Source organism: Heptranchias perlo, chromosome 16 (genome assembly GCF_035084215.1).
Source record: "Heptranchias perlo isolate sHepPer1 chromosome 16, sHepPer1.hap1, whole genome shotgun sequence".
Classification (NCBI taxonomy): Eukaryota; Metazoa; Chordata; class Chondrichthyes; order Hexanchiformes; family Hexanchidae; genus Heptranchias; species Heptranchias perlo.
In genome coordinates, this window is record NC_090340.1 from 48,127,856 (window position 1) to 48,272,034 (window position 144,179).

Sequence of the window (144,179 nt, forward strand, 5' to 3'; positions counted from 1 at the left end):
TTTCTTTGTGGGTACAGCATCGCTTCCCTCCCAACCCTATTAACTTGAACAGTACTGAAAATAAATAAATATTCCTAAACTTATTTTCGAAGTACTTCCAATTTACCCATGGCCCAATACTTCTCTCCTACATATTATTACCATGATCTCCATTGTTTTAGAAACTGTTTACACTCCCTCCAGATCATTACCCTTATGTTTCTATAATTAAATGCTGAACTATAGTCTTTAATCTTTATCTTTTAGATGTAGAAGAAAAGCACTTGATATAATATGTTTTCTACAACAACCTCAGAATTTATCTATGGTGGAGTCTGCATTATGGAGACAACCCAGTCATACTTCTGCACAGTTTTGTCTTGGCACACTGATGGACTTTTGAAGAGCAGCATTTAGAATAATATAAAGTTCCATTTAGAAAATGCTGCGTAAGCTTAACTGAAATTAATTAGATAAGGGAAAAAATCTGCTCCACTTCCCTCAATTCAAATGAATGTAGATCCATGTAACAAATCTTTAAACTTTATAGGATTGTCCGTCTCATTATACAATTGTAAATGGTTTCACTATAGCATTTGCTGTCTCCAAAACGTGATAACTGTCAAACCAGGTTTATGTTATAAAACTGCTACAACTTCCAAAAGTATTTCCCTGAGGCCTTCCCTTGCAGATATACAGCTGACGTTGGCCTTCTTCTCTGACGACATAGAAAGATTATGCCTGACTGTCCGACTGAGCAATTTCTGTTGAGGGCAGAGAGCTGGACGATCTTACAATAGATATACAAGTAACTGATAAGATTCTTTTGTCCTCATGTTAGCTTCCCCTGGCCTATCCTATTGCCTGGTCACATGATTTATATTAAAGCTTCTGGGAGGCGCATGAAGCTGGACCGTGGTAAATTGCTTGCTGGATTTTCTTTGCTGTTCTGTGAGGAAGTTCTTCACCTCTACTTGGCACCTCCCTGAGACAATATGAACGAGATTGAAAACACACCAAGTGGGAAATGCCAGATATGAACCCCCAATTTTCCTATTCTCCCTGACAGAGCAGCATCAAGTAGGACATAATTTTTAAAATATCCTTAACATTCTAAAAATATTTCTAACTTATATAACTGGTATATGCATGTAGTATTTGGGCTGACAATGTAGTAATCTACTTTGGTACTGCAAGTCCTAATAAATTGTATTACACTTGAGAAATCGGGTTTTAAAAAAAAGATTAAGCTACACAAAACCATCCCAGAATTGCTTTAGGGAAAAAAAAAGTCAGTTTTCCAAACCAATATTTCTCTTGCTCAGTATTTGATCATTGTATCTCACTCTGCTCACTTCACTTGTTATGTTGAAGTAGTTGCCTCAATCATACTTAAAGAATCAAATACTTTTACTCTCTTCTTACCAGGCCTACCAAACTGAATGTGTTTTGCTTTCTTTCGAAGTTAACAGAACACATGCATGAGAAAACCCATTCCCATCCTTCCGTAAAACTCTCCCTGAAATACAGCATCATATATATCAGGAGGGGAGGGTGGGGGGGAGATTTTCACCTTCTGCTCAAAACAGGTGTGAAGTTGGCAGAGCAGCTGTGCTGCCTTTCTAAAGCCAGCATTAGGAGGCCTGCAACTTTTTCAGGTTTGGGCCTCATCAAAGGTTCAGCATAATTCAGGTGAGCTGCCAAGCTCTCAATGAGCCCTAATGGTCAGCTTGCCAAACCTAGGGGCAAAAATCCAGTGATTCCAGGACGTGTCAAGCCAGAAGTGCTCAGTAAAAGAGGGGTGAGGGTGGCACCCAACCCTGGCAGTGTGTTGCAGTACTTTTGTGAGGCCAGGAGGAGCATCCCTGACAAAATCTCTAGGCCTTTTCTGGAACAACCTCCAGTGGTCCCTTTTAAGTGTGTGGTACATGCTCCGCCCATTTGTACCTGCCAATTGCAAACAGGGGGCTTTACAAGCAGCCTCTCGCCTGTTTCAGGTGGGCGTGCTGTGCACTCATTTACAGGCCTTGAAAATTTCATCAGGCGGGCCTTGAGTGTCCAAGGGATGGCTGAGGTGCTTCCCCCCAATTTTCCATTGCCGGCCACCTGTTTTTCGCAGGTAAAAAGGGTAGGTAGCAGTTGGAAATCACCTCCATCACATTCAATGATGAAATATCATGTTCTGTCCTCCCTTCAACTGTCAGCGGATCCACAATGTAGCACCTGTGTCAAACCAGATCAGCCAGAAATGCATTGTGCCTGTATGTCAATTACCATCACTGAACATGAACTCAAACTCAATACTGGTTAATCACCAGGAGACCAACAGCATTAGTAAGCAGGGAAATGGCTGCTTGTGGAGAAGCAGAGCAGTGGGGGGCATTCAAGGGGTTCAGAGTAAACATGTTCCCACAAAGATAGAGGGTGGGACTGCCAAATCTAGAGCCCCCTGGATGACAAGGAGCATACAGGGTAGGATAAGGCAAAAAAAGTGAAGCTTATGTCAGATACCAAGAGCCCAATACGGCAGAAAGCCGAGAGGAGTATAGAAAGTGCAGGTGTGAAATTAAAAAGGAAATTAGGAAAGCAAAGAGAGGGCATGAAAAAATATTGACAAGTAAAATTAAGGAAAACCCCAAAATGTTTCATAATTACATAAAGAGCAAGAGGATAACGAAGGAAAGAATAGGGCCTATTAGAGACCATGTGTGTGGGTATGGTTCTTAAGGAATACTTTGCTTCCGTCTTCACAAAAGAGGGGGACGATGCAGAGATTGTAGTTAAGGAGGAGGAGTGTGAAGTATTGGATGGGATAAACATAGTGAGAGAGGAAGTATAAAGGGGTTTAGCATCTTTGAAAGTAAATAAATCCCCAAGATGAAACGTATCCCAGGCTGCTAAGAGAAGCAAGGGAGGAAATAGCAGAGGCTCTGACCATCATTTTCCAATCCTCCCTGGCAACAGGCGTGGTGCTGGAGGATTGGAGGACTGCTAACATTGTATCGTGGTTTAAAAAGGGAGAAAGAGATAGACCAAGTAATTACAGGCCAGTCAGTCTAACCTCGGTAGTGGGCAAATTATTGGAATCGATTCTGAGGGACAGCAAAAATCATCATTTAGAAAGGCACGGGTTAATTATGGACAGTCAGCGTGAATTTGTCAAGGGAAGGTCGTGTCTGACTAACTTGATTGAATTTTTTGAGGAGGTAACAAGGAGGGTCGATGAGGGTAACATGTTTGATGTAGTGCACGTGGATTTTAGCAAGGCTTTTTTAAAAATTCGTTCATGGGATGTGGGCGTCGCTGGCGAGGCCGTCATTTATTGCCCATCCTTAATTGTCCTTGAGAAGGTGGTGGTGAGCCGCCTTCTTGAACCGCTGCAGTCCGTGTAGTGACGGTTCTCCCACAGTGCTGTTAGGGAGTTCCAGGATTTTGACCCAGCGACGATGAAGGAACGGCGATATATTTCCAAGTCGGGATGGTGTGTGACTTGGAGGGGAACGCGCAGGTGGTGTTGTTCCCATGTGCTTGCTGCTCGTACTTCTAGGTGGTAGAGGTCACGGGTTTGGGAGTTGCTGCAGTGCATCCTGTGGATGGTACACACTGCAGCCACAGTGCGCCACTGGTGAAGGGAGTGAATGTTTAGGGTGGTGGATGGGGTGCCAATCAAGCGGGCTGCTTTATCTTGGATGGTGTCGAGCTTCTTGAGTGTTGTTGGAGCTGTACTCATCCAAGCAAGTGGAGAGTATTCCATCACACTCCTGACTTGTGCCTTGTAGCTGGTGGAAAGGCTCTGGGGAGTCAGGAGGTGAGTCAATCGCCGCAGAATACCCAGCCTCTGACCTGCTCTCGTAGCCATAGTATTTATATGGCTGATCCAGTTCAGTTTCTGGTCAATGGTGACCCCCAGGATGTTGATGGTGGGGGATTCAGCAATGGTAATGCCGTTGAATGTCAAGGGGAGGTGGTTAGACTCTCTCTTGTTGGAGATGGTCATTGCCTGGCACTTATCTGGCGCGAATGTTACTTGCCACTTATAAGCCCAAGCCTGGATGTTGTCCAGGTCTTGCTGCATGCAGGCTCGGACTGCTTCATTATTTGAGGGGTTGTGAATGGAACTGAACACTGTGCAATCATCAGCGAACATCCCCATTTCTGACCTTATGATGGAGGGAAGGTCATTGATGAAGCAGCTGAAGATGGTTGGGCCTAGGACACTGCCTTGAGGAACTCCTGCAGCAATGTGCTGGGGCTGAGATGATTGGCCTCCAACAACCACTACCATCTTCCTTTGTGCTAGGTATGACTCCAGCCACTGGAGAGTTTTCCCCCTGATTCCCATTGACTTCAATTTTACTAGGGCTCCTTGGTGCCACACTCGGTCAAATGCTGCCTTGATGTCGAGGGCAGTCACTCTCACCTCACCTCTGGAATTCAGCTCTTTTGTCCATGTTTGGACCAAGGCTGTAATGAGGTCTGGAGCCAAGTGGTCCTGGCAGAACCCAAACTGAGCATCGGTGAGCAGGTTATTGGTGAGTAAGTGCCGCTTGATAGCACTGTCGACGACACCTTCCATCACTTTGCTGATGATTGAGAGTAGACTGATGGGGCGGTAATTGGCCGGATTGGATTTGTCCTGCTTTTTGTGGACAGGACATACCTGGGCAATTTTCCACATTGTCGGTTAATGCTAGTGTTGTAGCTGTACTGGAACAGCTTGGCTAGAGGCGCAGCTAGTTCTGGAGCACAAGTCTTCAGCACGACAGCTGGGATGTTGTCGGGGCCCATAGCCTTTGCTATATCCAGTGCACTCAGCCATTTCTTGATATCACGTGGAGTGAATCGAATTGGCTGAAGACTGGCTTCTGTGATGGTGGGGATATCGGGAGGAGGCCGAGATGGATCATCCATTCGGCACTTCTGGCTGAAGATGGTTGCAAATGCTTCAGCCTTGTCTTTTGCACTCATGTGCTGGACTCCGCCATCATTGAGGATGGGGATGTTTGCAGAGCCTCCTCCTCCCGTTAGTTGTTTAATTGTCCACCACCATTCACGACTGGATGTGGCAGGACTGCAGAGCTTTGATCTGATCCGTTGGTTGTGGAATTGCTTAGCTCTGTCTATAGCATGTTGCTTCCGCTGTTTAGCACGCAGGTAGTCCTGAGTTGTAGCTTTCCCAGGTTGGCACCTCATTTTTATGTATGCCTGGTGCTGCTCCTGGCATGCTCTTCTACACTCCTCATTGAACCAGGGTTGATCTCCTGGCTTGTTGGTAATGGTAGAGTGAGGAATATGCCGGGCCATTGGTTACAGATTGTGCTGGAATACAATTCTGCTGCTGCTGATGGCCCACAATGCCTCATGGATGCCCAGTTTTGAGCTGCTAGATCTGTTCTGAATCTATCCCATTTAGCACGGTGGTAATGCCACACAACAAGTTGGATGGTGTCCTCAGTGCGAAGACGGGACTTCATCTCCACGAGGACTGTGCGGTGGTCACTCCTACCAATACTGTCATGGACAGATGCATTTGCGACAGGTAGATTGGTGAGGACGAGGTCAAGTAAGTTTTTCCCTCGTGTTGGTTCGCTCACCACCTGCCGCAGGCTCAGTCTGGCAGCTATGTCCTTCAGGACTCGGTCAGCTCGGTCAGTAGTGGTGCTACCGAGCCACTCTTGGTGATGGACAGTGAAGTCCCCCACCCAGAGTATGTTTTGTGCCCTTGCTCCCCTCAGTGCTTCCTCCAAGTGGTGCTCAACATGGAGGAGGACTGATTCATCAGCTGAGGGAGGACGGTAGGTGGTAATCAGCAGGCGGTTTCCTTGTCCATGTTTGGCCTGATGCCATGAGATTTCATGGGGTCCAGAGTCAATGTTGAGGACTCCCAGGGCCACTCCCTCCTGACTGTATATCACTGTACTGCCACCTCTGGTGGGTCTGTCCTGCCGGTGGGACAGGACATACCCAGGGATGGTGATGGAAGAGTCTGGGACGTTGGCTGAAAGGTACGATTCTGTGAGTATGGCTATGTCAGGCTGTTGCTTGACTAGTCTGTGGGACAGCTCTCCCAATTTTGGCATAAGTCCCCAGATGTTGGTAAGGAGGACCTTGCAGGGTCGACTGGGCTTGGTTTGCCGTTGTCGTGTCCGGTGCCTAGTGGTCCGATGCCGGGTGGTCCGTCCAGTTTTATTCTTATTATGACTTTTCGTAGCGAGATTTTACAACTGAGTGGCTTGCTAGGCCATTTCAGAGGGCAATTAAGAATCAACCACATTGCTGTGAGTCTGGAGTCACATATAGGCCAGACCAGGTAAGGATGGCAGTTTTCCTTCCCCAAAGGACATTAGTGAACCAGTGTGACAAGGTCCCACATGGCAGACTGGTCAAAAAAGTAAAAGCCCATGGGATCCATGGGTAAGTGGCTAGTTGGATCCAAAAGTGGCTAGTGGCAGGAAGCAAAGGGTGTTTTTGCAACTGGAAGGCTGTTTCCAGTGGGGTCCCACAAGCCTCAGTACTAGGTCCCTTGCTTTTTGTGGTATATATTGATGATTTAGACTTGAATGCAGAGAGCTTGATCAAGAAGTTTGCAGATGATGCAAAAATTGGCCATGTGGTTGATAGTGAGGAGGAAAGCTGTAGACTGAAGGAAGATATCAAAAGACTGGTCAGATGGGCAGAAAAGTGGCAAATGGAATTCAATCCAGAGAAGTGTGAGGTAATGCATTTGGGCTGAATGGCCTCCTTCTGTGCTGTAACTTTCTATGATTCCATGAAGCACAATCACTGTTGACATTTACCAAGTTGTCACACTTCAGGATTTTTTTGACCAGTTTTCCACAGAAAGGGTTTGGAAAAAGAGTTACTTCTATTGCTGTGTTTAAAAAGCATGGTGAATTACAGCAAGTAAAAAAAAAGGGGGAGGTTTGATATGGTATGTAGTTCAGATGCTAATGAGCTAGCCTTGATGCTAATTCTTCAAACTGTAAATAATAAACAACTTGGCGGTTTGTCTCTATAATTAATAGACACCTCAAAACCAGCATGCTGGAAGGCTTTTGACCTCTTTTCTTATTGCAAGCCATCAGGAAATAAAGTAGGATGTCTGACACTGGAAAAAACAATCTTGGTTTTTCAACAGAAGTTGCAGCTGAGACAAAAAGGCACCAGGAAAGGCAGGCTTAAAAAGTCAGGACGCAGAGGATTTGGTCTGTTTAAGTCAAACAAAACAACCCACGGAGGTGGAGTAGCGTAGAGCATTCATTATTTTCAGGGTCTTCCCATCAGGAAATTGAACACCGGTCTCTCACGTGACAGGCGGGCACACTAACCACTATGTGAGCGAGGAATGCGCTAAAGAGTAGGAGGGGCTAAAAAAAAACATTCAAACATTGCATCAAGAAAACAAACAAGGGGTAGTATTCCCTGACCATTAATGGCCACAGGACAAGTTATGCATTCAGATGTTCCAAGCAGAGGAAAATGTTATGAGGGCAAACATTCAGCCAAGTACTAAAGTCTCTAGCTGTAGCTAAATTAAAATTCTCTCTCTCTCTGCCATTTTGAGTTTCTTTCTGCCTGCCTGTGTAAAAGACACAATGTATATCGAGTGTACTGGGACGTGCTGTTCTCCGTGACTGGCCTGTTTGAATAACAACGACACCTTTTGATTGGTGTGATGCTGTCCCAACATCGTATAAGATATGCGATTTGAGAACCTTTTCATTCATTCATCTGACGAAGGAGATAATCTCCGAAAGCTTGTGATTTTAAAATAAATTTGTTGGACTATAACCTCATGTAGCTAAATTAGTTATGGATTTAGGGGCTATTTGTTGTCCTTGAAGTTTTTGGTTATCACAAACTCTTTATTTATTCTGTTTGAAACAAAAAATGCGCAGTACACTAAGTAGTAAGTGAAGAGAGAAAAAGCCACAAATGCTGGAGATCTGAAATAAAAACAGAAAATGCACATCAATAAATAGGAAAGGCAAATTAACGTTTCAGTTTGAATTGCATTGGAAACTGGGGGGAGTGGGGGGAAGCAAATGGGAAAAGTATCAGGAATGCTGACTCTAGTCACAGAGAGAAGTTAATGGGTTAAATGGCCAAACAGGTTAGATGAAAAGCTGGAAAGAGAGAACTGCAGGGTGATATGTGAAGATTATCTCAGTAAGGCCAATGGATCTACCGTACAGCTCCAGCACTCCTGCTTCCAAAAATATAAAAATAGAATCATAGATTGATATAGCACAGAGAGGTCATTCGGTCCATCGTGCTTGCTCTTTGAAAGAGCTATCCAAATGGTCCCACTCCCCTGCTCTTTTCCCAAAGCCCTGCAAATTCGCCCCTTCAAGTATTTATCCAATTCCCTTTTGAAAGTCACTATTGAATCTGCTTCCACCACCCTTTCAGGCAGTGCATTCCAGACCATTACAACTCACTGCAAAAAAAATTCTCCTCATCTCACCTCTGGCTCGTTTGCCAATTACCTTAAATCTGCATCCTCTGGTTACCGACCCTTCCGCCACTGAAAACAGTTTCTCCTTATTTACTCTGTTAAAACCCTTCACGATTTTGAACACCTTTATCAAATCTCCCCTTAACGTTCTCTGCCCCAAAGAGAACAGCCCCAGTTTACTCTAGTCTCTCCACATAACTGAAATTTTTGATCCCTGCTCCATATGTATATTTTTAAAAAAGGCACCAAACAGTTGGGATCCGGGGCGATGAAGCTCGTTGTTGGCATTGGTCTCAAATCACTCCCAGCAGCGAGCTCTGTATCTCCCACCAGATGGCGCCGTGACACAGTCACAGCCTGCGCCCCGCAGTCCCACGCGTTATGTGTCCGGGCGCCTGCAGTCCCTTCGCACGGTATCTTCCGGGTGATTCCGTACTCCCTGACCAAAAGTTCCGGACAGCAGCGACATGGCGTTGACAGATTCAGGGGCTAACGCGCTGCAAAATGCCATGAAGTTGGCGAGAGTCGCGATCCAGCTGGACACGGAGAACAAGCAGAAGGTAAAATAAACAAGCGCCGCCAACCACAATCAGAGAGGAGAGGAGAGGCCCGGACACCGCGGCATCTGCCAGGCGGAGCCGGCGGCGAAACAGACCCACCCGTCCCCGGGCTCGGTTCGCATTCGGATCGGGCCGCGGGTAACGAGACGTCAGGCGGAGTGGGCTTTTAGTATCAGGGCAGGGCCCCCGACTGTCCAAAAACCCACGGGCCGGCCTGATTCCGAGCCGGGTTACCGGCCCCAGGCCCCAGGCCCCCTGACTCACCCGAGGACCCTGATTCATGTCCGACCCTCCCGGCGTGAGAGGGGCGGGGAGTCACCGCTCCACCTGATTTCCACACACTTTCCAGCCGAGGTCCCTGGCAGAAATGTCAACCTGAGATCAGTGAGTCAACCTCTCCAAAACTCGCTGGAGGGACCCCGGCGGTGTCCAGGGCGCGAATTCCTCCCCCCCCCCCGCCCCCTCTTTGATTTCAAGCGTTTTTGGAGTCAAAAGAATGGCTTTTCTTGCAAGAAGGCAGGAGTCAAATCTTTATAAAGTGTCACCATCACTCTGTTCACATCTTCAATATCAAAGAGAAAGAATATACCGCACCTTCCACGATCTCAGGGCGCCCCAAAGCGCTTTATAGGTAAAGAAGTACTTTTAAAGTTACACTGTTGGGCAACACCAACCCTGACACATAATGGAACACAATTATTAACTTTCCTCTTCCGTTAGAATTCAAGTAGGCAATTAAAGCCTTTCAGATCTAATTGTGCCAAAATTGACACAATTTTCTGTAAATAATGTGATGATATTTAGCCAAAATTTAGATTTAAAAATAAATTAACATTGAAAACATTTGCCTTACACCATCTTCTCTGGAGATCTTCCCTCCGTGTCCCCCAATCTCATGGTCCCCCAACCCCACATTGTCCGTTTCTCCCTCCTTCCCAAGATCCACAAACAGGACTGCCCTGGGAGACCCATCGTTTCAGTCTGTTCTTGCCCCACAGAACTTATTTCCTCCTATCTTGACTCTATTTTTTCTCCTCTTGTCCAGTCTCTTTCAACCTACATTCGCGACTCTTCTGACGCCCAGTCCCTGGCCTGCGGGCCCTCCGCTTCTTCCTTGAACGGAGGCCAACCAGTCCCCATCCACCACCACTCTCCTCCGCCTGGCTGAATTTGTTCTTACGTTGAACAACTTCTCATTTGACTCCACTTACTTCCTCCAAATAAAAGGTGTCGTTATGGGAACACGTATAGGTCCCAGCTATGTCTGCCTTTTTGTGGACTACGTGGAACGTTCCTTGTTCCAGTCCTACTCAGGTCCCCCCCCACCTTTTTCCAGTATATTGATGACTCTATCGTTGCCATTTCCTGCTCTCGCCCTGAACTGGAAAATTTAATCAACTTTGCTTCCAGTTTCCACCCTTCCCTCTCCTTCATGTGGTCCATCTCCGACTCTTCCCTTCCCTTCTTCAACTTCTCTATCTCCATTTCTGGGGATAGGCTGTCAACCAATATCTATTATAAGCCCACCGACTCCCACGGCTACCTTGATTACACTTCCTCCCACCCCGCTTCCTATAAGGACTCTATTCCCTTCTCCCAGTTTCTCCACCTCCGTCACATCTGTTCTGACGATACCACCTTCCGCACCAGTGCTCCCGATATATCTTCCTTTTTCCTTTAAGTCGAGGAGTGAATTCCCCTCCACTGTAGTTGATAGGGCCCTCGACTGTGTCAGTCCTATCTCCCCTCCCAGAACCATGATCGGGTCCCCCTTGTCCTCACCTTCCACCCCACCAGCCTCCACATTCAACGCATCATCCTCCGCCATTTCCGCCACCTCCAGCGCGATCCCACCTCCAGACACATCTTCCCCTTCCCTTTCAGCACTCTGAAGGGACTGCTCCCTCCACGACACCCTAGTCCATTCTTCCATCACCCCAACACCCGCTCTCTTCCCAACGGCACCTTCCTTTGCGAGCGTAGGAGATGCAACACCTGTCCCTTCACCTCCTCCCTTCCCACCATCCAGGGTCCCAAACACTCCTTCCAGGTAAAACAGCGATTTATTTGTACTTCTTTCAATTTAGTATACTGTATTCGCTGCACACAACACGGTTTCCTCTGCATTGGGGAGACCAAATGCAGACTGGGTGATCGCTTTGCTGAACACCTCCACTCTGTCTGCAAGCGTGACCCTGACCTGCCGGTCGCTTGCCATTTTAATTCCCCTTCCCATTCCCAGTCTGACCTCCCTGTCCTCGGCCTCTTACACTTTACCAATGAAGCTCAATGTAAGCTCGAGGAACAGCACCTCATCTTTCATTTAGGCACTTTACAACCTTCCAGACTCAACATTGATTTCAATAACTTCAGATCATAATCACTGTTCCCATTTTTTCGGTCAGCTAGTGCTGGTGCTGGTAATGGTTCTGCTGCTGCCATTTACAGCTACTCCTGATCAATCTTTTGTTTCTTAACCTGTGCCATTATCACCCTCCTTGCCTTGCACTATCATCCCTTTTGTCATTTAATCACTCGTGTCCTCTACCCTATCACAGACCTTCCCTTTTCTTCTTTCCTCCCCTCCCTCCCCCATTTTCCCTGGCTCTGTACTTGCTCAAAAACTTTAACTCTTTTAACATCTTCCATTTCTGATGAAAGGTCTTCGACGTGAAACGTTAACTCTTTCTTTCTCCTTAGATGCTGCCTGACTTGCTGAGCTTCTCCAGCATTTTCTATTTTTACTTCAGATTTCCAGCATCTGCAGCATTTTGCTTTTGATTTTGAAGGATGAGCCTCCATTGGCTGAATGGGCTTCTCTTGTTCCAAGTTTTTTTGTGTTTTCCTGAACTTAAGATCATAGAACGGCTACAGCACAGAAAGAGGCCATTTGGCCCATCGAGCCCAAGCTACCTATTTGGAAGAGCAATCCAGTTAGTCCCATTCCTTAAGAGTGGATTAACTTGAGAGTGATCCTTATTATCTGTCTGGATAATGTGTGAAACTGTGTTTAGAATTTTGTAATGTTTACAACTAGCGCAATGTTATTAAAATAATTTACTTTGAGCTTTGATGAAGTTCTGAGACAATAGGAAGTAGGAAAATATGCCCAGTTTCTGCAGTGAAATAAATTATTATTAACAATGGTCCGTGCCTCATACAGGTTGTGAAAATGATAGCTTTGTCACTCATATTTTGCAATCTGTACTATCTGGATATAGATCATATTAGCTCGCTCTTTATTGAATATGAAAACATATTTCATAATACTGGGTTAGTTGTTTTCTAGTCAGGCTGTGTCTTCAAAATAGAAGGGTCACTGAGATTACACGAGTTCAAAAAAGGAATATTTGTACTGGGAAAGCATCTTATCATCAGAAATGTGTTTTGAAGTGGGGGAAAGGGGAAAATTCCTGTCATATCCTGACCACGATCATAACAGTGGATTTGTTGCAACAGCGCATGTGAGTCCTACCACAGATTGACCACTTTTCCGATTACTATTTGCAATAATTGCGTCATTTAACCTTTCCTGCCTGTTTGTCCATGCCATATCTGTACTTGTCTCCGTACACAAATGTTTTTCAAAGGGTGAGTCACAGGAGAGTCTTAAAAACATTCTATCTATCTAATATTTTAAAAAGCTACTTCTAGCATGTATTTCCTGCCCATTACATGCCTGTTACACTTGAAATGTCGCATTTAAATTATTGTATCACACTTAAAAAAATCATAAAGGAACTCTTTGGGAACACAACAGAAGCACCACAATGTGCTGTACCTAGACTTCCAAAAGGCATTTGATAAAATTCCATGAAAGGCTATTAGTTAAACTCAAAATGTAGGAATTCAGAGTAAATCCTGGGAACGAATAAGAAATTGTCTGAACTGTTAAAAAAAAAATGAGTACTTGTTAGACAAGTTATTTTGGGATAGGAGAGGAAGTACTGAGTGAGGTGCCCAGGGCTTGGTGCTGGGACCAACACTGTTTCTAATTTACTTAAGTGACTTGGATTCAGATACTCAGTGCAAAGGGATCAAATTTGCTGAAGAAAGCAAACTAGCAGGAATCGGAAGAGGCAACTCACAAATTACAGAATGAGTTGGATAAAATATGTAAGTGGGCAGAGCGGTGGCAGATGAAATTTAATGCTGACAAATGTAAAAAACTGCACATCGGAAGAAAAATAAGCAACACGTATGAATGATTGAGATAGCTAAGGATGAAGCTGAAACAGACATTGGGGTCTTCGTGGACTCGATGCTCAACATGTCCAACCAATGCAGAGCAGCAATGAACAAGGCCTGCACAATGTTGAAGTACATCGAGTCTAAGTCAGAAAGAGATAGACACAGAGCATGTAAGAGGCAAAGGATGATTACAATATTTGTGTGTTTGTTTATACCTGAAATTCCAAAATGAGAACATTTTTTCAGCTTTTTATACACCAAGACATTAAATAAAATTTCTGAGCCAAGTGTTGTTTTCAACAGAGATCAACTTTGTTTTCCTCTTCCTCCTATGATTTCTGTTCATGTCAGGATTGTTTGCTCATTACACCAGGCATGTCTTTATTTACTGTTCGAGAAAAAGAGAACATAAATACATTTATTTATACAGCTGTAGTGCATAAGGAAAACACTATTTATATATTTGATTTTGTTTTTTTCCCAAGAAACAATGAAAAATGCTTTACTGACTCCAGGGAGATCTCTTAAAAACTTAATTCTAAATTCTTTTACTGCACATGTCCTCACCTCCTTCCACATACCAGCATCCCTCCTAACCCTTAGAACACCATAACCTCACTCACTGCAGGAGATCTGCTTGTACATAAATAAAAGTTGAGATATTCATCACACTAAATCCATCCCACATTTCATAACAAAAAAAGGTCTTGTAATTGACCTCAGGATGTGCCCTTTTACCACAATTAGATCTTGTGGCCTTAAAAGGACATACCAGTTCGGGACAGCTCCATCTTGTAAGTAGAAACATTTTTATTCACACTATGAAGTATATAAATCCAGCAGCAGAATAATACATTATTTGTTACATAGAAGTACATAGAGTCTACAGCACAGAAACAGGCCATTCAGCTCAACTGGTCTATGCCAGCGTTTATACTCCACACGAGCCTCCTCCCACCCCTCTTAATCTAACCCTATCAGCATATCCTATTCTTTTCTCCCTCTAGCTTCCCTTTAAATGCATCTATGCTATTTGCCTCAACTACTCCTTGTGGTAGTGAGTTCCACATTCTTACCACTGTTTGGGTAAATACGTTTCTCCTGAATTCCTTATTGGATTTATTAGTGACTATCTTATATTTGTGGCCCCTAGTTTTGGTCTCCCCTACAAGTGGAAACATCTTCTCTACATCTACCTTATCAAACCCCTTCGTAATTTTAAAGACTTCTATTAGGTCACCCCTCAGCCTTCTCTTATATAATGCTCCTGTGAACAACTTACTGTGAGCAACACTTATGGGAGATCTGCTGTGTAACCTGACCAAAAAAAAAATGACACTTGTTGAACCAGAGCATTTGAGACAGTCTGCTGAATTATTCTGTACCCCTCAATCATGCTCTTGGTGGTCCATTCTGATGGTGGTATAATAAGGATAACTGAGCCAGTAATTTTAATTGGTGCCCATTGATTTGCCTCATGGCAATCACATAGTATAGGATGCAAGTTAACTTGGCAAATTTAATCTTTTTCTATTATCACTAGTTGTACTGCAATTATACTAAAGCCATAAAATTATGGATTCTTGATTCCTTTTCTCTTGTTATTAACAGGAAGCTTATTGCGAGTACCTGAAGAGCATAAATTTTATTTCACAAGCTTTAATAGAAGATGCCCAAACAAAAGGTAAAGGTGTTTGTTATATTTGCAGGTTGTGTATTTTCTGTACGTTTTTGGTTAAAAGGTTTAACTCCCAGTTAAGATCAGCATCAAGTTCTTGTTCTACGTAACGACAAAACCCCTCAAAAAAAAAGCGCAAATGGCAAGGAATTTAAAGTAAATCATGTGTTTGTTGCAGATGAGAAGGAGCTGGTAACACCTGAAGTGCAGAAGATGCTAAAGTTGGCCGATCAGTGCTTAGAAAGAGTTAAAACCACAGCTGCTAAACTCGGTGGGTACTTATATTTGATATTTAATGCTGGATTATTTATCTTCAAGGAACAGGACAACCTCATTTGGAATTATGTACATTTTCTAGGATGCTAAAATGTTTAATGAAAATAGATTTTATTTGCATTTTTTGGCGAGGAGTGGTGTAATTTTACAATGGTTAAAACTCTTACAGGTTGAATGTAAAAATGCCCTTTAATGAGCTGCGAACTGTTGATTTGCAAGGCCACTGGTTTTCGTTCTTTACAGAAGTATGGGTGAAATACCAGAATGGTGGAACAGGCTCAAGGGCCTGAATGGCCTACTCCTGTTCCTATGTTCGTAATACAATCCCAAAATGTCAGTAAAATTTTCAAATTCCATGTAACAAAAACAGAATTTGACTTATTCAGTCCCTACTCATTTAGTCTCTACTTATTCAGTGTCCCTACTCATCGATAAATCTGCAGTAACTTGGTTGAAGAGATGGGTTTAAGGAATGGAGTGGCTTTGGGACAGATTGCAGAGCTTGGGGCCGAGGCAGCTGAAGGCACAACTGCCAATGATCGGGTGAAGGAAGGGGGATATCCACCAGAGGAAGAGAGAGTTTGTGGAGGAGGGATTGTAGGGCAGAAGGAGATAGGAAAGGGCGAGGACATGAAGGGATTTAAACACAAGGATGAGAATTTTAAATTTGAGTAATTGGACCGGATGCCAATGTCGATCAGCTACAATGGGGTGATGGGTGAGCGGCTCTTGGTGAGGGATAGGATATGGGCAACAGAATGATTTGAAGGTTACAGAGGGTGGAGGATGGGAGCCAGCCAGGAGAGCATTGGAATACTCGATTCCGGAAGTGACAAAGGCATGGGTGAGAGTTTCAGTGGCAAATGAGCTGAGGCAGGGATGAAGACGGGTGATGTTACAGAGATGGAAGTAAGCAATCCTTGTGATGGAGAGGCTTTAATGTACCTCTAACTGTCATACTGCACTTTTGTGAACTTATTATAGAAATGCACAAACAACAAGAAAATTATCGTGCCAAGAAAAAGTTTCAGGTTTAACAAAAGCCAAAATTTACTAATCTGATTTACCTTACCTCACAAAGCTTCTAGTTACAGGAACACCACTGAAAATAGTAAAATTTATATACTTTGTCATGTAAACAAAAATGTAATCAATTATAAATAACAATCAATAGGAGGGAGTGATTTTAAGGCTACATTCCAAACTCCAGTTTTGGATTGGTTTCTAGCCTCGCATTTGGGTAATTTCTGCAATTTGAATAGAGAGACAAACTTGAAAAGGGAAAAGATATTCTAGGTTTTCTCCTAACACTTTTAAGTTGCGTTCACACCAAAAAAGTTTCCATAAGCAGAGCAAGTTTCCTATGAACCAAAACCCACCATCTTTCTATATGCCAGAAGTGGGATAGCATGCCACAGGGTTACTAAATACCCCTTAACTACTGGATATCACACCAAACCCTCATCCACGCCTTCGTCACCTCCAGACTCAACTATTCCAATGCTCTCTTGGCCGGCCTCCCACCATCTACCCTCCATAAATTTGAGCTTATCTAAAACTCTGGTGCCCATATCCTAACTCGCACCAAGTCCCATTCACCCATCATCCCTGTGCTCACTGACCTACATTGGCTCCCGGTCCAGCAATGCCTTGATTTTAAAATTTTCATCCTTGTGTTCAAATCCCTCCATGGCCTTGCCCCTCCCTATCTCTGTGACCTCCACTAGCCCTACAACCCTCCAAGACCACTGCACTCCTCCAAATCTGGCCTCTTGCGCATCCCCAATTTTCATCACTCCACCATTGGCGGCTGTGCTTTCAGCTGCCTGGGCCCCAAGTTCTGGAATTCCCTCCCTAAACTTTCTCTCTCTCATCCTTTAAGTCACTCCTTAAAACCTACCTTTTTGACCAAGCTTTTGGTCACCTGTCCTAATATCTCTTTATGTGGTACGGTGTCAAATTTTGCCTGATAATGCTTCTGTGAAGTGCCTTGGGACGTTTTTACTATTTTAAAGGCACGACATAAGTATAAGTTGTTGTTTTGAGAACATGAGGGATTCCCACCACATTCTCCTTTCTGTCCAAAAGGCAGTAAATACCACAGCACCAGACCAAAGTGTAAGGCTAAAACTACTGGACAAATTCATTTACAAGTAAGGTTATGAACAGAAATAATAATATACAGCAAGCAACCAAAAAGTACAATATTAGACCTACACACCATATAAACTATCCATGGGCTTCTGTGCGCCAACTTGCTGCAATGGGGAGCCGAGAACATTTTAGTGTCCTCTCCCGAGCATGTGTGAGCGGGGAAAGGAACTATCTGTCCCCTCAACCAATTAGATTGAAGCATCCTTGACAAGCCACGCAGAGTGAGAACCAGCAAGCTACAACAGTAAATTCAATGTAAAATCAGTTAGAGAAAGCAAAATAAAGAGAGGGTGAGAAATAATTGAATTAAAAGACTGATAAAAGAAACGGAAAGAAAAAGTTTTTTAAAAAAATATATTTTTTTAGATGTCCAACAACAATTAAAGTTGGAAGGAATGAGACTGTACATTTTTAAAAGTTAATTTTCAGTGCTAGAGAGGTTAAGACTTACCACGCCATTAAAAATTAGCATAGACCTAAAAAAACTGAGCATAATCTATGTAGATTAGTTAGTTTCCAGTTGGGCAGGCAAGCAACTTCGCGCTGGTCCATTCATTCCAACGGGGATCCAGCCGGTGAGCTGTCCTTCCCGTGCAGCTTTCGGAGGAGTAGGGTATCTGATAGAGCAACTTCTGGATTTCCGTGTTTGACTGCGCACGTGCGCTCGCTGGAAGTTGCTGTACCGGATGCACAGAAATAATGATGAGCGCTGTTAGCCTCAGCGTTACTTGATGAGCAAATTCCGGGCCATTGTTTTTCAAAGGACGAATAGTTTGTTTAGCAGCAAGAACCAAGCTTCTGCATCCAGGCTTATCTGTGCATTAAATAACCTGCTTGTGTTCTAAGAACGTAAGAACATAAGAAATAGGAGCAGGAATAGGCCGTACAGCCCCTCAATCCTGCTCCGCCATTCAATAAGATCATGACTGATCTTCTACCTCAACTCCACTTTCCTGCTCTATCCCCATATCCCTTGATTCCCTTAGTGTCCAAATATCCATTGATCTCAGTCATGAATATACTCAACGACTGAGCATCCACAGCCCTCTGGGGTGGGGTAGAGAATTCCAAAGATTCACAAACCTCTGAATGAAGAAATTTTTCCTCATCTCAGTCCTAAATGGCCGATCCCTTGTCTATTCTCTTGAGATAGTTGAACTTTGGTCTCCATTTTGAATTTTAGGCAAGACAAGTCATCTTCCATATTGACTTCAATTGTTTCAAGATTGTATAGTATAAAATGCAGAAATGTTTCCTTGCTTAGTGCAGGATGGAAATTCAGCTTCTTTTACAGCAGGCACAAGTTAAATGTTTCAATATGATTGGTGTTTTTAATTTCATATTTGGCACATTGTGTAAACATAACCTTTCCTTTGATCACGCAAAACCAGTTAAAAACACACAAATTGCCAATTATGTTGATATTGCAGAAGGTTGTTTACACTATACCATTGCATCAATTTCTATATGGTTATTGTATGTGATAGAGGGTAAATCTATGCCATGTGTGAAGTTAAAGAAAAATGAATTTACTAATTTCTTATTAGAAACCAGTGACAGTTTGATTAAATAGTTTTTCTTTAATTTTACACACAGATTAAAATATACCCTACAGGGTGCTGTTAAAACGTAGTCATTGCTGTTTGCTGTATGTCTCATAGGAAAAGTGGAAAGTAAGCCTGCAGCAAGCCAAATCACCAAGACTTCATACACTCCAAGTCATCGTAGAGTCGTCTCTGATGGAGGAGGCACTAATACATCCTTTTTACCTCCCGAAGTCTTCCAAAAAATGCAGATTCCAGAAACACTAATAACTAAAAGGTTAGAACCAATGAATGTAAGGAGCGATACTGCACTCTCAGCAGGGATGCCACGCCCAAAGGGAAACAGATCAGAGATGGGGTCACAACAATGTAATCCTGATTCTGCAACCCATGCTCCCTTTGAGTGTGGCTCCTGCTGGCAGAGCAGGATCGCTAAATCACCCCTATGGCTTGTATTCATATTTTGATCAAAAATACAGCATGTTATTTGAATACAACATAATGATGCTATCAAAATCATTTTCAAGTGTTTTGCCATAAAATTCCATGCTTAATGTAATGTATGCCAATGAAATAGTCCTTCATCTTGTGTGAATGATTCTTAACTCTTCCCTCTGTGCTTTCAAATCTTGAAAGTTGTTTGAAATTTCTGGGTAAGTGGAGATATATTGACTGCACACGATTCCATGATCTCTTTGACCAAGACAATTTTTTGACTTCTAGTTGCAGGCCAATGCCCTAGAATGCATGTTGAATTCAATATAATTAATCTCTGGTCATTCTGGACCTTCCATGTATAATTAGGCTGTTGAAACCAGCAGACTGAAAGTTCTCTATCCTTAGTGCTGAATATATGCTTGACAGCTGGAAAATATTCCATTCAAAAGGTACCTGTGCCAACTAGCTACAATTTGTTTATAGTACCAGCACAGCAACAATGTCACAGACAACAATCTTACTTTATCTGCAGCCTTTTCTGACTCCAGGTGGGAATAAAAGTTTTCCCTGAGCAACTGTCTAAATGCAGCCCATGCTCCAGTCATCAGGAAAGTCCCCAATGTCATCAAACCCTGCTCACAAATCTGGTGTTCCCTTGGTGCAGTCCACCTAAGATCAGTTGAAAATCACCCAATTATAAGGGGCAAGTTTCAGTGTTAACCAGGAATTCAGCCTTTAGATTCATTGCTGGATTCCTCAACCAACTCAGCTCTGTGGGACTATTGTTTGCCTGCTTCAAATTTGAACACCGTAAGTGTTTGGGGATACTAGTTTCTGGGGTCTGTTAAAGCTGTAGTATAGCTCAAGAAATGTACTGGATTTCGTGCTGTTTTTCAATTCCACTCCAAATTCTAATTTTGGATTTTAAACATTTTTATAGAATAGAATGAGGCGACCTACCATTTATAATGGTGTGTGCACTACAGCTGTGCTTCAAAACTTTGCAAAATTTTTTGGTTTTAAACAAATCAGCGAGTTTAATTTTTATGGCCCAAACATTCTTTGGAAACTTTTAAAGCAACTTTAAAGCTATATGTCTGATAGTAGACATGGTGGCAGTCTCTGAAAGGCTGCCGAGTTTCTGATTGACGTTGATATAGTTTTGAACAGGTGAGCAACTGTCCACGTATGCAGCAGAGTTGTTTAGTAATCGAGCTGTGTCCAAATATTTTCATTTTATTCACATTCACATCCACATTTAAAAAGTTGAGATAATAGTCGTCAAATTACTGACATTTCCACCTTATTTTAAAAGACTTGATTTAACTTAAACCCCCAAAATGCAAAAAAAAGACATTTGTACCTTATATTTTAAATTCACTAAATTACCCACATTATGTTTTTAATTACTAGAAAATATATAACTTCATAATAAAAACAGAAGGAGATTAGCTGAGTTTTCTCCCCCTCTCCTGCTAAGAATTAAAAGGCTGCAAAGCTGTTTCATTAATTTACTCATTTGTGACAAATAAAAAAGGTTTTATAACTGTACCCATTTAGAGAACTTACTCCATTGGAAGAAGCATCGAGACAGAACCAGAAGTTAAAAGCTGCTTATGAGGCACGGATGGCAAGACTGAACCCTAACCAGGGCATGCAGAAAACATCACTGGTGAGTGGAATTCTGTACTCTGTTCCAATGGCAAGGCAGAAAAATAGATGCATAAGAAACACAAAAAATTGAAATGCACATCACAATCTGTGTGCATACAGTAAAATCCTATTGTACATAACAGGTTAGGCATATCAAAACTTGCGTACTTGCAGTGAAATCTTGTTGTGCATAATAGGTTAGGAGAAACAAAAATGCAGCTTAGAATCAGACATGCATGCAGATGGTGGATGGAGCAATGCAATGGATGTGGTGCACATGGACATTCAGAAAGCCTTTGAAAAGATACCACACGCGAGACAATTAGAGAAGATTAAGGGGTATGAAATTAGAGGCAAAGCAGCAAACTGTAATACGGAATGCGCCACAAACAATTGAGGCTTTTAATTAAGGCAAAAAAGTCTGAAGGTTTTTCTTTCCATTGGTTGCAACGCTTATTTCTTCAATACACAATTTTGTTTTATGCAACTCTTAATTATATGGAGCAGCAAAGACAATTTCAGTCTGCATAATATTTAGCAATACAGTAGAGGAAATAAGGTTTGAGATTCACTGTTTGCTCAGCTGTACCTGGAGTGAAGTATTTTCATTTTGGAATGGATGCTGAACTTGACACCTAGTTCACTAAAGCAGTCATCTGCAATGAGTCAAGATCACTCCTTACACAGAATTACAGAGATTTTATCCATCCCAGTTAATTATCAAGCAAAGAAGAAGATTTTAAATGGCAGATCCCAGTCCCCGAGAGGCTTTGCTAGTTTTACCCAAGGGATCACCCTCTCCTGAATGATAGAGATCTTTTTTAAACTGCATGAGAACACAAAGGCACACCCACTGTATTTGGCAAGCTGCCCAGGAAGTTAAGAAATTATTTACATCATGAATATGTCAAACAAAGCAAAAGGAATTCCATTGCTAGCCATTCTTTTTATTTATTCTATACACAGGGCATGACCAAGCTCTGGAGCTATTCAATACGGAGTCAGTATGTGCTCCTTGGCCACCTTGGCCCCAAATGGAATTGTGTCGATATAGATCTGCTCACTACCAGGACTGTTTATCTCTGGGCCGAAGTGTGTCTAGGACTAAACTCAAATGTGTAAGAAGTGACTGAGCTGTAGGTTGCAGATCATTTCTGTTGCATTGTAGCAAATGGCATATTAAAATGGCTGGTGTTGTCATTGTAATTAGCGTATGATGACCACATAAATGCATTGCAATATCCACAGCAATTCTCACAAAGGAAGTACGAAGTGTCAGATATTTGTTACAAAAATGCAATGAAAATGTGTTTCCATTTGCAAAACAACAAATATAACAGAGACTGAGAAATATCAAAGCTTTAATTCCTGTTCGCTGAAAAACAGAACAAAAAAATACATGTGGAAATTCATCACATAGATATCTTCAAAGCTTTTGACAGGGTACAACATTGTGCAGCTCTAAACAAATTACCATTATATAGTCTTCCGTTAAAATTACATTCTTGATTGTTAAGGGTCCTCTCATTGCTTTACATTTGCTATTGTTGATAGTTTGTCCTTTACCATGCGCTCTTGCTCTCGCTCTTGAGCTCCATTTGTCATCCAACCCTGGAAGTGGGTAGCGATGTCTTACAGGGTTATGTTTTAGGACCGCTTCTATTCACTGTATATCAATTATTTGGATTTAGGGCTAAAGAGAGCAGTGTCTAAATTTGCAGGCAATACAAAAATAGGAGGCATAAGAAATAGGAAGCTGCAAAGGAATATTGCTAAGATAAAATGATAGATGGAATTCAATGTCAGTAAATGTGAGGTGGTACATTTGGTTAAAAAAATAAAATTAATAAATGTACTTTGAAAAGACAAACATATTGGACAAGAAAAGATTTAGTCTGTCCCATACAATCATGATGCCTTATGCATCACGATACAGATGCTCCATACCCACCCAGAGCCATTTAATCTCCTGGCAGAGGTAAAAAAACAGATAAATACCCAGGCTAATTACGGAAAGAAAATATGGAAAATTACTCTCCGATTCCTTTAGCAGATTGAAACTGGTCCAGGAGATCACATTGACCCTGACTTATATTACAGGTATCACCTGCTTCTTGTACAACATGATCTCTGCCAAAGCCAGAAACAGGTCCAGCTCTCGCTTGAAGGTATACAGCTAATCGGTGTTCACCACATGAACCGATAACCTGTTTCACAAGTATACTATTTATCTGAATGCACAAAGCAATTGGAACAAGATAGATGAATTAATGGCACAAATAGAGATAAATGGGTTTGATCTAGTAGTAGAGCTTACTGAGACGTGTTTGCAAGGTGACCAAGGTTGGGAGCCAAATATTCCAGGGTACTTGACTTTTCGAAAAGACAGACAAAATGGAAAAAGAGAGGAGGTAACCCTGATAATAAAGGATGACATAAGGACAGTAGTCAGAAAGGATCTTGGCTCGGAAGATCAAGAAGTAGAATCGCCATAGGTGTAGGTAAGAAATTAGAAGGGCAAAAAACACTGGTGGGAGGAGTTTATAGGCCCCCTAATAGTAGTTATACTGTTGGACAGAGTATTAATCAAGAAATAAGAGGAGCCTATAACAAAGGTAATGCAATAATTGTGGGGGACTTCAATCATCTTATAGACTGGGCAAATCAAATTGGCAAAAGTAGTTTGGAGGACGAGTTCATAGAATGCATTTGAGACAGTTTCCTAGAACAATTTCATAGAAATATTTCATAATTCTAAACGAATATACAATCCATTGAGAAATAAAAACTCCACAGGGAAAATGATCCATCCGTGGCTAACTAAAGAAGTGAAGGATAGTATTAGATTAAAAGAAGAGGCTTATAACGTTGCCAAGAAGAGTAGTAAGCCTGAGGAATGGGAGAGTTTTAGAAACCAGCAAAGGATGACCAAAAAATTGATAGAGGGAGAAAATAGAATATGAGGGTAAACTAGCAAGATATATATAAACAGATTGTAAGAGCTTCTACAAGTATGTAAAAAGGAAGAGAGTAGCAAAAGTAAACGTAGGTCCCTTAGAGGCTGAGATAGGAAAAATTATAATGGGGAATAAGGAAATGGCAGAGATGTTAAACAAATATTTTGTATCTGTCTTCACAGTAGAAGACACAAAAAACATACCAGAAATAGTGGAGAACCAAGGGTCTAATGAGAGTGAGGAACTTAAAGCAATTAATATTAGTAAAGAAAAAGTACTGGAGAAATTAATGGGACTAAAAGCCGACAAATCCCCAAGACCTGATTGCCCACATCCTAGGGTTTAAAAGAGGTGGCCGCAGCGATAGGTTGTGATATTCCAAAATTCCCTAGATTCTAGAACGGTCCCAGTGGATTAGAAGGTAGCAAATGTAACACCGCTATTCAAGAAAGGAAGGAGAGAGAAAACAGTTAGCCTGACATCAGTCGTCGGGAAAATGCTGGAATCCATTATTAAGGACGGGGTAACAGGGCACTTTGAAAATCATAATATGATTAGGCAGAGTCAACAGGGTTTTATGAAAGGGAAATCGCGTTTGACAAATTTATTAGAGTTTTTTGAGGATGTAACTAGCAGGGTAGATAAAGGGGAATCAGTGGATGTAGTATATTTGGATTTTCAAAAGGCATTCAATAAAGTGCCACATGAAAGGTTGTTACACAAGATAAGGGCTCATGGAGTTGGGGTAATAAATTAGCATGGATAGAGGATTGGTTAACGTACAGCAAACAGAGAGTAGGAATAAACGGGTCATTTTCAAGTTGGCGGGCTGTAACTAGTGGGGTGCCGCAAGGATCAGTGATGAGGCCTCAGCTATTTACAAACTATATTAATGGCTTAGATTAAGGGACCGAGTGTAATGTATCCAGGTTTGCTGACAATGCAAAGCTAGGTGGGAAAGTAAGCTGTGAGGAGAACACAAAGAGTCCGCAAAGGGATACAGACAGGCTAAATGAGTGGGCAAGAAGGTGGCAGATGGAATATAATGTGGGGAAATGTGAGGTTATTCACTTTGGTAGGAAGAAGAGAAAAACAGAATATTTTTTAAAGGGTGAGAAACTATTAAATGTTGATGTTCAGAGGGATTTGGGTGTCCTTGTACACAAAACACACAAAATTAACATGCAGGTACAGCAAGCAATTAGGAAGGTATGTTGGCCTTTATTGCAAGGGGGTTGGAGTACACGAGTAAGGAAATCTTGCTGCAATTGTACGGGGCTTTGGTGAGATCACACCTGGAGTACTGTGTACGGTTTTGGTCTCCTTGCCTAAGGAAGAAAAAACTTGCCTTAGAGGTGGTGCAACGAAGATTCACTAGATTGATTCCTGGGATGAGAGGGTTGTCCTGTGAGGAGAGATTGAGTAGAATGAGCCTATACTCTCTGGAGTTTAGAAGAATGAGAGGTGATCTCATTGAAACATATAAGATTCTGAGCGGGCTTGACAGGGTAGATGCTGAGAGGCTGTTTCCCCTGGCTGGAGAGTCTAGAACAAAGGGGCATAGTCGCAGGATAAGGGGCCGGCCATTTAGGACTGAGATGAGGAGAAATTTCTTCACTCAGGGGGTTGTGAATCTTTGGATTTCTCTACCCCAGAGGGCTGTGGATGCTGAGTCGTTGAATATATTCAAGACGAGATTGATAGATTTTTGGACTTTAAGGTAATCAAGGGATATGGGGATCGGGCGGGAAAGTGGAGTTGAGGTTGAAGATCAGCCATGATCTTATTGCATGACGGAGCAGGTTCGAGGAGCCTTATGGCCTACTCCTGTTCCTATTTCTTATGTTCTTATGTCCATTGTCGACAACTTTCTGCATCTGGCCTTCGTCCAATTCTTCATCCACCGCAGCAGATACCAAATGCTCACTGAAAGTCTAGGTAGACAATGTCTACTGGGCTGCTCTCATCCACTAACTTAACAACTTCTTCAAAAAATTTGATCAAATTAGTAAGAATGGGAGAAAGCTGGGTGATGTGGAAGAACATAGGAATTTGGGGGTTTAGGTTCACAAGACATTAAAAGGAGCACCTCAAATAGATAAGGCCATAAAGAAAACTAATGTAATACTGGATTTATGGCAAAAGGTATGGAATATAAAAGTTGAGATGTAATGGTGAATCAATATAAATCCTTAATGAGTCTATAATTGGAGTATTGTATGCAGTTTTGGGTTCCACGATACAGGAAGGATGTTGAGGCAACAGAGGGTACATCGCAGATTGACTAGGATGCTGCCTGGTATGGTGAAATATAAATACAAAAAAATTTGGGCCATTTTTGTTAGAACAGAGGAGATTAAGGGGTAATTTGATAGAGGTACTTAAAATTATGAAGGGATTGGGCAGAGTATATAGAACCAGATTCTTTCTAGTGACTGTGGGGTCTAGAACAAGGGGACATAGATGTAAAAGTAAATGTAAGTGATTTAGAACAAAAAGCAAGAGAGCTTTTTTATACAGAGGGTTATCAAGCTGTGGATTCGTTACCAGAGTTAGTGATTGAAGTAGAGACCAAGGGGTTATTTTTAACCCTCAAGAACACGGGGGTTGGGGGCGGGTGAGAGGCTAAAATAACAGCTTTTTGGAGCGGGACCGCATTCTGGCTCCAATGTGCCCACTTCTGGGTTTAACCCAGGCAGTTTTGTCTGCGTGTGCATAGCAGACACCAGGAAGTCCCGTCCCCACTTAAAGCTGGCGGACCAATACTTAAATGGGCAGTGTACCGCATTGAAATACTTAAGGTACTTAATTCTTTGTGTATTGGAAAACTTAAATAAGTTTAATCTTACCTGTTCGAGTTTCCCATTGCTTCCTATTCACATCAGATGAAAGCAGGCAGGAAGGGATGGATCCATGAGGTGAGTGCCTTTATTGCTCTGCTTGTGGGCCCAGAGGAGCAGGAGTGCTTCATCCAGGCCCAACAAGCTCACCTGGTCAATAGGAGCCCCAATCGTCGATTTCCCCCCCCAGATGGTGGCCCCCCGCCTACCTCCAACTCTTCACCCGACCTCCGATCTCGCCTTCCAATCCCTAACCTTTACGAGCAACTTCCGATCTCCTCCCGGCATCAGACCCCCCCCCCCCCCCCCCCCCCCCAACAACCACATTTCCTCCTGACATCAGACCACCCCCCCCCCCCCCCCCACACACCAAATCTCCAACTCCTGGCGTCAGACCCCCTGATCTACCGCAGACCTTCCTGCCCAACAGCTAGCCAGCCTATCAATCAGGCTGGCTGCTGGCGTGAAGCTCGGAAGTAAAATTTGTTAACCTCATTAAGGTTGCGATCGCAGATTGCGACCTGCCAACTTACCTTCTGGTTTTGCATCTGAAAATCTCTTCCCCTCTCTCCACCCCCCCCCCCCCCCCCCACCCCCCCACCGCTCTCTTACCAGCTCAAGGTCAAAATCATGCCCCAAGTCAAGGTAAGTCAATTCAAGAATAAGTTAGATAGGTGGTTGAAGGGATGGGGAATAAAAGAGATACGGGAACATGGGATTAGGACTACTGCTCATGTGGAAAATAAACACCAACTTGGACAGATTGGCCTGTTTCCATGTTTGAATTTCTATATAATTCTATAAAATATTAGTCCTTTTGCAGTGCAATGGTTGAATCACCAGGTCGTAATATCTTTCGATGGCACGTTGAAAATTTGCTTCTTACAATTCTTCAAAGACACGGTCTCTTTTTGTTTGTCCACGTCCTGACAATTGCTGTGCTTTACTTTTGATAGATTCTCTTTCAATCCTTGTTCATCTATTGACATTTTTGGCCTTACTATCCTCCCTGATCTTAAATGGAATTCCCATATCTCTTCCATTGCTATCGCTGTCTCCAAGCAACATAGTTTCTGCTTCGTTCCAAACCAATTTTTTCTTCTCAGCAACTGTTGAAACGCTATAAAACTCACATCAGTATAAATTTGAACACTACTCCCATATCTAGCACTTCTTTTGCTTTCCTGGACAGGATAGAAAAAAATATTTAAATTCTAATAGTCAATTCTTCATATATAATATCAATTTCTCTCTCTCTCTTTTGCTCTCTCTCTTTCTCATTGGCTCTCTCTTTCTCTTTTTCTTTTGCTCTCTCTCTCTTTGTTTGTTTGTTTGTTTGGCATTGCCTAACCACTGATAGAGCTTGTTTTTACTCGCTCTTGTTAACTTTGGATGGGGGGGCAGGAGAGGGGGGTGTTCTGCACTATAGCCATTGGCCTTTTCAATTAAATTTTACAAAATGCTGCAACATGTATTTTAAAATGTTTACATTTATTTTAACTTACAAAATGGGGAGAGATTAAGGAAATCTTGCAGAGATTTCTTCAAGGTACAACACAGCATGATCACTTGGGTTGCATTTGTAAATATGGACATTGGTTGAAGTGGATTTCCAGGGATTGTTATTTTCAGAAATTAACAGTATTTGTCTCCATTAATACTTCAGTTCTTTCTGCATAATCTTTCATCAAATATTCACTGCCCCTTTTAGTACATTGACATAGTTCTAGGTTTAGTTTAAGGCTTAACTTGATGATTTTAGAGAAGTCCTAATTAGGATATTCCTATATTGCCTATGTAAAATTAAATGTATTGATTTAAGTGCAGTTTTTCCCACTGGCATATTGATACCAATATGTCAAACAAGTCACATGATCCAACAGGTAAAGAAAAGATAGTTGCTGCTAGGACAGTTTGCAGCCTGCCTGTAGCCAGCTGTTTCTCACTCACAGTTGTTGTCCTGATTTGGTTGCTTTTCAAAGCACTTTCTGATTAAATGAAAAAGCAAATTAAAGGTTAAAAATTGAACTTTACTTCTCATGCTGAAGCATGTAATTTATTTTCTATTCGTTTATTCTGCCCAAATACTTCAACTGGTTCCTGTGTAGTGATGAGGAGAGAACAGGAGAGGTAAAGGGTGCCAAGTCTGCATTGCCTTTTTCTCCTTGCATCTCTGAATTGGTCAGGATCTGGGCCAGTTTAGAGTTTGAGAGTTCATGTTGTTTAGTTTACAAAATGGAATACAGACTTATCCAAATTTGCATTCATTGCTAATGTCCTTTTTGTAAATAAAATGAGGTATTAGGAGACTTTGCAGTCAGCAAATAGCACATTTGTATTTTTATCTGGAGTTAATTATTTCCACACAATTTGGGTACTTGTGTAAGAATAAATGAACAGAAAATTCAAATGGTAGTAGCATGAGTCAGTCCAACAGTAGTGCACTTATGTGATCTGTCATTTATGCTGCAAATGTTGCTGTAACCTGGGCTCAATATTCAAATCCACGTGGATGTATTTTATGGATATACTGCATTGGAATGATGATAGAAGGGGCAATGCCATTAAATGCTCATTTTAAAAAAATAAAAAATACATATTAATGCTCACCTTCCACTCATGGAACCAGGGAAGTTAATGAACATAAGGAAACCACTCAGTCTATTGTGATTTTGCTGACTCTTCGCTAGAGCAGTCCAAAACTAATCGCACTAAGTCTTTGTCTCAACCGCTCCATGTGGCAAAGCATCCTACGCTCCAACAATCCTCTTCAAGTGAGTTCACAACCCCCACCCCGTGCTTAACTCAAGTTAACATTTGATCCACCCTGTTGAAATATTTCTTTCTAATTAAAAGGCCTATAATCAGCACCCCATTTGACCCTTTTGCAGTTTTTCTACTTTTATTGCCTTCTTAATTTAAGAATAGTATTTATATTATTGGGCCCTAAATTAAGAGACTAAAATTTTAATTTTTTTTTACAATGTTATTTGGACTTGTCTTTAAGTTTGTATTTTTGTAACTGTTGCACTTGTTCTTGAAGATGAATTCAAATGCCAAAAGAATTAGATTGCCTTTTATATAAAAAAAAGTGACTTGAAACATTTATTCTCATAGAATCTCAGAATGGTTACAGCATAGAAGGAGGCTATTCGGCCCGTCGACTCTGTGCCAGCTCTCTGCAAGAACAATCCAGCTAGACCCACCCCTCTGCCCTTTCCCCGTAGTCCTGCAAATTTTTTTCTTTCAAGTACTTATCCAATTCCCTTTTGAAAGCCATGATTGAATCTGCCTCCACCGCCCTTTTAGGTAGTGCATTCCAGATCATAACACTCACTGCGTGAAAAGGTTTTTCCAAATGTCGCCTTTGGTTCTTTTGCCAATCACCTTAAATCTGTGTCCTCTGGTTCTCGACCCTCCGCCAATCAGAACAGTTTCTCTCTATCTAGTCTATCAAGACCCCTCATGATTTTGAACACCTCCATCAAATCTCCTCTCAACATTCTCTGCTATAACGAGTACAACCCCAACTTCTTCAGTCTATCCACGTAACTGAAGTCCCTCATCCCTGGAGCCATTCTAGTAAATCTTTTCTGCACCCTCTCCAAGGCCTTCATATCCTTCCTAAAGTGCGGTGCCCAGAATTAGACACAATACTCTAGTTGTGGCTGAACCAGTGTTTTATAAAGGTTCATCATAACCCCCTTGCTTTTGTACTCTATGCCTCTATTTATAAAGCCTTGGATCCTGTATGCTTTTTTAACCACTTTGTCAACCTGCCCTGTCACCTTCAAGGACCTGTGCACATATACCCGCAGGTCTCTCTGTTCCTGCACCCCCTTTAGAATTATACCCTTTAGTTTATATTGCCTCTCCTCCCTACCAAAATGTATCACTTCATACTTTTCTGCGTTAAATTTCATCTGCCACATATCCGCCCATTCCACCAGCCTGTCTATGTCCTCTTGAAGTCCATCACTATCCTCCTCACTGTTCACTACACTTCCAAGTTTTGTGTCATCAGCAAATTTTGAAATTGTGCCCTGTGCACCCAAGTCCAAGTCATTAATATATATCAAGAAAAGCAGTGGTCCTAGTACCGACCCCTGGGGAACACCACTGTATACCTTCCTCCAGTACGATAAACAACCATTCACCACTACTCTCCGTTTCCTGTCACTTAGCCAATTTTGTATCCATGCTGCCTCTGCCCCTTTTATTTCATGGGCTTCAACTTTGCTGACTAGCCTATTCTGTGGCACTTTATCAAACGCCTTTTGGAAGTCCATATACACCACATCAACCGCATTGCTCTCATCAACCCTCTCTGTTACCTCATCAAAAAACTCAATCAGGTTAGTTAAACACGATTTGCCTGTAACAAATCCGTGCTGGCTTTCCTTAATTAATCCGCACTTGTCCAAGTGACTGTTTATTTTCTCCCAGATTATTGTTTCTAAAAGCTTCCCCACCACCGAGGTTAAACTGACTGGTCTGTAGTTGCTGGGTTTATCCTTTCATCCTTTTTCACCAGTTGCCCGTGTACGAGTGTTGGTATGCACTCTAAAGATCAGTGGATTAACCACTTATAGCCACAAGACGAGTTAAAAATGATTTCAGAATTTTTATAACCTCATGAATCATAGATCTCAGAAAGTCTGTTGTAGTCTGTAGTTTTTCTACCATTTTGCTGATACTGTCATTTTCAAAATTAAAAATCAGATTTGTTTTGTATGTTTTATTAGCCACCTGTTTGGCTATTGAGTGAATTTACAGATGTTTCCGGTTAGTATGGTAATGATTATTTAACTCAGTGCTGTCAGATCATTAAGAAGTTTTAAGTGACCTATTAGCGTCTAATTAGAGAAAGGTATTGATGTCATTCACTCTCAACCAATTTAAAATGTCCAAGTGGCTTTTTAAAAAAGGATTAGAGAACCACACTATGCTGTTTGTTGACTGAGCAGGATCTCATTACAATGCAGCAGTTCCCAGTTGGCGTTTAGTACCTTCATCATCAAACGTGCTTCAACCTGACAAAGAAGAATTTTAGCTTCACTTAATACGTGGTGCAAAAGTAAAATGGCTGTTTCTGCTCGATCTTTTCAATTTTGTGATCATTGGGATAGGTTGAAAACATTTTTTCAGGTACAGTAAGGCTGGCAGTACAATAGATGATTGCAGTCTATTTGTTGCTGAGTTTACCTTTTTTTGCTAACCATCGATAACTGGAAATTGTGCTTTTTAGCTTGCATTATACTCATCTGTAGCATTTGTTTTTGGAAGTTTGAAGTCTTGTAGAAGTCTTGTTTGAAGAAATTGTAACCAGTAACATCTGAACAAAACAAGAGGAACATTTTAAACTTTGATTTGATTACTACAATGGTGTTGGTGCTAATTAATTTGTGCCTTTTGGTCAGATAGTTTAAGATGTTCTGTGAAACGAGGAAGGGAAAATTGAAGGGCGAGTCATCCGACACTTGAGAGTCTTCTAGCGATCGGTTTAAAATCAGCAACGAGAGGGATATGGGAGGACTTTGCCTGTCCTGGCTATTTTCTGGAGGAGAGGGAGGAGAAGGGAAAGACGAAAGAGTGTGAGAAAACAACTTCAAAATTGTGATGTGGATTGAAACTGTACAATTGGGTGGGAATACCTTACAACTTTTTTAAAGCTATATAACATTAAAAAGTAATTATTGGAAAAGTACTTGTCCATTTTACTCCTTTATTTGGCCAAATTCATATTCCCTAAACCCCTATAAGACCCTGCGTTATAAACTCCACATAAGCACCAGCATTCTTTACATTCCACAAGACTAATCCCTAGTTGCCGGTGGGGCACAGTTTCTTTTTAGGGTGCTTTGTCGTTGCCTGTTGACCCTTCTTTCAACATATAAAGATGCCTGCCCTGTCTTGGTGCACAGTTCTTTTCCTCATTGTTTGCAGTTAAACATCCTGTACAACCATTCCTGTTCAAATAAAAAGATAGGAACTGGAGTTTTTAAAATTCATTCTCTGGATATGGGCATCGCTAGCAATTATTTACGATCGCTAGTTGCCCTTGAAAAGGTGGTGGTGAGCCTTCTTCTTGAACTGCTGCAGTCCATGTGGTGAAGGTACTCCCACAGGACTGTTGGGTAGGGAGTTACAACAGTCACTACACTTCATTGACTGTAAAGGTCTCTAGGACGTCCTGAGGTCGTGAAAGGCGCTATATAAATATAAGTTCTTTCTTTGTTTCTACAGATTCTCTTGACTTTGCTGGAGTACTTGTGCCCATGTTTGAAAAATCTTTCTCTCTTGCTAACTGAAAGAATCTTAGCTATGCTTGTACTGTAAGCCTGTAGAAGATAACATTCAGTACTGAAGATTGTCTTGTAATTTTTGCATTAACCACTGCCGAGTTTCAGTCTCTTCAATACGTAGTACTGAATTGCGAGCTTTATTCTTTTCCCCTTACCCCTTCAATAAATAACTAGACACTTGCATTTGCCATTTGTGTCAATCTGATGCACAGCAGTCTTCAAAACTAATACCTGTAGGTGAGAGTTAAAAATAATGAATGATCTCTACAAAGTCCAATAAAAGGTGTACTGGATTAATTTGCATATTTGTAGATGTTCACACTTTCTGTCATGCTAACTTTAAAGATGGATTTTCATTGTTCTGAACCCCCAAGCTGAAATTCAGTAAGAAATATGAGAAAAATTAAATGGTGATATATTGATTTTTATGAATTTGAGCCGTAGCTTGGATGACAAGTTGCAGGACTTTGAAAAAATTTCCTTTCTGTAATTTGTTTTGAAATTGGAACATGAAATAAGAATGTAGAGAAACTGAAATCTGCAAAAAAAAAGTAAGATATAGTGCAGCTGTCTCATGTCACCATCATAGATACAGTTACAATTTCATTTTTGACTTTGTTGAAATAGCAATTTCATAAGCAAAGCATAAACATTTTAAAATTGAATTTTCTTGTCAAAACTTGTTTTTATTTTCAGACATTGTCTCTTCTTTATTTTCAGACATTGTCTCTTCAGCGGCAGATGATGGAGAACCTGATTATTGCACAGGCAAGACAGACAGCAGTATCCTTTTATTGTAGTGACTTTCTTTAGGTCAAACAATTACCAAAGGAATTTTGGGTTGGTCTAGTTTTAGGTTCAATACACATTTTGATCTTACCTCTGGCAAATTGGTATCTAGAAATTGTGACTGTACATCAGTGGGTGAAGTTTTAGAATTTCCTGTTTACTGTAAAAGTAATAGCACTTATAGTCCCATTCATAGGGTAATGCCAACTAAATGCCAGTTTAATTCTGTGTCCTGCTAAAACCCTTGAGGCAGGAAAAGTAACAAAAATGACCCATGCGTTTGAACTAGTCAGATATATTGAACTAAAAATATTGCCAAATTCAACATTTTGTACATTAGATGTAACTTGCATGATATTGAAGAAAATAATTGAGGCAAGCATTGCTTCTAAGATGCTAGCAGCAATTTCATCTTGCATTAAGAAATCTGTAGAATTCAGAAACCTTAGTCCAATAAAATTTCATCTTCATGTTTTGTTTTCAATTTTCATTTGTTGTTCAGCTAATTGGAACTGCCCTTGCTTGGTTCCACTCTTGCCTATCTAATCGTAGCCGGAGCATCTCCAACAATGGCTTCTCTTCCCACCCTGCACCATTACCTCTGGAATCCCTCAAGGATCTATTCTTGGCCCCCTCCTATTCCTCATCTACACGCTGCCCATTCAAAGACACGGTGTCATGTTCCACATGTACACAGCGATACCCAGCTCTACCACTCCACCACCTCTCTTGATCCCTTCACTGACTCTGTGTTGTCAGCTTGCTTGTCTGACATCTAGTCCTAGATGAGCCAAAATTCCTTCAGTTAAACATTGGAAAGACTGAAGCCATCGTCTTTGGCCCCACCACACACTCCGTATCCTCACCACTGATTTAATCTGCTTCCCTCACCACTGATTTAATCTGCTTCCCTCACCACTGATTTAATCTCCTTCCCTCACCACTGATTTAATCTCCTTCCCTCACCACTGATTTAATCCCCTTCCCTCACCACTGATTTAATCCCCTTCCCTCACCACTGATTTAATCCCCTTCCCTGACCACTGATTTAATCCCCTTCCCTGACCACTGATTTAATCCCCTTCCCTCACCACTGATTTAATCCCCTTCCCTGACACTGTCTCTGGTTGAAGCTAACTGTTCACAACCTCAGTGTTCTATCAGACCCTGAGATAAGCTTCCGACCCCATTTCCTCTCCATCACAAAGACCGCCTACTTCCACCTCCGTAACATCACTCAACTCTGTCCCGCCTCACTCCATCTGCTGCTGAAGCCCTCATCCATGCCGTTGTCATCTCCAGACTCGACTATTCCAATGCTCTCCTGGCCAGCCTTTCATCCTACACCCTTCATAAACTTCAGCTCATCCAAAACTCTGATGCCTGTATCCTAACCCACACCAAGACCCGCTTATCCATCACTCCTCTGCTCGCTGACCTAAATTTGCTCCCAGTCTCCAACGCCTCCAATTTAAAATTCTCATCCTCATGTTCAAATCATTGCCTCACTGTACCCTCCAGCCCTAATATTCACATCAAGGTGCTGATTGTTCTCTTCATGTAATTATTTTTAATGTAAAAGTCATACAGAAGTGTGATTAAAATGTGGAACATGACACCACCGCAAACGCCAAACCCTAACCACCCCCAACTCCATCCCTCTCCCTGGCCACTGTCTAAGGCTGAGCCAGACCGTTCGCAACCTTGGCGTCCTGTTTGGCCCTGAGATAAGCTTCCGACTACGTATCCGCTCCATCACCAAGTCCGCCTACTTCCACTTCCTTAAAATCGCCTGCCTCCGCCCCTACCTCAGCTAATCTGCTGAAACCCTCATTCATGCCTTTGTTACCTCTAGACTCAACTATTCCAATGCTCTCCAACCTGGCCTCCAATCTTCCACCCTCCATAAACTTGAGCTCATCCGAAACTCTGCTGTCTGTATCCTAACTCACACCAAGTCCCATTCTCCCATCACCCCTGTGTTCACTAACCTATGTTGGCTCCTGGTCCGGGAATGCCTCGATTGTAATATTCTGATCCTTGTTTTCAAATCCCTCCATGGCCTCGCCCCTCTTTATCTCTGTAACCTCCTCCAGCCCTACAACCCTCCAAGATCTCTGTGCTCTTCCAATTCTTGCCTCTTGCCCAACCCTGATTTTATTTGCTCCACCATTGGCAGGCATGCCTTCAGCTGCCTAGGCCCTAAGTTCTGGAATTCCCTCCCTAAATTTCTCCGCCTCGCTACCTCTCTCCCCTCCTTTAAGACACTCCTTAAAACCTACCTCTTTGACCAAGCTTTTGGTCACCTGTCCTAATATCTCCTTATGTGGCTCGGTGTCAAATTTTGTTTAATAATGCTCCTGTGAAATGCCTTGGGATGTTTTACTACGTTAAAGGCACTATGTAAATGCAAGTTGTTGTTGTTCTAGTGATTTGTAAAGAGTCCTTTCATTGGGTCCGGCAATGTACAAACAGTGGTTTTATCTTGGCTCTGGAAGGTTGACCCTGTCTTTGAGAGGGTCAAGCCAGTGTTTTAGGGTCTATGTCAAGAAACCTGATCATATGTGTAAACTTTTCCATTCTTTTCTCAACACTCCTGCCTTTCAAAGAACCTAGAAGTAATGTTTACAATCTTGAATGGTTAACTTCTGGGAGCTTAAGGTTATTTGTTTTTGCATTTAACAAAAAAAAAGATAATCGTGCACTCTTAAAGTGATATTTATTCCTGTTCTTTTTGTGTAACTTTAAATATTCTGGAAATCCAGTAGTTGTCAAAATACAGAAAGTGAGCAATAATCCGTAACAGTGTATTGTATAGCTGCAAAGAAAGATGGAAGAACGGAGGCTGAGACTTCAAGAAGAAGCCAACAGGTGAGAAGCAAAGCCTTAAAACTGCATTATCAACATGATTTTCCGCCTCCAACCCCCATAATTGCTCAACTAGTGTGTGCACTCCTTGTTCTGTTATTTTTAAGAACCTTTTTAGTCTAGAAAATTGGTTTAAATTTGATATAAAATCTACATATGATATTACATAGGCAAGAGATTATAAGAAACGGAGACTAGAGGGCCGATTTTAACTCTGGGCAGGAGCAGATGGCAATCCCGCATGGGAGTCTTTGTCGGAGGCCCAGAAGTTTTTAATTGCTGGGCCTCATTTGAATGTCACCAGTCAGCTACTCAGCTGTTCTGGTGGAAAGTGGCAGCTGGCTGGTGGAAGGGAAATGAAGATTGGGGGGCCTTCCAGCACTGAGAGAACGCTGCCAGCACCTTGTAAGTCTGGGGGTCTTGTGGCTGAGGAAGGGGCGGAGAGCCTAGCGCAGCAGAGCCTTATGGGATCTGGGGGAGGAGGAGTGCTGGCTTCCCATGGCAGGACGGTTGTGACACGCGCCCCGGTCAGGAGTGGGTTGAAATTCCACCGAATCTCATATAAGTCATGGGACCCCGATTTGCATTTATTAATGAGGCTCCCACCAGACTCAAACAGCATTAAAATCACAGATCGGTGGGAATGGAGCTGCTTTGCTTTACCTGCTCCTCCCGCTCATCTCCCACTGATCGGCGAGAGTTAAAATCGCCCAACACATGGAGGGAAGAAAGGAACTACTGGACATTACTTAAAAGTGCTATTGTTTGAGACAAAATTTCAATGCATCAATTGCACACTGCTGCTGCTCCTTCTGCAGCCTTCCCCCCCAACCCCAGGTCTCCTTGCTGGCTCGGTTCCACAAAGAAGCCATTGGTTCCCCCCCCCCCCCCCCCCCGATCGGCGAACGGCCTGTCATGACTCAATTAGCACTGGTAGGTTACTGATTTTATTTAAATGAGGCCCAATCACCAAAATTGATCCTGCTGGTGACATCGGGTGGGTGGTGCGATTGCTCCACCCACCACCTGCCCAATATATGCTTGAAATGAAAATGGCCCCCATAGGTTGTGTGCATGTGTGTTTTGAATTTTTTTTTAAAATCCTATGTACCATCATCCTTCCTGTCTCTCAATCTGTTGGGTTAATGATCTCTGTCAAAAAAGTACTTCTTAGGCTTTGCATGCTTATGTACATGTTGCACAAAGGTCCGTTTTAGTTTAAGTATGATATGTTTCACTCAGAGGTTTAGGAATCCTTATAGCCTACTTGTCAGTGTTACAAAGAACTAAAAATAGTTGTCTGCAGATTCTTTTAAATCTTTTAACAGCCTTCTCTTTTTGGATTTCTCCCACACCTACACACATTCAATTTGGTTGGTGAGGAATATAACTTTTTTTTCAAAGAATGATGACACTTGTGTAATGATGAATAATGATATCTGTATGTAATGCAGTAAATAGAGAGATATTGCACCTAATGACTTTGTTTCCTTTTTAAGGAGGTTTTCAAACAGTGCAACACTGACCCCAGAGGAGGAGGAACAGAGAAATGTATATGCAAGCATTTTAGAGTTTGAGCAGGATCATGTAAGTACCAAAAGAAAATATCTGTTTCTGTTCAGATGTACTGAAACAAAATAAGGATTGATGTTTCATGTATCTATGATAAGTGTTCCTTTAACCAAACAAAAAGAATAATTTTATTTTCAAGAATCACAAGTAGTCCTAGCTGTCCATAATCCCTTTTTAAGATAACATTTTACAATTTACCATCTTTAGAAATCACTGATTAAACATTAAAATAAAATAAATCATATGCACAAAATTCTATATAGGATGTGCAGACACAATGGACTTTTTAAAGAAGAAAGCTTAGTATTTGATTTTAATCAAGGCTTGGACAGTTTAGCAGACAACAGCTTGTGATTATTTTGTTGTAAAGCTGAAGGTTTTTCCCTCAGAATTGTATGTTGACAGCAATAGTTGTGAGTACCGTTTAATAAACTATCCCACAACCAAAGACAGTTGTACTGATGCTTTTTTTAATCTTGATTTGTAGGAGTGGCCCAAACAATGGAAAATGAAATTAAAATCACAACCTAATGACCTCGTGCTGGTGGCTGGCCTTGTATCCCAAATACTGAGGTACAGATTTGATATTTTTGTTTAACAGAATACCCTTGAAGACATTGGAACTGTTGCAACCCTCATAGTAATTTTTCTGTACAATTCACCATTAAAGATAAAGATTATTTATAACTGTTATTATAAATAGCTTATAACTGCAAGATTATTGCCAATATCTGGAAGAATAGATCATTGGAGGACCATAATTCAGTATTGAGCTTCATGCTTGATATTCACTATTGCAGCCTTCCAAATTCTAAATATGAATTCTCACCTTCAGACAACCAGCCTCCACGAAGCAAGACAGAATAAAACTCAGTTGGTTGGTCAGTTCTATTTTTCTTTTGGACTGGTCTGTTCTTAGGCAGGCCACTAGATGGAGCACCACATAAGATCAGTATAATTCTGCAAAAGTGCCACTCTTATTTTCTAATTCATCATTTTTAAGTTTTCTTTTCTTGCAAGGAAGATTTGCAACAATTTTTTTAAACTGATTTTCACGGATACGTTACAGTAATCAAATTTCGAGCCGACATGCTGCAGAAATGTTATACCTAGCAAACTACCCATCAGATGAATTAAAGATGTCTAGGGTTTTTTTTCCCATACACTTTCCTCCTCTCCCACCCACATAAGCATAGGACTGCACCCAAACTGTGGACAGATATATGGACTCTTTAAGATCTCAGGGCACACCAACAACTAGGAACTATGTAAAAGCAGAATAGTTTAATTTCCTTAATCCTCTGTTGGTGGAAATGTACCCAGCATGAACTCAGGAAAGAGGGAGAAATCTAGAATATGGCACCATCTGAAAAGAGCAAAATACTGATCCATTTGTACAATCATGCTTTCCAAAATATATTTCCTTCTGTGTGGTTGCAAATATTGGCACACTTTCAAGGACCTCCTGTCCTAATTTCAGAAAGACCATATCAACTATCCAAAGGAAAACATGTCAGTTTTTATTTGCAAACAGCAACACAAATAATGTGCCAATAAGTCACCAAATATAGAAAAATTCCGAAATCTATTTAGTTCAAGTACCCTCCTGGAACTTCTCATGATAACCCTTAAGGTGTTGGGACTCTGTTTTGAAAACATGCAGTGGACAAGTCCAAACTACAATTGCAAGGTTTTTTAGCAAAATTATAAACCTTTTAGCTGTACTTTAAGTACATCCTATTGAGTAGAATGTCTAACTTCTTTCCCACAATCTTTTAGACACCTCAGGATGTACATAATAAAGTATGCTGCAGTCCAAAACAATTTTTTTTTCCAGTTTTCTTCTCTCCTGTCTTTGGCTATTGCTGGGATGCTGCAGTCCTCTGATACCTCACCTAAATGGTCATTCTTAACATGTGAGCCAAGATGGTGAGTGTCTGCAAGCTGTTCAACCATATATATCAGAGGCAAGCCTGATCCTATCTTCAACTTCCCCCCCCCCCCCACCACCACACACACCCCCCCACCCCCCCCCCCCCCCCCCACACACACACACACACACACACACACACACACACACACACACACTCCAGTAAGAGTTACTTGATGGTGATCAGGAGCAGAATCCTCAATGAACCATCTACCCGCTAGTTTTGTGGCGTTGAGAGACTAATTAGCTAATGTAACACAAACTGGGCTTTAAATCCGAGGTCTTCTGATCTGTATGTCTTAGTACCACACTAGGCATCAGGGGAGATCAGATAACACTAACTTTAGTTTTAAAAAGTATTTGTAAGCAACATTTCAAAAATAGATTACTTAGAGTGTGATACTTAATCTGCTGAACAAAGGCTGCAAAAGAAAATTTCTAAATACTTTCCTTGAAAATAATTTATGGAGGGATTTATGTTTCACTCTACAAGCTATTTTACTGTTTTCCACAGACTTTTGAAAAGTGGCCTAACTGTGGCCTGCCTTGGTGTAATCTTTTGCAGTTGATCCTCAGTTTGGGTGCTTGTGAGTGCTAGTCATTGGCTTTATAATTTTACCGAGGATTTCCAAGGACTGACTATCCAGGGACTGACTCTAATTTGTTGACACTGTACACAGTGTCACACAACTTTTTAAAGTGTGAAACCAATTCCAATTTCAGCACAAGAACTCATTTGCTGGAAGGCTATCCTTACTACAAGAATGTTAATATTTAATTCTTCTCGGCACAGAGGGACCATTTATCATTTGTTTGAAAACTGTATCATTCATGCCATTTACAAGAGTGTTTTTGGGTGTTGACAAAACACTGATTTAAAAAAAAAATTCAGCATGATTCACTTTGACTATTTATTCACTTGTGATTGTTTATATTGGAACATTCCCTGATTCAGTTTTGTTCACACAAATGCCCTTTTATATTGATAATGAAATATCACTATGATAATGTCAAAGAATTCACTGTTTGATATATTTGTTTAAAATTTGCTTCTGGACCCTCTCTTGGGATAGTTGAACAAATGTTTTTTTTTAATTCGTTCACGGGATGTGGGCGTCGCTGGCAAGGCCGGCATTTATTGCCCATCCCTAATTGCCCTCGAGAAGGTGGTGGTGAGCCGCCTTCTTGAACCGCTGCAGTCCGTGTGGTGACGGTTCTCCCACAGTGCTGTTAGGAAGGGAGTTCCAGGATTTTGACCCAGCGACAATGAAGGAACGGCGATATATTTCCAAGTCGGGATGGTGTGTGACTTGGAGGGGAACGTGCAGGTGGTGTTGTTCCCATGCGCCTGCTGCCCTTGTCCTTCTAGGTGGTAGAGGTCGCGGGTTTGGGAGGTGCTGTCGAAGAAGCCTTGGCGAGTTGTTGCAGTGCATCCTGTGGATGGTGCACACTGCAGCCACAGTGCGCCGGCGGTGAAGGGAGTGAATGTTTAGGGTGGTGGATGGGGTGCCAATCAAGCGGGCTGCTTTATCTTGGATGGTGTCGAGCTTCTTGAGTGTTGTTGGAGCTGCACTCATCCAGGCAAGTGGAGAGTATTCCATCACACTCCTGACTTGTGCCTTGTAGATGGTGGAAAGGCTTTGGGGAGTCAGGAGGTGAGTCACTCGCCGCAGAATACCCAGCCTCTGACCTGCTCTCGTAGCCACAGTATTTATGTGGCTGGCCCAGTTAAGTTTCTGGTCAATGGTGACCCCCAGGATGTTTACACCTCATAGAAATCTAATCAACTTTTAAAAAATTTAAGAAACTCTACACCCCACCCCACAACTATTATGCATCAATGTTTCTTGAAGATATATATCATTGAATCAATAATCATTGAGGGAATAAATGGCTTTTAAAAGTTATGTAAATGGCATGCCTGAAAATTCATTTCTATTTCCAGTACTGATATAATTCATGTGAAGTGAACTGTGATTTAATTTGAAGATAGTTTTTATAATTGTTTTTCATGTTTATCTTAAATACTTTTATCAAGGATTGTTAATTGGAAGATTCTTGTTCTTAATGTAGTTACTTCTGAATAAAAGTCTGCAGGGTTCAGGATTTTGTAAAGTGAGAATTATGCAGTAAAACTCTGAGCTTAGCTCAGGTATATGTTTATCCAGGTTGTTTTTTTCCCCCTCTTCCCAACAGCAGTTGTGAATTAATTTTGTTTTTCGTCAATCTGTTTCATTCTGTAGCTGTTCAGAATATCCAATCTTCCAACTACTGAAGAAACTACAGTGTAGGATCTACAGCAAGCTCTATCCTATTGTGAATAAGCATTTTTCTGACCTGTCTAGCGTCACAGATCTGGGTGTAGGCACAGGACTGTACACAACCCCTTCCCATTGTTCAATGAAGACAGATGTAACATCATCACTCAACAAGGGAAGCAGGTTAAAGTCTTCCAAAAGTGCATGTTGTTTGGGGTCCATTCAAGATCACAATAAAATGAATAATGGTGGATTAAGACATAGTTCCTCTGTTAGCTCAGTGGCATTCACTGAACAGCATAATACTAGCTCAGATACTAGTGAGCAGAGAGGACTGGCACAAAATGTTGCAGATCAACAAATCAACACTACGACGATTGTTACGCCAGATTCGATGGCTGACAAAGACAGCCCCTTTGAAGATTTAGAACACTACGTAATGAAGTTTGAGCAACAACCGGGAAGCATTACAAGTAACTTGATGCAGATGACAAACACTGAACTTCTTCACCAAATGGAAGATATTCCATTGCAAAATCACCTGAAGACTATTGTAACAGATGTACATAATTCAATAGGTAATGTACTCATTCCCTCCACACCTTTGACTGGTTGTAACTGTTCTGTGGTTCCAGTGCATGCTGTGGCGAGGAGATTTGGTGGTCAGAATGGGGAAAGTCGCTGTGAATTCTGCTACTGGGTAATACTGGCATGTATTTTTGCATTGTTACTAGTGTAATGCACCAGGTTTACATCAGCAGAGTTTCAAAATCTACAATTCAGTTGGTATATACTACACTATGGCACCGATTTTAATTGCCCCCGCCTGATGCCCCCTGCCCCCGGCTGGGGGGCAGTTAATATAAGACCAGTCACTTACCCCACTCTGATCCTGCTGCCTCCCGCCGTGTCCCGATCTTAACCTGCTCTTTTGAGCAGGCGAGCATAACACCCGCAGGAAGACCTACTTTAAATATGCAGATTGGGTCTGATGATGTCACCAGGACCTGATCTGCAATTTTAGTTGATGGCCTGAGTGAGGGAGCAGTGACAGCTTCCCATATATGGAGTTAGGTCACAGATCAGCTATGATCTCGTTGAATGGCGGAACAGGCTCGAGGGGCTGAATGGCCTATTCCTGTTCCTATGTTCCTGTCGAGAGCTGGAAGCCAGAAGAGGCCCGGAAGGTAAGTTTTAAAATTCTATTTTAGGTTTTCTTGTGGGCCGGATTGCTCCTCCAGATCTCACATGGAAGCCTTGGGCATCCCTTGTTCCTGGCTCCACTGTTCCCCCCCCCACCCCGATCGTCCCCAGGGCCTTCTTTTCCCCCCTCCCGACCATCCCCAGGGCCTTCTCTCCCCCCTCCCAATCGTCCCCAGGGCCTTCTCTCACACCTCCGGAACGTCCCCAGGGCCTTCTCCCCCAACCCCTCACTGACTGCCGGGGACCATTAACACGGCTCCCCGGCTGTGGCCTCCTGCCACCAGATGCCCACTCCCACCCGCCGGCCAGGTAGTCAATCTGGCCGGGTGTCAGGAAGGACTCTGCAAATATTTATTCAAATGAGGCCCTACCATTAAGATCGGCAGGGCCTCCATGTCCCCGACATTGCTGGGTTTGTCGCCCGATACCAGGCTCCCATGCACCTTACCCACCCCCTGTAAAAATCGAGGCCTATATTGCAACTTATCCAGCTTTCAATCTGCAGAATAACCAGGACATGTATAGTGATGTGACAGATGAACTCTTTTTTTTGGATTATTTACTGCTGTTCATTCACAGCCCTACTTATTTAGTGTGTCTCTCAATGAATCAAACTTATTAAATAGTTAATCTTTTATGTTTCAGTCACAGAGACCTGGAAAATAAATTTGCATCCGTTTTTTAAAAAAGCAATAGTTTTGATTTATACCATGTGTAGTGCAGTCTCCGGGTAAACATCTTTTGTATTTCATGGGGATATATCACAGCCATCACTGGAGCTATCCACTGTCTGCATACATATATAGCCTGTATTTATAATAAATCCTTCCATCCAATTCTTTACATTTAACAATTTCTGTTGACATTGATTCATAGTTTTAATTGTTTATGTATTTATGTATAATACCAGTTTATCTTCAGTGACATATATAAATAGTTTTAGGTTGTTATTTCTTCGTGCTGCTGGTGATGGTACTCAATACACCATAATTGGAATTGGAGTGATTCGATCTCCGAGGATACTCCCTCTGCCTCCAAACATCTCCCTCTGTGATCTTCTTTCTCGCTCTTGTGCATGCATGCTCTTTCTTTTTCTTTCTCTTTATTGCAGTCTTTTTATTTCTTCCTTTATTTTCTTTTGTTCTCTCTCTTTCTCTATTTTTGTTCTTTCTCTCTCAGGTGCTAGTCTTGGCTTAGTGGTAGCACTCTCGCCTCTAAGTCAGAAAGTTGTCAGTTCAGGCCCCATGTTGGAGGTGCCATCTTTACAATAAAATATTGTAAAGGTGGCACCATCTGCCTGCTCAGACAGATGTAAAAGATCCCATGGTACTATTCAAAGACGAGATGGAGACTTCTCTTATTGTCCTGGCCAACATTTGTCTCCCAACCAACAAAAAACAGATTACCTGGTAATTTATCCCATTTCCATTTGTGGGACTTTGCTGTGCACAATTTGACTGTTGTATTTATCTACTTTACAACAGTGACTACACTTCAAAAGTGCTTTATTGGCTGTGAAGTGCTTTGGGGCATCCCAAGGTTGTGAAAGGCACTATGTAAATACAGTTTATTTCTTTTGTTCTCTAGTTATCATTCTTTCCTTTCTTTCTTTCTCTTTGCTTTTCTCTCTCTTTGCTTTTCTCTCATATTAATTCCTCTTTTCCACTTTGTAGCTGGGTTATGATTTGTTGTACACTTGCACGAAATCTGGTGTAGTTGCCGTCTTGTTTTGCTTTCGTTATGCACAATTGCAAACTTCAAAAATTAATAAGTCAGATATCACCTGGAGCTGCAACATGCTTCTGACTTTATTTTTTCCCCAGGGAATAACTAAGGCAGGTGCAATATCCAACATAGTTGCCCTGTGTGTTTTTATGGGGATCTGATTGTTTCATGTTTTACAGGCTCACTATTGCAGGCTTACAGTATTAATGATATTAGACACAAATTTTCGTAATCTAGATGGATGTAAATTTGCTGCAAATTAGATAATAGAGTTGAGATTTTAAGTTAGTGGGTCTGATTTTTCTAATGTTACGGGGACATTTGAGACTGAACAACATCATTTTTAATTGAGGTCCTAGGAGGAAGTGGAGCAAGAAGAGAAAATTAAAATGTTTTAGATAAGCTCAATGTAAATGTCTTGCAACCTATTTTTGTTATGCTGAATAATTGCTAGTTATTCTGCTGGGAGTTGCATAAAAATCTGTATCCCTTATTTTCAAGATCAACTTCTTCTTAAAATCAAGAGAAAGGGGTTTAAAGAGGAGAGTTTTTGATATGAATAGTGTTAATAAAAGCCAGGATTGACATTGTTGTTGGTCTGTCAGGTACAAGGAGGACACTGAGGAAATACTGGAATTACATAAATTAAATGTGAAACAAAACTAACCACTAGATGTCAGTGTGGTTTCAGCTATATGGATTTAAATTAAATTTTGACAAAAAAATGTATTTCACAAAAAAAATCTGGATAAAGAAGGCCCTTCGGACTGACCTAGCTCATTCATCCAGAAAGATTTTACAATTATCCCTCGCCCACTGCAGGATCTAATTGTTTCTTAAATGATTCCAGGGTTTTCACCTCCAACACTGTACTTATTACTAGCGTGTTCATCACTCTTTGGTATGAAGAACTTCCTGATATGAGTCTAAAATTTACCTTTTACTGGTTGAACCTGTATTCTGTTGTCCTACTCTCACGGTTTAGTTTCAAGCAATTTTCAGTACTGTTTACTATCTTAGTACCTCTATTAGATCACCTCTCAATTGCCCTCTTTCCATGCTGCAAAGTCCGTGTTTCTCCAGCCTTTCCTCATAGCTCAGTCCTCTGACCTAGGGATCAGCCTCATTGCTGTTCTCTGAACTATCTTCAGGGATTAAATATCTGATTTGGCCACCAGGACTAGACATGGTGATCTGACCATAGCACTGTACAATTTGTGCACAACTTCGTACAACTTGTGGTCTAGTGTTTTGACTATACAGTTCAGTATTCTATTTGCTTTGTGGTTGGACATGTTGTGCACTGAGTCTGTTAGAATCCCTAGTTTTCTTTCAACATGATCCTTAGCTACTTTGACAACATTCATTTATGCTGCCCATTTTATTCTTCCTTTTGCTGTACATTACATTTGCCCATGTTACTTTTTTGTGCCATTGTTCCAACCCATATTTAGTCATTTATGAGCTGTCACATGAGTTTCTGAATCCAAGTTGCTCAGGAAAAGTGAAAGAACTTGTATTTATATAGTGCCTTTCACAACCTTGGAACACCCCAAAGTGTTTCGTAGCCAATTTGTGCACAGCAATGTCGCACAACAGAAATGAGATAAAAGACCAGATAATCTGTTTTAGTGCTGTTGATTGAAGGATAAATATTGGCCAGGACACTAGGAGAACTTCCCTGCTCTTCTTTCAATAATGCCATTCAGGTGGATGCTTTTCCATCCACCTGAATGTGAAGACAGGACTTTGGTTTAGCATCTCATTAAAGACAACAGCTCCGACAGTGTAGCACTCCCTCAGTACTGTACTGGAGTGCCAGCCTTATGCCAACCATTATGTGCTCAAGGACTGGGGTTTGAACCCATGACCTTTTGACTCGGAGGCGAGAGAGCTACTACTGAGCCAAGATGTGGAACAATATGGTGCCAATTATGTTAATAAAAGTGTTAAAGAACAGTGTTAGAGGTACTAAACAGTATAGAAAATGACTTTAAGCTAAACTGTGAGAGTAGGACAAGGGAATACAGGTTCAACCAGTAAAAGGTAAATTTTAGACTCATATCAGGAAACTCTTCACACCAAACATGTCTGGATGAAGAAGGCCCTTCAGACCTGTACTGTTTACTGTCTTAGTACCTCTAACATTGTTCATTAACCCTTTTATTAACACGGTTGGCACCATATTGTTTCACATCTTGGCTCAGTAGTAGCACTCTCCCACGTGGATCTGTGGGACCACCACATTTAGTACTCCCCTCTGCCCCATCCTGATATAACTCCTCAAATTAGAAACTGCTGCTTTCTACCCTACATCCAATTTTTTTTAATCCCAATACTGCTGCTTTTAGCTTAACTAGTAGCCTTTTGTCTGAAACTTTTATTAAATGCTTTTTTGAAGTGGTCCCAGTTTCGTGGGACGTTTTTCTATGTTAAAAGCACTAAATAAATGCAAGTTGTTGTTACGTAGCAGGATTCAGATAAATGAACCTTATAAATATGGACAATTTGTTTACGCCTTGATTTAAATTCCAAGCTGGGTCTTCATAGATGTAGGGGAACCATTGCAATTACTATTATGCAGTATTGACGGTATGAAAGTCACCAGTGTAAATTTACTGAGATTCTCTAAATTTGAACACTGTAAGTTACATATAAACTAGATATTGTCTTTTCAGCTTGGCTGGATATCATTTTGCTTTAACATTCTTGTCTGCTCTTTTTTTTACAGACAGATTACTGTCCTTGTGTATTCTGGCTTTTGAACCTCTCAACACTGCGACTGGAAAAGACCAGTGTTTGGCCAGTATTGAGGAGACTTTGTTCCAACCTATCTGGATGTTCCTTTTGGCTCTGTTTAGGTATTGTGTTACATATAGGTCTTAAAATGAATGGAAATCTGAATTTTTAATTTGGAAAAAATAAGTTTTTGAAAGCAGAACAAAGCATTTTTTTGGTGTAGTTGAGCTGAATGTGGTTACCAAAATTGTTTTCTTGTATGTTATCTTGGTAAAATGCAAATGCATTTTGGAATTCAAAATACTGTGTACTATAATATTTGCTATACAAGTTATATCTTCATACATGATTTTATTACTTTTTTTCAACAAAAACTGACATATATTGGTATGATGTCTTTTTACCAAAATGGTAATAGAAAATACAGGTTTTTATAGTATGTATCCATTACTTCAAACTCAAGTGTTGAGGCTATATGTTCTCCCTTTGCTCCATCACTGGTGGCCATGCTTTCAGCTGCATCAGCCCCATGCTCTGGAATTCCCTTCCTAAACCTCTCCACCTCAATGTCCTCCTTTAGCATCTTTTTTAAAACCCACCGACTTCACCAAGTTTTTGGCCACCCTTCCTAATCTTCTTTGCCCTTGTGTCTGTTTCACCTTGCACCTCTGTAAAGCACCATGGGAAGTTTTTCTACATTAAAGGTACTATGTCATTACAAGATGATGATGATGATGAAGAGGAAGAAGGAATAAATATGGTTACAGGATTCTCTGTTGGGGATAAGCTAGGATAATGTGCATCAAGGGAATTTCCTACAGCATATGTGCTCTATAACATTGAGACTTCAGGGCTTGTCTTGTCAACTACATAAACACTTGTGATTTCCTCTGCTCCCAATTGTACTGCATGTTTTGTGTTGCAGCAAATGTTTAGTGGAGAGGAGGGGAAAAAATATGATCAGATTCTTCACAAAATTAACTCCACATTTTCAGTGCTATGGAATAGACTTATACAAGCAATCCTATGCTGCGCACCATCCCAACATGTCCACTCATCCAAAACAGCTGTTCACATTGCCATGTATATGTAGGAGTCATTAGCAAATTCATCATACCAACATTTCTTTTCATCTGTGGTGTTAGACATATCCACTTTTTTTTAATATTTATTCTCTGAATGTGGGCGTCGCTGGCAAGGCCCACATTTGGTGCCCATCCCCTAGTTGCTCTTGAGAAGGTGGTGGTTGGCGTTCTTCTTGAACCACTGCAATCCATGTGGTGAAGGGTCCAGGATTTTGACCCAGCAATGATGAAGATCCAAGTCAGGATGGTGTATGACTTGGAGGAGAACTTAAAGGTGATGGTGTTCCCATGCACTTGCTGCCCTTGTCCTTCTAGGTTGGTGGAGATCACAAATTTGGGAGGTGCTGCCAAAGAGGCCTTGGCGAGTCGCTGCAGTGCATGCTGTAGATAGTACACGTTGCAACCACGGTATGGCGGTGGTTTAGGGATGGATGTTTAGGCTAGTTGATGAAGTGCCAATCAAGCGGATTACTTTGTCTTGGATGTGTCACGTTTGACAGGAATTTTGCTGACTTAGCTATTTTGCTTTTACGGGGCAAATCAATGTCCCTCTTTAAGACAAATCATCTTCCGATAAGAAATTTGGCTTTGGAGACAGACATTGATTGTAACATTTTAGATGAGCAGTGGAGCTATTTCTTTAACAGTTCATGCATCCTGCCTTTGCCTGCTGTGTGTCTAAAATAATGCATGTCTCACACAACTATTTACCTTCACACTTGAAACGGCTGTCAACCTGCCACATTTTAGAAAGGCTGTGAAGGATTTGGTAGTCTCTTCCACATCTTCTGGACTTGTTCAATTCCAGTCTAGTTGAGTTACTATTATGGCAAATGTCTGTTAGCCTGAGCTCGACTTTGGATTTCTAATGGAGTTTCTTTCGGATCCCAAACTGGATTGATTAATTGACCATCATCTATGTGCAGTATATAGCTGCATTCTGGTCATTTAGAATCAGGCAGGGCTACCATTATGATCTGCTTGGATCCAGGTGTTCTGAAAATTGCCTTAAACAAATACATTCATTGTGTCAGAATGAGGGTAGGTTCTAAATGCATTGGCATCCTTCCTAGAATAATGTAAGTGACTAAGAAGTTTCACCACGCACAGTATGGTGAAATATGTTGTAACATTCATTCTGTTTTCTTTTAGAAAAGTGAATGTACAGAGGGAAGTAGCACTCGACAAGAGCATGAAGTTATACAGGACAGCTGGCCCAGCAGATGTTGGTGTTACAGCTAAGCTCTTTCCCAAGGAATCTGCTTCCTCAAGTGATTCCTACCCTTATGAAGTGGCAGTGCAAGAGCTAAGGTTAATAACCAAAGAATATTGTCCACAAAAAAAACTTGAATGTATTGGTAAGCATTTTTTAGAAATATATATTTACTGAAATTCATGAAATCCAGTTCTCTCACTGGATGGCTACCCTCCCTACGGTTGAATTAGATTTTTTTTTTATTCGTTCATGGGATGTGGGCGTCGCTGGCGAGGCCGGCATTTATTGCCCATCCCTAATTGCCCTTGAGAAGGTGGTGGTGAGCCGCCTTCTTGAACCGCTGCAGTCCGTGTGGTGACGGTTCTCCCACAGTGCTGTTAGGAAGGGAGGTCCAGGATTTTGAGCCAGCGACAATGAAGGAACGGCGATATATTTCCAAGACGGGATGGTGTGTGACTTGGAGGGGAACGTGCAGGTGGTGTTGTTCCCATGTACCTGCTGCTCTTGTCCATCTTGCTCTATGCTTTATATTACCAAAAATTTAACTTTTGTCCTTTGAAGTTACAAATTAACCATTTGTAAAATCTTAACAAAAATCAAAATACTGCAGATGCTGGAAATCTGAAATAAAAACAGAAAATGCTGGAAACACTCAGCAGGTCAGGCAGCATCTGTGGACAGAACAAGTTAACATTTCAGCCTTACACCCCTTATAAGAACTAGAAGACCTTACAGATGAACAGAATAAATGGAAGGGGGAGAGGAAAACACAAACACATACACACACGGGAAAAGAAATAGAATGACGTGCTTAAGTGGAAAGCAGGAGAAGGTTAAATGGCACAAGCAATATAAGTAATAGAAGGCATAATGAGAGAAATCAAAGACATTAAAAAAAGATATTTTGCAATACATGATGTATAAGTAGAGGACACCATCCAACGTGTTGTGTGGCACTATCGCCGTGCTAAATGGGATAGATTCAGAACAGATCTAGCAGCTCAAAACTGGGCATCCATGAGGCGCTGTGGGCCACCAGCAGCAGCAGAATTGTATTCCAGCACAATATGTAACCTCATGGCCCAGCATATTCCTCACTCTACCATTACCAACAAGCCAAGGGATCAACCCTGGTTCAATGAGGAGTGCAGAAGAGCATGCCAGGAGCAGCACCAGGCATACCTAAAAATGAGGTGCCAACCTGGTGACGCTACAACTCAGGACCACATGCATGCTAAACAGTGGAAGGAACATGCTATAGACAGAGCTAAGCGATTCCACAACCAACGGATCAGATCAAAGCTCTGCAGTCATGCCGCATCCAGTCGTGAATGGTGGTGGGCAATTAAACAACTAACAGGAGGAGGAGGCTCTGCAAACATCCCCATCTTCAATGATGGCAGAGTCCAACACGTGAGTGCAAAAGACAAGGCTGAAGCGTTTGCAACCATCTTCAGCCAGAAGTGCCAAGTGGATGATCCATCTCGACCTCCTCCCGATATCCACACCATCACAGAAGCCAGTCTTGAGCCAATTTGATTCATTCCACGTAATATCAAGAAACGGCTGAGTGCACTGGATACAGCAAAGGCTGTGGGCCCCGATAACATCCCAGCTGTAGTGCTGAAGACTTGTGCTCCAGAACTAGCTGCGCCTCTAGCCAAGCTGTTCCAGTACAGCTACAACACTGGCATCTACCCGACAACGTGGAAAATTGCCCAGGTATGCCCTGTCCATAAAAAGCAGGACAAATCCGGCCAATTACTGCCCCATCAGTCTACTCTCAATCATCAGCAAAGTGATGGAAGGTGTCGTTGACAGTGCTATCAAGCGGCACTTATTCCCCAGTAACCTGCTCACTGATGCTCAGTTTGGGTTCTGCCAGAACCACTCGGCTCCAGACCTCATTACAGCCTTGGTCCAAACATGGACAAAAAGCTGAATTCCAGCGGTGAGGTGAGAGTGACTGCCCTTGACATCAGGGCAGCATTTGACCGAGTGTGGCACCAAGGAGCCCTAGTAAAATTGAAGTCAATGGGAATCGGGGAAATCTCTCCAGTGACTGGAGTCATACCTAGCACAAAGGAAGATGGTAGTGGTTGTTGGAGGCCAATCATCACAGCCCCAGGGCATTGCTGCAGGAGTTCCTCAGGGCAGTGTCCTCGGCCCAACCATCTTCAGCTGCTTCATCAATGACCTTCCCTCCATCATAAGGTCAGAAATGGGGATGTCCGCTAATGGTTGCACAGTGTTCAGTTCCATTCGCAACCCCTCAAATAATGAAGCAGTCCGAGCCCGCATGCAGCGAGACCTGGACATCCAGGCTTGGGCTGATAAGTGACAAGTAACATTCATGCCAGACAAGTGCCAGGCAATGACCATCTCCAACAAGAGAGAGTCTAACCACCTCCCCTTGACATTCAACGGCATTTCCATCGCCGAATCCACCACCAGCAACATCCTGGGGGTCACCATTGACCAGAAACTTAACTGGACCAGCCATATAAATACTGTGGCTACAAGAGCAGGTCAGAGGCTGGGTATTCTGCAGCGAGTGACTCACCTCCGGACTCCCCAAAGCCTTTCCACCATCTACAAGGCACAAGTCAGGAGTGTGATGGAATACTCTCCCCTTGCCTGGATGAGTGCAGCTCCAACAACACTCAAGAAGCTCGACAACATCCAGGACAAAGCAGCCCACTTGATTGGCACCCCATCAACCACCCTAAACATTCACTCCCTTCACCACCGACGCACAGTGGCTGCAGTGTGTACCATCCACAGGATGCACTGCAGCAACTCACCAAGGCTTCTTCGACAGCACCTCCCATACCCGCAACCTCTACCACCTAGAAGGACAAGGGCAGCAGGTACATGGGAACAACACCATCTGCACGTTCCCCTCCAAGTCACGCACCATCCCGACTTGGAAATATATCGCCGTTCCTTCATCATCGCTGGGTCAAAATCCTGGAACTCCCTTCCTAACAGCACTGTGGGAGAACCTTCACCACACAGCGGTTCAAGAAGGCAGCTCACCACCACCTTCTCAAGGGCAATTAGAGATGGGCAATAAATGCAGCCTCGCTAGTGACGCCCACACCCCATGAACGAATTTTTAAAAAAGGGATGAGGAATAGACATGTGAAAGGGCATCATAAAAAACAAGCTCCAGGACCCTGGTAGAAGAAAAAGAAAATCAACACCCAAGATGCAGCAAACTTGAAAGAATGGTGTTCCTATTTGGGTGGGGGGGGGGGGGGGGGGTGTGGTGAGGGGGAGAAGAGGACGGTCCCCACCCGAAGCACAAACCTGCACCCACCTCCCTGTCTGATGAAGGGCGCAAACTTTAACTTGTTTGTTCTCTCCACATATGCTGCCTGACCTGCTGAGTGTTTACAGCATTTTCTGTTTTTGTTGTAAAATTGTACCCTGTCCTAAATCTGATATGACGTGCATAAGCTCCTGACCTGCTTGTTCTTTTGGCATTGAATGTAATATCTTAAGTTGTTTTTTTGTGCAATAGACATGATTTCTCCACTGGTGTGAACCTGAGATGGTGAGAACTTAATTTTCCAGAGGCAGTAGTAGAGACGGGTACAATTTTCTCTTTTAAAAAGCATTTGGACAGTTACATGGGTAAGATGGGTATAGAGGGATATGGGCCAAGTGCAGGCAACTGGGACTAGCGTCGTGGTATAAACTGGGCGACATGGACATGTTGGGCCGAAGGGCCTGTTTCCATGTTGTAAACTTCTATGATTCTATCTCCTCCTAGCATTTTGAGACATTTCTGAGAGACATGATATATGAATGTAGAGTGTTATTTCTTCTCCAATCTTGCTGTGTGATGCTACCACTGGCACTCAGAAGGTGCAGGGCCAATCCACAAAGTGGCAGTTGGTGGTCGTAACAACCCAATGACTGCTTTCTTTTTTTCTCCTCTCCCTCAACAACCATTTTTGGAACACCGTGCCTCGCTGCTGTTACACGGTTGTTCCATGAAGACTAAACTTTTTGCCATATAGTGCTGTAAATAAACATTTTTTTTTAAAAGCACCAGACGATTAACAGGCAGGAAAAAAAACCTTACCACAAGGCATAACATTGATTTACGAATTTCAAGTTGTTTTGTGCATCTCTGAGGGGTAAATTAAAGGCATAAATGGTAGCAGATTTTTCTTTTCTTGTGACATTAGCACCTCTCCCATCTAGTGCAAAATTTATGGATGATTTAAATTTAACAATTTATAATACTATCATATCTTATTGCTACAGTACGAACATTGCGTCTTATATGTGAGTGTGCTGAACATTACTGCAATTCTAGGGAGGCTGGTACCCTGCATGTTGCTTCTGCAATGTAAGTATGATGCGTTTGCAGTTTAGTAAACTTTTATGAAACGATACATTGCTTCGTAATCTACCAACGATATTTTTTAGGTAACCTTCCAAGTTATTGCACAACTACCTGTTTGTTAGTTAGACCTGTGTTGTGCAGTTTAGTTTGATGAGGGTTTACTCAGCCAACTCAGGTTTTAATCATACTCTCATTTTTGTGCTTTTTGTCCCTCAGTCCACAAACCTATAAACTTCCCTAGACTCCCCTGTACAATACTTATTATTTCTACATTTTTTCTCTCATTAATCCCATGATTGTAACTGGCCTAACTGCCACTGTACTGATCAGAACTCATCACACAAACCTCTTTGGTGCTTACCACTCACTATCACCAAATTCTCTGGAAGCATCCAAATTTCCTTTGCAAACTTTTCAACACTCCCTGTCATTTAACTTTTACTACCCATTTGGCACTACAACCTCTCTTACATTCACTACGACCAACCTCTCACCTAATGTTTCATGGCTCCCCACCATTTCAGTATAACTCCCCAGCCTACCCCCTTCAACTGAAAAAAAAACAGTTTTTTTACATACTGTACTATTATCTATAAATATTTGACTTGCTATAAAAATTTTGACTTGCATTTTCTGTTAACTTTTTCCATTATAAATGTAGACATAGGAATTTATAATGGACATATAAAAATAAGGACAGAATATATAATTTTAAAATGGGGACATAATTATATCTGTATCCCTATCTCTGTAACCTCCTCCAGCCCTCGAACCCTCCAAGGTCTCTGCACTCCTCCAATTCTTGCCTCTTGCGCATCCCCGATTTTAATCACTCCACCACTGGCGGCTTTGCCTTCAGCTGCCAAGGCCCTAAGCTCTGAATTCCCTCCCTAAACCTCTCTGCCTCTCTACTTCTCTGTCCTCCTTTATGATGCTCTTTAAAACATACTTCCTCCTGTCCTAATATCTCCTTATGTGACTTGTGCTTCATCTGAAGATTGAAGTTGGTCTTGATTCCGCTCCTGCAATGCCATGGGAGATTGGCTAGTGTGTGTATATATATATATATACATATATATAAATAGACAAGATGTTTTTCATATCTATAAATAGATTTATATATATATATGAAAAACATCTTGTCTGTGCGCACTTCTTTGAATTATAAATGCCTTTGTCCATTTTCATAATTGAAACTATCAATGTAAACTTATCACACTGTAATTACACCCTCTCACCAATGGTGCTGTTGCAATGAAATAGAGTAAGCAGCTTAATATCAGAAAGAGCTAACCTTATTTCTGCCATTAGTTCAACTGTCAAGATATATGAAGTCATGATCTCAAACTGAGAATTGTACTCAGTGGTATTGGACCCCAAGTCTCAGCAATTCAATATGGAGGGAAGTTTTGTCCCATTGCCATTGCTACATTTTCCTCCTTATTGAGGTTATTACATAGAATTTTACAGCACAGAAACAGGCCATTTGGCCTAACAGGTCACGAGCCTCCTCCTGCCTTAGTTCTTCTCACCCTATCAACATATCCTTCTATTCCTTTCTCCCTAATGTGGAAAGTACATTTGGGATCTCCTTCAAATCTGATAATTGTTTTATTTCAGCTCTTAAAGAAGTAGATATACTCCCAAAAACTGTTAGCAAATCCATTAGCACCCACCTAGGTGAAAGCTTTGCTTTTAGTGTCTAAGCTTGCTTCCTTATTACTGTATGGAGAGTAGTACAAAGGTGAATTGGGTTTGTACAGGGGCTGAATAGCAATCTGTCAGTTATGCATAGAATGGTCTTTTAGTGATATTGCATTGGGGGTTAGAGTAGCCAAAAGGGAACAGTAGTGGCCCCAACTTCAGACCAGCTAGAAAGCCTTTCTGTCACAGTGGAACCCCAGGAAACAATGCTACAGGCTAGGAATTGTGCAATACTATGCAGCCACCCTGGGACACACAAGGATACTTCCCATCACTGAAATCATCAGAGCATCCTAGCAGGGAGGGAGCCACTATTCAAGAGTCTTCATACCAGGAAGAAAACTTCAAAATTTTCACTAAAACATCAAATAAATTACTGATATGTATATTATTTTCTCCTATACAAGACTCATCCAGAACAAGAAGCAAACCCCAGAGATTTTTTCTTAAATTATGTTTTAGCTCCTGGTTTCTTTCACTTGTATTCATGTCCCAAATTCTCTTCTCTCAGATCTGTATAAATTATATTTTTGCTAATGTTAGACATGTAATAAAATTGAAATTAAAACTGTCAAATGAAGTTGGCTTTGTTTATGGTATAGTTATGGGTTGAGGTATTATTTGTGAGGCTGACGGCAGTGGATAATGTTGTATGTTTACTCCATAAATCAGTAAGAGGTAGAGAATATTGAGTGAGAGAATTTGTAGAGAACCATACACTATTGTTTGGATTTTTATTTAAAAAGTAGTTATTGCTGAGTCCCAACAATGACTTACAAATGTTCCCAATAACTGCAGATCTTATATATGACGAGCTTTTACAAAAAGTAAAGGAACAATACTTCACTTTGATGCACAATGCAGCGTGCTTGCTAAACTGTAATTATTTACTATTGCAATCAAACATACTAAGCTAAAATGACAGCAACATTTTCCCTCTGAAAATTTTCCTTTGTCAAGATCATGTTAAGGTTTTGCTACCTCTGGTGCGCCAGCCTGCTCATTATTATTTTCATAACTGCTATGCTGTGTCTTGAAGTAGGGTAGAACAATATAGTCTCTTGCAACATATAGCACACATGCAAGATTCCCACATTAGAATTTTTGCCTGAACTTTTAGTAATAATACACCTGTAAGACTAGGTTTTGTTTTAAATACAATTGAATTCCTTTCCTGGGCCCCACGCTGGTATTTTAATAACCAGTTAAAGGATATCTGTATTTGATTGCTCACAAAGTTAGCATTTTTTCTACAGGCAGAATGCTGACCATTAATTACTGGTTAGGGGCAAATTTTCCTTTCAGATCACGTGGAGCTCTAAATGTAAACTAACATTTTATTCCAAACCAGATTGATAAACCTTAATAAATAAAATGCTGGAATAATAGTGAGCAATGTATTTAGAATTAATTTGATGCTTATTATTTTTCATCCGCTGGCCACCCTCCTGTAACTTCTTGCCCTGTGTGAACTATGATGAAGAGTGTTGGCAGATTCTTTGGCTGTAGAAAGCATAACTGCAGAACTCTATCCAGGCCCTGCCCAATATCAGTCCGTGGCGCATTTCCAATAGGGGTTGCTGGATAGCAATCCGGATCGGTGACTGTGGCATTTTTTTTTTCCTTCTCGAGCACAGGCATTGAGGCCAACTGGTAAAATGGTGACATGGTATACGGTGGTAGAAGTGGAACCAAATTCAGGTTTTACTGTAGTTAAATTCTGCTATGTCTGCGTGGAAAAGCTTGCTGATGCTTTAATATTAAATCCCAGAAAAGATCTTGCACGTTTTAACTTTTTGGATGGAGACCTTAAAGACCCAAAACATTAATGTGCCTCTTCCCCAGTCAGATGCTGATACATTTTTATTTTAATTTTTCTATTTTTAAAAAATATTTCTGAATACTTTATTTGTTTCAATTAACCCCGCCCCATTTATTTTCTTTTCACATATTTGGATTATTGTACCCCATTCTCCAACCAGTATAGCTTATAATCTCCCCCATACACAGCCTTTTACTTACATAACCAAGGTGGTTGGAAGAAGCATAAGTGTGAGTTTGTGAGGGGTAGGGATGTATTTATATATACATGTGATGTGAAATAGCCTCTCCATATGTAGGAGAACATTAGATATGTCCTTTTTTAAAAAAATTTTTTTATAGAATTTAAATTACTTCATATCGCTGAATTTTTGTTGTTGGTTTTCAGCCAGAGGTCAAACTTTAGTTATGGTTACCAGCTCCAAACAGATTGCATGACTCAGATGGTAGAGTAAACAGCTGAATAAACTATTGATAAGTTACTTTTTCAAGGAAAAAGGTAGAGATAAATTAGAATAGGTTATAATGGGGGAAGTAAAATTAAAATAAGAGAAACAGAGGAGAGAGAATGGGGAAGGGAAGGCTGAGTGAGATGTAAAATGTATGTTAATTTGTGTTTTGTCGAATAATGCTACTTACAATACTAAAACTAGTCCCAGCATTTGTACATTACTATTTGTTGCAGCTTCTATGAGCTGACAATGTTTTTGAAAAACAAATGGTCAACCAAAGAAGCCTAGAATTTCCCTCGAAATAAAGTTTAATAGATCATAAATATACTTAAAAGTTAAGCTAATGGGGGGAATGCAATTTTATGGTATCCATGCTTTTTTAAAAAAAAATTACAATAGTTGAAAGATAGCAGTTAATGAATTTTTTTAAAAATTTGATCACATAGTGTGCTTAATTTTTTTCAGTTCTTGCTAATGCCTTCAGAAAACATTCAAGTATTTGTGTGCAGCTAAGTTACCTTTACACTAAGCAAAGTAAAAAGAATGTGGTAATTGTGACCAGAGTAATCTGCATTAAATTTCTAGTTTTCAAAGGTCCAGTATTAAGTTTAACTAAAAGACCTCAGCTTGAAGTATTTGATCTTGAATTCGATACTCAGTTATTGCATCAGCTGAAACCTTTATTGTTTAGACAAATATTTGGGTTACACAATACAAACCACAACGAACCCAAGAAATATTGGCATGTAATCTTGCTCTACAGGAGGAAAGTTAATGCCAGTCTTAGAGTAGTGTTTGTTTCGTGGATTTCCCAAGATTGTTCTGTACAATTGCGATATTGCAGTGTAATAGCAATATCCATCAGAGACAACTAGAACTAATTGCGCTTGAGAAGGTTAAGCAAGATTTAATAGCGGTTTTCAAAATTATGAACGGGTTAAAAGTGAAGGATTGTTTCCACAGGTTGGCAAATCGATAACAAGGGGGCAAGAGAATTATCTTTAAAAGAGCAAAAGGGAATTTAGAATTTATTTTGCACAGAGGTTTATTAGAACATGGAATGCTTTACATCAAGTGGCTTATAAAATCATTTCAAATTGAATTGGATAAGTATTTGAAAAGGAAGAATATAGAATGATATGCAGAAAGAGCAGGGAAATTGTAGTAGAATAGATAATTCCAGTGGAAGAGCTAGCACAGGCATGATGTCTGAATGGTCTTCATGTGTGCTGTAATTTCTGGGATTTCCACGTTCCCTGCAAGTGACATTTAGGAGTGGATAACTTCATCCCTGGTAGGCTGGAGATCCACTGTCAGATAAATTGTTAGCATTTTGGTTTAAGTAACTTATAACCAATAGTGGAAACGCTAAGGGGTAGATTCTGCTCATCAGCACCTGGCCAGTAATCTGATGGAGCAGATCATCCCCCCCCCCCCCCCAATTGTGGAATCCACTTGATATCATTCCATTGATTTATTCTATTGATTTCAATGGGTGGATTCGACAACAAGCAGGCGATCCACTGCATCAGATTAGCAACCAGATGATGAAGACAAAAATCTACCCCGAAGGCTTCAGTTATACAAAGTTGGCCAGTATTTATAGAGTGTGAAATGCAGTGCCGAGACCCGCATTATAGCATGGGGCTACATCTGGCTGCCTCTTTCATTCTGCACATAGTGCGTACCTGCACTCCATCCCCCAGTGGTTACTTCTTAATAAGGTCCAAACCCATTTCACTTGGAGAGGAGAGAGCTTACTGTCATCAGAAATGGAGACTTCTTTGGGCCAATTACAATATAATTTAAATATAAATGGGATACTAACTCTATGGAGAATTATTATTATAAGTACTTAATCATTGAGGTTCATACTTAGCTTCCAATATTATAAACTAATGCTAAGTAGAGACTTAGAGAAATTAATATAATTTGTCCTGATTAGTGACTGACAGAGAAATGTCCCTAATTCTGTGACATGGATGTACTGAACAACGTCTCCCTGTCCATTCTTTCTTGACAATCTCAATATTTGCAGGGTTGCATGGAAGAACCTCTTCAATAATTTTATTTGCATGTTGAGGTCAGTGTAAAGATCATGGTAGAATTCTGAGTACGTATCAGTACATGTTCTGAAGAGTTCCCTTCTCCTTTAATACCATATTCACTAAAGTAAATTTTGAGAAATGGCTGTCACATTGAGTTATTAGACAGCTTTTCCACCTCGTTGACCAGGGTTCAAATCCAGTGCAGACTGATGAGATCAAATTTAAACTTCAAATTCATTTTTGCGTGCTCTTTTCCCTCCTCTCCTCCCAGCATTGATTCATGCTGAAATACAGTTTCATAAGTGCAAGTATCCTCTTGTACCTCGCCCAAGGGCTATTCTTCATGCATCTAGGTAGTCGGTGCTAGCAGGCAATCTGATCATGAAAAGCATTATATTTGTCCCTGATCTTGTCGTCACCCAATGCCCGTGCACATTTTTCAACTGGGATTACTGTTTAGTAATCATAAGCAATAATCCTGGCTGATTTTTTTCCCCATTAGCTCTGAGGCTAGTTGTAGCATATTGTCATGCACATTCTTCGCTTGGCATGGAGTTCAATCTACACATAGCGAGCAGGAAAACTTGCTGAAACTGGGAATTTTGAGCTAATTAGAGCACTTGGAACAGTTCTCCTGTTCTTGCACAAATCTTATGCATTCCTACACTATGTAGCCATAGATGTTTTAAGCAATTATTAAGTAAGATATCTAAATTAATTTCTCATTGTATAAAACTTGAATTGGTCTCGCTTCAGGCTACAAACAAACCTCTGCTTGCATAATAAAATGAGAATAGGAGTGTGCGTGAGCAACTAGCTAACCACAACTTAAAATAGAAACGTAAAACCTTCACCCTCTGTCACGCATAGCTATTGTTGTAATTGTTTTTCAATGTTTGCTTATCAAGCATCTGTGCTTGTAGGTCTAAATACTTTGGCTGCTGCAATAATTGTAGTTAGTGGCAATTAGATTACTTGGCACAGTTCTTCTGCAGCAAGGGAATCCTATCTAACCTCAAACAGTCCTCTATCAAGCTTCCATAAATTCTCAAGAGTAAATCTGTGAAAATGTAAAGGCAGGATGGGCCTGGTTCATTCAACGTCATTCTATTTCTCTTAGCATCAGTCACTGTATGTTGAGATGGCAAGTGTCATTTTGAAGAAATTTGTAAAAATCCAAGTTATCTACATGTTGCCCTCCATGGTCTCTTATTTACCTGGGAGACACTATTTAGGCAAAGAGAGCATATGAGCGGGTATAAACATATAAATAGTAAAAGGGTAGTCAAAGGAAGGGTGAGGCCGATTAGGGACCAAAAAGAAGATCTTATGGAGGCAGAGGGCTTGGCTGAGGTACTTTGCTTCTGTCTTCACTAAAGAAGGGGATGCTGCCAATGTCAAAGTAAAGGAGGAGGTAGTAGAGAAATTGGATAGGATAAAAATACATAAAGAGAAGCTAATAAAAAGGTTGGCAGCGCTCAAAGCAGAAAAGTCACCAGGTCCAGATGGGATGCATCCTAGGTTACTGAGGGAAGTAAGGGTGGAAATTGCAGAGGCTCTGACCACAATCTTCCAATCCTCCTTAGATATGGGGATCGTGCCACAGCACTGGAGGATTGCAAATTGTATACCCCTGTTCAAAAAAGGGGAGAGACATAAACCTGGCAACTGCAAACCAGTCAGCCTGGGGAAACTTTTAGAGACAATAATCTGGGACAAAGTTAATTGGCACTTGGAAAAATATAGGTTAATAAATGAAAGCCAGCACGGATTAGTTAAAGGCAAATCATGTTTGACTAACTTGATTGGGTTCTTTAATGAAGTAACAGAGAGGGTTGATGAGGGTAGTGTGGTTGATGTGTATATGGACTTTCGAAAGGCGTTTGATAAAGTACCGCAAAATTGAAGTCCATGAAATTAAAGGGACAGTGGGTACATGGATACAAAATTGGCTTAAGGGCCAGAAAGCAGAGAGTAATGGCGAATGGTTGTTTTTCAGATTGGAGGGAAGTATGCAGTGATGTCCCCCTGGGGTCAGTGTTGGGACCACTGCTCTTTTTGATATATATTAATAACCTGGACTTAGGTATACAGAGCATAATTTCAAAGTTTGCAGATGATACAAAACTCGGAAATGTAGTGAACAGTGAGGAGGATAATAACAGACTTCAGGAGGACATAGACAGATTGGTGAAATGGGCAGACTCATGGCAGATGAAATTTAACGCAGTGAAGTGTAAAGTGATATGTTTTGGTAGGAAGAATGAAGAGAGGTAATATAAACTAAATAGTACAATTTTAAAGGGAGTGCAGGAACAGAGAGACCTGGGGGTGTATGTACACAAGTCTTTGAATATGGCAGGACAAGTTGAGAAGGCTGTTAAAAAGGCTTACGGGATACTTGGCTTTATAAATAGAGGCACAGAGTACAAAAGCAAGGAAGTTATGCTAAACCTTTATAAAACACTGGTTAAGCCCCACCTGAGGTATTGTGGCCAATTCTGGGCGCCACACTTTAGAAGGATGTCAAGGCCTTGGAGAGGATGCAGAGGAGATTTACTAGAATGGTACCAGGGATGAGGTACTTCAGTTATGTGGAGAGACTAGAGAAACTGGGGTGGTTCCCTTTAGTGCTGAGAAGGTTAAGGGGATATTTGATAGAGGTGTTCAAAATCATGAAGGGTTTTGATAGAGTAAGTAAGGAGAAACTGTTTCCAGTGGCAGAAGGGTCAGTAACCAGAGGACACAGATTGGCAAAAGAACCAGAGGCGACATGAGGAAAAAAAAATTACACAGTGAGTTGTTATGATCTGGAATGCACTGTCTGAAAGGGTGGTGGAAGCAGATTCAATAATAACTTTCAAAAGGGAATTGGATAAATAATTGAAGGGAAAAAATTAGCATGGCTATGAGGAAAGGGCAGGGGTGTGAAACTAATTGGATAGCTCTTTCAAAGAGCAGATACGATGGGTCGAAAGGCCCCCACCTGTGCTGTATCATACTATGATTCTAAATGGTCCAACTCATCTCACATCCTGAAGAAATGGTAATGCTGAATAGCTTCCTGCAGCCAGGAAAGAAACTGAATAGAGTGGAGTTTTAGCAGCAGTTCTGCATGAACCAACAGAAGAGTAACTGCTACATATGGAATATCAACAATTTTCATTTCTTTCTCTCTCTTCCTCTCCCCATGCCTTAGTCTGCCAACAAATTGAAATTACTAACTCCTAGTATATAAAATGACCGTCTCTGTATTTGTATGGTATGTGGTGTATGCGAAAATATCTTTGACCACTGCTGGATTGCTTGTAAATAACACTTTAAAATTATGGGTCAGAATTTGCTGTTAGATAATGATGAGGCTAATGGCGTTCACTGTTATTTATGCGCAAATTCTACAGCAACTTCAGGTGAGGGCAGATGAGCGGTTAAACGCAGAAAACCAAAAGATGTTGTCCTAGATTTGAGATGCCGTCAGCTTCGTGGAAACAACATCTCGCTTACTGCCTCACCAATGAAATACATTGAAGAGTGTGAAGTTGCTGTGTTTTCTAAACTCGCCACAGAAAGCTAAGTCTTGTCTATTTCAGTCCAAGTACCCTTTTAACGATGTGATAAGTGTTAATTACTGCCAGTCAACCTCTCTGGCACTGAAAATTAACATTACAAGCGTAGAGTCTCATTCCTTCAGGTTTTAATTGTCGGATATTTTAAAAATGTTAAATTTTACATTTTTTTTCACTTTTCCTTTCTGTCTCTTTTTTTTCTCTTGCAATCCAATTTTTTTTCCCTCTCTCTTTATTTCTCGTTCTGTACCTGATTTGACATTAACTTCACCTGCTCTAATTTACACGTCCTGAAAATTCTTCTGATTGATCTGTTTCATGTTGATTATTTAATCTGACTGACTTGTGACCTCTTGCAGTGGTGCAGATGATCTACTACCCATTTTGTCTTACGTGGTGCTGAAGAGCAACTTAACACAGCTAATATCAGAATGTGCAGCTCTGGAAGAATTTATTCATGAAGGGTAAGATCCCTGCAATAATGTTAAAAAGGCAATATGATTTTTTTTTAGAAAAATGGAGCTGTTGTTTCCAATTAATCCAAAGTCTACAGATGTGGAGACAGTTTTGCAATTTTCCCTTCCCTAATTCAGCAGCGTTGAGGCTAATTATAGCACCCCTACAATAAGCCCGGCTGAGACCAGCTAACACATCACTGTTTGAGGATCAAACCTGGGACCTCGCTGGTCTATATGGCTCAGCTATTTGCTGATTCAACCAAATTAGCAGTGGCTAACTTTTATTTTTTGACCCAATTTAAACAGAAAACCTATGTGGAGTTTAGCTGCCTGGTTTCAATTCCAATGTTCCTCACTTGTGCACACACCAGATGGCGATGCTGTTCATACTAGAAGATAGTACTGTTACTGTTTTAAAATGTGTCCATTTACTGAGTAACTTGGATATTTTGAACCTATTAATGCCTTTTGGAATATGATGTTTTCCCTTGCCCGATGTGTGTATGTTCTGGGTTAAAAAGGTTACATATAAAATCAAACTTCATTTCTGCCTAATTCAAGGTGGTACTATGGAAATTCTGGAATGATACAAGATAGCTGATTTTTAAGTGCAAATTTAGAAACGTTTCAACATCAGGTAAATATCAAGTATGAGGTTCATGCTCAAAAGAAACGAAATAATTGCAAGCCTATTTACATTCAAGATATGTGCTTGTTGTTCAAACTGAGACACATTCTAAAAACAGGCACATTTTAAAAGAAAATTAAAAGCATCAATCCAATTGAATGAAATTTAACGGATGCCAACCTTACTGGCCCTGATTTGTGAACTTATGCAACACTGGTTTGATAACCTTAAATAAAATGGCTATCAGAGCCACACCATTTCTAGCAAAATGTATCCATTCTATGATGAGGTCATTTTGAGGATCAGATATGAACTGCAATTGTAATAGTTGATATTTGTTTAGATTTTCAGATCACATAGTTAACCAACTCAATTGAAAACTGGTTGGCAGCATGAAGCAGAATCTGGTAATGAATGGAAAAAGTTGTGTCTGGCAGTGATGAGCAGATTTCTGCTCAATCTAGTGAGTGACTTGGAGGGGAGTGCTTCTTTTAATATTAGAATGTTTTCTTATGAGTTCTTTGACAAAGTAATCAATATTGAGCTAAAGATGGCAGGTGGATTTTAATGCTGATAAATAGAAGATTGTATATTAGAAAAGGAAATCGTAAATGTGTAAACCGTGAAAGGATGCTATTAGCGAACAAGAAGGAAGACAGGAGATCTGGGTGGAATTAATGATTGTTCATGGAAAGTTTCCATCCAGTGTGTAGTCATCAACAAAGCTACCAATTGCTAAGATACATCTTGAAAATATTTAACTATAAGCTGAAAGCAGTTATCCTAACCTTGTGTAAATTACGATTGAGGGCATAGTTGGAACAGTGTGTGAAACTGTACCGAAATAATAGTCACTGCATTCCAAAAATAATTCATTGTGTGAAGCAGTTTTGAGTCTTTTTGATGTGATAAAGTATAACAGTGCAATTATTACAATAATTCAGAAAAACATTGATGTGTTGGAGATGACACCGAGAAGAGCAACAAGGATGATTCTGTCGCTCTAATTTATAATTAGAGACTCAGAACTAAATGGGGATAAAATTAGATTTTGGCGGTTCTGCAAAATGGGCGAAGCAGATGATTGCTCTTATGGAAAAGCTTGACATTAATTGTATACTTGCAGTAAGTGGTCAGTAATCATATCCAAATTATTCTCCTTTTCCATCTTTGCTGATGGACACTCTTTCTTCCTATGTATTTCGTACTGTTATCTTGCACATTAAAATTCCTTAGCCCTCTCTTAGCACAGATGCTTTACTGGATGCTTTGAATGCACTCTGAACTATTGTAATTTAGTAGGTTTATGTTTATATAGTTTTAAATAACTAGGGTAACTTCATTAAGTTTAAAAAATAAATGACCAGCAGTGTTCCAAGCAGAAAGTGTGTGTATATATATGATGTATATACATGTGTACGTATATATAGTTCTGACTTTCCAAAACATTGATCCAGGAAGCCATAGGATAATGGCAATGTGGCAGTACATCACGTTGTCAGCCTGTAATTTTGTCAATTATGTGTGTATTAATTTAGTATGGTGTTAAACCCTGAAAATTTGGAAGAAGCGGTTACTGCTGCCATGATGTTGGAATTGTAGGCAGTGTGTGTTTATCTTTTCATTAGCACTCCATGGGATCTTTCGTGTGAATTCATCTTGAATGAGTAGGAGAAACTTGAAATGGAAGTTCTAATTATTTTCATGAAGCATATCCAATTCGTTGTTTTAGTCTGTGCCCCCTTGCTAACAATTCTTGAACCAGCAGAAATCATCTTCCATTATTTGTCCTCTCAAAACCATTAAGAATTTTGAAAACATTTATTAGATTCCTAATTTAATCTTATTTATTTCACTGAAAAAAGTAGTGACATCCTATGTGACTGCGACCTTGGTAAACTATCCGCCCTCATCCTTCTCGACCTGCCTGCAGCCTTTGACATGGTTGACCACACCATCCTCCACCATCGCCTCTCCTCAGTCATCCAGCTGGGTGGGAGTGCACTTGCCCGGTTCCATTCTTATCTATCCAGTTGTAGCCAGAGAATCACCTGCAATGGCTTCTTGTCCCGCTCCCGCACCGTTACCTCTGGAGTCCGCCGAGGATCTATCCTTGGCCCCCTCCTATTTCACATGCTGCCCCTTGGCAACATCATCCAAAAACACGACATTAGATTCCACATCTACGCTGACGACATCCAGCTCTACTTCACCACCACCTCTCTCAACCCCTCCACTGTGTCTGATTTGTCACACTGCTTGTCCGATAGCCAGTACTGGATGAGCAAAAATGTCCTCCAGCTAAATATTGGGAAGACTGAAGCCATTGTCTGTGGTCTCCGCTGCAAACTCTATTCCCTAGCCATCGACTCCATCCCTCTCCCTGGCTATTGCCTGAGGCTGAACCAGACCGTTCACATCCTTGCTGTCCTATTGAACCCTGAGATGAGCTTCCGGCCACATAGCCGTTCCATCACCAAGACAGCATACTTCCACCTCCATAACATCACCTGCCTCCGCACTTGCCTCAGCTCACCTGCTGCTGAAACCCTCATCCATGCCTTTGTTACTGCTAGACTTGATTATTCCATTGCTCTCCTGGCTGGCCTCCCATCTTCCACCCTCCATAAACTGAGCTCATCCAAAACTCTGCTGCCCGTATACTAACTCACACCAAGTTCCGTTCTCTCATCACCCCTGTGCTCGCTGGCCTCATTGGCTCCCGGTCCAGGAACGCCTCGATTTTAAAATTCTCATCCTTGTTTTCAAATCCCTCCATGGCCTCGCACCTCCCTATCTCTGTAGCCTCCTACAGCCCTTCAAGATCTCTGCACTCCTCCAAATCTTGCGCATCCCCGATTGGTGAGCATGCCTTCAGCTGCCTAAGCCCGAATCTCTGGAATTCCCTCCCTAAACTCTCTGCCTCTCGATCTCTCTCTCCTCCTGTTAAGAAGCTCCTTAAAACCTACCTCTTTAACCAAGCTTTTGATCATAGGAACATAGGAACAGGAGTAGACCATTCAGCCCCTTGTGCCTGCTCCGCCATTCGATAAGATCATGGCTGATCTGTGATCCAGCTCCATATACCTGCCTTTGGCCCATATCCCCTAATACCTTTGGTTGCCAAAAAGCTATCTATCTCACATTTAAATTTAGCAATTGAGCTAGTATCAATTGCCGTTTGCGGAAGAGAGTTCCAAACCTCTACCACCCTTTGTGTGTAGAAATGTTTTCTAATCTCGCTCCTGAAAGGTCTGGCTCTAATTTTTAGACTGTGCCCCCTACTCCTAGAATCCCCAACCAGCGGAAATAGCTTCTCTCTATCCACCCTATCCATTCCCCTTAATATCTTATAAACTTCGATCAGATCACCCCTTAACCTTCCAAACTCTGGAGAATACAACCCCAATTTGTGTAATCTCTCCTCGTAATTTAACCCTTGAAGTCCGGGTATCATTCTAGTAAACCTACGCTGCACTCCCTCCAAGGCCAATATGTCCTTCCGAAGGTGCGGTGCCCAGAACTGCTCACAGTACTCCAGGTGCGGTCTAACCAGGGTTTTGTATAGCTGCAGCATAACTTCTGCCCCCTTGTACTCTAGTCCTCTAGATGTAAATGCCAGCATTCCATTAGCCTTCTTGATTATTTTCTGCACCTGTTCATGACACTTCAATGATCAATGTACCTGAACCCCTAAGTCCCTTTGGACATCCACAGTTTTTAACTTTTTACCATTTAGAAAGTACCCTGTTCTATCCTTTTTTGATCCCAAGTGGATGACCTCACATTTGTCTACATTGAATTCCATTTGCCACAATTATGCCCATTCACCTAATCTATCTATATCGCTTTGTAATTTTATGTTTTCATCTACACTGCTTACAATGCCACCAATCTTTGTGTCATCGGCAAACTTAGATATGAGACTTTCTATGCCTTCATCTAAGCCGTTAATAAATATTGTGAATAATTGAGGCTCCACTAGTCACATCCTGCCAATGTGAATACTTACCCATTATCCCTACTCTGTCGCCTTTCGCTCAGCCAATTTCCTAACCAAGTCCGTACTTTTCCCTCGATTCCATGGGCTTCTAACTTAGCTAACAGTCTCTTAAGTGGGACCTTATCAAATGCCTTCTGGAATTCCATATAAATAACATCCATTGACATTCCCCTGTCCACTACTTTAGTCACCTCTTCAAAAAATTCAATCAGGTTTGTCAGGCACGACCTACCTTTCACAAATCCGTGCTGGCTCTCCCTGATTAACTGAAAATTCTCGAGGTGTTCAGTCACCCTATCCTTAATTATAGACTCCAGCAATTTCCCCACAACAGATGTTAGGCTAACTGGTCTATAATCCCCCAGTTTCCCTCTCTCTCCTTTCTTAAAAAGCAATCTAGAGGGACAGTTCCTGAATCTAGAGAACTTTGAAAGATTATAGTTAGGGCATCTGCAATCTGCTCACCTACTTCCTTTAAAACCCTGGAATGGAAACCATCTGGTCCTGGGGATTTGTCACTCTTTAGTGCTATTATTTACCTGTCCTAATATCTCCTTATGTGGCTCGGTGTCAAATTTTGTTTGATAATGCCCATGTGAATGGCCTTGGGACGTTTTACTACGTTTAAGGCGCTTTTTCATTGCAAGTTGTTGTTGTAACTAGGACTTCTCCTTCCTGGTGTAATTCTAGTATATCTTTGCTGTACTCTTTCTATGGCTCCTACAGTGGGTGCCCAGAGCTGCATGCAATATTTCAACTGTGGCTTAATTAATGTCTTGTACAAGTTCAACATCATATTTTTGTTTTTATTTTCAGTACCTAATTTTAAAACCCCAAATTCCATTTGCCGTCTTATGACCTTGTCTGCATGCACTCCCACCTTTAAACATCTATGTATCCAAACCCATACATCATTCTGTTCCTTCACTCTGGTAAGAGTCTTGGCTGCTTATGTCATAGTTCCTCTCACTGTTCTTTTTCCTAAAATGTGCTACTTCACAATTGTCTGCATTGAACTGTATCTGGCACCCATCTGCTCATTCTGCTCGCCTAAGTATATCTTCTTGCACACTCCTGCATTACTCACAGTTTGCCATAAGTTCTAATTTAATATCATCAACTTTTGATGTGCTGGCCAAAAATTATTCCTCAACCAGCATCACTAAAACAGATTATCAGGTCATTTATTTCATTGCTGTTTATGCACAAAATTGGCTATTGGGTTTCCCTACAACAGTGACTACACTTCAGAACGACTTTGTTAGCTGTGAAACGCTTTGGGACGTCCTGAGATCATGAAAGGCGCTATATAAACGCAAGTTTTTTTTTAACCAGTTTATTTTCCTATTAGTCTTTTTTTGTAACTGTATGTAAGGAGATTTTTAAAGGAGGAAAGGTTTAGGAAAGGAATTCCATAAAATACAGGAAATATAATGGACCCAGATGGCTGAAAGCTCTGCCTCCAATGGAGGGTGATACACAAAAGGTCAAAGTCAGGAGAATGGAGTGTTCAGAGGAGAGAATATAGGCTGGAGGAGGATGCAAAGATGTGATGTGGCAAGGCTATGGAGGGATTTAAAGATCAGGGTGAAAATTTTAAATTTAGTGTGTTAGAGAATAAGGATTCAATGTAGGTCAGCACGAATAGGAATGATTGGGACTTACTACAGGACAGCATATGTGTGACAGAGTTTTACAGATATTAGAGTTTAAGGAGGGTGGAGGATGGGAGGCAGTCTCCCAAGGAGACTGTTGGAGATGTTGTGCTATTTTTATATTGCACTTCTGGTGCCAGTGTTGTGCTCAGATGTCACTCTAGCATCAAAAGTGCAGTATAATCTACAAGTGCCAGACTGTACCGAGAAGCGAAAGTATCTCCAAAAGTTGGCCCATAAAACACCAAAAAAAGTTACCTTGTGGTCATTTTTTTCTCTGGGGAAGGAGATTAGTAACTGTTACCTTGTTACCATTTGTGGCCATTCCTGTTCTTATAATAACAATATGAAAAACACAGAAAATGTATCTAAATTTTCAATATTTGAGTGCATTAACTTCTGTTTCTTCCCCAATCAAATAGATTTTAGACACCTGACGTATGCTTAGTATTGGTACAACACTACATAAATAAAATCCAAGTCTTCAGGCTGCTTAACCACTGAACCACAAATAGTTTCCTCGGTCACAGTTGTCTCTTTATACATGGTCCTTCACTTCCTTCTGAACTTGTGCATGTGCCAAAGAAATATGAAGAAAATGAACAAAACAAAATTACAATTTAAAAAAAATCAAATGACAAGACAGAAAGTAAAATATGTCCTTGTGTCTTGAACTAATTAATTCACAAGATCACGCAATGTTAACAGAAGTTTTCAGTTTTTGCAAACCACATTTGTCATGATGTCAGTTGCAAGCGTTCGAATACTAGCACATCTGTAGTTCATTCACCTCTAAAATAGAAGAAATGTTGATGCTTCTGGACACGCCACTTGTTCCAAGAGGCCACATTGATCCATTTGTTTGTGGGTGTTTTAGTGTGGACTTACTTTTTCTTTGTTTTTCCGGTCTTTTTCCCCATTTCATCCCCCATTTGAGAGATTTATCAAGAGTACATATGTATACAGCCAAAGTTTAAACACATTGAACAATGCACATTGGAGACATCCATAACTTCCCCTTCCTCTGCAACCATTCTGTACTGTGTGTGCATGAATCACCTTTTTTCTTTCTGATGACAGCTGGCTGATACCAATTCCTCGTTCGTTGTTATGCCTGTGTTACAAGCATTCTGCTTAGCAGGAGCCGCATGCAGTTATGCTCTGTCAATGTGCAGGGCTGCTGTGTAGACAAATCTTTTTGCTGGGAATGTATTTATAGAAAATTGAAAACCATTATAAACACACAAAAGAGCAATGATGCAAGCAAGCACAAAAATGCAAAAATCATAGGATGGAATTAGTATCTGGGAAGAAAATATTGGAGAAATCCAATATGTTTAGTCCAAGATTTTTTTTTTAACAGGCCTTAACCTGCCTTTTTGTTTAAATGTGACCTTCAGAAAATGATGTAATGGCTTTTAAAAAGAAAAAAATTAGCTTTGATTTTAGAAAGATTGTTCACTACATGGTGTAATAGGATATGCAGTTGTGCCTGTAATTTTCAAACCAGTGATTTTTGTACCTTGCTGGATGAGAGAGAGAGATAAGAAGGCAAAGCAGTCAGAGAAAATTTCCGGGTACTAAAGACATCAAAGATATTGCCTGCCTATCTTTTGGTCAGGAATCTTAAGTGTATGTTTTTTTGTGAGATGGCTTCGTTTGTGTAGTGATTTATTTCCTGTGCTAATAGGAAATAAATCACTGAGGGAGATAGTGAATGGGTGACCAACAGACAGAGGAAGAGTAGGAAGGCAGTGCAGGGGTCCCCTGCGGTCATCTCCCTCCAAAACAGGTATACCGTTTTGGATACTGTTGGCGGAGATGGCTCACCAGGGGAAGGTGGCAGTGGCCAGGTTCATGGCACCGTGGCTGGCTCTGCTGCACAGGAGGGCAGGAAAAAGAGTGGCAGAGCTATAGTGATAGGGGACTCGATTGTAAGGGGAATAGACAGGCGTTTCTGCGGACGCAACCGAGACTCCAGGATGGTATGTTGCCTCCCTGGTGCAAGGGTCAAGGATGTCTCGGAGCGGCTGCAGGACATTCTGGAGGGGGAGGGTGAACAGCCAGTTGTCGTGGTGCATATAGGCACCAACGATATAGGTAAAAAACAGGATGAGGTCCTACAAGCTGAATTTAGGGAGTTAGGAGTTAAACTAAAGAGTAGGACCTCAAAGGTAGTAATCTCAGGATTGCTACCAGTGCCACGGGTTAGTCAGAGTAGGAATGACAGGATAGCTAAGATGAATACGTGGCTTGAGAGATGGTGCAAGCTGGAGGGATTCAAATTCCTGGGCCATTGGAACCGGTTCTGGGGGAGGTGGGACCAGTACAAATTGGACGGTCTGCATCTGGGCAGGACTGGAACCAATGTCCTAGGGGGAGTGTTTGCCAGTGCTGTTGGGGAGGGTTTAAACTAATGTGGCAGGGGGATGGGAACCGATGCAGGAAGTCAGTGGGAAATAAAGTGGTGACAGAAACAAAAGGCAGTAAGGGAGAGTGTACAGAACATGACCGGACAGATGGTCTGAGAAAGCAGGGCAAAGACCAAGGGAAGTCTAGATTAAACTGCATTTATTTCAATGCAAGAAGTCTGATGGGCAAGGCAGATGAACTCAGGGCATGGATGGGTACATGGGACTGGGATGTTATAGCTATTACTGAAACATGGCTAAGGGAGGGGCAGGACTGGCAGCTCAATGTTCCAGGGTACAGATGCGATAGGAAAGATAGAGCAGGAGGTAAGAGAGGAGGGGGAGTTGCGTTCTTGATTAGGGAGAACATCACGGCAGTAGTGAGAGGGGATATATCCGAGGGTTCGCCCACTGAGTCCATATGGGTAGAACTGAAAAATAAGAAGGGAGAGATCACTTTGATAGGATTGTACTACAGACCCCCAAATAGTCAACGGGAAATTGAGGAGCAAATATGTAAGGAGATTACAGACAGCTGCAAGAAAAATAGGGTGGTAATAGTAGGGGACTTTAACTTTCCCAACATTGACTGGGACAGCCATAGCATTAGGGGCTTGGATGGAGAGAAATTTGTTGAGTGTATTCAGGAGGAATTTCTCATTCAGTATGTGGATGGCCCGACTAGAGAGGGGGCAAAACTTGACCTCCTCTTGGGAAATAAGGAAGGGCAGGTGACAGAAGTGTTAGTGAGGGATCACTTTGGGACCAGTGATCATAATTCCATTAGTTTTAAGATAGCTATGGAGAAGGATAGGTCTGGCCCAAAAGTTAAAATTCTAAATTGGGGAAAGGCCAATTTTGATGGTATTAGACAGGAACTTTCAGAAGTTGATTGGGAGAGTCTGTTGGCAGGCAAAGGGACGTCTGGTAAGTGGGAGGCTTTCAAAAGTGTGTTAACCAGGGTTCAGGGTAAGCACATTCCTTATAAAGTGAAGGGCAAGGCTGGTAGAAGTAGGGAACCTTGGATGACTCGGGAGATTGAGGCCCTAGTCAAAAAGAAGAAGGAGGCATATGACATGCATAGGCAGCTGGGATCAAGTGGATCCCTTGAAGAGTATAGAGATTGCCGGAGTAGAGTTAAGAGAGAAATCAGGAGGGCAAAAAGGGGATATGAGATTGCTTTGGCAGATCAGGCAAAGGTGAATCCAAAGAGCTTCTACAAATACATAAAGGGTAACTAGGGAGAGAGTAGGGCCTCTTAAGGATCAACAAGGTCATCTATGTGCGGAACCACAAGAGATGGGTGAGATCCTGAATGAATATTTCACATCGGTATTTACGGTTGAGAAAGGCATGGATGTTAGGGAACTTGGGGAAATAAATAGTGATGTCTTGAGGAGTGTACATATTACAGAGAGGGAGGTGCTGGAAGTCTTAACGCGCATCAAGGTAGATAAATCTCCGGGACCTGATGAAATGTATCCCAGGACGTTATGGGAGGTTAGGGAGGAAATTGCGGGTCCCCTAGCAGAGATATTTGAATCATCCACCGCTACAGGTGAGGTGCCTGAAGATTGGAGGGTAGCAAATGTTGTGCCTTTGTTTAAGAAGGGCGGCAGGGAAAAGCCTGGGAACTACAGACCAGTGAGCCTGACATCTGTAGTGGGTAAGTTGTTAGAGGGTATTCTGAGGGACAGAATCTACAGGCATTTGGAGAGGCAGGGACTAATTAGGAACAGTCAGCATGGTTTTGTGAGAGGAAAATCATGTCTCACGAATTTGATTGAGTTTTTTGAAGGGGTAACCAAGAAGATAGATGAGGGCTGTGCAGTAGACGTGGTCTACATGGACTTCAGCAAAGCATTTGACAAGGTACCGCATGGTAGGTTGTTACATAAGGTTAAATCTCATGGGATCCAAGGTGAGGTAGCCAATTGGATACAAAATTGGCTTGACGACAGAAGACAGAGGGTGGTTGTCGAGGGTTGTTTTTCAAACTGGATGCCTGTGTCCAGCGGTGTGCCTCAGGGATCGGTGCTGGGTCCGCTGTTATTTGTTATTTATATTAATGATTTGGATGAGAATTTAGGAGGCATGGTTAGTAAGTTTGCAGATGACACCAAGATTGGTGGCATTGTGGACAGTGAAGAAGGTTATCTAGGATTGCAACGGGATCTTGATAAATTGGGCCAGTGGGCCGATGAATGGCAGATGGAGTTTAATTTAGATAAATGTGAGGTGATGCATTTTGGTAGATCGAATCGGGCCAGGACCTACTCCGTTAATGGTAGGGCGTTGGGGAGAGTTATAGAACAAAGAGATCTAGGAGTACAGATTCATAGCTCCTTGAAAGTGGAGTCACAGGTGGATAGGGTGGTGAAGAAGGCATTCAGCATGCTTGGTTTCATTGGTCAGAACATTGAATGCAGGAGTTGGGATGTCTTGTTGAAGTTGTACAGGGCATTGGTGAGGCCACACTTGGAGTACTGTGTACAGTTCTGGTCACCCTATTATAGAAAGGATATTATTAAACTAGAAAGAGTGCAGAAAAGATTTACTAGGATGCTACCGGGACTTGATGGTTTGACTTACAGGGAGAGGTTAGACAGACTGGGACTTTATTCCCTGGAGAGTAGGAGGTTAAGGGGTGATCTTATAGAAGTCTATAAAATAATGAGGGGCATAGATAAGGTAGATAGTCAAAATCTTTTCCCAAAGGTAGGGGAGTCTATAACGAGGGGGCACAGATTTAAGGTGAGAGGGGAGAGATACAAAAGGATCCAGAGGGGCAATTTTTTCACTCAAAGGGTGGTGAGTGTCTGGAACGAGCTGCCAGAGGCAGTAGTAGAGGCGGGTACAATTTTGTCTTTTAAAAAGCATTTGGACAGTTACATGGGGAAGATGGGTATCGAGGGATATGGGCCAAGTGCAGGCAATTGGGACTAGCTTAGTGGTATAAACTGGGCGACATGGACATGTTGGGCCGAAGGGCCTGTTTCCATGTTGTAACTTCTATGATTCTATGATTCTATGAATATCCTATTGAACACTTTTACAAGATTGATTCACTTTTTTGTCAGATAAGTAACTCAAGTGTTTCAGTTCACTTGATTAACATTTTTAATTACTTTTTGTATAGTTTTTTTTTCCCCTTACTGTTTCTGGCAGATTCCATCCTGGTAAAGTAAATGGGGCATTAATAAGCAAAGTGTGAGGCAACTTTCTTGAGACGTTTACACAGATAAGGAGGATGAGGTCGTGGAGGGATTTAAACACCAAATGAGAAATTGAATTTGAAGCCATTGTAGCTCAGTGAAGACAGGAGTGATGGGAGAATGGGATTAGGTATGAAATAGGATATGGGTAGCGGTCTCAGATGAGCTGAAGTTTATGAAGGGTGGAGGATGGGAGACCAGCCGGGAGAGCAATGTAGAAGTGACAAAGGCATGAATGTGGGTTTCAACAGCAAATGGGCTGAGACCGGGGCGGAGGTAGGTGATGTGGTGGAAGTAGGCGGAGAGGAGGAGCTACGGTTGCAAATAATCTGGATCAGCCTTGGACAATGATCAGGGAGAAGTGGTACGGCTATGGAGTTTGTGCCAGGGACCGCTGTTTAGCTGGAGGAAATTCAGCAAGGACAGAGCGGTCGAGGATGTGTTTATCGATGAGGTTGGTTAATGACTGTGGTTTTGAAAGGGAGGTGAACAGTGCCTGAGGACAGAGAATCATTTACAATATCAGTGGCCAGTAAGGGAAATTTGGTGATCAGTAGTTTAGTGGGAATGAAGTCAAAGGAGTGAAGGTGTCATTGGTCAAATGAACTTAGAGAGGGCATGGGGAAGATGGGAGAAATTAGAAAAAGCTGGGAGTTCAGGGCTAGGGCGAGGATAGCTTGTGGGAAGGTTTGGCTTGATGGGCAAAGGGCAGGTCTGTGATCAAGGCCACAAGAGATAGCGAGGTTGAAGGACTATGGATATGGGTGAGAGAGTTTATATGAAGGGGGAAGTTCAGGGAGAACAGGACAGTGGTCAGTTCAGAGGGGAGATGGCAAGGAGTGCTGAGGTGGGGATTGAGATCAAAGAGGATGATGAGTTGCCCAGTGTAGGGACTGAGGGAGGATATCCAAGGAGAAACTCAGGATGGAGCTGGGGGGCCAGTAGACAACAAGGATTTTAAAAGAGAGGCGAGGGGGGTGGAACATAGTCACGTGCTCGAAAAACAATAAGGTTTTGGAAAAGTAGGGGAGAGACCAAGGTGTGGCTATCCCTCTACCGCGGTATTTTTGGTGGAAAGTACAGTTAATTGGGGAGGCTTCAGTAAGGCTGAAGTGTCGCCAATCAAAGCCAGGATGTCAGTACAGTGATCTACAATAAGATTGTGAATGGCAAGGGCATGTTCACGAGTGAATGGGCGTTCTGGAGGGAAATGCAGAGCTGAGTAGTGATTGTTGATCTCCTGGCAGAGTCCAAGGGGGCAGTGGCGGGTAGAGTGAGCGGGACATGAAGGAGGTTGTTGAGGTTAATCCCCGCTGGTAAATTGGGCAGGTAGGTCAACGAGAGAGGAGAATGGCATAATGTTTTATACATTAAGATGTGCAGAAATGTATATAAAATCCCTACCATACAATGTACAGTATGGTAGCATATGCTCTGATGGGTGCTTCATTCATTCCCCCTTGGTGGTAGAAGCTGAAGATGAAGATTTAATACTTTCACTGTTTGAAATGATCAACTATGTCTTTGAGGAGAATATGGATGAAATTATGAACAGTTATGCACTATTTTTTTTAAAATCTATTGTATTGCTCTTCACACCCAAATAATTTAGAGGGCTGAGTGGGGGATGCTAAAGTACTGCACTGGTTTAGTCCCAGAAACCTGGTTACTCACCGTATGCTTCACAAGATGAGGGCCAAAATCATGACAATGAAAACATACTTTAAATAATTGACTGAATCAATTTTAGCAAATTAATAACATGATACAAAAAAAATTACATTTTTCAAAATGATTGCCTATTAATGATCTCAGAAATGTTCATACACTTGACTAAATCTGATCTTGTATAAATATACTTGGGATGAGAAGATTGCTTCCAAAGTTGTGGATTAACTATTTTATGATTCTGATGATAATTAACATTGATGAACTTCATCTCCTTAAACTATGCTACATAGCATATTATGAGTAAACATTATTGTGCCACAGAATAGAAAAGATAGTGCTGGCCTGATTGCCTTTCCTTAACCTTTTTCAAAAAAAATCTACATCTAAATACTGGTTTGTGTTGAGCATCTAAAAAGCATTGTATTTTTGTAGTTCTGTGAAGTAAAAGATTAGTTTGTATGTCACTGGTCATTACTTTCTTATAAAGACTTTTGTACATCTCGTTATGTTACTTTCAAATGAGCTGCTGCTCAGTAGTAACGTCCCAAAATTCCATAGTCACCACAGTAAAATAGGACATAGTTTGCCCTGAGGAGCTGTCTGCCACTAAGTCCATATCCTACAGCGACTGGGTTCTTGCAAAACAGCCAGTATTTTAATCACTGTCAGTTTTGGGATGAAAAGCATATCTTCAGAAGAATGACCAAGAGGGATTTTTTTCACAGCATTCTCCAGTTCCTACTGAGCTTTCTGGTTAATTACAACTGAAGTAAAACCTTAATATACCGTACACTTCCCAAAGTATATTTAAATTAAAGGGTTTAACTGTTGAAAAGCAATGGCAAACATTTAAAGAGATATTTAAAGTTCTCAACAAATATACATTCCATTGAGAAATAAAAACTCAATGGGAAAAGTGATCCACCCGTGGCTAACTAAAGAAGTTAAGGAGAGTATTAGATTGAAAGAAGAGGCTTATAATGTTACCAAGAAGAGTAATAAGCCTGGGGATTGGGAGCGTTTTAGAAACCAACAAAGGACGACCAAAAAATTGATAAAAAGGGAGAAAATAGAATATGAAAGTAAACTAGCAAGAAATATGAAAATGGATTGTAAGAGCTTGTTACACGTATGTAAAAAGGAAGAAAGTAGCAAAAATAAATGTTGGTCCTTTGGATGAAATTATAATGGGGAATCAGCAGCACTGGAGAGGGAGAAGAACGGAACTAACTGGGCACCAAAAACCGGGGCAGACAAGGGGCCAACACAGCACCGAGAACCGGACAGGGGCAGGCACGGGGCCAACACAGCACCGAGAACCAGGACAGGGAGCAGGCATTCAGATAACAAGTCACTCCCTTTAATGGCTTCTTAAAATTGCTCAACATTCTTGATTGCTGTAAGCCTATGGGCTCAATTTTAGGAGGCAATTGTGGTGCGTTGGGGGCAGGGAGACTCCAAAAATCACGGAAATCCCATTCGGGTTCAGAAGCTGGCTCCAACCCGCCAACTTCCGAGTTTCCCAGGGACCCACTTAAAGCCAGCCGGATGACAGTTTAAGAGTCAAATGTACCTCATTGAGGTACTTAAGGCACTTTACCTGTGACAGATTAAGTGATTGTAATGATTTTTAACTTACCTGGGCGGCTTGCCCACCGCTTCTGATTCACGCCTGGTGAAACCAGGCATGAAGCGCTGGATCAGGGGAAAAGAAGCAAGATAAATTAAATTAAAAAACCATTGAATGAAGTTAAAACACAAAATGAACCTACCTTTGCACCCTGCTCCGATGTCCCCCTCTTCACCCCCCCGATGTCCCCCTCTTCACCCCCCCGATGTCCCCCTCTTCACCCCCCCGATGTCCCCCTCTTCACCCCCCCGATGTCCCCCTCTTCACCCCCCCGATGTCCCCCTCTTCACCCCCCCGATGTCCCCCTCTTCACCCCCCCGATGTCCCCCTCTTCACCCCCCCGATGTCCCCCTCTTCACCCCCCCGATGTCCCCCTCTTCACCCCCCCCGATGTCCCCCTCTTCACCCCCCCCGATGTCCCCCTCTTCACCCCCCCCGATGTCCCCCTCTTCACCCCCCCGATGTCCCCCTCTTCACCCCCCCGATGTCCCCCTCTTCACCCCCCCGATGTCCCCCTCTTCACCCCCCCGATGTCCCCCTCTTCACCCCCCCGATGTCCCCCTCTTCACCCCCCCGATGTCCCCCTCTTCACCCCCCCGATGTCCCCCTCTTCACCCCCCCGATGTCCCCCTCTTCACCCCCCCGATGTCCCCCTCTTCACCCCCCCGATGTCCCCCTCTTCACCCCCCCGATGTCCCCCTCTTCACCCCCCCGATGTCCCCCTCTTCACCCCCCCGATGTCCCCCTCTTCACCCCCCCGATGTCCCCCTCTTCAAACCCCCGATGTCCCCCTCTTCACCCCCCCGATGTCCCCCTCTTCACCCCCCCGATGTCCCCCTCTTCACCCCCCCGATGTCCCCCTCTTCACCCCCCCGATGTCCCCCTCTTCACCCCCCCGATGTCCCCCTCTTCACCCCCCCCGATGTCCCCCTCTTCACCCCCCCGATGTCCCCCTCTTCACCCCCCCGATGTCCCCCTCTTCACCCCCCCGATGTCCCCCTCTTCACCCCCCCGATGTCCCCCTCTTCACCCCCCCGATGTCCCCCTCTTCACCCCCCCGATGTCCCCCTCTTCACCCCCCCGATGTCCCCCTCTTCACCCCCCCGATGTCCCCCTCTTCACCCCCCCGATGTCCCCCTCTTCACCCCCCCGATGTCCCCCTCTTCACCCCCCCGATGTCCCCCTCTTCACCCCCCCGATGTCCCCCTCTTCACCCCCCGATGTCCCCCTCTTCACCCCCCCGATGTCCCCCTCTTCACCCCCCCGATGTCCCCCTCTTCACCCCCCCGACGTCCCCCTCTTCACCCCCCCGACGTCCCCCTCTTCACCCCCCCGACGTCCCCCTCTTCACCCCCCCGACGTCCCCCTCTTCACCCCCCCGACGTCCCCCTCTTCACCCCCCCGACGTCCCCCTCCTCACCCCTCCCGATGTCCCCCTCCCGACGTCCCCTCTTTTCCCCCACCCCCCCGATCTTCCATTCCAGTGCCGGATGACGTCTCGCTCTCTTTCTTTCTCTCCCCACCCCCCTCGCGTTGCAGCAACCCAGAGAGGACATTAATCATCAGCAATCACCATGCGAACGCGCCGGAAACAGTAAGTTTTGTTCATGCGGATTTGCTATGCGCACCTTCACCAACCCGCCAGCATTGCAAGATCGACCCCAATATATTTTTTCATCCTGTTGCAACAGTTTAAAGATGAAAACTTAAAAGGATCTTGGTTTTAAAGCAAACCCTGCCTTCCCACTGGAAAATTCTACTTATTCATGCAGCTACCAAATATATGATCATGATGACTGCTAATGCCGATTTTTCTTTCTTTAGGTACTTAATTGGTGAAGAAGGCTACTGCTTGACATCTATGCAGAGCGCTCTCTCATATGTGGAATCTTTGTCCAAAGGATGAGTCCTATATTTTACATCCATACATTCCCTATGAATCTTCAAGAATGGCTTCTTGTTACATTTACTAAAGGTTTATTTTTGTATTAAATTCACTGGGTTCAAGGCACTAAGTTGACGGATCACAATATTTGGGACAACCATTTTGGTGTTGCACAGAATAATCTCACCATAAAATTCATCTCTCTATAAAAGACTGTTATAGGGTAAAATATTGTGACTGGTTGAGGGTAATAATATAAGAGGGAAGCTGGAAGATTCAACATCCCATGCTAATGTTGGAGAACACCATTACACACGGGAAAGTAGAGCTAGACAAGTGTACACACTATCCTGCGCCAGTGCAGGTATTGCATTTTCTGTGGAGTTATTTTTGTTGTTGGGTCCTATCCTCTAATGTATCGTAATATATTTAAGCCAAGTCTTTAGGAGTTGGTTTGTTTTTATGATGTTTTAAGTTCTAAGTCAGTAAACTTGGTTATTTTGTATTTATTCATAGTTATTTAAAATGGAAAGAAATAACGCTCTTAACATGAATTGTAAACAAGCCTTCTAGCATTCTGTCTTCCAATGCTGCTTCTCAAAAATTTGAATGCACACCAGGGAAAATGGAAAAAATTTACCACGGTCACAAAGATTTCTAAGGCTGTTCCTACGACTAACATTTGTTTTAACTTTCTGATTAATTTTCTCTTAATTTTCTCTTCTTTAATATTACTTTTTTAAGTTGTACATTTTTCATATACACTTTAATATATATATATATATATGTGTGTGTGTGTGTAAAAACCAATGTAGAAATAATTTATTGTAACTTCACTGGAATTTTTTTTTGAAAGGGAGGTATATGGGGGACGGAGAAATAATTGTCAAGTATCCTTGTGCTGTATGTGTCCAGTGTTATGTCTGAAATTAGGCATGCTTTTGGAAAAATAATCAGGAGTTAAAGGGTTCCTAAGTAAAACCCAGGATCTGGTCATTCAAGTGGAGGAGGCACACTTAGCTGACACCATGCTGAGGATCCTCTGGCAGCGTGTTGGATGGTTGACAGCTATTTTCTTGCCCATGGGTGTGCAATGGTGATGTTGTGGATTTGCTTTATTTAAATGACAACATGGGCTGCATAGAATAGCCAATCAACTGCTGACCATTTTTCCGATAAGCCTTTGCAAAAAAAAAGAAATGAAATGCTGGAAATCAAAATGAAATTCAGAGCAGATCTTTTAGCATTTGAAAAGTGAAAAGAAGAGTTAATGTTTCTGGTAGTAATCCTTTATCATATCCATAAAAGAAAAGCAGCAAGCTCTTTTTTTAAACCAAGCATTATGGAATATGTACAGGAGAAACTTCTTTTAACTCTTCTCTTTTCCCTTTCCTTCTCCCTCACTGCCCACACACATTCGCTTACGTCCGGATTCAGCAATGTTATATTTACCCATTCATCAAATGTTACTGATTGGACTGTGTAAAAAGATTTCACGTAGTTGATTCCTGTTGATGTAATTTTTAAAATACGTATGTTTTATATGACTAGTTATTACTAGTACAGTAAAGACCAGAAAAAAAAATCAAGATTGCATCAAGATTTTCTTTGCTTTGACTCACTAAATACATTATTGAATTGCAGAACATGGAAACTGAGGTAGATTATTTTGGAATGCATAATCTACAAGTGGGTTTTGGTATAAAAATGAAATCTTAACATAAGGAAAAGAAGAATGCAGTTAAAAAGTTACCTGCTAACTCAGAGTCAAACACTAGCCTTCGAACCTGACTGTCTCTTAGGTTGTCCATGGTTCATGGGATGACATGTTGGTGGTGGGAGGGGGGGGAGATGGAGGAGAAAATATTGATAGAATTTCTTAGAAAATTGAGATGCATTAACAGTAATCTATAACAAATTATCTCTCCCTACTAAAGGAAGTTTGTGTAAAATTAAATGGATTTCATGAAAGCAAAGTTGGGGAGGGAGCACCATTTTAATTTTACTGTAACCACTTTGAAGGTGTAATTTTTTTAAAACTCGATTGAAGGAATATTTTAAATTTGTTGTCCTTTGTGTATGTTTGCTACTGAAGATTCTCAGTTGCCAATTAGAAGTACTGCTGAAGCACTGATTTGTGGTTTGTTGTGATCTTCAGTTGTTTGCGGCCTAATTGATAAATATAGCGTACATATTTCAAATATTATAAATGGTATTTTAGTGATTCATCATTAAAGCTACAATGAAAGAAACAATGCAATAGTATTCAAAGACATAAAAATGTACATATGAAAAATTCTAGAGATTATAACAACTTTAAGGAATCTGTTGATATTCTGCCATTAATTTGATCATAAATGACTACTGCCCTGCTATACCCCCAAGAATGAATTTTAAAAGAATTGAAATGTTTAAATGACTTCATCAGACATCAAAGTCCTTTTTTATAGTAATTCAAAAAACATTAAACTCCACTAACATTTGGAACTGAAAATGCTACTGTCTGTTTTATGAATCCCACTAGATTTAATTATAGCTCTAAAAAAATCACAATTTCATTATTTATTGACATCAATAAAATAAAGTCCATCTGTCTATTGGGCTCTGCCCTAGGGCTGGTCCTAACTCAAGTCTCTCACATGAGATTTTTGAGGCACTTACTAAGGAAGAGTAGCTGAGGTAGTTTCCCATTGCCTTCCCCACGGTTTTTGTCTTCGAAGTACCTTCTGCTAGGTGGGCTGCAACCAAGGCTAAAGAGCCCCACCCACCCTTTACAATGGGGGTGGGTGCCTTCACCCATCGGAAATGGGTATCCCTGCTGCACATCAACCCAGTATTCAGAGCCGGTGCTCCAGTCATCGCTCACCGGGACTGTTTGGTGTAGGGCCTGAGGCCAGTTCTTCCGACTCAGGAGAGAATGCTATCACTGAGCCATTGTTCACTCTGTCCGGATGCGAGTATCTTGCTGGACATCAACCCAGTATTTAGAGACCATATCCTAGTCTCCACTCACTGGGGCTCTCTGGAGTGAGCTTCGAACCCTTCACTTTTTGCTTAATTGGCTGTAAAGCGCTTTGGGACATCCTGAGGTCATGAAAGGCACTATATAACTGCAAATTCTTTCTGCTCAGAGATGGGAATGCTGCCAATAGGCCCATGGTATCACTCCCTAAAGCTAATTATTTCATGTTAATCTTAGTTTCTTGCAACAAGATGTCAGGAAAAGATGTTAGCAGAGCCCGGAGTAACTCCAGTAAAAGGTTCTGTGGGTATCTCTCAGAAGAGCAGTCCAGTACCCCGGCTTCCACTCCAGTCCCACCAAGGCAATGTTGTGCTCTGATTATTTTTATTTTTGGTATTCTGAAGAATGTACAAAATTTTGTTTTATAAACTAGTTTCTTATCTTGGTTATTTGAGTTGAATTATCTCACACTTCTGTTGACAATATAAATGTTTCATTTCTGAATGTATATTTTGAAGCAGATATCCTTTCTGAATGTAAGACAAAAGTGAATGTGTGACATGAAGTAGATATTTTTAATGTATAAAATGAAGTAAATGTCAGTAATTAATAAATAAATAAAACCTTGTCAATTAGGTTATTGAAAGGGACAGGAGATTAGAAAAGAATGAAGTGCCTTGAGGAGACCTAAAATAAAATTGGGCTAAGTGCTCTGGTGGTTGGTGATAGGTGGAAACTTTAGCAGGTGAGTAGGTCAAAGTATCTATGGGTTTGCTATATTGGAAAGAGTTAGAAAAAATAGTTAATTTTTAGATCCTCCCTTGTATAATATTTATATTTGAAGGTTCACAGGAATAAGTGCATATAGATTAGTAAATTACTGTTTTTTTGAAGTGGAAAACTTGATATTTTTGATCTAACTTAACTACAGAAATAAAGCCAGAAGAGATTTTATTTATCCCTTTTTTTCCACAATTCAACTTCTAAAACAGCTGAGTTTTCTGTGTGGCTTGATAATGATGTTAAATCTGCTTGTAGATCACTTTAAATATTCCAATTCATAAAAGGGAAGGTCAGTATCTTTTTGATATCTGATAAACACTTGAAACACTATTTTCAAACAAAATCAATTGTGATATTTGATAAAGATTTGAGAAAGTAAAATGGATCAATAGAACTGCACACATTTGTTCTAAATCTTGAGTCTTTCCTTTTCAGTTTGTGGTTGCTACAAAGTTTCTTTGTTCCTGTGGTGTGCGCCATGGATCTTACAGTGGTGAGAAAAGCTTGCTCGTGTTTGCAGGGGAGATGAGCTGATTAGACTAATGTACATTATAGTGATGGAATTCTATAGTAACAGTCCTGTAAATTCTGTACCATTGGAAGTTAACTTCAATGTGTTTTAAATGGCATTTTAGCTTATTTACTAAATTCTGCTCAAACAAATGAAGTTGCTAATTCTGTATAAATTTAGAAAATAAATGTTTTGCCTGAATTGTAATTCAATTGTTTGTTTAAGTGTATCCGTATGAATATATTAACAGAAACAGGTGCATCTACGGATTATTGTGATCTCCTTTTTAGAAGCAAAAATAAAGGTATGGTGATGGGAAAATCATGGCTTTGAACATTCTTGATCACTGAAAAGTTACTTTAAACCACGGTCTGGTATTTTCCCTCTTTGAATTTTAGGTTTTGTTTCATAATGGCAAGCTATAAATCAAAACTAATTTTGAGAAATTACATTTGTTGAGGTAATTCTAACCAATGATGATACCTGTAATTTAGTCTGAGTAAAGTATCTCTTTACATTGGTGATTATTACGATTTTGGAATGATGCAACACTCCTCAAGATAGCCTTGAAATGCATATTCTTTGTGAAATTGAAAAATCTCAGAAAACCCTCAACAATTTTTGTTTACATTTGTGTCCGATACATAGATTACTGGTGGAATCCAGCCTAAATGGCAGGAGTAGGGAGTATTATTAGATCGATTGGCCAAAAAGTCACTTCAGACCACTGAGTGGTCCAGTGTTCGAGTGCGTTATTGTGGTGGAGTATTAAGCTGCAGAGTGAAATCCCATGTAGTGAACTTGTGATCCAGGTTGTGTTGCTTTGTCTCTGCTTACCATTTCCAGACATTTTCCTACAGGAAGGGAAAACTGGGAATGTGATTCTGCTATTATACCAGCAACAGCAGTATTTGGGGAACCATGTAAGTGAGGCATATTAAACAGTGATGCTGCATTGGTAGGAATCAGAGGGGTGAATCTGTTTGGCAGGTTATACAGATAGGAGTTGTATTTAGCCAAATAAACTCCGGGGTGAGGACTTTTCTTGTGCTGAGTCTCATCAATCCAGATGCCAGTTAACACCCATGTGGTGCATGGATGGATAGATTCTGGTGAGTTATTTTTGTAAACTCTATAAATTGCCTAAACAAAAAGGGATGTCAAGGGGAGTGAAGGCATAAATGAGCCTTACAAAGATCCCTATAGCTAAGACTATAATGAATAAATAAATGATAAATCTAATGTACAGAGCACATTACAAAAACTAAATACATGGATGTGTGGAATAACGATGAATTAATCATCAAAATACATTTTAGAAAATAAGTAGTAGATATCCCATGGTATTGCTCGTGGGAAGTTTGGGGTATGGGATGTGATGTCATACATAATACTTACAGAGGCATTAGTTTAACGTAGATGGGTTAATGCTTGTTAAAATAATTGAGAAAGGAATCTGATTCAAATGTATTAAGTATTCGTATAACATCACTCAGACTAATTTCTAGCTAAAATAAAATGAAAGGAAACCCAACATAGAGAAATGCAACTGAATCTACAGACAAGTGATGGAGCAGCCAGCACCAAGTACCATTTGAAGTGAAGGCGGTGCTTGAAAGGAAGGCATCCTCAACATAGGACAGCATTGCAGCCTGCCTGGAAGGAGTCGGAGTTCAGGGCACAGCTGACCGTTGCTGTAGGCATCCTCACAGCAGATAGCACAGCTCTGCATCTGGCTTCCTGCTGCCTCAGAGTCTGTAGCTAGTTCCCCGCATTGCTAAGTGGGAGTGCCATGGTGTAAATATATGGTTGGTGGCATCTTGGCAGGTACAGGCAATCAGGCTCAGCTATTGAATTCTCTGTGATGTCTTTTTACATCTAGTACCACTTAAAACATAAAATATGATGATTGGGTTGCTGTTGAAGAACCCCTCAGCATTAACATTAGTCAAAACTTCACATATCGTATTCATGTCGTCGTGTCTGCTTGGTAATCTGATCCTCGCTTGTACCCTATCTGAAAAAGTGAGATACGCATGCTTGACTGTAAATGTGAGTGTAAGGGTACTGATGGATGGACACACAACACCTCTGGTGCAGTCTGACCCGCCCAGCACCCTGTTAATGATTCTCCTGTCTCAAAAAAGCATAATTATAGGGGGATTCCAACAGATAAACCCAATGCGCCACTATTGCTGTGGCAAAGAAATTGCTGCGTCGCAACAATTGTCATTTAGATGGTCAGGAGCCTTGTGACAGCAGCAGAAAAAAAGAAAAGGAAGAAAAAGGCTTGCGAATGGTCTGAAAATGCTCCAAACAATCTTCAGGCAGAGCTCTTTCAATCCAGTTCCTTATAGAGCTATGCCCCGCGCAACACTGGGCATTCATCGTAAGTGAATGGGAACATCTAAATGATGTCATAAGGACTTCATCAATGCATTAAAACCAACTCCCTGCCTGTTTCGGTAGCAAGCTTCCTGTGCCTGCCCAGCCCACAACTGGAAATGGATGCGATGCATAGATCTCCGCCTCTTTCTAATCAGTTACACCCACTTTTCAGACATAATCCATCAAATCTACCCCATTGTTTTATAGAAATATTCTAGTTTAGCCTCTTTAGGGGTGAAATTTATCTTGAACGGCAGCGCAAAGCAGGCGATAATGAATCAGCAGCCTGATCTACACACTGCCTGATTTTCTTTTCCAATGGATGGGCTGTCGATTCTATATCGCCCAAATGCACTACTGCCCAAGATACATTTCACCCCCATTATTTTTAATCATAGCTTTCATTTTTTTTTAAAAGTTAGTCCTAATTTTAATCTAGTCTTTTGTTCCCTAATTTGAATCATATTTTTGTTTTAGTCTGGGGAGGAGGAAACATTTAGTCAAAGGCCTATTACTCTTTTCATATTTTAACTTTCAGGAACTTTCAACATATATTTTTCAAGAAATGTTAATTGTTTCACTTCTCATACAACTTACAAGACCACAAAAATAACAAAATGTTGCTTGAGTGATAGTTAAGACTTTCAATTTCCAAAGGCTGTACATTGCCGAACCCAGTGCTATTATGACCCTAGAAATAATTCTTGTTTGACTTTTGTCTCTTGATTTTGGTACTGTAATGAGGGCATATTCAGCAAGGCTATGTACCTGAAGTACAGCTTCGCTGGACAGGAGCGTAGTTTTATAGTCCTATCTCTGAATCGTACTCCCCTCCAAGAGGGTAGTCATGTTGAATTTGCCCTAAAGTTTTCATAAGAAATTTTGTCTCAATTTAATCTTTGTTGATGCCTATTTTCTGCCTAATTTTCATTAGCTAATCATCACTGGTTGAAAAGCCAAAATATATTGGGAATATATGGTAATTCCACCACCATCTGCTCTGAGGACATCATAACCAGGTATAGATGGTAATATTGTTCATTTCTGCCCATCATCCTTTCACTCAGCTTTTATCTGGTCTGGATGGTTTCATACTGCAGAATTTGATTAATTTGTACTGCCGCTTTTATCAGCTCAGTGTACTTTGTTTACTTTCTAGCATATGAACATGGCAGATCACAGCATAAGTCCTGAATAAGGCAATCCCTTAGCCCATTTTATCTCATCCTTTCAAATATCAACTTATCAGAATGGCCGGAAACTGCAAAAACAGCAACAAATAATAAGTTAACTTGAAGGCTAGACATGTTTGTGTCGTACTGTAAATTTATGATCTATATATACATATGCAGATATTAGTAACAGACACACCATATCCTCCTTCCCCTTTTTCAAGAATCAGAGTGGACAGCACTAGGATTTTTGACCTCCTTTCTCTATCCCAGATTGTAAGGTTGGAATCAAAAATGTGGGAACGGAATCCAGGGGACTTTACATGTAAGCTCACTCCCTATTCTGACCCTTAGCAGTCTTAAAAAAAGAATTTCCTCCTGAACTGACCAAATTGTCAAACCTTTGTTCTTCACCTAGTAGATGACAAGATAGGTGGGCTTAGTAAGGTGCTGAATCAGGCTCACAAAGGCTCTGGATTCATAAGATATTAAACTACAAACCTGATGCTATGGGGGTAAATTTCCACAGGGGTTCTCTTGCTCTTCCGCTGAATTTACCACAGATGATCAGGAGAACCCCTGCAGAAATTCACGTCCTATGACTTTTTCTGTGCTATCACTCCATCAACCAAATATAGGAAGAGACTTCTCTCACAAACAAGGGCTTTACTTTCCAGTAAATTGAATATACAATTGGAAGAAAGAAATTGTGCTGAAAAAGAAACTTACAAATACTTTGCATGAATTCCTGATAACTGAATAAAATTTTGTAGCAAATTGTTAAAGTAAATTTTAATGTATTTTTATTTTAGCTTTGAACTATGGATTTGAAAGCTAATATTTATGCCATGGCTATCAGCCTTTGACAAATCCTTTACCAAATGTGTCCCTGTGTAGTTTTAAATATCTATTTGTCTACTGTCAAAACTAAGTACAGTTCAAAAAATTTTGGAAATGTTACAGTTGTGCTATTTTGTTCAATAATAAATACTGTCAGTCTGCTCTTTTTGATATATATTAATGACCTGTACTTGGGTGTACAGGGTATAATTTCAAAATTTGCAGATGACACAAAACTCAGAAATGTGGCAAACAATGTGGAGGATTGTAACAGACTTCAGAAGGACATAGACTGGTGAAATGGGCAGACACACGGCAGATGAAATTTAATGCTGAGAAGTGTGAAGTGATGCATTTTGGTAGGAAGAATGAGGAGGGGCAATATAAACTAACTGGTACAATTTTAAAGAGGGTGCAAGAACAGAGAGGCCTGGGAATGTATGTAGGTGACAGAACAAGTTGAGAAAGCTGTTTAAAAAACATGATCTGGAATGCACTGCCTGAAAGGGTGGTGGAAACAGATTCAATAATAACTTCCAAAAGGGAATTGGATAAATATTTGAAGGGAAAAAATTTACAGGGCTATCGGGAAAGTGCAGGGTAGTGGGACTAATTGGATAGCTCAACCAAAGAGCTAGTACAGGCAAAATTGTACCAGTTAGTTTATATTGCCCCTATCAAAATGCATCACTTCACACTTCTCAGCATTAAATTTCATCTGCCGTGTGTCTGCCCATTTCACCAGTCTATGTCCTTCTGAAGTCTGTTACAATCCTCCACATTGTTTGCCACATTTCTGAGTTTTGTGTCATCTGCAAATTTTGAAATGGCAGCCTCCTCTGCTGTATCAATATGATATGATAGTGATTATCCACAAGGCTATCAAGCGGCACTTACTCACCAATAACCTGCTCACCGATGCTCAGTTTGGGTTCCACCAGGACCACTCGGCTCCATACCTCATTACAGCCTTGGTCCAAACATGGACAAAAGAGCTGAATTCCAGAGGTGAGATGAGAGTGACCGCACTTGACATCAAGGCAGCATTTGACCGAGTGTGACACCAAGGAGCCCTAGTAAAATTGAAGTCAATGGGAATCAGGGGGAAAACTCTCCAGTGGCTGGAGTCATACCTAGCACAAAGGAAGATGGTAGTGGTTGTTGGAGGCCAATCATCTCAGGCCCAGGACATTGCTGCAGGAGTTCCTCAGGGCAGTGTCCAAGGCCCAACCATCTTCAGCTGCTTCATCAATGACCTTCCCTCCATCATAAGGTCAGAAATGGGGATGTTCATTGATGATTGCATAGTGTTCAGTTCCATTCGCAACCCCTTAGATAATGAAGCAGTCCGTGCCCGCATGCAGCAAGACCTGGACAACATCCATGCTTGGGCTGATAAGTGGCAAGTAACATTCGCGCCAGACAAGTGCCAGGCAATGACCATCTCCAACAAAAGGGAGTCTAACCACCTTCCCTGACATTCAACGGCATTATCATCGCTGAATCCCCCACCATCAACATTCTGGGGGTCACCATTGACCTGAAACTTAACTGGACCAGCCACATAAATACTCTGGCTACAAGAGCAGGTCAGAGGCTGGGTATTCTGTAGCAAGTGACTCACCTCCTGACTCTCCAAATCCTTTCCACCATCTACAAGGCACAAATCAGGAGTGTGATGGAATACTCTCCATTTGCCTGGATGAGTGCAGCTCCAACAACACTCAAGAAGCTCGACACTATCCAGGACAAGATAGCCTGCTTGATTGGCACCCCATCCACCACCCTAAACATTCACTCCCTTCACCACTGGTGCACCATGGCTACAGTGTGTACCATCTACAGGATGCACTGCAGCAACTCGCCAAGGCTTCTTCAACAGCAACTCCCAAACCCGTGACCTCTACCACCTAGAAGGACAATTGCAGCAGGCACATGGGAACAACACCACCTGCACGTTCCCCTCCAAGTCACACACCATTTTGACTTGGAAATATATCGCCGTTCCTTCATCGTTGCTGTGTCAAAATCCTGGAACTCCCTTCCTAACAGCACTGTGGGAGAACCTTCACCACACGGACTGCAGCGGTTCAAGAAGACGGCTCACCACCAACTTCTCAAGGGCAATTAGGGATGGGCAATAAATGCTGGCCTTGCTAGCAACGCCCATATCCCATGAACGAATTTTTTAAAAACTTAATTTATACAACACAACACCTTCCTTCTCTGCTCATTGCTTTGGAACTGGAGTGCTCACACGTGCTGAAGTGAGACTGGTCTGGACTGGGGCGGAGGTTGTCCTAGTGGAGCAATTTTAATTATTTTCCTGTGCACGCAATCTGGAATCCTATTTATGTTTTTATAGTTCATTTTTAAAAGGTCTTTGTGCTGTAAATTGCAGTAAAAAATAACCATTTAGAGGAATTGAGTACTTATCTTAACAATTTGATTCACCTGAGGGACTTAGCCTGAAACATAAAAAAAGCACTTTATTAGTGCATGACGCTGACCAGATCTGATGGCTATGAAAGCATGTAGTGCCCCTGATAATTGCAAACATGGCAAGTGACAGGCAGGCAGACAGCGCATCCAGCTGGATTGCCAAAATGCCATCAACAATGAAGTAAACATGCCACGCTGCATCATGTACAGAAGACTGAGTAAGAAAAAAACATTCACATACACAGTTTAGCATAGACATTTCAGTCCCTTATTCTCTATCTCTCCCTTAGTCTGAGGCAGACTGATTTAATTAGAGTATTTGTGATTTGTATAACGCAGGCAGCTTTGAATCCCATCATCTTCAAATCTTGAAATTATTTTATTCGCCGTTGGAAAAATGGCACAAGACTCAATCAATCTGACCGATAGTCTAAAAGTGATGATCTACCTGTGTATCCCTCATTTTAATGTAAAATGCTAAATCATCTATTTTGAAGAAAATTAACTATTACTTTTGTTATACAGCTTGATCCAATGTTTTATAGGGTTTGTTTTGCAATGGGATGGTTTAAGCTTGGCAACATGAATCGCAGTTTGACCAATCCAGTTAACCAGATTTCTGACTCATTTTTCGTTTTGGAGTATTGAATTAGTGTCTTTGTTACTCGAGACTGGTTTTTGAAACACACATGATAAGAAAGCATCAATGTTATTTGTAAGAAAGCATCAACATTATTTTTATTGTATGTGTACATTTAGAATGAGCCAGAGGCTAAAACCTGGTGTATTTTATAAAACAAAATTATAATTTGAATGAATCTGGTTCTGTAGTAATGTACTCTGACTTCTCCTCATTTAACGTTTTACCCCAAAATGATTCTTTGAAACTCACTCTCACTGGTGAGATGTTCTGTTCCTTTTATTTTTTAAATGTCATTTTGTGACTGAAGCACAAACTAATCAAGACCATAGGAAAGGTTGTCCAAGCCACAAAACCGTTTGTATCATCTGTGGTTTATAAAATGTTTCTGTTCTCTGGAAGGGATTTCAGTAATATTGTACAGCCTCAGTTGTCACTAGCTTATGCGTGACACTAAATGTTTTCATGAAGTTATTGCACATCTTTCCAAACATACTTCTGCTGCGGCTGTGTGTAAATTATGCATGTGTAATTTAATGAACACCAATCAGAATTATGAGAACTATGATATAATGTTAATTTATGTAAGTAAATATATAAAACCAATATGTATCACTGTATGTATGTGTGAAAGAAGATAATATGGGGAATAACAGTGTTAAAGGAACTGAATAAAATAGATTTGTTGTCTCGTGGGAGACGAACTTTGCAACTAACAATAAAATCTGATGTTTCTTAGGGGAATCTGTGGAACTAAAATTGGTTGATTCCAGAAGAGTGGTGTGTTTTGTGGGGTGAAATCACAATTCCTTTAAAATATATCATAAGGTGGTTTCAATAGAGAGATAGCCAAGTTCAAAACATCTAAGTAGAAAGTGTCAAGATGTACTTCAGAGCAGTATATCTGAATGCACCTTATGCATCCCAGGCTGTAATGTACATTCCTGCAGCTTACAAAAACAGCAGTAACCAACGTAACTATGTGTGCAATAAAGAATCTGATAAAAAGCTAACAAAGACAAAAATGTTTCATTTTTGTCCCAGCCACCTCTCCTTGAATGGGTCTGAAGCTTGATAGCTCCAAGAAACTGCATCTTTTTATCATGAATTGTAGCCTGCTGAGGCAGACCTCTTCTGACGTGTCAAGGCAAGTGCGCCTTGTGCTGTACATATATGTGGTTGGGTAAGGGTGGGTGGAGCTTGACTGATTACGGTGTAAATGCGTCTCCTTCTCATATCTCCTCTAATCCCCAGAATTATCAGTGTTATTACGTTGATAGTTCTACATAGTTGCCTGGATTGCCAAAGATTATCATTTTTGTTTTAAATGATTTTAAGGTGGTCCTTTGATGCATGAACTATTGGGACATCTAATTTTTTTCTTCCGGCGGAATCCAACACCCATCAGGCACGTACCCAAAAAATTTAAATTGTGCTGACCTATGAATCCATTAGGATCAGTCTAGTAACCTCAAAGTCTTCCCTACCAAATGAATACTAGCCACCTGGGCCGTGATTCCCTACTGGATTAGTGCAGAATGGCACTGAATCATATAATCTCAGAAGGTCCTGTGTTTGTTTCCTGACCTTCAATTAATTGTCGTGTTCCCAGGATAGAGAGGGGCAAAACCAGCCAGGCTCCCATTCCCAACTGCTATATATGCATTTATGTTAGGTGAGGGCAGCATTGGCTAAAGCTGTATTGCTTCCCATGGTCTAATAGCGTGGGACACATTGTGTTGGCTCACAAATTAAGAATTGCAAGTTGGGTGAGGTAGCTGAAGGGTGTTAGTGCCTGTGAAAACATACTTCAACAAGAGGGCCTGTGTTCAGTAGAGGAGGGAAGTGGGGTGGGGGCGGGGGGGAAGAATTTCAACTTGTATCTAAACAATGCCAAAATATTGGTAACTGGTGAGAGTCAAGGCCAAAAATGTAGCAATAGCTCAACATTCTTATCTCAGAAATACACATTCACAAAAATTCCCAAGAGAGGCACTTTGAGAAACAGCACTAGAAACTCCCACTTACCAACTAGACGGGAGCAAGTTACTATCCAGCTTTGGTGAGTTAAAAAACAATCTCGCTAGTTTCCAAGTGACGCCGCAGGAGGGATTTTAACTATCGGGCGGCCAGCCAGTGGCCCGAGCAAGCCATCTGCCTGCCATCTCCAGTGGGAGACCCGCTCCATTTCGAGGACCAGGCTTCATTAATATACATCCAGCGAGCTGCCCACCCCATACGGTCATTCCACTGCAGCCAGCGCGATATTAGGCAGCTCGGAGATCGACTCTACCAGCAGTTTTGATCGCGGGGAGGAGGAGGGGAGCCCAGGATGGCAGCAGCCCACATTATTCTTGTGGTGCTCAGAGGAGCCGTGCTCCTCCTGGCCCCACAAAAATAATTTGAAAACATTTATCTTTTCAGGCTTCTTCTTGGAAGGTTTTACTGAGTGGAGCAACCATGGCGCACGCTCTGCTCAGTATGCCATTAAAATTGCATCAAGGTCCTACTTAAGTTATAGAATCCCGATTTGCATGGATTCATGAGGCTCCTGTTTGATTCAGGCGGGTGTCTGGCCACCCTGTTGAGGAGCCCGGGAAAAATGGCAGCAGCGCAAAAGGATATCAAAGCCGCAGAGACCGTACACTATAGATGCATGAGGATAATGCCGGGGATGGGAAACTATAGATATGAGGAGAGACTTGAGATATTGGGACTATTTTCATTGCAGTAGAGATGCCTTATATAAGACCGGTCATAGGGCGTCTCCGAAATGGGGGTGACTCCTGCAGTCAATGCTCTTTCCAAGTAATCACCTAGTCACTCAAATCTGGTCATGACAGGTAGGGTGCCTAACATCTCAATAGTGCAAGTCACAGAGTTCATGGGAGAATTCGGCGCTGTGCATGCACCCTCACTGCTTTGAGGCTCCCCGACAGTTTCTCCATTGCAAGGAAGCAATTGGAGGAGTCACTTCCATAGTATAAACGATGATCACTGCAGAAAGGTATTTATGTTGGAAAAATCATACTTCTTTGAAATCATGTATATCTTTCTGAACCAGGCTCATTAGAGTATGCACTGGGCTGAAGGAAATCTATGTCTCGATTGTTAGCACCCCAGCACAATTTCTTCAATTTATTTTCTGTGCAAACACAACATCAAATTTATGTGACACCCATCTCAATTATTGTTGCCTTCAGCTGCATCCTGTTTTATGGCCTCTAATATATGAACAACAGAAAGGAATATTGTACTGTCGATATTTTATTGACAAATACTTTATGATCTTTTAGCTGTTTTTCTGTTGACTTCTACCTTTATATATTTTAAACAGCTTTTGCTGCAGTTTTACCAAATGCATCTAAAGCCCAGCCGGACTGGATTCCTATGCTATATGATGTCTATTCGTGTATCAGCCAGACAAGAACAACCTTCCGTGACTAACCATCACCGTGTGTAAAAAAAACTTAAATAGGCACAATAGTGACTTCCTCATACTTTAGGAGATGTCTCAACAGTTCATGCAAGTTCAAATAATAACCAAACCCTGCTTGAGTAGTATTTCTGAATTTCATCCAAAATATTTTGCCTTTTGTTCTTTTGTTCCATGGCAACAACACATCAGAGCTAATGCTGTCAAAACAGAGGAGGTTCAATCAATGGAAAAATCCAATGATTCACTATACCATGTTCAAATGATTCATGAAGAAAAGAATTCCTATATGATAGAATTTTGTGCCCTCTTAATTCTTCTTTTCAATAAAAGTGCCTTTTATGTGTAGAAACTAGAAGACTGGCTTGGTATAGAATCCATATAGGAAGGGAATTTATTGGTCTTAAGTTGCAACCAGATGTTTCTGCCATCACAATTGATAAGGTGCCAATTAAATGCTCTGATTTGTCAGGATTCTTCTGAAGCTTATTTCTCAATTCTCACCGATAACTTCTTGTTTCTCACAATATGATATGGGAAAAATTGTACATTCCATAATACAGAATGAAATTAGTGAACACTTCGAGTGACATGAGCTGATCAGGTTCAGCCAGCATGGATTTGTAAAGGGCAGATCATGCTTGACTAACTTAATTATATTTTTTGAGGAAATCAGAGTGCATAGATAAAGGGAATGTGGTGAATGTTGTCCATATGGATTTTGAAAAGCTTTTTGATAAGGTACCACACTGTAGACTTGTTATAAAATTAAGGCACATGGTATTAGGAACATAGGAACAGAAGTAGGCCATTCAGCCCCTTGAACCTTTTCCGCCATTCAATGAGATCATAGCTGATCTATATCCTAATTCCATCCATCTGCCTTGGCTCCATATCCCTTAATACCCTTGGCTAGCAAAAATCTTTCGATCTCAGATTTAAAATTATTAATTGAGCTAGCATCTACTGCTTTTTATGGGAGACAGTTCCACGCTTCTACCACCCTTTGTGTGAAGAAGTGTATCCTAACTTCTCTCCTGACTGGCCTGGCTCTGATTTTAAGGTTATGTCCCCTTGTCCTAGACTCCCCCATCAGCGGAAAAAGTTTCTCTCTATCTACCCTATCAATTCCTTTCAAAATCCAAAAAACCTCAGTCAAATCACCACTTAACCTTCTATATTCCAGGGAATACAAGCCTAGTTTATGTAATCTCTCCTCATATTTTAACCCTTGGAGCCGTGCTAACATTCTGATGAATCTGCACTGCACTCATTCCAAGGCCTATATATCCTTTCTAAGGTGCGCTGCCCAGAACTGTATACAGTACTCCAGATGTGGTCTAAACAGGGCATTGTATAGCTGTAACAAAACTTCCCTTTATAGTCTAGCCTTCTAGATATAAACATTAATATTCCATTAGACTTTATGATTATTTTTTGTACCTGACCACTACATTTTAGTGATCTGTGTACATGGAGCCCTAAATCTCTTTGGACCTCCACTGTTCCTAGCTTTTCACCATTAAAAAATACTCGGAACTATCCTTTTGTGGTCCAAAATGAATGTCCTCACACTTTCCTGCTCTCTGCCACAGTTTTGTCCACTCACTTAATCTATCAATATCTCTTTGCAATTTTATTCTCCCGTCTACACTACTTACTATTCCACCACTCTTTGTGTCATCAGCAAACTTGGATATGTGGCTCCCTATTGTGTTATCTAAGTCATTAATAAATATAGTGAATAGCTGAGGCCCCAGCACAGATCCTTGTGGGACACCACGAGTCACTTCCTTCCAATTTAAGTACATACCCATTATCCCTACTCTGTCTTCTACTGCCTAACCAATCGTCTAACTAGGTCAATAATTTGCCTTCAATTCCATGAGCTTTAATTTTAGCTAACAGTCTCTTATGTGGAATTTTATCGAATGCCTTCTGGAAGTCCATATAAACTACATCCATAGACATTCCCCTGTCTGCTACTTTAGTTACTTCCTCAAAAAATTCAATTAGGTTCGTTAGACATGACCTACCCTTTACAAATCCATGTCGGCTCAAATTTCTCTTCAGTGCTCAGTCACTTTTTCCTTAATTATAGATTCCAATAACTTCCCCACAACAGATGTTAGGCCGATAGGCCTATAATTTCCTGGTTTCTCTCTCTCACCTTTCTTAAATAATGGAGTTTTTTCCAATCTAAAGGGACAATTCCTGAATTGAGAGAGCTTCGGAAGATTATGACTAAAGCATCTGTAATTTCCTCACCTACTTCCTTTAAAACACTGGGGTGGAAACCATTGAGTCCTGGGGATTTGTCAGTCTTCAGTGCCATTATTTTTTCTAATACTGTTTTCTTGCTTACTTTAACTTTAGTGAGTTCCAGCCTTTGATTCATTATTAGATTCCCTTGAATGTTAGGTATATTACCCTCTTCCTCTGTCATTTCTTTATTTTCATTTGCAATATTACCCGCATCTATTTTTAAAGGGCCCACATTATCCTTGACTACCCTTTGATGGGCGTGCAGCCACATGGATAGAAATATGACTAGGGGATAGAAAGCAAAGAATAAGGATATAAGGATAATTTTTAGATTGGCAGGACAGAGTAGTGGTGTGCCCCAGGGATATGTCCTGGGGTCTGTTTTGTTTTCCCTTACTAGAAATGATTCAAAAATAGACAAAGGAGCAATGATTTAATGCAAGAGATCGCAGGAGGACAATGCCGACACATCCCCTCAAAGAAAAAGGCTGGCACTGCCAAATTTAGAGCCCCCTAGTTGTCTAGAAATATACGGGGCAAGATAAAGCACAAAAAGAAAGCTTATGACTGTCACAGAAAACTAAATACTGCAGAAATACTGCAGAAAGCCTAGAGGAGTACAGGGATGACGTAAAAAAGGAAATAAGGAAAGCAAAGAGAGGGCATGAAAAAATAAGATTAATGAAAACCCAAAGATGTTTTATCAGTACATTAAGAACAAGAGGATAGCTAAGGAAAAGGTGGGACCTATCAGGGATGATAAGAGTAACTTGTGTGTAGAAGCAAAGGATGTGGGTAGGGTTTTAAATGAATATTTTTTATCTCCGTATTCACAAAGGAAAGGGATGATCAGGACATAGTAGTTAAAGAGGAGAGGTATGAAATATTGGATAAGGTAAACATAACAAGAGAGGAAGTGCTATAGGGACTGGAATCCTTGAAAGTTGCTAAGTCACCAGGGCCAGATGAATTGTTTCCTAGGCTATTGAAGGATGCCAGGGAGGAAATAGCAGATGCTCTTAGGATCATTTTCCAATCCTCACTAGATACAGGGGAGGTACCGGAGGACTGGAAGACTGCAAACGTAGTACCATTGTTTAAAAAGGGTACGAGGGAAAGGCCGAACAATTATAGGCCAGTCAGTCTTACCTCGGCAAACTATTAGAATCAATACTGAGAGATAGGATAAACTGTCACTTGGAAAGGCATAGTTTAATCAGGGATAGTCAGCATGGATTTGTTTAGGGAAGGTCATTCCTTACAAATCTGATTGAATTCTTTGAGGAAGTGACAAGGAGGATTGATGAGGGTAGTGCAGTGGATGTTGTCTACATGGATTTTAGTATGGCATTTGACAAGGTCCCGCATGGCAGACTGGTCAGAAAGGTAAAAGCCCATGAGATACAGGGAAATGTGGCAAATTAGATCCAAAATTGGCTCAGTAACAGGAAACAAAGGGTAAAAGTCGATGGATGTCTTTGCGAATGGAAATCCATTTCCAGTGGTGTGCCACAGGGCTCAGTGTTGGGTCCCTTGCTGTTTGTGGTATATATTAATGATTTGGACTTGAATGTAGGACACATGACCGGCAAATTTGCAGACGACACAAAAATTGGCCGTGTAGTTGATAGTGAAGAGGATAGCTGGAGACTCCAAGAAGATATCAATGGGTTGGTGGAGTGGGCGGAAAAGTGGCAAATGGAGTTCAACCCGGAGAAGTGTGAGGTAATGCACTTAGGGAGGGAAAACAGTAAAAGGAAATACGCAGTAAACAGGAATATATTGAGAGGGGTAAAGGAAGTGAGAGACCTTGGAGTGCATGTGCACAGGTCCCTGAAGGTGGCAGTACAGGTAGATAAGGTTGTGAAGAAGGCATACGGAATGCTCTCCGTTATTAGCCGAGGTATAGAATACAAAAGCAGGGATGTAATGATGGAACTGTATAAAACACTGGTAAGGCCACAGCTGGAGTATTGTGCGCAGTTCTGGTCACCACTTTACAGGAAGGACGTAATTGCTCTGGAGAGAGTGCAGAGAAGATTTACAAGAATGTTGCCAGGGCTTGAAAATTGCAGCTACAAGGAGAGATTGAATAGGCTGGGGTTGTTTTCCTTGGAGCAGAGGAGGCTGAGGGGAGACTTGATTGAGGTATACAAAATTATGAGGGGCCTAGATAGAGTAGACAGGAAGTACCTATTTCCCTTTGCGGAGAGTTCAAGAACTAGAGGACATAGATTTAAGCTGATTGGCGGAAGGATTAGAGGAGACATGAGGAAAAACTTTTTTACCCAGAGGGTGGTGGGTGTATGGCATTTGCTGCCCAAATTGGTGGTAGAGGCAGGGACCCTCAACTCTTTTAAAAAGTACCTGGACCTGCACCTAAAGTTTTGTAAGCTGCTGGGCTACAGACCGGGTGCTGGAAGGTGCGATTAGAAAGGGCACCTGGTTGTTTTTCGAGCCGGTGCAGACACGATGGGCCGAGTGGCCCCCTTCTGTGCTGTATCTTTTCTATGGTTCTAGACAAGTTTGCAAAAAATGACAGCTAAGTGGCAGATATAGTTCAATGCAGAGAAATGTGAAGTAATGCATTTGGTGAAAAAGAATAGTGAATAGAATTATCCTCTAGTCTAAATGATCAGATCCTTAAGCTAGAGGAACAGAGAGATCGTGGGTGCAGTTACAGTCAGCTTTTAAGGTAGCAATGTCGGTAGCAAAGGCCTTAAAACAGATTCTGGGTTTATTCTATGGGAATATTCGACCCATAGAAAGAGCGTAGTGAAGGTTCACAAGAATTATACCAGGAATGAATGACTTGTAAAATTGAATTGTTTTTCACTGGAACAGACAAAGTTAGGGTAGAATCTAATTGAGGTTTTCAAAATTATGAATGATTTTGAGAGGGTAAACACTGGTTGGTGAATCAGTAAGAAGGGGGCAAAGAATGAGGAGTATTACCAGAAGAACAAAGTGGGGAATTGGAAGAATTTTTTTTTCACACAGAGCTTGATTAGAACATGGAATGCTTTACCACAAGTGACTATCAAGGCTGAGACTGTGACATTTAGGTGGAATTGGATAAGAATTTGAAAATGAAACATATAAATGGATATGGGGAAAAGGCAAGGAAATGGGATTAGCTTGGTAGCTACAACTGAAAACATAACTCCAACACTGGTGCAATGGATTGAATAGTCTCCTTCTGTGCTGTAATTTCTATGATTCTACACTCTGACTGCAGCAAGTCACTGGAACAACCTTGCTTCTCGTCACAATCTTGCAATTTGCCTCCGCTTCTCATAGCTCTGCAGTACACTTGCTTCTATCACAACAGTTCACTGACACTCACGTTTACCACAACAGCTCACTCTCGCATCTGTTTCTGCTATAACAGCTTGCTCTCTCAGTGATTGTACGTCATCTTTTCTTCGCATTTTCTCCAGCATGGATGGGATGTGAATACCAAGTCAAAGAGCTAAAGGTCTTTACCTAAAGAAAGTCTTCCGTCATCACAAAATGGAGGTGGGTGAGGAACATCAATCTTATTGATTTAACAGGAGAAATCCTGTTCTGCCACTGGAAGTGTGACGGGGTGGAACTTCTGTCTGTCACTTTCAGCTGCTGATGATCCCATCCCAAATACTGGGAATAAGGTCATTTAATAATAGGGGATGGCGCCTGCACCTCTAACAGCGTAATAGAGACTCCCACCATTTGTTGCCAGCAGAATCTCAGAGTGGCACCCTGTCGCTCTGAGAGGGGCCTGGATCAGGCCAAAGAAAGAGGTCAACATTTTTTTCATTTATCCTGAGGGAACAGATGGGCTACTGAGTAATGACAATCAATCTCTCTTGGATCGATTACCATTGCATTGTTCACTGTTGGGACCTTCACTAGGCCCAGAATAGAACTTGCACTAATTCTCAGCAGACGTAGTTCCTGCTGGGCCTTTCGGGTTGTTTTTAGCACAATTCTTGGGCTAGCCCAGGAGTGCCCCTTGAAACACGACCCAAATTGCAGCCACAATGTAAGGGGGGAAGGCAGACAGAAGAAGTGTGTGTGTGTGTTCCCCCCACCCCCCCCCCCCCCCACCGATTTGGATTTCTGAAGAGCTTAAATGGGGTACAAAGGTGGCCAACCATGGATTTCACTGCCCCTCCCCCCCACCCCTGGCACAACTCTGTCAGAATTTCATTCCACTCAACGCATTGAAGATCAGACAGGTTCTACAAAAGGCAGGCAAATTGCTCTGCCGGATTACCACTCAGGCAGTTAAGAGGAAAATTTACCCAATGTGCTGTTTGTCTCCCAGGAGGTGATTTTAAACCCCAAGAACGGGTGGGTTGGGGGGAGGTGGGAATTGAAAATAGTTGTTTTTTTGGGTCGCAACCGTAAAATTTTCGGACTTTGCCAGTGGGAAGCCTGTACTTTTACCCGCCAACGTTAAACCCGGAAATAAAGCCGGGTTGCGGTCGCAACCCAAAAAACAACTATTTTCAACTCCCACCTGCCCCCAACCCACCCGTTCTTGGGGTTAAAAGTCACCCCCCCCCCACAGTCTCTAATTCTGATTCTATTTGCCTGCAGTGATCTGATCACTGCTTTTCTTCTAGATGAGGAATTAATTTATCTGCCCTATCATCAGGTGTACATTAGTACATAATATGGACTTGGTTGTTGATGAAGACAAGAAATGAGGGGTGAAATTACTTTTTTAACAAGAAATGGGAGAATGACTTATTTTTATAGCATCCACATTCTCAGTAATTGCATGTTTAAAAGATCAAGTTCCTGTGTTCTTTTAGCAGGTTGTTAAATACAGGGGAATTGGGGTGTTCTCCCATATTTTAAGTGTTTATTTCTGAATTTACAGCTGAAATAATTAATGGGTACACTGCATCAAATCCACCAGAATGTATAAATTGTGTCCATGTAGTCACTCAATCCTGCACATATACTCTTAAAGTAGCTGAGATAAAAAATAATGATGCTGGCAATTTTCTTTTATAAATAATTCATCCAAGTAATAGTTACCAGGGCAGATTGATTCTATTTACACAAGAGAGAGAAGTGACATCGGTAAACTTTGGCATTCCACATTCTCCTTTGAACCTGACCACAACATTACTTTGATGTTTGGCTTTTAATCCAGTAAGGTTTCAATCAAATGTGCAAATAAAAAGGAATTATTTGTAGTTCACCCGAGCTTCTGGAGAATATGGCACCACTTAGCTTTCTTTTTAAGAGCTGAGAGTGCAAGGTTTTTTCATTGGGAATTTTGTATTTCACTAGCACATTCTCACTTGGTACTCATTGCAATCGTCCCTTTCTTCAAGTTGTTGAGTTGGAATTTAGTGACTTCATAGCCAACTCGCCCTCTTCCAGCCAATCCAGTTCCTCAAGCTGCATTTGAAGGGTTCAAGAACCACTTGTCACTTCAGTATAAATCCATGCACATTAGATCAAAATTACTCCATAGAGCTTTGTACACAGTCTCCTGGCATTTATACCTGCACATCTGCCCACATTATGTGCAGCAAATGCCTCCTCCTCTGCTGCCACCACGTGCTACGAACCATTAATATTGTGTGTCTCACTCAATGCATTCCCTCAAGCTCACTGTCTGAATCCCGCACAATGGTTGTATCTGAGCTGGTGATTGGGAGGGACAGAGTAAGTAATGGTGTGTGTTGTGACGTGCTGCCATCCTTGGATGCAGTGGGACCTGGTTCAGCCTCCTCTGGCACACCTAGAGAAAGAGAAGGGGCTAGGATGGGAAGGAAGAGCAGAAAAAGAATATCATATATCCTGAGCTGGTGATGGTCCTCATACTTCCCCTTCCCAGTATCTGCTATAGTCTCCCTTCCCATGATTTATAGGGTTTCTTCCTCACGTTGGGTTAGAGGATGTATGCTTGTGGGTCCTCCTCCTGTAAGTATTCTATCGCTGTTGTTATGGGCTATCATCTTCTGCAATTGGAGTAGAAGAAGTAAAAAGAACCTATTGTCAAGAAGACATACAGTAATACCAAGAGTTAACATGTAACCCTTAGTGGGTGTGATGACATGTACATGCAGCATTCAGCTAGACTAGATGACAAGGCTCTTTGGGGGTCAATGCGGGTTAAGGATGTGAGTGAAGGATAACTTCCAGGTAAAGGTTGTATAATGAGCATTTATGTCAGAGGAGGTTATTGTAAGTGACATATGTTGCTCCGTACAGTGCATTAATGGAAGGTAATGGTGCATTTTCCTACCTTGTAAGGTCATTATACTTCTTCCAGCATTGCTTCTAGCTGTGCTGCATGGTGGCGGTGGCATGCACACTATCTGCCACCTCCTGCCTTTCTTCCTGAGCTCTCTGGCACTGAAAATTAACTTTTACAAGTTAAAAGTTTTGGGTTATTTGTAGATAATGAAGTGTCCTTAATTAATGTTGGAGATTTTTCAAAAAAAGTTAAATTTAAAAATGTTTTTTTCTTGCTGTCTCTTTTATCTCTCTCTTAATCCAATCTTCTTTTCCCTCTCTTTATTTCTCTTTCTGTGCCTGATTTGACATTGAATTCACTGTTCTAATTTACACTTCCTGGTTCAGACTCTGCGCTGTTCATTAACAATGTTTTAATCTGATCAGTTGAGGAGACACACAGTTTCTTGCCCTGTTCACACAGGTCCCGGATGCCCTGAAGAGGGCGCCTCGCTGTTTGGATCTCTGACTTACAGCAACTTGGCGTGTAAAAGGTCCTGCGATGATCACTGCCCCATTCATTTAGAAGAATTTCACTGGACCCCATCTGAGAGACAGGCTGTTTTCTGGCCTCCTATGCTTGTGGATTTGGAACGTGCTACCACAAAGAGTAGTTGAGGCAAATAGCATTGATACATTTAAGGGGAAGGTAGATAAGCACATGAAAGGAATAGGTATGCTGATAGGGGTAGATGCAATAGGAAGGGAAGAGGCTCATTTGGAGCATTAACGCCGGCATAGACTTGTTGGGTCGAATGGCCTGTTTATGTGCTGTAGACTGAATGTAACTTCTTGCAGACGTTGCTATTTTGCAAATCTGCAAATTATCCCTTTAAGTCCTGCAGCAGCACTTGATTCCCCACCCACCAACAGGCAAGCTTCCACTCTCAGGAGTTTTCCATGCTGGAAGGTCGCCCATGTTATGGTAATGACGTTGACCATGGACACATACGTGAGTTGAACACATGTTCTTCCCACACCACCCGACTTCCTGTCGAGTGTACACCTGACCCGATAATCGACACTGATATGTAGAAATAGAATTAGTTGCAATGTTATCTGCCAGTCATGTGATAAGTTTTGCATTAAACGCATGAGAGATAATAACATTTGTTCCAGGAGACCTGAGAGGTCATGTGTGCTTTGAAAACAAGTAGTTCACATTTTTCTTTTTACATTATGGGCCGGACTTTGCTGTGAGCAGCGAACGCACGGTGCCTGCTGTTCATTAGACTTGCCCATGCCCATATTCTTTCCATGAGCTTTTACACGCCAAGTTGCTGTAAGTCAGAGATCCAAACAGCGAGGCGCCCTCTTCAGGGCATCCGGGAGCTGTGTGAACAGGGCAAGAAACTGTGTGTCTCCTCAACTGATCAGATTAAAACATTGTTAATGAACAGCGCAGAGTCTGAACCAGGAAGTGTAAATTAGAACAGTGAATTCAATGTCAAATCAGGCACAGAAAGAGAAATAAAGAGAGGGAAAAGAAGATTGGATTAAGAGAGAGATAAAAGAGACAGCAAGAAAAAAACATTTTTAAATTTAACTTTTTTTGAAAAATCTCCAACATTAATTAAAAGCTGAAGTAAGGACACTTCATTATCTACAAATAACCCAAAACTTTTAACTTGTAAAAGTTAATTTTCAGTGCCAGAGAGGTTGTTTGGCAGTAGTTAAGACTTACCATGCCATTAAAAGAGTGCTTACATTGGAATGGACAAGCCCTAACTTTTTGTGGCAGGTTTAGTTTGTATCTACAACGTCGGTACAGGATCTTCACGCCGTTCAATACATTTGAATGGGGAACCAGACAGCGAGATGCTGTTTTCGCGCAACTTACAGAGGAGTGGTGCATCTCGGACAGCAACCTCCGGATTTTCACATTTAACTGCGCTTGTGCACTCGCCTGAAGTTGCTGTACGATTTGCGCATAAATAATGGTGAGCGCCGTTAGTCTCGTCATTATTTTCACAGCAAAATCCGTCCAACCTGTTTCTATCACAATGGTTTAAAATATAATAATTATAAACTATTAACTTTGTTTGTTGTATGGGTTTTATGATATTTTGATGGCGTTGTTGCAATAACATAAAACCACCCTATTTTTATGGTCAAATATTAGTTTCTGCAATTATTATTCATGGAAAAATGACATCAATTCTGCATAAAAAATTATTATAATTAATTGAAGATCATGATTTATGTACCTTGGACCGAAATGCACTTTGAAAATTGATTTTACTGTAAAGCTGATGTTCATTATTCTATAAATATTACTGGCTGACAGCAATGACTGCTAAAATAGTTGTAAAACTTCCTGTGCGTGTATGGAAGATATAGCATCTGTAGCATATTAAGGTTCCTGGATGCACCACCTACGCTGCTGCCGACTTTTACTGCATGCATTGCCAACCAGACACCACAGAGTCTCGTTCAAGTGCTTACACGATACTTAAGTGCAGCAAGGATATGTCAAGATAGGAAATGCAATACCAATGTACAGTAATACTGCATATTCTACTTAGGGTTCCTCAAAGAAGATATACATCTATACTATAGGACTTGAAGAATATTGTAAAATTGCCAGTTGACTGCCTCAATAATAACAACTTCATAATTTCCAGTCACTCTTGTATAAATCTAGGGCAGAAATGTTTCAGTATTTAGTCACAAGCCCACATCTGAGCTGTTTAATAGATCACTGAAAAATCCCAGTATCACACAAACAACTCACTCGGAATAATTTTACCTCACATGGGTCACAGGGAACAATGGAACCCAGAGGTATAGTTGACTAGAGTTTTCATGCTCCCTTCATAGCACTCTGTAAGGCAAGGGACACCCGAAGTATCTGCAGAACTGTGTCAGTAGTTACCATCTGTTGAATCCAATTACCTTTATAAAGCTGTTTACAATTGCTAGTGCCATATGATTTTCACAGGGTATATATTTTCCACAGAGCCCATGACGTTATCTAGGTCAGGGAGTATCAATAAATTGCATAGAGGCTGAGGATGGAGTGGGGTTACCTGGGCAGCAGCATAAATGTGCAGGCACAGCTTCTTAAAGCAGCACCCCCAAATTTCATGTTGGCTTCAAATTATTCAGTTCTGCTTTTTCTTGTCTGTATTGTGTTGAGAAGAGCTAGGAGTCTGCCAGTTTACAGTGGAGAGGGAGGACAGCTCTGTTTTCAGAGACAGTCTCTAGGTTATGCTGAGGGAGGCGATGCCAAGGAGATGTGCCATCCACAGCAAGCTGCAGTCAGAGCTGCCTGGGAAGAAGTGGTCGAGCAGAACAGACTGCAGTAAAAAGGTCATCCACCCAAATGTGGAAGAAATTCAACAGCCCAACAAAGTTTGCCAATATTAATGGGTCCTGCACTTATCTCACACCGGATGCTTTCTTATCTTTACACACCCTTTTTCTCTTTCTAACACGAGCATGAGGTAGCCATATTCATGCATGACACATCTTTTCCCTTTGCAGGAAACCTTTCACTGATGTTGGTAGGGACACTAAAAACTCTCACAATACCCACCTGTATCCTGAATGTTCTTGCACTCTTGTGTTAGAAAGCACAGTGGCTAATTTCATAACTATGGCAGGTCTTTTATGAGCCACAGTAGAAGGGAACGTTTGCAAATTGGAGAGAGGCACACCAGACCTTGGCATGCCTGGAAGAACTGACCCTGTAAATATATGCCACTCAGTGATCTCCATTAGAGTAACGGGTCAGTTGCTGTCTTTTCTATGTTTCTACCTCTCTATCTCTGTTTTTTTTAGTTTGTTGTTTTTTTTTTGGTGATTTGTATATTCTGTGAGACCTGGCAAGTAACACCTGTCTGTCTGCACACTGATTGCCTTGGCAACGGGCAGTTGAAAAAACTGTCTGTACTCACCAAGCATTGTTCTGTGAATTATAAATGCGATTTCATTTCGAGGATTTCATTTTCACATCGTTCACCTGACGAAGGGGGAAGCCTCCGAAAGCTTGTGAATTTAAAATAAAATTGCTGGACTATAACTTGGTGTTGTAAAATTGTTTACAGTTTTCCATTAGAGTAGGCTATGCAGGTGACACACCTACTTCTGCTCCTGGCTATCTCCCTTAGGGGAAAGGGCAAATCCCAGAAGAAAGTGCATGCTTTCCACAGGTGCTGTTGCCTATTTCAGGCAAACTATCTTCAATGGTAAGGGAGCAAAACTTAAATTCAAAAGAAATAAGACAGCAACATAAAGATACGATCCAAACAAACAATGAGCTAACAGAAGACAATGCAAAAAAAACAAAATACAAGCCAAAAACGAGCTGTCATAAAACACAGCAAAAAAAAGTGCTTCACTCCAGCTTTTAAAGGTGCATAGTTCTGGCCTCATGCCCAGAGTGCAACACATTAGAATTCCTGGGGAAGCAAGGAAGCACCCCCAACGTGACTGTTGTAATAAGACCTGTGCCACAGTGCAGCATAAGTCTTCTGTTCCCCCAACACAGGCTAATTGGAAAACATGGAGCTAAGACAAATCAGTGAAAAATTAGCATAAGGCCTCTGCACTTGGTTTTATGCTCCCTCTGCACCTGGCACACACTTGCAGTGCCAGCATATGGGAGCTGAATTTCAGTCCCTAAATTGGCAATGACTCAATTAAATACTTTTGAAGTGTAGTCACTGTTGTAATGCAGGAAACACAGCAGCCAATTTTCGCACAGCAAGGCCCCACAAACAGCAATGAAAAAATTGACCATATCATCTGCTTTAGGTGTTGGTTTAAGGGATAAATATTGGCCAGGACATCAGGAGAACTCCCCTGTTATTCTTCGAATAGTGCTGTAGGATCATTAACGTCCACCTAAGAGGGCAGACAGGGCCTCAGTTTAATGTCTCATCTGAAAGACGGTACTTCTGACAATGCAGCACTCTATCAACACTGTATAGAAATGCCAATGCAGATTATGCACTCAAGTCTCTGAACCCACAACTTTCTGACTCAGAGGAGAGAGTTATACCAATTGAGCCAAATCTAGATTATTGCTGCCCATACCAAGGACGCTCAGAAATATAAGTGGGAGCATAAGCATTCATGGCACAATCATTAAGTAGGGTATGATTGATTCCAGTCCTATATATGAAATATAAAGATTTAGGAGAGTTTGTGTAGACAAAACAGCTGTACTAAGCCAGATGAATTGGAGTGTGATGACCTGTGAGTATAATAATAACCACAGCAACAGCAGTGCACACAGCAGGAGACAAAAAACAGACCTGACTAGATTCAAATCAAGGCTTTTCAGGCGTTGTAAAGCTTTATGTCTAAAATCGGAGCATTTTAACTGGTACAGCAAGTAGAAGTAAACAGGTGAGATTTCGAATGTCAGATAGGTGAATGGGATAAGAAGGTGGCTGAGGTAGAAGAAGATGATTGCTTACCTTAGAATGGACAGAGTAGAGCTTTCAAATTATGGTTGACCTGGTTATTCAGGAATGCTGAAATAATCTGAGGATTTTTGGCATCCCCGAGGGGATGGAAGACAGAGGACCCAACTGAATTTATTAAGAGCCTATTGATTAATTCTTTACGCATATAAGATGGTAACAACAGGGAGCCCACTGTATCCTGGGGTCTATATATGGATATAAATTGTCCCAAGGCTTTGTGGTCAAGTTTTCAATTTCCAATAGAAACAACATATCTGCAGTAGCTGAAGAATATGAAGAAATTTGGTACAAAGATAGGAGGCTTCCCATTTACTCAGATTTATCAACTGAATTACTGAAATTTTGATAGCACGTTGAAAGGATTACACAAGCAGTGAAAAATAAAGCTTTTTAGTATGGAATGATATACCTAGTCAAGTTACCTTAAACCCAGAGGCTAATAATTGCATTTGCTACTAAAAACAGATACTAGTTTATATCTTGATTTGGTCAAGTTCTGGAGTATTGCATTCAGTTTTGCAAACCACACTTCATGAAAGATATATTGGCCTTGGAGGGGGTACAGTGTAGATTTACCAGAATAATTCCAGGGTTTAGAGGGTTAAATTATGAGGACAGGTTTCATAAATTTGGCTTGAGTATCGAAGATTGAGGGGCGATCTGATCAAGGTGTTTAAAATGTTGAAAGGATTTGATAGGGTAGATACAGAGAAACTGGGTGGGGCTGCCAACTTGGAAATATATCGCCGTTCCTTCATCGTTACTGGGTCAAAATCCTGGAACTCCCTACCTAACAGCACTGTGGGAGAACCTTCACCACACGGACTGCGGCGGTTCAAGAAGGCGGCTCACCATCACCTTCTCAAGAGCAATTAGGGATGGGCAATAAATGCTGGCCTTGCCAGTGACACCCAGATCCCATGAACAAATAAAAAAAACTATTTCCTCTACTGGGGGAATCAAGAACAAAGGGACATAGTCTTAAAATTAGAGTTAGGCCATTCAGGAGCAAAATCAGGATGCACTTCTTCACACAAAGGATGAAGAAGTGCATCCTGGTTAAAGAAACAATTACAGCTGTGAGGAGGGATGATATGTTAGAAGGATCATCAAATGAGGCCATATGAGTTGAGCTAAGGAACAAAAAAAGGGGCAGTCACACGACTGGGAGTGTATTATTGACCCCCCAAACAGTCAGAGGGAGATAGAAGAGCAAATATGTAGGCAAATTTCTGAAAAGTGCAAAAACAGTAGGGCAGTAATAGTTGGGGATTTCAACTACCCTAATATTAACTGGGACACAAACAGTGTGAAGGGTATAGAGGGCGCTGAATTCTTAAATTGCATTCAGGAGAACTTTTTTAGCCAGTACGTAGCAAGCCCAACAAGAGAAGGGGCAATTCTGAATTTAGTTTTAGGAAATGAGGCTGGGCAGGTGGAAGGAGTATCAGTGGGAGAGCATTTTGGTGGCAGTGATCATAATTCAGTTAGTTTAAGCATAGTTATGGAAAAGTATAAAGATAGAACAGGAGTTAAAGTTCTCAATTGGGGGAAGGTCAATTTTACTAAGCTAAGAAGTGATTTGGCAAAAGTTAGACTGGAAACAGTGACTTGAAGGTAAATCAATGTCAGAGCAGTAGGAGGCATTCAAGGGGAAGATTGAAGGGGTGCAGAGTAAACATGTTCCCACAAATAAAAAGGGTGGGACTGCCAAATCTAGAGCCCCCTGGATGTCAAGGAGCATACAGGGTAAGATATGACTGAAAAGGAAAGCTTATGTCAGACATCGAGAACACAATACTACAGAAAGCCTAGAGGAGTACAAAAAGTGCAGGGGTGAAATTAAAAAGGAAATTAGGAAAGCAAAGAGAGGGCATAAAAAAATATTGGCAAATAAAATCAAGGAAAACCCAAAGATGTTTTATCAATACATTAAGAGCAAAAGGATAACTGAGGAAGAGTCGGGCCTATCACAGACCACAAAAGAAACCTATGTGTGGAGGCGGAAGATGTGGGTATGGTTCTTAATGAATACTTTGCATCTGTCTTCACAAAAGAGGGGGACGATGCAGAGATTGTAGGTAAGAAGGAGGAATGTGAAATATTAGATGGGATAAACTTAATGAGAGAGGGAGTAATAAGGGGATTAGCATCTTTGAAAGTAGATAAATCGCCAGGCCCGGATGAAATGTACCCCAGGCTGTTAAAAGAAGCAAGGGAGGAAATAGTGGAGGCTCTGACCATCATTTTCCAATCCACACTGGATACAGGCATGGTGCCGGAGGATTGGAGGACTGCTAACGTTGTACCATTGTTTAAAAAGGGAGCGAAGGATAGACCGAGTAATTACAGGCCAGTCAGTCTAAACTTGGTGGTGGGCAAATTATTGGAATCAATTCTGAGGGACAGGATAAACCGTCACTTAGAAAGGCACGGAGTAAACAAGGACAGTCAGCGTGGATTTATTAAGGGAAGGTTGTGCCTGACTAACTTGATTGAATTTTTTGAGGAGGTAAGAAGGAGGGTCGATGAAGGTTGTGCATTTGATGCAGTCTACATGGATTTTAGCAAGGCTTTTGACAAGGTTCCACATGACAGACTGTTCAAAAAAGTACAAGCCCATGAGATCCAAGGGAGAGTAGCAAGTTAGATCCAAAATTGGCTCAGTGGAAGGAAGCAAAATGTAATGGTCGACGGGTGTTTTTGTGACTAGAAGGCTGTTTCCAGTGGGGCTCCGCAGGGCTCAGTACTAGGTCCCTTGCTTTTTGTGATATATATTAATGATTTTGATGTAAATGTAGGGGGCATGATTAAGAAGTTTGCAGATGATACAAAAATTGACCGTGTGGTTGATAGTGAGGAGGAAAGCTGTAGACTGCAGGAAGATATCAATGGACTGGTCAGGTGGGCAGAAAAGTGGCAAATGGAATTCAATCCGGAGAAGGGTGAGGTAATGCATTTGGAGAGGGCAAACAAGGCAAGGGAGTACACAATAAATGGGAGGATACTGAGAGGCGTAGAGGAAGTGAGGGACCTTGGAGTGCGTGTCCACAGATCCTGAAGGCAGCAGGACACGTAAATATGGTGGTTAAGAAGGCATATGGAATACTTTCCTTTATTAGCCGAGGCATGGAATATAAGAGCAGGGAGGTTATGCTGGAACTGTATAAAACACTGGTTAGGCCACAGCTTGAGTATTGTGTACAGTCCAGGTCACCACATTACAGGAAGGATGTAATTGCACTAGAGAGGATACAGAAGAGATTTACGAGGATGTTGCCAGGTCTGGAGAATTTTAGCTATGAGGAAAGATTGGACAGGTTGGGGTTGTCCTCTTTGGAACAGAGGAGGCTGAGGAGTAATTTAATTGAGGTGTACAAAATTATGAGGGGCCTAGATAGAGTGGATAGGAAGGATCTATTTCCCTTAGCAGAGAGGTCAATTACCAAGGGGCAAAGTAATTGGTCGAAGGATTAGAGGGGAGCTGAGGAAAGTTTTTTTCACCCAGAGGGTGGTAGGGATCTGGAATTCACTGCCTGAAAGAGTGGTGGATGCAAAAACCCTCAACTCATTTAAGAAGTACCTGGATGTACACCTGAAGTGCCGTAACCTACAAGGCTATGGACCAAGTGCTGGAAAATGGGATTAGGCTGGGTGGCTCATTGTCTGCCGGCGCGGATACGATGGGCTGAATGTCCTCATTCTGTGCCGTGAATTTTCTATGATTCTATAATTTCTATGATTCTAGTAGAAATTGAAAACTTTTCGCGGTCTTTATGCATTATTGATGCTCGGCCATGTCCTGCTTTCTGGGCATGATTCTACTTTGGCTGGTACAGTGTTATAATTAAGGTACATTTAGCATATCAATCATTGGTGTTAGGCTTCACAGAAGATCACCCACAGAAATTTGTCTGTCTCAGTCCATATTTCATCGCTACCACTGCTGAAATCCTCATCCACACCTTTGTTACCTCAAGGCTAGTCCAGTGCTTTCCTTGACAGTCTCTTGTGCTCCCTCCTACACAATCTCTAACTCATCCATAATTTTGGCACTCGCATCCTCGCCCATATAAAGAACTGCTTACCTATTATGTCTATCCTCATTGGCTCCTCATTCCTCAGTGCATCAATTTATAAATCCTCTTGTTTACACATCCCTTTATGGCCTCGTCCCACCCTAATTCTGCACACCTTGTCTAATCCTACATCGCAATTTGTGCCCTCTGCCCTTCAGATTCTGGTCTACGGTGCTCCCACTTTCCTTCACTTCGGCTGTGATGTGATTTCCCAAGATGGCAGATAGATCTGTCCAAAAATTATTTCCTAATTTCCATAATCAGTCACTTTTTTAATCCTCATTTTATGTTATTTTCTCCCCTCTTTTAGGTCTCCCTGTGTCAAGCCCATTTCCTGATAAGATGGTGGCCATGTGATCGGCTGCAGGTCTCTGAATGCTGCTGTGCAAGGGCCACTGGGAAACAAGAAAGCCATTCTGTAAAATTACCAAGTGGGATATAGGTATTTCATAAAATTCTCCATATCATAAATAATGCAATAAAAATGCCAGTCATTAAAAAGTTGAAATATTAACAGCCATGCAGCAAAATATTAATAAGCATAATATGTGCCATATGAACTAAACATTTTCTTGAAATATTGTTTTCACAAAGGCTGAAGAATTGTAAAATTATATGTCGTATACATACAATATTTTTTGAGAATGTCAATACATCTCAAGGTGTTAGATGTACCTTGTTTACGCATTTTGTTGCATTTGAAATGGTTTTTGCTTCTGCTCCATTCGCTGCAAACTGAAATTTGGCCAGGGTTTCTGTACTACAGCTGAAAACAGCTGGAATGCCCGTGAATTCAATCCCACATGGACATGGGCAGCTGCAGCAAATAGAATGTTTCTTACAATTTTGTCTTGGTGACTGGCCTTTGCGTGAGGCACCCGTTGAATGGTACCCCAGCATGAGCCACCTACTTCAGGACAGGACGAGGGGAAATTTAGGGAAAATATGCATCTTAGCAATGAAGCAGTTTTAGTCCTTTGTACAAAAATATTGAAACTTTAGAGCCAGAGACTTTAAGCTTCACCTGGGCATTTGGGGCTTATGTAATCAAAACTTTTATATTCAGACTAAGATCATTTTTAATTGAAACTGGATTAAATTATGGCTAAATAACAAGTTTCAATTGATCTGGTCAGTTAAACTGGAAAAAGTGAGCAGCATGGTGACAACATTTTGGCATTCCAGTCCGGTCACTGTGCCCTGATATGGTTTTGGACTTGTTATTCTCCACATGGTGAGTTCTCAGTCTTGGCTCTGCTATCGGGGGAGGTGCAGATCAAAGGCAGTATGGTTGCACATGGAAATAGAGGGAAACTAAAAGAGTGAATCATTCCTGGGCACTCCTAGAAGCTGGTTACAGCTTTAAGTTGGCAGAGGTATGTGAGCACTACATCTGCTCACCCTCTTGGATTGGAAATGGTGTCAAGTGAGTAGGATGAAAAAAGTACATTTTAAAGACCAAACCAGATTTCTGTAAGAAACCCATCAGTATGAAACTGAATGATACTGAAGGATACAATAAACTGACAGGAATAATCATTATATAATGCTTTATACTTTTGAACTTTAGAGTCACAGAAGAATGTGGATTATCAAAGTCAGAATATCATGCTCCGTTTAAAAAAAGCCTGCTCCCAGCAGTGCAGACTCTCTTTGGACCACCATGCAACTCTAATTCATCAAAACCACTACCAACCCTACAGAAACTCAAAAGCATTCATAACAACTGGGCTAGCAGGGAATTCCAATTGATAATAAAACTAAATATGGAGATAAAAGAGATTATTACCAGCTCAATGCATTGACTAGTGTGATGTTGAGTCATACAGACCAGGAAGATCTCAGGTGCTAAGTTAGCTGATTTCAGTCACGCTAGCAGTACAGATTTTGTGCTCCTGAGCTAGACAGAGCAGAATGTGGCAAGGTTTTCTGTGCCTAATTGCAATTTAACAAGCCTTGGTTCAAAATGTATGTGTGTGTTTGTGTGTGTGTAGACATCAGATGAGGTCAAGGTAAGAATTGACTGTGGTACTCACCATGGGTAATTGGCTGTGGGACTTGCCATGGGTAATTGGCTGTGGTACTTGTCATGGGTAATTGGCTGTGGTACTTCTCATGGGTAATTGGCTGTGGTACTTCTCATGGGTAATTGGCTGTCGTACTCGCCATTCATTGGCTAGGTGCTTACACGAAGATTAGCCAGTTGGCAAGTTTATCAGTATCCATGGAACTAAACCCCAGCAGAACTTAGCACCTTCAGGAGAGAAGAAGAGGGGAAGAGGTCCTGGAGTGAGGTTTGAACCCAACCTTCTAACTCAGAAGGAAACGTGCTATCACTGAGCCAATGCTGACACCCATTTGCATCAGTATATGAGACTCAATGAGATAGATTTTCTTCTTAACCACCTGGACATTAAGCATCGGGAAGGTGGAGCACAGAAAGGAGAATCTGGCAGGAAGATTGCATGCTAGTAATTTGCCTGATGTTCCTTCCATTTTCATGCCATCCTCCATTATATATATAGTAACCAAAGCTTTGGAGTGACCACTCACATCATACGGGTTGCATTGCTCCATCCGTTCTTCAGTTCAGGTTCTATTACTTCAGTATGTACTCCTGGAGATGGAATCTGGTCCCTTCTCTCAGAACTCTCCATTTTACTTTCTCTTGTCATTGAGATTGAACTCCTGTCACTCAAAAGAAGGAAATTAGTTTGCATCAGAAGGTTCTTATGTACTATCTCCTCTTCACTTATAGAATCATCCATCATTCTGTATACTGGAATTCATGTGTGCTTTCCAATTACTTGGTCAATAATGGATTCCCATTGGTCTGCTGCCTTCCTTTTTCCTCTTTCCTTTTTATTAGCAAGAAATGCACAATTGACTACTTCTATTGAGGCTCCAGTTACCTTTCAGTTATACTGCTTTCTCTGACATTGACACTAACAAAAGTACTGTTGTGAGATATTTAATGAAGAAGAAAAGGTGAAAGTAAGTTTAACATTTTCTTAAATTTGGGGTTTTTAATTCCCACTTTAAAATAGCACCTTGTAGCCCAATGAAACAGTCTACTTATTCCATACCTGTCAGTAAGCTTGGTATATTCAATTTCCCTCCCCTTGAAGCTTTGAATGGTATTATAACTTATGTTCATTTTGTTCAGAAGATTGAATTTTTCACCTTTAGAGGTGTAGGAAGCATGAACAAGACTATAAGCCAATATATTATTAAATACTGCAAATTGGTTTGCTGAGAAAATGGCTATTTTTCTAGCAGTCTTCATATTCAATATTTACGGTGTTGAATTGGCCTTAATTAAAACAACCTCTGTGATAAATAAAAGTTGTTTTTAACTGCACACGGTTGTAGCTAATTTAGAGATGTGAAAGGTAATAAAATAACTATAGGCACAGAATGTAGTATATTCATGTGTAACTGGTTGGTTTCATAATGGAAAGCAGAAGTGTTTCTCCTCCTCGTGACACAGGAGTTTTTTTGAAGCAGTTTTATATTCAGGTTCTTTCCACATACTTGACCTCTACTTGTTTTCATTGAATCAAACAGGTTTGTTGAAACAAGTTTACTTAAATAGACCTAATGTAATGGGAACTTTTTTAACAGCTCTTTTTAAGCAGGTCTATGCCTGTGATTGCCAAATAATATGTAGGAGAACAATTACTGTCTGGTATAAATAGAGAGTACTGAACTGGCAGATTTTAGAAAAAAATATTTTAAAATATGTGATAAGGCATATTTCATGGCAGAAACAGCATTTATGCAACAAAATCTGAAATTGTAAGGATGACTGGAGTGGGTAGATGCACACCTTATCGAGACTTAAGGAATTAGAAAGGACCCCGATTCAGTCACTGTCTTGTGCTGAATACTATGGCTTCTGGTCATCCAATCTTATCCAGTTCCCTTTTGAAAGGCAGATTCAATCGTGGTGTTCAAAAGGGAACTGGATAAGTACTTGAAAGAAAAAAATTTGCAGAGCTATGGGGATAGGGCGGGGGAGTGGGACTAGCTAGATTGCTTTTGCATAGAGCCGGCATGGACTCGATGGGCCGAATGGCCTCCTTCCTTGCTGTAACTTTTCAATGATTCTATGATTCTAATCACAAGATGGGTCTTATTGCTCTTGAGAGGATATAGAGGAGGGCAACAAAACTGATTATTTTGGTTATTTAAATGATGAGAAAAAGTTAGGACACTAGGGGCTTCTTTTCTTTGGGAAATAAAGGATACCTTGAGGTAAACTACATTGAAATCTTCACAATGATGAAGAGAATTGACAAAATTGCCTCAGACAAATGGTTCCCTGTGTTTAGGGTTCAAATACCAGGAGATAAAACATTTAAAAGTTAGAAGCAAGAAGGAAAGTGAGGCAGATTTCTTTTTTGCCCGAAGGGCAATAAATACATTACTGGAGGAAGACCACTGAAGCGAACATGAAAAAATTGGTTCAACAGACAATTAAGGGATTAAAATTGCGCAAATTGTTTACTCCTAGATTGCTTTTAGATTGTTGATCAGCCACTTTCTCCCATAGTATAGGTCTCATGCAGCAACATGAAGATATACTTTTTTTACTGGGCCTTCCCAACTGCTGCTGGTTTTTATGGGGCCTGTAAATGTGCTGGTCCAATGGCAGCAATGTGCTAACTGTCAGTGACATCCTGATGCCAGCACCTCGTGAATGTTCATTGACCTAAATGTCATGGTTCGATTTCACATGCATGAAATTATGAACTGTAGAGTACAGTCAGTTTAAAGGAAGACTGGCTACTTCTACTGGAAAGCGGTGCAGTTAAGTCACTTTCCCAAGATATGGCTGAAATATAGAAGCAACTTTGTATGTGGAAAAGATACATACTGGATGGAGAAGGGATTGAAATACAACAGGTAGGTGGGATTGATCCATGAAAAGGAAACGGGCAATGGCCCTTTTCCATTCCTAAAAATTCTTCAGCTAGTTGATATCAGCTATAGTGGCTTGGATCATTACAGTTGGCAGACTAGAAAGGGAGAAATAGATTATGATTTCCAATGCTGAGCACTACCCAGAAAATCCTACTGGAAGCATGCATGGGTAGACATCGGGTAAAGACAAGGCCAGTCCTCAACAGTAAGGATGGCTTCTTCCCTAGATGAAATGCCTGTTGATGCTCACTGTTCAGCTTTGGTGAGGTACCAGAAGGTCACCCATGAAATTGCACGTCAGTGTGAGTCACTGTATCAGGAAAGGAGTGATAATGGGGGGAAAAATCACATGGAAAAATTGAAGAAGAAATTGACATTCAATAACAAAAATTCCACACTTGGGTCTCGGACAATTCAAAACTATTAACTCTGATAATAAAGGAAACCAAAATCAGCTCATGAATACTCCAAATGAGAATTTCTGTGATTTTGCTGCAGACACAGACGGGAGGAATGAAAATGTGTCCACATTCAGTCAGTGCATTAATTGCCAAAGCAGTGTAATAGCATGGATTCATGCTCATTATGAACTCGACCGAGCTTGCCAGTGGGTTTCTGCCAGCTGCACCATCTAGTTACAGTGCATAGTTTGGGTTTCAGTAGTTGTTCCTAATTTTTTGAAATTAGAAAAATCTGAGTCAGAATACTAGATTGTTGAATGGAATAAATAGATATCTACATTCTATCAATGTGCAATCTGGCTCTGACTTCATAAAGCTTTCTAAGGCAAGGTCATGTGATTGCTCCACAGTGGGAATGGGTGAATTCAAGTATGGCAAGGCGGCTGAATGGAAGTTAACAGTCCATGCTTGTTCCCGGAAACATATGTAAAAGTAATGCTATGAACTATGAAGTGTGGTAACAGTTTTTGTGATGTGCTGGTGAATGTACAGAATTTAGATACAGAAATGAATTCAACAGAAAAGCTTTAGACTGTTGGGTGAGTCTGTTAGCTGTGAATGAAAGTATAATAAGAAAGGCACCCTCTGCTGAAGGATTAGGTAATGTTCACCATTACCAAATCATGTTATTTTTTACTACTGAAAGTATCAAAAACATTTAAAATAATTTTATAAAGATGACTTAAAAGTTGCATTATACAACCCTCTGGACTGTTTGCTTTAAGAATACAATGTTAGGAAGAATAAGGAGACCACATACTCCTTGGAAAATAAGAGTCTAAATGGGGTAGAGGAGCAGAGGGATTTGGGGGTACAGATACACAAATCACTAAAAGTATCGATGCAGGTTAATAAGGCCATAAAAAAGCAAAGTGCTGGGGTTCATTTCTAGAGGGATAGAATTGAAAAGCAGAGAAGTTATGTTAAACTTGTATAGAACTTTGGTTAGACCTCACTTGGCGCGTTGTGAACAGTTCTGGTCTCTATATTATAAAAGGAATATAGTGGCACTGGAGAAGGTGCCAAAAAGATTTACTAGGATGATATCAGAACTGGGAGGTTATACCTATCAAGAAAGATTGAACAGGCTAGGGCTCTTTTCTCTAGAAAAGAGAAGACTGAGGGGTGACCTGATCGAGGTCTTTAAGATTATGAAAGGGTTTGATAGGGTAGACGTAGAGAAGATGTTTCCACTTGCGGGTGAGACCAGAACAATGAATATAAGATAGTCACTAATAAATCCAATACGAATTCAGCGGAAAGTTCTTTATCCAGAGAGTGGTTAGAATGTGGAACGTGCTACCACAAGGAGTAGTTGAAGTGACTAGCATAGGTGTATTTATCGGGAAGCTAGATAAACACATGAGGGAGAAAGGAATAGAAGGATATGCTGATAGAGTTAGATGAAGTAGGGAGGGAGAAGGCTCATGTGGAGCATAAACACCAGCATGGAACTGTTGAGCTGAATGACCTCTTCCTGTGCTGTACATTCTATGTAATTTTATTTAATTAATTCTAGTTCAAGGCAAGCAGAATTTGTAAATAAATACTTACTGTTGGCACAGAAATTTAGTACCCCACTGTTACTAAGAAATTAAAATAATTGTAGTTAGTTTTGAATTATTCTGGGCACACTTATCTTTTAGGACAATAGCCTGTAAAGGAGTGAGTGATATAGAGAGTATGCAATTCCCTTGTAATGTGCAATGAAATGAAACCTGATTTAGCTACAATTCATGTGATGCAATAACAGCTCAATACAGATCAATGAATTTGATTATAGGAGCCTGCTGTGCATCACTGTCCATTGTGACAGACACCCACTGGCAAAAAAAGGCCCAAATGGAACAAAATAGTCTCATGGATTGAATTTTTATACAGCGGAGAATTTCCTGGATAATGCAAAACCAGGAGCAGTCAGTGGTGCCAGCATTTTTTTTTCATCACTCACCTCTCATTCTGCTCCAGCTGGCCAGCTCAAGATTCTTCCATATTCTCAACTGCAACTCCAGATGTTGGGCCCAAAACAATCCGTAAAAGAAGCGTCTAAAATGGGTGCCTCCCCCCAACACCCAACTAAAAATGTGAATGTTAAAAATAGCATGTGTCAACCTCCAGCTATCCCATCAGCACCCTCTGATTGCCATGAAACTGCTAACTTGAAAATGAATGCAGAGTTTACTGACATTTCCTGAAGGCTTGCTCTGCCATTAAAAGTGTGGTGAGGCAGAAATTGTACCCTGCAGTCCGTCCTGGCTTTGATGCCACCCCAAATAAAGTAGGCTGTATCCCAGCCATTTATCGTGCTCCCTGTGGGGGGGTTTGGGGTGACACCTTGGCACTCCATTGTGGGGCAGGCTATTCGAGCTGAAGATCTCAAGATTTTTTTTTAAACTGAAGCATTTTGCAGGGCCAAAGTACAAATATTACAAAGTGCCTGCCTTTTACTAGCAGTTGATGGGGATTTTAATTCAGGCATAGCATTAATCCAGATTTAAAAATTCTTAGCAAACTAATTTTGAATTTATCAGGAGTCAACCACATTAGCAGATTTTTTTGTTGATGTAGAGTGTTTCTCTAAGGATTTATTTGAGACTGCAGTCAGTGCATACCTTAGGCTTTTTTGTTTCTCCATATAATGAATCTACCTATACCTCAGGGATAGCTTTAACCAACTTTTATTTTTTATTTTGAATGCAGAAATGTTAGAGTAAAGGAGCTCCAGTTAGCTTTCTTCTGGCTTTTTTTTTTGTGTGAGTCTCTCACTCACTCACTCACTCACACACACACACGGGTAGATTTTGACTTTGTGCGATCATGTAAAACAGATGATAGCGAATTGACAGCCCGTTTTACATTTCCCCTGATTTTTATTTCCAATCGGGAGAGATGTAAAATGGGCTGCCGATTTGCTCTCACCTGTTGTACACTGTCGCACATAGTGTACAGTGTGTGTACATTGCTGATATAATAAAAAAGTCACTCTTCCTAAATTCCATTTGAGTAAATTATCGATATTATATGAAAAAAGCTGCTCGCAGGCTGGATGCTTCCTTTCATTAGATGTTCTGCCTGGTTATAAGCATCAAATCTATTAAACTCTTTAGGAGTGTTGAGCCATTCCAAGGAATGGTAGACATTACATTCAAAGTTTAACCTGAAGTTAAAACAGATTATCCATGCAATATGAACAAGATCTGAACTGTAAAGGTCATACAGTTTAGCAGTCTCTATTTCACACTAATCTAATGCAGAATGTGTAAATTAATTTCGATTGATTTTTATCTAAATTCAGAACAGATGTAAACTGTTAAACTTACAGCTTTCACTTTTTCACTGCCAAAGTGAGAATAAAGAAGGTCTATTTTCCTTCAAACTCAAACCTACCAATAAGCAAAATACTGCAAATGCTAGAAATATGATCAAACACAGGAAACGCTGGAAACACGCAACAGATCAGGCAGCATCTGTGGAGAGAACAGACAAGACGTTTCGGCCATGGACCCTTCCTCAGAAATGGGGAAGGGTCGATACCTAAAAAGTCTTGTCTGTTCTCTGCACAGATGCTGTCTGACCTGATGAGTGTTTCCTGCTTTTCCTGTTATTGTTTCAAACCTGACAATGTCTGGTTTTGCTTTGGATCTACACATCTGCCTTATGTAAACAAATTTGGTTTCTCTGTCCAAAATTGACCTCAACTCCATTAAGAAGATGCCTGATATATTAAGTTAAATAGGTCATGTTAACAAAAGAGAAGACGCTAACGTGATTGACTGTCTCCATTGTCATCATGCATTGATCAGTTAATCATCAAAATTATATCTTAACTAATTCCAAGTCAAAGGTTTTGACATTTATTGCCAGTTGTCTTAGCAAATTTACTACTAAAAAGAAAATTCGAATGACCAGACCATTTAAAAGATAGTTAGATCTTTCAGACCCCAGCTTTGAGACACAATGTTAGGAAAGCATACAATTACCCAACATCAACCCTCCTGCTGAGTTCAAAATAAAGGAGGAAACAAAGACCATCTCCCTTTATTCTGATTATGATTTATTAATTGGAAAAATGCCAAGATGCCTGCAATTCTAAAAGGGACATAAAAATTTTACTTTAATTCTCTAAGAAGATTCCATTGCTTAGCAGTCTTAACTAACTAAGAATTATAATCCCAATCACCACAACAAAGTGCCATATAATAAGCTTGTCAACAAAATTGAAGCCCATGGAATAAAAAGGGAAGTGGCAGCATGGATACAAAATTGGCTAAGTGACAGGAAACAGACTAGTGGTGAACGGTTGATTTTTCAGACTGGAGGAAGGACCACTGGATCTAGGACCACTGCTTTTTTTGATATATATATGAATGACTTGGACTTGGGTGTACAGGGCACAATTTCAAAATTTGCAGATGACACAAAACTTGGAAGTGTAGTGAACAGTGAGGAGGATAGTGATAGACTTCAAGAGGACATAGACAGGCTGGTGGAATGGGCGACACATGGCAGATGAAATTTAAGGCCAAGAGGTGCAAAGTGATACATTTTGGCAGGAATAATGAGGAGAGGCAAATGGTACAATTCTAAAGTGGGTGCAGGGACAGAGAGACCTGGGGGTATATGTGCACAAATCTTTGAAGGTGACAGGACAGGTTGAGAAAACGATTAAAAAAGCATACGGGATTCTGGGCTTTATAAATAGAGGCATAGGCCCCAATATTACCAGGGAGGCGAGTTGGCAGCGGGATGGGGTGGGGGGGGAGGCGACTGGGCGCGTGGGTAACCCGCCCAGTGAAATCCGTCCGTTTCCCACACGATCGCAAGTAAATTGAAGCCACTTACCTTGGCTTCCGGGTTTCCCATCGGAAAGCTGCGCATCGGGCGGACTGCGCATCCGCATCACAGGCTGTCAGCTGGAGGAGCCCTATTTAAAGGGGCCCTCCTCCAATGGCTGATCCTGCAGCAAACAACAACACAGGACCATGGAGCAGCCCAGGGGAAAGGCTGACCCCAGGTTTAATGATGCCTCACTCTAGGTCTTACTGGATGGGGTGAGGAGGAGGAGGGAGATCTTCTACCTGGCGGACGGGAGGAAGTGACCTGCCTCTGCCACCAAGAAGGCCTGGCTCGAGGTGGCAGAGGAGGTCAGCAGCACCAGCAACATTTCCCGCACCTGGATACAGTGCAGGAAGTGCTTCAATGACCTAACTAGGTCAGCCAAAGTGAGTACACTTACTCATTCTCCTACACTCCGTCTTCCACATCACCGCCCCCATCCCCCAACTCATTCTGCACTGCCAACACTCCTCTATCACATCACTCCTCACACCCATTCAAACCTCATCCTCAACTTACCTGCACTTACTCACCTCCCCAGTACTCATCCCACCACTACCACTCAATCCAATCCTCATATAATCTCATGGCTCTGTCTCATACTCACCCTCTGATGCATCTCTTTCATGGTCACCCTCACCAACCTGCCACTACCTCTGCTGCAGCCACAGGGGATGCATCATGTATGAGTAGTAGGAAGCGTAAAGCAAAGGTTTCTTTGAGCGCAAAGGGGATGCACAAGAGTGTTTGACGGTTTGTCATTTTTTAAATTTTTATATTTGATTTTGGTTCAACTCACATTAAATATTATATTGTCACCACTACTGCCATGTCTTGGCCATTCTTGACTGGCTTGTGCAATAAGTCCTTTCATGAGGTTCTCCATGAACACCCACACTTGATGCCACCCATTGGGTCACCCTACAGTGGATGTATGTGTAGTTGCACGACTATTTTGTGCAGGTGCCTGTGTCGCAGTACTGTGTTGTGGAGCTCCACGTGGCGGAGGCGGACGGCGAGCCTGGCGAGGCTGGTGATGTTGCACGTACTCGGATGAAGTAATGAATGCAGCCATAGCGCCCCCCCCCCCCATCCTGACGGTGTGAGTTTGAGGGGGTCCACAAAGTAGGTAAATGTGTTTGCACAGCAGAGTTTAGGGTATAAATTAATAATTTTGAGTGGAAAGACCAGGGTGTTGCAGCCAAAACTTTGTCTGAAGTGACAGAGTGCCCTGCTGCAATAAATGAGGTATTCCCCACAACTGTCAAAAAATCCTTTGCATCTCCCACTGGCCGCTGACTGAAACACGTCTGCTCCAACAGGGAGTGTTTCCCACAGCACGGGAAACACGCTGAGGATCCTTGAAAATTGCACCTCTGCCAAAATCTCCAGTCAATGAGGTCTGTCGAGTACCTCAACTAGGTAAGTAAGTATTTAAATTGTCATCCCGCCGGCTTTAATTGCTGGTGGGAGTCCCGCGTGTGGGAGCCGCGCGCGCACCCGAACGCGTCACTGGGGAACCCGGAAGTGGGCGGGTTGGAGCCGGGCTCCGGACCCGCACCAGGATTCCCTGATTTTATGAGCCCCCCTGCCCCCAACGCACCTGCTCAGCCATCCTAAAATCGACCCCATAGAGTACAAAAGCAAGGAGGTTATGTTGAACCATTATGAAACACTGGTTCGGCCCCAACTGGAGTATTATGTTCAGTTCTGGGCACTGGGATGTGAAGGCCTTAGAGAGGGTGCAGAAAAGATTTATTAGAACGGCTCCAGGGATGAGGAACTACAGTTACATGGATAGACTGGAGAAGCTGGGGTTGTTATTCTTAGAGCAGAGGACGTTAAGAGGAGATTTGATAGAAGTGTTCAAAATCATGAAGGGTTTAGATAAAGTAAATAAAGAGAAACTGTTCCCATTGGCGGAAGGACCAAGAACCAGAGGACACAGATTTAAGGTGATTGGCAAAAGAACCAAAGGCGACATGAGGAAAATCAACTTCACGCAGCGAACAGTTATGATCTGGAATGCACCACCTGAAAGGATAATGGAAGATGATTCAATCGTGGCTTTCAAAAAGGAATTGGATAAATACTTGAAGGGGAAAAATTTGCAGGGCTATGGGGAAAGAGCAGGGGAATGGGACTAACTGGATTGCTCTTACAAAGAGCCGGCATGGGCTCAATGGGCCGAATGGCCTCCTTCTGAGCTGTAACCATTCTATGATTCTAACGACAATTCATGCTCCTCAATCGAAAGCTTATGGTTTCCACTTACATTTTTCCATATTTTCCCTATTTGCCTGTCACGCACTGATCTCTCTGTAACCTACTTAAACTGAATGGTGGGAAAGTGATCTATGGACTTATCTAGATCCCTAGCTCTGGGATGAAAGTAAGTGGTGTTGATGGTGATTTTTTTTACTTGACATCATGTACCACCTGCATATTTCTCAGAGAGCCATTTGTGCAATTTATTGGAGCCATACATTTGAACAGCATTTAATTTGATAGAACTTGAATCTTGACTTGATATTTTGTTGCTGCTAGACTGCCTGTGTGAAACAAACAGTGCTCTATTCTGACACAAGAGACAATTGCCTGATACATTTGCCTGGCTTATGCCACATATACTCCCTTACAGTCAGGCAGGTGAAATGAACCAGAGATAGATTGGTTAATGTTGCTGTCATTTTTAAATTTATAAGCGTAGCATGACTTCTAATTATGGGTATATTGTTGGTGTGAGTGAACAATTTCATCTAGATCCTGTTGGACAACTGGCAGCAACATGACAAGGCACTGCAATTTTACAGATTGGCAGGATTCCCAAGAGTTTAAGGATTGATGGATTGCATCCATGTGGCCACATGTTCTCTCTTGAATAACGCCATCATTTTTGACAAAAGGACAGGATTCCATGCCTTCACTGTACAGCTTGTTTGTGGCCAGCAGCACCACATCATGCAAGTGAATGTTTGCTTCCCTGGTAGCTGACATGATGCTTTCATTTTAAAGCAATCCATTGGGGCCAGCACTCTTTGCCACCAAATGACAAGTCTCTAGGCAGTTTCAGGGAAATCAAAGTTATCCCCTCCAATCATGGTTCATGACACCATCGCGCGTGTATCAGAACACGGACTGAGCACCAATGAGATCATGCACCACCAGAGTCAAAATAGAGCGCACCTTCCTTTGGTGCACTTCAGGTTCCAGGAATGAACAGGGAAATCTTGCAATATAGTCTGGATTATAATTGTTTGCTAGCTGTTACACACCTTTTTCTTCCATAGAGGTTTCATCGTGGAGACCTCCTCTATCCACATGCTTTCTACAAATAGCAGCAGACCTATCCCCTCAGAGATTTCTTCATTGTCTAGTCACAATTACAATATATATAACTAGTAACTTTCCCATTTTATTTCATTCGTCCTTATTTTATGTCACAATGTGTTTTATTCAAATCAATTAAAAAGAATGTTTTTTTAATAAATATTTGATTGTGGTGTTCCAGGGCTATAGAATTTTGGCACCAAGTACTATAACTAGATTTTTTTGCCCATTGTTTATGAATGGATCAAAATATAGCCCATTAAGCTACAATTATGACAAAATTGGATGCGGTATTTATGATTTTTCCTCACCATTCTGGTTTTGCTCATTTCAAGTGCCAGACTGTCTGACTCCGGACAACATGGTTATGGAACATTTCGCATGTGTTTTTATGTCGGGGAAATATTTCTCAAGCAATCAGAATTCTTTATTGAAATTCTTCTCTTTTTCTAAATGTTGCTTTTATTTTTTTGTACACAAGTTGATGGATGTCAGTGTTGGGAAATAACACTCCTTTTTGATTTTTGTGATACAATGTGAGTATTAAGTACTTCCTGGTCAGGTATACTACAGCCAAATACCGAGTAAATCTCTCTTGATTATGTCCCAGTGATGGGCCATTGCACCAGTCTTAGGAAAGCACTCCTAACTGAATGTTTCCATTTGCCACACCAGCGCCTCTTATGGCTTCTCTAAGAAAATTGCCTGTTTGTGCCAAAATGTGACCTCATGCGACTAGGAAATGAATTAAGACAGTTAAACTAATCTCTCCTAAGACCTTGAGAGCCAATAGAGAGAAGAGACTTCCAGTGCATCTGTCTGGGCTGGATTCAAAATCCAGGTTCTAGAGATTGTATTTTTAATTGAGAAACCATGGTGAACGATGAAGGCATTATCAATTTTGAAAACAGTAAAAGAGAACAGGTAAATGAAGAATTAGTGATAAGGTGGTGACAGGCTTGGGTTTTAAAAGCTTGAAAATTGCAAGAGGAAGAAAAGAATGAATTAGAGCAGCAAGTAGTGTGATGAGTCTTGATTTTAACACTGTGAGGATGTAGGGATGAGGAAGGATATTTGGGATGGTGCATTTGGAACTTTGAGAGAATAATTGAAGAGCATTGACCATAGTGGTATTAAGTAAAATAGAGAGATAAGAAAAGTAAAGTCAGAGAGTGAGAGAGGAATTACCTTGAAGATGACAGGCTCTTTCTTGTATCCTGTTGAGGAGGAGTGTTAGGAGAGGCTCATCAGAGATGGAAGCAGTATTGTAGTCTTGGAGATGTGGAATAATAATGTGTTCCCCTATATGAGTATTCCTGCATTTTTTCTTATTTACTGTTGTTTGAAGATGTTAAAAACTGTTTTTCAGCATTTAAAGTATAGATTTCAAATGTATCAAATAGCAAATTCATTCCATGTTCAAAATGTGGCTGTAAACATTTAGAACCAATAACTATTGGTTTCAGTGTGGTTTCAGCAATAGAAGAGAAAAACTGCTCGTGGTGCCAGCAGCTTGCACACCTCCCAACCTCGTGCTCATGTCTCAGCCATTCTCTGAGCTGTCTTAAAGGGACCTACCTTCAGTGTGATTCCTCATTACATCATTCTAAAATTATGTTGAAACAATAGCAAAAAGATGTGCAGTTTTTTAGCACAATTTTTAATTCTTTGTGAAAAGAGAACACATTGAAGGTAGATCCTATTAAAATTAACGAGTGGCATTGTGTAAAGATTGACAAATTAAGTTTTTTTCTAGCCCATAGCTCAATAAAACTATTGAGGGAAAAACCTTTTAAAACTGACACATGAATTGTAAAGCTGGTGCACCACTTGAGGTACTCATACAGATTAGGGCTAGAGTTTTCACCCATATACTTTTTGTGGCGATATCTATGAATTAATCAATGATTAATGGGCCTTCAATGGGCTTTGGTTGGATCCACAAACTAACTCTGACTAAATATTTGATGGAATTATATATTTTGCTCCATTTCTGGATAAACTAATACTGAGATTTATGGAACTCTAAAGAATTTGACAACCAGAAATCTTTCATGTAAAATCATCAGATGCAGCTGAGTGAAGATAGATTCTGGCTTTTCTGCTTTGATGCTTTTTCACTTCAGCTGCATCTGTTTACTTAAATTATTCAGTGAATTAATTGTATGAGGGCCCATGTGCTCGCATATGCTGGGAACGGGAATGGTGTATGTGTTTTATCTATAACCTATACCAAGAATTCCATAGTTCAGCAGCAATTCTGGATAATGGCAGTGGGCTAAGTCAAAGAATGATACTAGATTCTTAACATTGTCTTCACATCCCTATTTTATTCCTATTCTGACTTTAGAACTGCCCTTTATGTTCCCAGTGAGAAAGGAAAATTTGTTTCTGCTACAATTGGTACTCCATGGAATAGCTGAAAGAAGGGTATCTACTGAAGGGCAAGATGAGTAAAGTATTGGTCCAAAAGTGAGATGCCTTACCTTCTACTAAGAGACATCAATAAAATCCTGAATTTTACATACAACAGGTGTAATCGCTTCAATTTTGCCTACAAGTCTATTATGTGGTATTTTATCAAATGCCTTTTAAAATTCCATATACAGTCCTTCACACTCTTCTTCATTTTTGAAATCAAAAATGTTTTCCATATCTGCATAGACAGTGTTGTTTATTTATTCTACTCATCAGGAAAATCTTCATTGTCTATTTATTACTTCATGTTGGGTTTTAGTTAAAATAATGGATGGTCAAGAATTAGTAACAAGGTAATAATCACATCAAGAGATTGAAGTATCGTCAAACGCTGCAAGAGTGTAATTTGAGCTTTTTATGGGATCATGTGAACCCCGAAATTATACTCTTGCCTTGTTGCCTCTTAATGATCTTATTTTAGTTTTTAAATTGACTTCCATAATTAATTCTAAATTTTTTGTACTAGTCAGGATAAGTTAGATAATAGTTTATGGTGACTGCACTGCTAAATTTAAGATTACATTACATTATTGGAGACTTTTTGTTGATTAATTATTCTGAATATCAGCAAAATAACATTGCCATGTATTTCATAATAGGCTTCAATAAAGGAATGATTTTGTTTCTGTAAAGTAAATTATAAGAGAATGTATAATGTATTCTATTGAAGCTCTTTCTCATTTGTGGATAAACTACTCATCCCATTTGTTCTGGATTATATCGTCACTCCCGATTTACTTCTTGAAGAAAGTGCATGTTGTAAATTTACTACTGAAAGTCAACATAAATCATTCATATAGGATTATATATGGTTATGTATTTTTTTAAATGTTTACAATCCACTCAGACACACTTGGTCCAACATACTTTATGTAATGTCACGGAAAATACCAAGATTAACTCATTGGCCAGGCAGCAGTATTTTTATGCAGCATAAAATACAATAGATTAAATCAAGTGCTTGACATTAAAATGATCATCACCAGAGCTACTGTTTCACAGTGATTGAATAGGAAATTCCATTTATATTCTATGGAGTCTTATTGGTATTATGGGGGTTAAATTTTGCAATTTCAGCCATTTATAATTGGGCCCAATGGTCTGTGGTGACCATTTTTATTGCATAGAATTCTGGAATTTTGTGGGATTTATATAAGCGTTTGGGGATTGTATTCCATGTAGATTTTTTTGATGGTGTGCTATTGGAAGCAAATATTTTTTAAAATGAAATAATGATTATGGATATATCTGTGAAAACAGGGTAAGTGTATTACAGTAATGTCAGGATAAACCAATAAGTTGGGAAAGAAAGAAAGAGTTGAATTTCTATAGCGCCTTTTACGACCTCAGGACATCCCAAAGTGCTTTACAGCCAATGAAGTATTTATGAAGTATAGTTACTGTTGTAATGTAGGAAACACGGCAGCCAATTTGGGCACCAAGATTCCACAAAGAGCAATGTGATAATGATTAGATAATCTGTTTTGGTGTTGTTGGTTGAGGGATAAATATTTGCCCCAGGACACCAGGGAGAACTCCCCTGGCCTTCTTCGAAATAGTGCCATGGGATCATCTATGTCCACCTGAGAAGGCAGACAGGGCTTTGGTTTAACGTCTCATCTGAAAGACGGTGGGTTATTGAATAGAATATTGAATTTAATAGAGTCATAGAGTTATACAGCACGGATAGAGGCCCTTCGGCCCATCGTGTCCGCGCCGGCCATCAAGCCCTGTCTACTCTAATCCCATATTCCAGCATTTGGTCCGTAGCCTTGTATGCTATGGCATTTCAAGTGCTCATCCAAATGCTTCTTGAATGTTGTGAGGGTTCCTGCCTCCACAACCCTTTCAGGCAGTGAGTTCCAGACTCCAACCACCCTCTGGGTGAAAAAGTTCTTTCTCAAATCCCCTCTAAACCTCCCGCCTTTTACCTTGAATCTATGTCCCCTTGTTATAGAAACCTCAACAAAGGGAAAAAGCTCCTTAGTATCCATCCTATCTGTGCCCCTCATAATTTTGTACACCTCAATCATGTCCCCCCTCAGCCTCCTCTGCTCCAAGGAAAACAAACCCAATCTTCCCAGTCTCTCTTCATAGCTGAAGCGCTCCAGCCCTGGTAACATCCTGGTGAATCTCCTCTGCACCCTCTCCAAAGTGATCACATCCTTCCTGTAGTGTGGCGACCAGAACTGCACACAGTACTCCAGCTGTGGCCTAACCAGTGTTTTATACAGCTCCATCATAACCTCCTTGCTCTTATATTCTATGCCTCGGCTAATAAAGGCAAGTATCCCATATGCCTTCTTTACCATCTTATCTACCTGTTCCGCCGCCTTCAGGGATCTGTGAACTTGCACACCAAGATCCCTCTGACCCTCTGTCTTGCCTAGGGTCCTCCCATTCATTGTGTATTCCCTTGCCTTGTTAGTCCCTCCAAAGTGCATCACCTCGCACTTTTCCCGGTTAAATTCCATTTGCCACTGTTCCGCCCATCTGACCAACCCATCTATATCGTCCTGCAGACTGAGGCTATCCTCCTCGCTATTTACCACCCTACCAATTTTTGTATCATCAGCGAACTTACTGATCATACCTTTTACATTCATATCCAAGTCATTAATGTGGGAAGAAAAATAAAATGTGTGAATGTAAAGTTAAATAGGCCTAGGCTACAGGCCCCAACACAGGAGAGGGATCTGAGGATATTGATGGATAGCTCACGGAAACGAACAGCATAGTATGCAGCAGCAGCATGGAAAGCTAACCAGATTAGAGCAAAAATCCCATGAGGTATAATGAGTCTGTACAAGACACTGGTATGGCCACGTCTGTGTACAATTCTGGTCACTGTGCTGAAACATGGATTTCCAGGCACTGGAGACAGTACAGAAAATAGCTAAACTGATATCTTGCTTAAGGCATTTGAGCTTCTATGAGAGGTTGCAGAACCTGGGAATGTTTATTCTAAAAATAGAAGGTTAAGAGGCAATATTTTTGAAGTATTCAAGATCCTTAATGAAATAGATAAACTAAATCCCAATAATATGTTTGAGATTGCCACAAACTCTAGAACCAGGGAACACAGACACAACCTTAAAAGAGGGAAAATACACAGACGGTTTAGATTTAAATACTTTATTCAGAGGGAGATAAACATGTGAAACAGTCTGCTCAGGGAGGCAGTAGCAGTAGATGTTGTGGAAAAATTTAAGGAAGGATGTGATGGACATTTGATGGAGACATCTGAATTGGATAGATATCCTGTAGAGTAAAGATAATTCCCGCTTCTTTCCTTCACTATGAACTGTTCCTTGAACTCCTCTCCCTTGCCCCTTCCACCCTCACCTGTAACGACAAGTGCAAAGAGCTCATGGATTTCTTTGTCACTAAGGTTGAAATCATCTGTTCAAATGCTTCCCCCACCTTTTCCCTTGCCAACCAAGCCAAGCTTCTCCTCTGGCTTCCCCCTGAATCTGTGTTTTTCTCAATCTCTCTGCAGCGTCTGACACGGTCAACCACCCTATCCCACCTCTTTGAACACGCTTTTAGTCTCCCCTTTATCTTTGGCTTGGCATCCACATTTTTGATTATGCTTCCGTGAAGAGCCTTGGGATATTTTTCTATGTTAAAGGCGCTGTATCAATGCAAGTTGCTATTGTCATTCTTGAGTAAGCAATTAGAGTATTAGTTTTTTGGGAAAGGCCAGGTGGTCTGCAGTCTTTTTTCAGTCCTGCACTTTCCTACGTTACACAATCCAATATATAACCCCTATTTTGATATTTCTGTTTGGAGGGAAAGCAATCCATAGATAGGTAAGTTCTGATGATTAACGTAAGTATGAACATATCTTCTTAATGGTTGTAAGTCAGTGATTTTGATTTTTTTTTTTGACCAACTGTGTGTCTGACATGCACAATAAGCCATCACCATGTTAAGAGTCTCCAAACCATGCGACTGAGGACACTTCACCTGACGAAGGAGAAAGCCTCCGAAAGCTTGTGATTTTCAAATAAAACTGTTGGACTATAACCTGGTGTTGTAAGATTCCTTACATTTGTCAACCCCAGTCCATCACCGGCATCTCCACATCTGAGAAATCCAGGTAGAGTTTCTGTTTGCCTAATATGCAGTGCACACTCTCTCCTGTAGGGACACACCACACATACCTAAGTCCTGATAGCTTAATCACAGGTTGGCAAAGAGCTTAATCTTAGGGATACTTCTGGAGTTTAACTTGCTAATACTGCGCAACTTACCAGCACATGGAACTGGCAATTCTGCTGCTGCTTGTCTAACTAAGATTATCCCGCCTATTAGGAAATTGGCTTACAGAGTTATCTGGAGCTAAGTTGGAAGAATCCTAGATCCCAGTGACAGGTTTACCTTTCCAGATCCTATTACTGAACCTGGCTGGCTTATCAATCATCAACAGCACCCTGGAGTACTGTGGACCTGCCCAACTCAGGTGTTGAATTACTGAGTCTGCCATGCATTGCCAAGCATGACATTTTGCAATTCTACCCCAGGGCAATCCCACCACTCCAGAAGGATAGTCACCAGTCACTCACTAGATAACTGACAAGCATGGGTTTGAGCCCTTGCTAAGAGGACAACAGGTACCAGCAACTCCTTACAAAAGGCAAGCGGAGCAGTACTGTATTTATGAGTGCATTGTTACCATCCTCTTAAGCACAGCATGGTCACACCATACTCAACTGAACCGTGGTTCCATCAGTTGGAGATGCAGATCTTCACCATCAACTGCTTGCCTTTTTGCAACCCAATCATAGTCGGCACCAAACCCTTGATATATGAGCATGTGTTCTCATACATGGGTTCCAGATAATGCTATCATTCCAAATATCAGAGTTTCTCATCAACTATACGATGGACATCTTCCTTCAGCATAGTGGGAGGCGCTAGTAATATGCCAGCCACCTTGATGTTCTGGATGTCCAAGTCCAAAGGTGCATTCCAGGCTTATACATCATCAGCAGCTTAATCCCAGTTCTCATATGAGAGCCCTGCACACATATAAGATATTTGTTCAAACAGTTCTCCGTTATAATGCACAATTACTAGGTATACAACAGAAAGGCTTCTTTTGGCCCACATGTAAGATCCAGAATTTGTAGCAGAGTAATTAGATTTGGCTCTTTGCCAAAACCCATTAACAGGGGACCTAAATTAAGCAATTGATGAAGAAATTAAGATCATCAAAGATAATATGTGTACTAAATGGTCAATTGATGTCAGTAAACAAACAATAACCTAACAAGAAATTACAGTACTTTTTCCATGTTAACAGGTGGCAGAAATTATAATTGGAGCACACAAATTGGTGGATTTGCAAATCTAAACACATCTTCAGATAGGTTGCATCAAACTGGGTAATTAAGTTGCTGCAATTCCAGAAAAACTAAAATCCATCTGATTGCTTTCTCATTTGCTTTGCATATTCTGTAACCTCTGGACATTTTTGTTCCTTAGCTTTATGATGAATCTTAGATTATGATCAAAACTCAGTCTAATTTTACATTGGTGTCTGTCTGTCTGCATGACTTACTCTATACAGATTCATTAGACACCTGGGGGCCGATTTTAAAATGGAATTGCTGGAGTGTTGGGGGCGGGGGGACTGCGAAAATCAGGAAAATCCCGAGCGGGTTCAGAAGCCGGCTCCAACCTGCTGACTTCCGGGGTTGCCTCAGACGCACCTGTGTGCGCGCATGCTTCACAAATACCAAAGTCCCGTTAGCAATTAAAGCCGGCGGGACGATAGTTAAACCACTTATTGACATCGTTGATCTTGTTTAAGTCGTTAATTTTGTGGAGATTGAGGCAGGGGTGCGATTTTAATTCAGCCTCAGCGTGTTTCCCGTGCTGTGGGAAACACTCCATGTTCAAGGAGACGTGTTTCAGGCAGCAGCCAGTTGGACATTTAAATGCCTGTTTGACAGATGGGGATAAAAGGTAAGTTATTTCTGCAGGACACTCAGTTCTCTCAGACAAACTTTTGGCTGGGAGATCTTTGTGTTTACACTGAAAATTCTTGTTTTACACTCAGAATTGTTCTGTTTACACATATTTACCAACTTTTTGGACCCCCTCAAACTGACATCATCAGGATGGGGGGCGCGCGATGGCAGCATTCGCCAGTACATCCGAGGACGAGGAACATCACCATCCTCGCACTTCCGCCATTTGGAGCTCCACAACACAGTGCTGCGCCACAGGCACCTGCACAAGAGCACAGAGGGGAACAACAGAGGGAGCAACATCACAGGAGGCACCGCCCTCGTCAGAAGGTCTACAGACCGAGGCTCAGCTTCCTGGACCCCTTTGAAGAGCAGTGCATACGGAGGCTGAGTGTAAGTCGCCAGGTGGTTGCCGACATCCGCAGCCTCCTTCACAGCGAGCTGCTCCCGGCTGGGATTGGCGGCATCTCATTACCCGTCACTGTTAAAGTCACCACTGCCCTCAACTTCTTTGCCTCCGGATCATTCCAGGGTGCCACTGGTGACATCACTGGGGTCTCTCAGTTGTCTGCACACAAGTGCATAAGGCAGGTCACTGATGGCTTGTTTTGCAGGGCCTTGCAATACGTCATTTTCCCCATGGACAACCTCAGCCACATGGAGAGGGCAGTGGGATTCCACTCTGTGTCTGGCTTCCCATTGGTACAGGGTGCAATTGATTGCACCCATATAGCAATCCGAGCACCTCCACACGAGCCAGGACTGTTCATCAACAGAAAGGGCTATCACTCCATCAACACTCAGCTCGTTTGTGACCACCACAAAAGATTCCTTCATGTGTGCGTCAGATTCCCTGGCAGCTGCCACGATTCCTTCATTCTGAGGGAATCCAACATCCCGGGGATCTTCCACGCACCGAGCACACTTAAGAGCTGGCTCCTCGGGGACAATGGATACCCCCTGCACACGTGGCTCATGACACCTCTGAGGAACCCCAGCACTGAGATGCAACAACAGCCACATCGCCACCAGGTCTACAATTGGCCCCCAGTCTTCAGACCACCTGGAAAGAGCAGCACCAATACCAGCAACCCCCCGCCACCAGCCCCCCCCCCCGCCCCACTGCTCAAAACAGTCCTACAACTACACATACGCCCACTGTAAAGTGACCCTACGGGTGGCATCAAGTGTTGCCGTTCATGGTGAAGCTCATGAAAGGGCGCTATCACAAAAGCCAGTCAAGAATGGGCAAGACTTGGCAGTAGTGGTGAGAATGATAATATTTAATGTGAATATAACAAAAACCAAATATAAATGAAAAACATGACAGTCTATCAGACACCCTTGTGATCACAAAACCTTAGCCTTTCTCTTCCGACTACTTCTACGTGGTGCATCCCCTGTGGCTGCAGCAGAGGTAGTGGCAGGTTGCTCATGTTCATGCCCTACTGCTTAGATTCTTTCGGCTTACGCCATCGGGGTTTTGGTGCCGGTGAGGGTCCCTCCAAAGACTGTTCCACCTACACCTGTGCAGGGGCTGACTCGGCCACCTGGAGAGGAGGCAGCATTGCTGGAACTGGTTGAGAGGGGAACATTGGGTGAGACGTGGGAGCACTTTGAATGGCGTCCCCACTTCATGTCCCCTTTCGCCATCATCCCTCTTCTGGGCCAGGCCCACATCACTCCGACCACCTTGCTGGACAACAGTTTGGAGGACAAGTGTGATGCCTTGGAAGGCCACTTCTAAAGTATCTGTCAGCCTGTTTAAGGTAGCAGAACGTTGTTCACCCTGAGTCCAAACGGCCATTGTCAGGGGCTGAATGGACTCATTTGTCAGCCGTGCTTGAAGCTCAATGGAGGCTAGCCATCTCTCCATCGCAGACATTCCTGCACTTACCTGCGACACTGTCTTAGACAGTTGCGCACGTCCCTATGACAGTATCTCAGTGATTCCCTCCTGTACCTGTGCCACCATTCCACTCATGCAGGAGTTGGACTCCTCCATCCTCTGCGCTATTGTGATGAAAGTGCGTGTGGCACCTGTTCCAGTACCTCGCAAATGTGCTGCTGCCCCTCAATCATTCTCCTTTTAAAGGATGGCCCCCAGGGTTCAGCATCTGTGTCCAGCTGATCACAGCTTGGAGAGGAGTGCGACCACCAACGCGGACTCTTGAGGTGTGAGTATCTGAGCTGGTAGATGGCTCACTAAGATGTGGCGGTGTGCCCTCAGAGACCTGGAGCTCTTCTGCGGAATCGCCCTCTGCCGTCACTGCGGTCACTGAATGGCCTGTAAGAGAACAGAAGGCAATATTAAGCATCATCACGGATATGTCATGTTACGATGAGCATACTGAAATGTTCAACATGCCAATCATTGTTAACATCAATTCATGTTGTGTGTGATGAATGTTAAAGTTGTGTCACCAGACGTTTGTGGGGTGCCAGTCTCAGCGTCCCCGACGGACAGGCACTCAGGGTACAGCTGATCTGCAGGGCCTTCTCCTCCGCTTCAGTGAGGACCACTTTTTGTTGTGGCCCCCCCTCCAGTCCTCGCCCTCTCGTGTGCATTTTGCGCTCTCTTCTCCTTGATGGGGAGAAAGAACAGACACGTGATTGAGTGATGGCGAAGTGGCCAGCCAATGAATGCATTGCTTTGGGTGAGGCTGACCGTGAAAGAGGTGCATCAGAGGGTGAGTATAAGACTGAGACATCACATTGGATGAGGATTGGGGTGAGTGGTAGTGGTGGGGTCACAAATGGGGAGGTGAGAAAGTGCTGAGGAAGTGAAGGTAAGTTGAGGATGAACCTTAAGTGGGTGTGAGGAGTGATGTGATGGAGTAGTCTTGGCAGTGCAGAATGAGTTGGGTGGGGGGTGGGCAGTGATGTGGAACACGGAATGCAGGAGAATCAGTAAAAGTACTCACTGTTACTGACCTAGTTAGGTCATTGAAACGCTTCCTGCACTGGACTCAGGTGTGGGAGATGTTGCTGCAGCTGATGACCTCCCTGCCACCTCCAGCCAGGCCTCCTTCGAGGCAGAGGCAGGGCACTTCCTCCCGCAAGGTAAAACACTTCCATCCTCCTTCTCACCCCGGCCGGTAGCTGCTGCAGTGAGGCATCATTAAACCTTGGAGCAGCCTTGACCCTGTGCTGCTCCATTGTGCCTTTTTGGTGTTTGCTGCAGCAAAAGCCTTTGGAGCAATGGCCCTTTAAATAGAGCCGCTCCAGCTGACAGCCTTCATTCTTGTGTGCAGTCCGCCCACTGCGCAGCTTTCAGATGGCAAACCCACGTTAAGGGCCATCAATTAACTTGCAATCGCGTAGGAAATTGTAAGATTTTATTAGTCGGGTTACCCGTGTGCCCATTAACCCCCCCCACCCTGCTGCCATCTGCTGCCCTTTGAAAATCGAGCCCCTTGGATCAAGAGCTCAGTCCGGATTTGGCACAATGCCACGTTCAGGCTAAACTTGCCAAACTAGCCTAGTTTGCTGCATATTCACTACTTGATGCGTTGACATGAGCTTTTATCTTTCACATTTTATAAACAAGATGAAAAACTTAACTCAGAAACTCACTTACACCCAAACCCCTCTCCTTCAATAATTATTTCTCTCCCCTCTCTCAAGCATTGAGTAGAATGGGCCTATACCCCCTGGAGTTTAGAAGAATGAGAGGTGATCTCATTGAAACATATAAGATTCTGAGGGGGCTTGGCAGAGTAGATGCTGAGAGGTTGTTTCCCCTGGTTGGAGAGTCTAGAACCATGGGGCAAAGTCACAGAATTAAGGGATCGGCCATTTAGGACTGAGATGAGGAGGAATTTCTTCCCTCAGAGGGTTGTGAATCTTTGGAATTCTCTACCCCAGTGGGCTGTGGATGCTGAGTATATTCAAGACTGAGATAGATAGATTTTTGGACTCTAGGGGAATCAAGGAATATGGGGATCGGGAGGGAAAGTGGAGTTGAGGTCAAAGATCAGCCATGATCTGATTGAATGGCAGAGCAGGCTCGAGGGGCCGTATGGCCTACTCCTGCTCCTATTTCTTATGTTCTTATGTTCTTAAGCTATAAGAATGAAAGGTCTATTGTTTCTTTTAGTTTCCAGCAAGTGGTTTTCTCACATCTGTGTGCTTTCTCGCATTCTCTCTCTTTCACTCTTTCTATTTGTCTCTCTCTCTCTTTGACTATTGATTAACAGTATGCAAAAGAAGTGATACAGAAGTTGTGATTTTAACCCTGCCAGCTCAACAGAAACCAAACGGGCAGGCTGTTAAAATCGCCCGTGGGACTTGCCCGCTGACGTCTTACACCAAAAGCACAGGTTCCGATTTTAACCTACACTTCTGAGCAGGCGAGAGGCAAGCCAGCTGGATACTGGTGGGGTCCTTTGCATAAGGATAAATATGCAGATTGGGCTGCAATGACATCACCAGTCCCGACTGCTATTTTAACTAGAGGTCTATGAGGGGAAGCCATTGTGGCTTTCCCGCCTGGCTAACCTAATGAGAAGAGTTGAAGCAAGAAGAGGCTCAAAAAGGTAAGTTTTAAAATTATTTTTAACTTTCCTTGTGGGGCCAGGAGGAGCAGGAATGTTCCTCCAGGCTCCAGAAGGAAAGTTGAGGCCTCTCCTGCCCCAGGGCTTCCTTCCCCATCCCTCAATCGCGAGACCCTCCTGAACCTTATCCCTCCGACTGACCTTAGTGACCCTGGCGGTGGCCTCCTACTGCCCAACATTGTGCTCTTGCCCAGTGGCCAGCTGCTGCTGCTGCAAGCCATTTCTGGACGGGAGACTGACTGAGGTTATGCAGATGAGGCCTGGGAGTTAAAATCTCCCAGGTTTCATGATGCTGAGGGTGGGACAGTTTGTTTGTGACCTGATTCTCACCCTGAGTTAAAATCGGGGCTAGAGAGAATATCAGTTTTTACCTTGCAGCCTAGGTGAATCTATTTTGTGTATTTGGAAGCAAATATTCAAACAAATGACCCCAGGATTTGAAATTTCCAACATTAATGTTTAAATTTAAGTGAGTGTCTTGACAGTTAAATCACAGTGTTATTGTTGAATTATATTTGTAGTCAAGATAATATCCCTTTATGGCCAAACCACAGGTAGCATATTGTGCGTACTAAAAACAATACAAATAGTCTTACCGACATACTGTATTTCATTCTTATTGGTGCCACAAGGCTCTGAAGGTCATGTTGGCTAATGATGTGCCAATCTACGCATGCTTATGTGTTTGTGTCTGTGACTGTCTGTGCTCATCTGTTGTGAGCATATTTCTCAATACCAATTAATGTTTAGTTGAATGTATAAGATATTGGGCCATAATTTGCTGTCAAAATAATGATGAAGCTAATGGCACTCATCTTTGTTTATGCGTAAATGCTACAACAATTTCAGGTGAGGGCAGATGCGCAGTTAAAGGCAGAAATCCAAAAGTTGCTGTCCAAGATCTGCCACTCTGCCATTAGCTTCACAAGAACGGCATCTCGCTGTCTGACTCACCATTCAAATGCGTTGAACAACATGAAATTCTTGTATTAATCTCACCACAGAAAGTTAAGTCCTGTCCATTTCAGTCTAAATACTTTTTTAACGATGAGATAAGTGATAATTACTGCCAGTCAACCCATCTGGCACTGAAAATTAACTATTACAAGTGTGGAGGCTCATTCCTTCAGGTTTTAATTGTTGTTGGAGATTTTTTTAAAAAGAAAATTTTAACTAACATTTCTTTTTTACTTTTCCTTTCTGTCACTTTTTTTTCTCTCTCAATCCAATCTTTCTTTCCTTTGCTTTATTTCTCTTTCTGTACCTGATTTGACATTGAATTCACCCAATTTAATTCACCCTCCTTCTCTTGCGCTGTTAATTTCACAATCTTTCAACCTGGTTAAGGAGATACACGGTTGCTTGTCCTGTTCACTCAGATCCCAGATGCCCTGCTTCCCTCGCTGCCACGTTTCGACCTCACATTTCCAGCAACTTGCGGCGCAAAACATCATCGAGATTAAACGGGCATGGACAAGACGAACTCACACTGTTCATTGACCAGCGACAGGAAATTCTGGGCCATTAGGTAAACTGTAACACAAGCTTTGATATTGCTTTCAGTTTACAAGTGGAGCATTTGTATAAATATATGCAGTGGCAATTTTTCCAGCTGCATTATTGAATGTCACAAACAAAGGGAGATTATTCAATATGAGTTGCTGGAATCCCCTAAATAAATTAAAACTAAAGTTCAATAAAATGGACTGCCAAAAAAACAGAAGATTTAAATTGAAATTTTAAAAAGTAATATTTTTTGCAATATATGCAAAATTTATTTAAGGCATAAGTACCTATTTCAAGACCAAAATGAACATCATTAAAATACATATTGGTCTTAAAATTAAGTAGGATAAAAAGGATGAATATTTTAGGGCGTAGGACTGTAGTTATATAAAAAGTGCTTGCCAGTGTGTCCTTTTGTTTTTTAATCAGACAGCATCCTCTGACTAATCTGGAACTCGCAACCTTGCCATGTTAAACAGCAGGGTGTGGAAATGCTACTCCTGGGGTGAAATGTTAATGGGTTGAGTGCACACAGTCAGACAGTGTCTGAAATCCCCCTGCAGCTCAGAGCATCACCACAGGCCCATTAGTGCTGTTTCCCACCCAAATCACCAGATCAATTTAGAAGCTATAAAGATCAAAAATCCTCATCCCCTGCTGCTGTTTTGTCTTCGGTGTCCATTTGAGATTGAGCCTTTGAATTAATCTGGACTGTAAAACTGACATTGATGGAAATTAAACCATTGTTGGACCTTGCCATTAATACAATTTACTCACAGAATGTCAGGACACAGTTAGGAAATAAAGAATGATTACAAAAGAAGAACATTTTAAAAACAAGTATGTCCTGGAATAGTTAAGTATTGTGCTCAGCTTTCAAATTTCACAGGCATTGTTCAAGCTAAAAGCTAGAGTCAATCGCTTGGTGATAATGTAAGCTGTGATGAGGCTGGTGATTGCCTTTCCTTCAAGTCCTTTTCATCATTA

General features: G+C 41.5%; 1 protein-coding gene across 1 annotated transcript; it reads left to right on the forward strand.

Annotated features, from left to right (window-relative positions):
• The first annotated feature begins 8,891 nt into the window (after positions 1 to 8,891).
• Positions 8,892 to 86,493, forward strand: vps9d1 (VPS9 domain containing 1). The gene is made up of 15 exons (XM_067998086.1): positions 8,892 to 8,997; positions 14,800 to 14,872; positions 15,045 to 15,137; positions 18,958 to 19,117; positions 20,839 to 20,950; positions 33,754 to 33,816; positions 36,641 to 36,693; positions 38,190 to 38,277; positions 38,750 to 38,835; positions 42,436 to 43,028; positions 48,110 to 48,239; positions 50,355 to 50,560; positions 54,697 to 54,781; positions 64,729 to 64,833; positions 81,865 to 86,493. Exons 1-15 carry the CDS (start codon positions 8,905 to 8,907, stop codon positions 81,944 to 81,946), a joined length of 2,022 nt encoding a protein of 673 aa, XP_067854187.1. The 5' UTR covers positions 8,892 to 8,904; the 3' UTR covers positions 81,947 to 86,493.
• Positions 86,494 to 144,179: the final 57,686 nt, after the last annotated feature.

What these genes read in the sequence shown, in the direction of transcription:
- vps9d1 (XM_067998086.1), top strand. Translation starts at nt 8,905, where the DNA reads ATGGCGTTGACAGATTCAGGGGCTAACGCGCTGCAAAATGCCATGAAG. An exon ending in GCATGCAGAAAACATCACTG is followed by an intron (nt 20,951 to 33,753) that starts GTGAGTGGAATT and finishes CTTTATTTTCAG; the next exon opens with ACATTGTCTCTTCAGCGGCA. An exon ending in CTGCATGTTGCTTCTGCAAT is followed by an intron (nt 54,782 to 64,728) that starts GTAAGTATGATG and finishes GACCTCTTGCAG; the next exon opens with TGGTGCAGATGATCTACTAC.